Source organism: Leopardus geoffroyi, chromosome D3, assembly GCF_018350155.1.
Source record: "Leopardus geoffroyi isolate Oge1 chromosome D3, O.geoffroyi_Oge1_pat1.0, whole genome shotgun sequence".
Lineage (NCBI taxonomy): Eukaryota > Metazoa > Chordata > Mammalia > Carnivora > Felidae > Leopardus > Leopardus geoffroyi.
The window spans coordinates 1,182,033-1,323,211 of record NC_059339.1 but is presented as its reverse complement, the minus strand read 5'-3'; the positions used below and the strand labels follow the sequence as shown (position 1 = coordinate 1,323,211).

At 55.2% G+C, this 141,179-nt stretch overlaps 1 protein-coding gene and 3 long non-coding RNA genes across 6 annotated transcripts; 2 read left to right on the top strand and 2 right to left on the bottom strand.

Annotated features, from left to right (window-relative positions):
* Positions 1-22,836: 22,836 nt before the first annotated feature.
* LOC123587890 lies at positions 22,837-28,291 on the top strand. Its single transcript, XR_006707585.1, has 3 exons — positions 22,837-23,482; positions 24,830-25,057; positions 26,204-28,291. It is a non-coding gene; the product is annotated as an uncharacterized LOC123587890 (long non-coding RNA).
* A 9,891-nt stretch (positions 28,292-38,182) lies between these two features.
* Positions 38,183-44,774, bottom strand: LOC123588077. The gene is made up of 2 exons (XR_006707688.1): positions 44,392-44,774; positions 38,183-39,388 (listed from the first exon to the last, which is right to left on the bottom strand). It is a non-coding gene; the product is annotated as an uncharacterized LOC123588077 (long non-coding RNA).
* A 12,415-nt stretch (positions 44,775-57,189) lies between these two features.
* Positions 57,190-63,791, bottom strand: LOC123587699. Of its 2 annotated transcripts, XR_006707464.1 has the most exons (3): positions 62,316-63,790; positions 57,347-57,523; positions 57,190-57,251 (listed from the first exon to the last, which is right to left on the bottom strand). It is a non-coding gene; the product is annotated as an uncharacterized LOC123587699 (long non-coding RNA). The 2 variants fall into 2 exon arrangements; XR_006707463.1 differs by lacking the exon at positions 57,190-57,251 and having other exon boundaries at positions 57,371-57,523; positions 62,316-63,791.
* A 2,482-nt stretch (positions 63,792-66,273) lies between these two features.
* LOC123588467 (splicing factor SWAP) lies at positions 66,274-135,881 on the top strand. 2 transcript variants are annotated; one of them, XM_045459492.1, is made up of 18 exons: positions 66,274-66,651; positions 69,242-69,411; positions 69,991-70,122; positions 74,521-74,606; positions 79,770-79,995; positions 81,158-81,270; positions 81,711-81,843; positions 97,065-97,302; positions 98,432-98,563; positions 99,559-99,652; positions 100,569-100,740; positions 106,840-107,070; positions 108,100-108,290; positions 117,616-117,881; positions 124,108-124,233; positions 134,224-134,388; positions 135,366-135,438; positions 135,589-135,881. In XM_045459492.1, exons 1-18 carry the CDS (start codon positions 66,434-66,436, stop codon positions 135,652-135,654), a joined length of 2,832 nt encoding a protein of 943 aa, XP_045315448.1. In that variant the 5' UTR covers positions 66,274-66,433; the 3' UTR covers positions 135,655-135,881. The 2 variants fall into 2 exon arrangements, with proteins under 2 accessions (XP_045315448.1, XP_045315449.1); XM_045459493.1 differs by lacking the exon at positions 66,274-66,651 and having other exon boundaries at positions 68,907-69,364.
* Positions 135,882-141,179: the final 5,298 nt, after the last annotated feature.

Genomic DNA, 141,179 nt, shown 5'->3' with positions numbered 1-141,179 from the left:
CACTGCCCCATAACGGTACTGTCATCGCACCGTCTATCTGATCTCCTTACACATAAGGCCCTGGCACACCTCTCCCCATCACGCATACAATTGTTCCATCTGCCCTTTATTGAAAATCCTGAAATATCTCTCCAACTCTCCCCCAGACTCAATCCTGCCACGCTAGTTCCACAAATCAACCCCAAAGACACTTCACAGCCACCCTTCCACTCCTGCACTGAACTTATAGATATTCTCTCCAAACCTCCATCTAACTTAAAGGACCTTCCCCTCACTTCCCCTGATCTCACTCTGTTTGTAGACGGCAGCTCACTAGTCGACTGCAAGGGCCACCGACGAGCAGCGTACGCTGTAGTCACATTAAACCAAACTCTAGAGACCCAGACACTACCCACAGGAACCACATCCCAGAAGGCTGAACTCACAGCCCTCATGAGGGCTCTCCAATTGTCCAGAAACAAAAGGGTCACAATACACACAGACTCAAAATACGCTTTCCTTACTGCACATACACACTCCCACTTATGGGAAGAAAGAGGATTCCTCACAACGAAGGGTATCCCCATCATCAACGGGCCACTCATAGCGAAACTCCTTGAGGCTCTCAAACTCCCACAGGAAGTGGCCATTGTCCACTGCAAGGGCCACCAACCCCTAACCACAGAGATAGCTATAGGAAATCACAAGGCTGACAACACTGCCAGACAAACAGCTCTCTCTCTCAACCCAGTTCCTATGGGCATCCTCACCGAAGATACAACTCCCGATTGTACCCCAGATGAACAAAAACAATACATGGCCCATCCCGATGCCCACACCGACGCAGGCTAGATCATGCTGGGCCCCCGACTGGCCCTCCCAAATAGCCTAGTCCCTTCCCTACTAACAAAAATCCACAAAACCCTACACATTGGGCCGGAGGCCCCCTTCCACTTCCTTGAGCCCATTATGTACCACCCCCCACCTACGACAACTGATCGCCAAAACACACCAACAATGCACCACATGCGCCGCAGTCAGTTCCCAAGGGAGAATGAGACACCCAGGCCCCACTCCTCAGATGCGGGGCCATCTCCCAGGCGAAGACTGGCAAATAGATTTCACTCACATGCCAAAACACAAAAAATTACGGTATCTCCTTACTATAATTGACACCTTTACAGGGTGGAAAGAAAGAAGCCTTCCCCACCTCATCTGAAGGGGCCTCCACAGTGGCTGAGATCCTACTCAAGGACATCATTTCCCGTTTTGGTCTACCGAGAAGGATACAGTCTGACAACGGGCCCGCTTTCATCTCAGCAGTCACCCAACAGGCCTCCAAAGCTTTGGGTATTATTACTTGGAAACTCCACATACCATACCACCCCCAGTCCTCGGGTAGGGTGGAAAGGGCCAGTGGCCTCATAAGAGACCATCTCACTAAACTCTCCATAGAGACTCGGCTTTCTTGGCCTCAACTCCTACCTATAGCACTCACCCAACTCCAAGGCGCTCCCTGAGGACCCACAGGCCTCAGCCCATTTGAACTCTTATACGGGCGACCCTTCCTGTTACCCCAACCCCTACCAAAAGATCCTCCTCCTTTGGCTGCCTATCTCCCTTACCTCAGCCTGCTCCGACACCTGATTCGACAGTACGCTGACCTCACTCTACCGGCTCCCATCGATCTCTCCTCTCTCTATCTGTAAACCCAGGAGACTCAGCGCTCCTTCGAGTAAGACAAAAACCAACCCTTGCCCCCCAGTGGGAGGGTCCCTACACAGTCATACTCACAACCCCCATGGCTGCTAAATTATTGGGCCACACCCCGTGGGTTCACACCTCCGACCTCAAGCGGGCCCCCCCTTAACCCCCATACCAGAAGAGTCATGGACCTCCCAACCAACTGGCCCCCTCACCTTCAAACTAACCCGACAGGCCCCTTCATGACGGACCCTTCCCCTCGGTTTTCCACCTTCACACTCACAATATTACACGAGCTACAACTCTCCCACTCATCCGACCCCATCACCCTCATTTCTCTCCTGGGTCTCCGACTGTTGGCTTCAGGGAACTCTCTCTGATTTCTCCCCCGTCGAAATCTCCTCCTTTACCTTTTTGCTAACCATACTTATATATCATGATGATACTTCCCTTGTTACTCCTTGTTAACATCATCCCCCTTATGCCCTCACAACCCTCCTATAGGTGGGTTTTTTACCTATCTGAAACTTTTAATGGACACACCTCTGTCATACCCTCTACCCATTACCCCCTTGTTGGGTGCCAAAATCAAGTCACCTTTAAATTTCCCTCCTTCAACACCCTCCAAGCCTCTACGCGGATTACTCCCGCCATTTGCTTTTTATATGACCAGACCAACAAAATATGCTCCCAAACCTCCCCCGACCAATATGGAAGATGCCCCTATCACTATTGTAACATACACTGGCTCAACCTATACTGTTTCACAGGACCAAGAATGGGTCACTTCTGCTTAAAAAATGGCAACTTTACCCTTACTGTCCCTGATCCATGGGATACCCGCTGGCAAACCGGAATAAAGGGCAAACTGTATCAGAACGGCCATTTCTCTAACCCCATCTCCTCTTTAACCATCTATCGAACCTATGAGCCCTCCATGTCTCCTTCCCTCTCCAACCTTAAAGATGTTATCCAAGTAATCACAGACCAAGAAGACCAGCTCAACACACAACTACAGACACCCCCTGCACAACATCCCTCCTCATGGCTTACATTAATCAGACAAGGAGCGATCCTGCTTAACCACTCAGGCTTAACCAATCTGTCACACTGCTTTCTTTGCGCATCCCTTCAGTGGGATCCAGTAATAGCCTTCCCATTACCCACCCCCTTTCCCAACACCACTAACTCCATCAACCACCCCAGAAGTCAAATCTCCCTACAGGTTCCCGTCCTCACTGAGACCCCTCAAGGCAACACGTCTCACCCAATATGCTACTCCTCTCAGGCCTCCCCAACTTACCCCTCCCCCCTGCCTATGCCTAGCCACGACCCTCCCCCAGGGGGATTCTATTGGTGTAATGGCACAGCTTTTAAACAAATGCCCAAAAATGCTTTTATCTGTCTCCCAGTCACCATTATCCCCCAACTCATCCTATACGGACAGGAAGAACTCCATCAACTCCTCGAATTCTGTCTCCAAAAATGAGCCGTTTTCCTCCCACTAATGGTCGAACTATCCCTGGCCACTTCCGTATTGGCCGCCGGCGTTTGGACCGGCTCCCTCGCACACTCCATTACCTCCTCCAGGGACCTGTCAGACAGGCTCCAAATCGCAAAAGAAGCCTCAGCAACCTCCCTATCTGCCTTACAAAGGCAGATCAACTCCCTAGCATAGGTCACTCTACAAAACCGACGAGCCCTAGATCTCCTGACAGCAGAAAAAGGGGGAACATGACTGTTCCTGAGGGAAGAATGTTGCTACTACCTCAATGAGTCAGGCTTAGTTGAAACCAATATAGAACACCTAAAGGAAATCCAAAAAACTCTATCCGCCCACCCAGGATCCTCAGACCCCGTAACCTCCTGGTGGCAATCACCCCTCCTAACTTGGCTCCTCACCATAGTCACCCCACTAGTTGCTACCTGTATAATACTTATGCTCTTACCTTGTTTTCTCCGTTTCGTACGGAAACGAATTCATGAAGTTTCCCAGGTCGCATTTCATCAGCTGGTGGTCCGGCCCTATTCCCGCATTCCCACCTCAGACCCCACATACTATGGCATCGCCCTTACACCCGCAAGAAGCGGCCAGATCAGATCCATCACCCATTATCACCAATAAGAGGTTGGAATGTTAGGATGTCCCTGGAAGGGGACGACCATCTCACCAGCGCGCCGGAATGAACTGAAGGTCAACCAATCACTGAGCAACAGCACAACCTGCCACGAAAGAAAGACCCACCCGAACCTAAACCCAGAACTGCTGCAGCTTAAAAACCCTACCCCACCATACCCGGGCATGACCTCCCTGACTCCTCTCACTCCCTGAGTCACGGAACCTCACCCGGAACCTTAGTTCTCAATAAAGCCTTAAACTGCAAAAATTATTTTTGACTCTAACTCCTATCTTTACCCCACCCAACGCCTGACACTAACAGAAGGGAGACTGGTTTTATTGTATGTGGGAGGCTTAGTTTATCCGTGTCGTCATGCTGGAGAGCCGTCACTCAGGGCGTTCTCCCTGGCAGGGCAGCAGCTAGACCTGCTCTCAAAGGCCATTTCTGGTTCAGCCCAGACAGCTCATCAGCCTGAAGCCAGGCGCTCTGCACCAGGAGCAGGGGGCCCTCTGGGCAGTGCTGGCGGGGAAGATGTAGCTGGAGGGGCACAGGCTGGTGGTGCTCAGGGAGCACAGTGGGGCTCACCCAGGGAAGGGGGGGGTGGAAGCGGCTAAGCCAGGTGAGGCTCCTGCTGAGCCGCAGGCCTGGGGTCAGATCCTGTGACTCCTGTCCTCCTGGGTTAGGGGGCTGGCTGACAGGCTGTTCTCAGGGCTCACCACGGAGCACTTTTCTAACTGTGGTGGCATCCCTCTGCAACGGGCCCAAACACATCACGTGGCTGCACCCAATGTCAGGCCCATGCTTGTGGGAGCACGGACAGGGTACTTCTGAACGCTTCCCGAAAGTCCTGTAACGTCCTCCAGAACACAGCACGTGTGGGCCCGGGGCCTCCAGGCAGCTCTCCCAGCCCAGACCCGCCTGTGTCCTCGGCGGGCTGGGGGGTCCCGGTCCTCACTGCCCCATCACGGGGACTTGATGACGTGGTAGGCTGTGTTGCCGCCCTCCTAGGACGACTGGATAAGCACGAAGATTCTCACCAGGTCCGTACAACCTGCCGCAGGCTCTGCGGCCTCGGGGTCCCCACATCAGTCCAGCGCTGGCGAGGAGGGTTAGAAGTCTCTTCCCCAGGAACGGGGACGACTTCTCACCGCCTGACGTGTTACCTGCTTGATCGTCCACCCACTGGGGAGGGTTTTCATGGGGGAGGGTGGGGAGTCCTGCGTCTGAACATAAAAGCCCGTTGCGATCCGATCCCCTGCTGTGGATAAACATGCTGCACGTCACCATCCAGGAGGAGGCTTGGTTGGGGACAGTATTTTTTCGCACTAACTCCTGAGCAAAGATAGATCATTCCCATAATGCAGTCCTAAAACCTTCATAAGCAATAATTACGTGTTTATTACAGGAGGTGTAAATTGCCCGTTAAGCGTCTGGAAAGCAGTGGAGCCTGACAGCGCCTGGTATCCTCACTGATGCGGTAGGGAGGAGGCTCCCCCAACTTTTCCAGAGCTGCTGTCTCGGTGGGGTGAGGGGCCCAGGCACTTGTAGGACTGGGACGCCCACGTACTCCTGGCTGCCCGGACTGGAAGGGGACCCTGTCGGTCAGCTATTGCCACAGAGTACGGCATGACTCTCCCCGAAACAGGCCCTGAAACAGCAGCCGTCTGTCTTCACGGGCCTGCAGACCTGCTGACATCAGCTAACCCGGGCCTTCCTCGCGGGGGTTTCCAGTGGTCTGGTGGGACCCACTCACGGGTCAGCAGTGGGGCACCTCTGGCCTGGTCTGAACCCACACCACGTGCCTCGTCTCCCCAGGACCGGCGGGCTAGCCTAGGCCTGTCCTTCTCAGGACAAGAGCAGAGCTGTAAGAGGACCCAGGACACATCCAAGGCGTCTTCAGTCTCAGCGTGGAATCGGCCCCATCTCATCTGACTCGGTCCATCGGCCAAAGCGAGTCGCGTGTCCAAACCCAAAGTTCGGGACGAGTGAGGACGCGGGAGGGACGAAGACCCGGGAACAGCACACAACTGCCCACGTTCGACCCTAAACCGTCAACCTTCTCCTCAAATGAGCTTGAGTCTCAGTCACAGGGGACGTGGGCAGTACTGAAGGAGAGGAGGTTCAAAGTCCAGACGTGTAAAATCCCGCGCCATTCTGAGCTGTGCCGGCTACCCCACGCTGCTAGTGAGCGTGTGTGCACATGTGCGTGCAAGACGCCCGCAGTCTTCCTGACTTCATCGTACTCTTGAGGAGTGAGTGACTCTCAGGGGTCACTAAGGGAAGGAAAGAGTTTTTGGTTTTTCTGGCCTGCATGTAAGTCGTGAGAGCAACATTTTCCCTATAGACAACATCATCATGTTTACAAAAGTTTATAACATCCCCAGTCTGACACCCAGATTATATTCTAATTCTCCCAAACATTCTCAATAACCGTTTTCTGTGTCCGTGTGTTATAGGCAAGTCCTAGCCAGGACCACCGTTACTTTGTACACTGATGATTCCAGAGACGGGACTCAGCCACTCCTGCCTCCCAATGGCTCTGCTTCGCAGGAGAATGGCAGCCAACAGAGGTGGCAAACAGGTATGACCAGATGCCACTGTTTCACAGCCCTCAGGGGAGCTGAGTCACTGACCCCAGACGGTGTTTCAACTGGGGAGGAACCACCAGGTGAGATGTGGACGGACAGGACACTCACGTGTGCCCATTTTCCCTGACCCTGCGTTTCCTTCTGGCAGGGGTTCCCCTCCCCTTCTGCCCAGTCTGTGTCCCAATGGCAGCGGATCCCACGGCAACCTCCAGCCGCCCAGCCTGTCTGGGAAGGTCATTCTGATTCCCTCCTGTGACCGGTGGCCCCAGGCTGCATCTCCAGCCCGGTAGGCTTCCCAGACTCCGTTCGGGTCCCACCTCTTCCCAGCCCTGCCTTCTACCGCACCTGTTTCTCCTCCAAATTGGGTTGGGGGTATCGGTATTGTGACCAGGAAGCTCCCACGCCTGCTGGACGTGCTGGCCAGAGGCAGGAAGACACTGGGTGCTCAGGCGGGGTTCGGTCAGAGGCCACGCCCAGGCACGACCAAGGCTACTGTGCACGCTGGGTCCAAGTGCCCATTCCATTCTAGGCAATAAACACTGACTTTCGTCCTGGACACAAAACGACAGGATATAGGATCAATACCCAAGAGGGGGTATAGACACCCCAGATGAGGCATAGAAGGACCCTGCCCAGGTGTTGGCAGGAAATGAGGCGGCCAGAGCTCTGTCACCACCGAGTCAGAGCGGGAAGGAGCAGGTCCATCCTGGGGCTGGCGGAGCGTGGGACAGCGTGACCTCAGGGTCACACCTGTGACCTCGGCAGGAAACGGTCATCGTGGGGCCATGTCTGTGCCAGACTCCCACCTGAGCCGGCTCCTTCCATCCCAGGGGCCACCGCCGTCTTCTAGCCAAGGAGCCCCGAAAGGGCAAACTCGCCTTCGTAAAATTACAGACCCCCACGCTGGCAGCAGACCGGACTGCAGTCGCTTGTGTGAAGTTGTCTCCCTCATGAAATTCTGCTTACCAGGCGTCTCCCGAGGCCCAGCAATTTCTAGCACCGAGATCAGCAGCAAATCCACTGAAACCGGCGTGTATGGGATGTGGCAGGTGTGGTTTCCGGGCGCTAATCCCAAGTAAACCGACTCGAGCCCACAGAGCAGTCCAGCCTCCTCCACCTGCCGCAGGAAGGCCCCTCTGGCAGAAGCCTCCTTCTCAGCAGGCGCCTCCCCAAGATGCCCCCACTTTCTACCCCACCCCTGCCTGACCTGGAGACAAGCAGGGCCCCCAGAACAGGACCCAAGGACAGATACCACCCAGGTCTGAATACATTGAGTGCCCTGACCTCCAGGAACGAGGGCCCCGCAGGGGAGGGTGGACGGAAACGGGATGGCGCTGGGGCAGAGGGAGCTCCCACTGGTGACAGAGGCCTCCTTCAGGACCGTGTCCCACGGGAGGAGGAGACGGTTCCTGAGGGACGTGCCTCCTGCCTGACGGGACACCAGGTGTGTCTGCAGCCGAGCAAATGCTACACTGGAACCCTGGCCCTTTCTGACCTCAGGGAACATTCCAGCAGCCAGTGCCCGATTTCTCCCAGAATTGTAGAGACAGACGAAATCAGAACACTGATGACGAGCATTTGTTTCCTTCCTGTGTCCATGTGAGGCCAGCTCCCCAGCGACGTTCTCCAGGCGGCTCTCCCCACACGCCCGGCTCAGAGGCCCCGAGGGGAGCTGATCGCAGCCAGACTCATTCCCACCGTTAAGCAGGATGAACCTGAGCTCACCGAGCACCCGCTGGGACACGCGGGGACCTTGCAGGTACTTCAGGCTGGAGCCAGGAGGCAAGAGCTCGGGGGACGTTACCGAGAAAGAAACCAGCTCAGAGACCAGGCAAACAGGAGTGACGGGCACAGCCGATGGGCAGCCAGCAGTCAACACGTATTTACCGGGGCCCCGTGCGGATGCAGCTCCGAGTGAGAAACAGGACACAAAAATGCCGGATCCACACCCTCACTGGCCCTGCATTATGTCTATAGGGCTAGTTTATGCAACAATAACAAAAACTACCCGTATCTCTAGTCTAAAATAACAGAGACTCAGGGCACCTGAGTGGCTCAGTCGGTTAAGTGTCCAACTTCGGCTCAGGCTAGGATCTCACGGTCCGTGAGTTCGAGCCCCACGTCATTCTCTGTGCTGACAGCTCAGAGCCTAGAGCCTGCTTTGGATTCTGTGTCTCTTCCTCTCTCTGCCCCTCCCCCACTCTGTCTCTGTCTCTCAAAAATGAATAAACGTTAAAAAATATATAATAGGGGTGCCTGGGTGGCTCAGTCGGTTAAGCGTCCGACTTCGGCTCAGGTCACGATCTCACAGTTCGTGGGTTCGAGCCCCGCGTCGGGCTCTGTGCTGACAGCTCAGAGCCTGAAGCCTGCTTCGGATTCTGTGTCTCCCCCTCTCTCTGTCCCTCCCCTGCTTATGCTCTCTATCTCTCAAAAAATGAATGTTAAAAAAAATATTTTTTTAATATATATATAATAATATAAAATACCAGAGGCTTATTCCTCATGCTTCCTGTTCATTTTTTCTGGGATGTGGATTTGGTCCACATCACCACCACTCCACAACCCAGGCTCATGAGGCAGCTTCTACTTGGAACACTGCTGCTCACTGCACCGTCATAGACACTGTGGTGAATAGCACACTGGCTCCTACACCCTCTGTTCCAAGGGACACCCACCACTGACATTCCACCACTGGGAATCCAGAACAAGGTGGGGTGGGGGGCGGGGGGGACCTCCTGTGGACATGAAGCCAATGGTGTGAGGTCTGGAAACACTGCTGCAGCCCTGAGGGGGGCCTGAGAAGTGCAGATGAGCCCAAAGAAGAAATCAGACAGGGACCCGGAGAGAGAGGTCAGGCCCAACAGCGCTCCTGGGTCTGAATCCAGCCTTGGAGAGGCCATTCTCGCCCTGGACTGTGGAGTAGCTTGAATCTGAAATCCCCTATTTTGTGTAAAGCCAACTAGAGCTGGGTTTTCTGTCACTTGCAAACGAGTTCTAGCTGCACACAACACTTAGGGCTCTGCTTGGCCTGTCCGGACACAGGACAGGCAGGTGAAGGGTCCTCTGATACAAGGCAACCTCCTCACAGGCAAAAGGGTTAGGGGACAGCCCTGGATTCAGCTGGCCATGGGCGAAACCTGGCTTCTCCACTTGCCCACCTGCCAACCTCCCTTCACCTTCTCTGTCTAAATCAGAGACATAATAGAACGGACCTCACAGGGCTGCTATGGAGCTAAGGAGATCACGCAGGTAAACGGTGCCTGTAAGTGCTCAGGAAAGGCTGGCCAGGCTTGTCCCTGAGTGCCTAACACCCAGCCCAGGGCCCGGAGTGAGTGGTTTCTCAGGAAATGTGACAAGGGAGTGAGTGGAATCACTTATGAGCTATGACCCATGTGAGGAGGGGGACTCAGAGAACATGTGGGCGGGTCTCCTGGAAGAGGCAGATCAGGAGCTGATGACCAAGAAATAGTGGGATTCGGATGGAAAGAGGAGATGGGGCAGAGGCTTGTCCTGAGCAGGGATGAGGACAGGTGGGAAGGTGGGGTCATGGGTGACAGCCCCCATCACGAAGCACAGGTGGCAGGGTGACGGCCTGCAGTGTCATGACGTCATTCAGCGGAAGAAGCTGCCTATGAAATACCATGTGCTTACATAACGTGTTTTATGTATCTTTGCAGAAAAACAAAGGAGATCCATCTAAATACTACTGCTGAACATGAATTACTTGTCTTATTCCACAAAACAGTTTTAATTTCACAGTATCTGAATACGTACTTTGTAAGTATCTGAATAATGTATATATACTTGCAAAAAGTTGTTTTGTAGAGAAACAAGCCAAATCACAAGGAAAAATAATTCTTCCTTCTCAAAGACATCAGTGATACAAAGACGACCCTCGTTAATGGAAAAGGAAAACCACGACAATGGCTATGTTGAGTGTGATAATGGTGACGACAGTTCTAGTCCCATCACTCACCAGTGTGTCCCTTGGAGAAATGAACGAGCACTCTGTGCCTCAGTTTCCTCTTCTGCAAACGGAGAATAAACAATCCCCACCTCTCAGAAGGAGGATCTAGGGGGCCGGTCTTGTACTTAAAGTGCCCACAAGCACGGCCAGCAGTTAGCGTTGTTGAGGCTGGTTCCTCCCATCTCCACATTGGCCAGGGGAGACTGAGGGTCCTTCTCCCAGGGCTGGGGTCTCAGAGGGGACCACAGCAGGGGTCACCACTTCCCGGGCTGCCCAGGGCAGAGACCCGCTCCCAAGGAGGCTGGCTTTGCTCCTATGGCTGTCAGTGGGAAGCCCAGCTGGGTTCACACAGGCTGTTCTGATTCCATGTCCTAATCTTGCTACAGCAGGAAAACCATGTAAGTTTAGAGAGAGATTAGATTCTCTATAAGATAAAGGTATCTTTAGCAAGGAGATCAGACAGAGAGCTCCCTCTGTTCCCTCAGTTAAGAGGTGTCAGCACAGCCACCTTGTGGGGTAGGACAGGCTCTCTCTGCTTCGATCCCATTCGTTCAAACTCATAATCTCTCAGCTGTGCACACATCACATAACTCACATCAGAGCTGTGGGCTCCACAGACTAGCTGGGGCAGTGGATGCATGTCATACCGGAATGACGCCACAGCCACGCACTTTCTGTGGGCTGTGATGTGAGGACGCTGAGAGACCAGGAATCTCAAGTGATAGACGCCTCCTCCTTCTTCCCGACCCTGTGCCTTCAGGCCATCATCGGGGCCACTGCTGGACTAACAACAGGCTGTAGCAGACCTCCTAGAAAGATGCTCAGGGTGCTAGGATGGGTAAGTCTACCCAACTGGAGGACCACCGCCTGGATCCTCAGGACTGTGTTGCAGGTGGCTGTTGTCAGGAGGGGACACAGCAGTGCTGTGAGCTTCTGGGGAGAGACGCTAGGAGGAGCTTCACGGGGAGGTGAACCAGAGGGAGGCGGGAGGACGGGTGCGCTGAGAAAGGCCTGGGGGTATGGGGCGGCATTCTGCAGACAGCCATGGAGGACAACACCCTAGTGATTGGGTGATTGGGACCGGGGCTGTTTGTGGAGATGGGGGGGGGGGGGGGGGGGGGGTTGGTGGTGCAGTACAGAGCTGGCAGAGAGCAAGGACTTGGGGCCAGGATGCTGGGTGTGGGTCCAGGTTCTGCAGCTCACCACTTGTGCAACATGAGGGGAGCCTCTTCACCTCTCTGCTCCCCAGTTTCTCCCTTCAAATGGATGATGACAAAGAAATACTACACTGAAAGCCCTTAGAGCCGTGCCTAGGCCGGGGTGAGCACCAGTTCAGTGACGGCTGTGATGGTGCCGGTGACAATACTGATGATGGTGACTGTGATGTTGACAAAGATGGCAATGATAATGACAATAACAACGACAAAAGCACACTATCCAGGACAAATATCACATCCTTCCAGAATCACCTTCCAGGACAAACTCTGAGACTCCCAGAACTCCCAGAAATCCCTGATGGTGCTGCTCACTTCCAGATGCAACATGAGAAAAAAAAAAAAAAAAAACCACTCTCAATAAATAAGAAAAAAGGCCTTTATAAAAACAGCCATCCTCCTAAGAACAGCAGGAAATGTAGTTAAATAATCAAAATTCAATTTCTTTTGGTCTAGACATAAATAATGAAGTTTTACAGAATTATAATTTGAAGTACAATATACTATACAACGACTCTCTTAAATCTGATTTTCGTCCTTGTAATAGATTTGTGGGATAGACTTAACTGAGAATAATTATTTACCCTTATAAAACAAATAGTATTTCTGATTATGGACAGAAGCTAATGTTCCCACTAGCTCTGCGTCGGAACTCCCGGCAGAGGCACAAACAGCACAGCTTTATCACAAACCCAGGGTCAGGACACACGGCAGCCCACCCCGCCCTGAGGACAAATGTGCCCACTGCGAGCACACTGTGCCCGGGGTTCAGTGCTGGTCGCCACCAGCCCCAGCCAAAAAGCCATTAGCGTTTGATCCTTAGCGACGTGCGGCCAGTGGAGCTGAGCCCAGTGACCCTCCCCCTTCCCCCGAGGCAGGAACTAGGACATTCCACCCGGCCTGGGGCTGGGGCTGGGGCCGCTCCTTACAGTACCCTCCCCCCAACACCCCGCCCCGTGGACTTGTGGGTGTCCAACGTCAGTGCAAAGGTCGGACCAGGGGCATGAGGGGCGGAAGTCCGGCAGGCTCGGTTCGCTCAGCAGTTCCAGGGAGGCGGGGGGCCACGTCACCCCAGCCCGTGTCTCTGTAGCTCTGCCCGTGTGTGTAAGTGAGTGAATGTTCCTGGATTGGCGCGCCTGAGTCGTGTACGTGCTCGGGTCTAAGTGTGCGGGGGTGTGGCCCCCGGAGTCCAGCCGCAGGAGGGACGCACGCAGGGAACACCGGGTCCCTCTCCCCGGCGGGGTCCCGCCCGCGGCTCCTCCGTCATCAGGGTCTTACCTGTAGCGACAGGAGCGCCGACAGCGGGACCGGACACGGCGCAGGGCAGGTGCTCCCACAGGTCAAGGCGCACACGCGGCCCCTGCGCCTGGGGGACACGTGGCCTGGGACGCAGGCAGTGTGGGCGGGTCTGAGCCCGCGCATTTCAACTTGCCCCGGGGAGGTGGCCCTGGGCGGCCGCTGGGGACGTCGGGACGCTCCCGGGCCCGTCGTGGGCAGAGACTCGGGGGCCACATGCACAGGCTCCTCGACGGACCCCAGGCTGCCGTTCGGCCCCCGCCCGCCGGGGACACCGTCTCCTCAGGCGACGCCGCCTCACAGACCCCGGCGCCATCTTCCTCCCCGGCTCTCTTCCCGCGCGGAGGCTCACGGGAGGCTTCTGGTTGGCGGGTGCGGGTCACGTGGGGCAGGGCAGCTGCAAGGGACTTCGGGAGAGCGGCGTGGCTTCCACCCTGGACGTGTCCACGTGGGAAGGGAGTGCCGGGAGGCGCGCGGGCTCGTCCCCGTCCGCGCAGGCTTCTCCTCGAGCCCGAGCCCGGGGACGGGACCTGTGGGCCCCCCTCTGCGCCCACCACGCATGGTCCCCTCCCCGTCCTAGTGCACCAGGCCCGGCCCCACCTGCGTTTCTGGAACTCTCTCCCTACAGCCCCATCCAGGACTAGCTCCCGTGCCGCCCCCCCAGAGAGGCTCCCGCACGTCCCGTTCTGGCACCCGCACCCCCGCCATTGCCGCACACCACACCAGGCCCCGAGCGCTGACCACGCTGCACACGGGGTTCACCACGCCCTCCCTCTTCCAACGCAAGATCAAAACGGGGCACGTCCTCGCTCTCGCAGACGTCAGGACCCCAGCAGACGCCCACCACGGATGCTCCGGGGCAGCTTCCAAACAGACCAGGGCTCCTCCCAGCAGGGCTCCTCCCCAGGCTGGGCCTGGGGATACACCGACCCAGTATGCTCACAGATCTGCGGTGTGGGGGCCCTGAGTGTGCGGCTCCCTCGGCGGGCGTGGCTGAAGTGCCTTTCTCTCAGGGCTGGCCACACTTCTCCTTGACCCCAGCACGTAAGGGAGCCATGCTGAACCTCACGTGAGCATCGTCGTTAAAGGGCCCGACCTCCGGCCGACACCGACGACGATGATGATGGATGACGATGATGCTGAGGAGGTCCAGGATCAGGCCCTGTCTGTCACATGTCGGTCTGTCTCGGGTTAGACACCGAGAATGTGGGCTGGGTTCCGGATGAATACAGAGAGAGGTCTGCAGGAGGGTGAGGGAAAAGCCATCCTGCATGTCGCCAGCAGGTTGTGTCCCCAGGCTCCTGTCTGGAGCCCAGCTCTGCAGGGAGGCGGGCAGAGCCTGGCCCCTCAGCTGTAGCCTCCCCGTCTACAGAAGGGTACGACGGGCTGAGTCAGCCCAGACCGGTGTGAACCCGCCTTCACCATTGACGTACACTTTCTGAGGCCCACTCTGCCCTCTGCTGAAGCAAACAGGGCAGAGGAGGAAGAAGAGCCATGGGTGGTGATGGCAGCTGGGCCACTGGAGGCCATCGCCCTGGCCTCTCAGGACAGTGGAGCATTCTGGAGTCAGCCAGCGGAGCAAGTGATGCATCTGCTGGTTTGTCTCCAGGAAGGCTGGGGCAGGGAGGGGTGGGGCGTGGCTCTGGCAGCGTGGAGCCCACTCCCTCCCTCCTGTGGGATGAGGAGGGGACAGCAAGAAGAGAGGATGGAAACATGCCTGCACCCCGGGGCATTGGGAACACCTGGGCAGATTGAAACTTTTCACTGAGTTCAGCTACTTGCCCTGGAGAGCTCCAGAATGTTCTAATGGTCCCCGTTTCCCTCCTGAGCTCAGGTGCCAACACAGCATCATCCAATTTTTCATCCACTGGAGCCACCTGAGCTGAGCTGCAGTCACCCAAGGAGCTGTAATAAATGCACTCCTTGTAATAAATGCACCTCTTGGAGGGAGCCGTAGGAAGCCCAAGCACAGTGAGCACTTTGCTATAAATACTAATGCTTTCCACAGACCTTGTTTAGAGGAACAGATTTACAGCGCGGGGGGGGGGGGGGGGTCTGGGGTCTCCACCAAGAAAATAATAATCTGAATTTACAAAATAAACCTAAGGTGATTAGGTGATTACCTACATTGCCATCTGTGAGTGGTTGTGTTTACAGAATGTCTCCTCCACGCAGGTGTATTTAAGTTCTTGGGTTTGGAAACCATGGTGTCACTGTACAGAGGGGTCAGTCAGCAAACTTGGGGGTGGTTGGCCCGGCCCTCAAAACCGCTTCACTTGGACTCAACAGGGCCTGAACTTTTTGTAATTTACATGGCTTTCAGGTGGGTCAAGTACTGCCCCCCCACCACCACCTACTCTAGTACACCTAGCCCTTTCATAGGTGTCATGTGTCCTGTCTGGTCTCAGGGGACGTGCGGGCTCACAACCACTAGTCAAGAGTCCTCAGCCATTCAAACAGGGGAAGCAAAGAGCCCTTGTCTTCAGAACTACGCCCCATCCTGGTTATCACACAACTGTTAAGACAACTGTTGTAGGGATGCCTGGGTGACTCAGTTGAGCATCCGCCTCTTGACTCTGGCTCAGGTCATGATCTCATGGTTCATGGGATCAAACCCCACATCAGGCTCTGCACCGACAGCAAGGAGCCTACTTGGGATTCTCTCTCTCAAAAAAAATAATAAATAAACTTTAAAAAATGTTGTAGTCCCTTCCTTGTCAGGAGCACATTTATGGCAAAGGGAAAATTCATATTTTTTTTTGACTTTGCAATAATTGGGCAGCTTTTTCCTTTGCTCTATTTTTTTTTATTCAAGTATAATTAACATACAGTGTTACAAGTTTCAGGTGTACATTGATTCAACAATTCTATACATTACTCAGTGCGTACCACAATAAGTGTACTCTTAATCACCTTCCCCTATTTTCACATTTTAATAAAAGATATTAAAAAGTTCAGTAAGTAATACAGGATGAGACAGAGATGGTTTATCTACCAGCATCCATCTACCCCTTCCTTCTTGCCATGAGTCGCCCTTCCCAGTAGTGGCACCTCCTTCAGGATTCCCCCCCACCCCCCAGCTGCTCCTCGAAGTCCAATATCCCCCTCTTCCACCCTCCAAGGGACTTATGAAGCCATTCATGCCAAGAAAAGCAGAAATGAGGGGTGTATATTTCCACCTACACTTCATCATCAAAGAAATTCTATTTGCCAACTCAAAGCACAAAACACATGCTATCTTCAGGTACAGTGAGGACTGTGAAAATTAAACCTATCTAGAGAAAGCCAGAAGCAAGTAGCAAGTCTCTAGTGTCTGGTAGATGCCTTATGGTGAACGCAAGGTCTCCAGGTGGCATTACACAGCCCAACCTTCCAGCAGTACACAGAGCCTCACCGGGACTCCTCGGTGTGGACAACAACAAAGTTAAAGAAACAAATCAAGAGGGGTGCCTGGGTGGCTCAGTCCGTTGAGCATCCGACTTTGGCTCTGGTCATGAGCTCACCGTCTGGTCTTGGGAGTTCGAGCCCCGCATTGGGCTCTGTGCTGACAGCTCATTGGCTGGAGCCTGCTTCAGATTCTGTGTTTCCCTCTCACTCTGCCCCTCCCATGCTCACACACACACACACACACACACACACACTCTCTCTCTCTCATAAACATAAAAAAACAAAACAAAAAACAAGAGGTCTTTGCCGTTGTTGTCCAAGGGGACTCTCCTTCCACTCCTGCCCTCCCAGGGTGCCAAGAAGGATGAGGATAAAGACGGCCACCTACCCCCTTCTACCCCACCTATCTCTGCCTCCCCCACCTCCCCACTCCTATCCCACCTGCTCCTCCTATCTCCACCTCCCCCACCTGCCCCATATCCCCACCTGCCCCTCCTATCCCCGCCTCCCCATCCCGTCCCCCTGTACTCCACACACCTGCCCCCTATCCCCACCTGCCCCATTCCATCCCCACCTACCCCATCCTATCCCATAGTAGTAGAGATGCTTGCTGTCCTCTGAGCCAAAGACCTTGATCACCATGTTGTAGAGATGCAACCCTTCCACCAGCATCCAGGCAAAGGCACTCAGGAAGAAGTAGTGCAGGAGCACGGCCAGCACCTGGCAGGGGACCTGGGAGCGAAGACACACAAGCGGACATCTCTCTGGCGGTTCCTGCGTCCAACTCCGGAACACCTGCTGCTCACGTGCCCTCACTTCCCGGCGAGGCAGAGCAGGGCGGGGTCCTGGCTCCCTTTCTACCCTCCCCCCTTAGGGTCGGGGCGGGTGACTCCCGCACAGCGATTGGTTCAGGAGAGGGCGGGCGATCAGGCGCGGCCAATCAGCATAAACACGAGAGTTCGCAGCACGATTGGCTGGAGGCGGGCACGTGAGCAGACCGGCCAATGGGGTGGGCTCTGGGGAATGGGCGGAGCCATCCGGGAGCCAGCGCGCGAGCCTGGAGCTTGTCAGCCACGTGGGCCGGCGGCTGTGAGCAGGTACCCGAGCTGGACCAGCAACCCCGACCGGCTTAGGCCGCAGCGGGGGCGCCCCGATCCCATGCCCGTGTCCACAGAGGCCGGGAAGGGGGCGGAATGATGGGAGGGGGGATATAAATTTACATACTACCTTCAAATAATAAAAATAAGGAGAAAAAAGTAAGAGAATTGAAAACAGAAACGGCATGATTACGTCGGGCGGATTTCAGACACCAGGGGCCCTGGGGTCCCCTCCCGGGGTTATGGGAACCTAGAGCCCCTGCACATCTGCTTCCCCTCCCAGGGGAGGGACGGTTGCACAGGCAGGGCCCGCATCACCCAATGCCTGATCCAAATTTGGAATTCCAGGCCCCTCCCAGAGCTGCTGAACCAAAATCTGTCCTAAGAAAATCCTGTTTGCTGATGCATCCAGAGAATGAGGCTGGCACATACCTGGTCCCTCCACGGTACATGTGGTGCTTTTTAGATGCCCCCCCCCCCACACACACACCCCTAAACCTGCTAGGAAGGACTCTGCAGCACAGGAGGGTAGATCTCTCCCTAGGCAGCAGCCCCAGGACAGGCAGGTGGTGGCCGAGGATCCTGCTGGATCAATGTCACAGGTGTGCGCCCTCACAGATGGAGCCACAGGCAAGCAGAGGAGACACAGCCAGCTGTCCGGAGCTGGGCCAGCTCTCCTGGAGGCCTGTCTCTGTGGGAGATGCTCCCAGACCTCTACCTCACGGAAATCATGAAGCCTCAGCCCCACCCCCATTAGCCAGGAGCCCAAGCCCTTCCGACCCCCTCTTGCTGAGCACAGCTGGTCTTCCTCTGCTAATTGTGCTCTGAGCAATCCTCCAGAAGGAATGAGGCCATCCCACTGAGTTCCCTACATCTGCAATCCCATTAGTGAGAACATGAGGGCAGATGTGTGGCTGCAGAAATGATCCTTCATTTGTCTTTCAAGTTAACTCCTGAGCCCCTCGCTGAAGGTGATTTCAGGCAGCAGGACATTGCTCTTTTCCGGCTCAATGAATCTACATCGACCAGCAATTCAGCCTTTCTAGAAGCTTCCCTGACTTTCCCATTTAAAGACTTTCAAAACTGGCTCCTATCCTGGCTCTCTGTTCTCTTTGTTTTCCTCCCCCTCCTTCTGGATTTCCTTTAGGAGAAATGACCATTCTCCCAGGACACTGCCCAGAGGTGCTATCCCTCGTGTCCCTGCCGCAAGCCAAGAGGTGGGCAGTTGACTCAGGCTGTCACTCACTCACATTACTATTCATGAAATGTTCATTTTTAGCATGGATAACTTCAAACCATTTTCAAATCAACCTTTCCTAGCAATGAGTGGTTGTGATTTGCTCCCACAAAGACACCCACAGACTGTCTAAATCTGGTGTCTTCTACATTGAGTGGTGATAGATTTGGGGGAAAAGATATATTTAATCATAAATCCCTCTGTGACTTCGTTTTTTTTTTTTTTAAACTGATGTCCTGAGCTGCCTCCCTCCTCCCCTCTCCCACTCACAGACTCAACTTCCTGCTGAACATTCACCTGCCTACTCAGGCCCACCACCCAGCTGACCTCCCACGTCAGACAGAGACAGCTTGCACTTAATTATCCACACGAAAGGGACCCCGAGGAGGGAGCCCAGCTCGCAGGCCAGCCAGAGTCCTGGGTACTGTCACACAAGGACATAATGCTACCTGAGTGTTCAGGTGGTAAATGACAGCAGACACGAGGGACCCAGAACATTCTGCAATCACCAGCACTCCAGATGGGTAGCGGGAATGTTCCAGAATAACAGCTGCAGAACCTGAGCTGAAACTCAGTCTTTAGACACTGTGTTGGTGCTGGGTGGTCCCCCATACTCAGACCCAGGGCCAGAACTTCTTGGATGCTTGCACCTCACGAGGGACATGACAGAGAAGCCTCATACCTTTCCTAGAATGAGGCCCCGGAGGCTGGGCTCAGGTCACTATCAGAGTGGCCCCCTGTGCAGACTTGCCTGAGCCTTTCCCAGGCCTGGTTCCACCCATCCCCCAACAGCCTGGGAGAACATACCGTCACAGCGACTCAAGAGCATCTCTCTGATAGGTTCTGGTTGGGGCCTGCGCAGAAGCTCCCCTCAAGTCTGGGAAGGACGTCACTCAGAGGGACGCTCCGCCGCGACTCCTCGTGGGGACACGGACGCAGAGCATGTGTAGGGGAGGAGAGCTGAGCCCCAGAAAAGCAGAAGACAAGACCCGCTCCCACCATGTCCAGGGGCCCACTCTATCCTGTGTCCTGACCTGCCCTGCCAGTGAGCAAGGAGCCAAGACAGCCCCTCCCTGTGGCCATGGACCACTGCGGGAGCCACGGCCACCCCAGGAACGCTCAGCACAAGTGGGAGATGAGCACCGTTCCATGTGAGCCTGTGCACGCCTTTCTTCACACAGCCCACGAGGGCCCCGGGACCCCACATTCACCGGGTTACCCTTGTCCAAGGAAAGCCATGGGCAGAGCTCCCCTGCAGGGCCAGACAGGGTGGCACCCTGAGTCTTACTTGGGGTGCACTCATGCCTGTCTTTGCTCACGAATTCCTCCGGCTGCACTCTGGGGGGTTTCCCCCCATGGCCACCGCCGTGCTCAGACAGGGAAACAACTGAAAACAGCAACGACTGACCTCGGAACCCATGGGCCGTGTGTGTGCATGGGTGCGAGTCGGAGGTGCACTTCAGAGACAGCTGTCCTGCCCTCAGACCGTCAGGAGGTCCGCAGTCTCCCCCAGCACAGCCTGGAGGAGTGAAGAGGCAGTGCCATCCTTCCCTGATGGAGTGCCAGGGGGCGGCAGCCCCCGGGGACAAAGGGGCCCTTGCAGGAGGCACAGTCCGGAGGCTCCCCTCAGCCCTCCAGGGCTGTATGACCCTGGAACACAAGTTTCTCGGTCTTTCCACTGCCCCCTGGGACTCTGGGACCCTCCAGGAGGGTCTGAATTCTCAAGCGCGATCCTCCGTGGCTTCCCACACCCTGTCCCGTTAACCCCCCCGACTCCAGAGGAACAGCCTGAGGACCCGGGACCGTCGGGTTCCAGCTCACAGTCCGCCCGTCAGCCGGCTCGGCAGCGGAGGGAAACAGGCACAGGAATCGCTGGGATGTTCGGGGCCAAAACAGAGGAAAAATCTGGGAAGTCACACGGGGTCTGCAATTAGAACAGGCCCCTCAAAACAGCCCAACGTGTTTTCAAGTCACCCCCGCGCCCAGGTGACACCTAGTCCTGACGTTCTCAGTGGAAAAGGTGCCAACACGGCCAGCCGGCGGAGCAAACCAGAGGAGCCGAGAGGAGGCAGGAGCGAGGAGGGAGGGCGGCTGTGAGTCCATTTTTGTCTTGGGGCATGAGCTCCCCGGGGACAGCCGCGTCTCTGGATGTGCCCGAAAACCTTTCATGGCAGCCTCGACCTGCTCCTCCCTCTACCCAAAATAACCCCCTGGACCATCCTGAAGATACGGGACCTGTCCTTTCACGTGCAGTTGGCCACTCTGCCTGCTGCTCCTGGTGGTGCTGGGGTTGCTGGAAGCCAGGGAGAGGGGTGACTGTGAGGTGGCTAGGGGACACAGCGAGGGGACCTGCCAGAAGGAGAGAAACCTTGGGAGTTCTCAGTCAATGAGGAATCCTCCCCAAGGACAGACAGGGAGCATTTACCAGGGAGGCCTTACCCACCCTCACCTGGCCCCACCCCATCAAGTGCCCCACCCACTCTTGTTTGGCCCCGCCTCCTTTCATGGTGGTCTCTCTCTCTGTCAGTGAACCCTGACGCCCCTCAAGTCACATGACCCGACCACTCCAGTCTCTGCTCCTCCTGAAAGTGGTGCTTGTCCCTGCCCTGTCCACAGTCCCCTGCTCATGCTCAGGCCCACTCTGACCTCAGAGCTCCTCTGATGCTCCCACCCCCTCCGGCACCAAAGCCTGACTCCCCAGGAAGTCCCCATCCCAACTCACCATCACCCGTGCGGATTTCCATAGGAATTCTAGAATCAGCTCATCTATTTCTGCAAAAAGGCAGTTGGAAGTCTGATTGCCGTTGCATTGAATTTGTAGATTGCTTTGGAGACTGTCGCCGTCTTAACAACAGTAGATTCTGGAATGACATAGCCTTCTCTCTCTGGATACTAAGAGCAAAAAGAATATTCCAACAGCAGTGAGATGGCCTTCACTTATAATAAAGGATGGGCCTTTGGGGAGGCCCAGGGATTCATTTCCAGGAGAGAGTGCTTCATGCAGATGGCTAGGCATCTGACTCTGAAGAATCTGTGAATTAAGGGAAACTTTGGGATTTAAAATAGACACGGACTCGATCCACCCCACCCCCCATATTCCCCAATCTTTCCTGCACTATTCTCTGCAGAGACAATTGGTCAGGTCTACAGGGTGCTTAAGGGTGCGGAATCCTCGACTAGAAACTAGAAATCACGGGGGATTGGAGTGCAGAGAGGTGATGGGGGTGGGGAGGATTTCCCAGTTCTCTCTGCGCTAATGAGGTGGCTCCTATGGAGACAGTATCCAGGGGACACTGGACCATGAGCACAGGCCAATCAGGTCACCTCTCAAGAACCCAGCACAGACTGAACAGCATGTCCAGCTGGGTGTCTGTCCCTACGCTACAACCTGAGGCCACCCTGTTCATCCCTCCACTCCAGGAAGGTGGGTCAGGAGACAGAGGTATCCGGGGGAGTCCAGACCAAGCTCCCTGCCACCTGCAGGACTGGATGCCCGCTTTGAGTGAGGCAGGACAGGAGCCCAGGACTTGCTGTGTCTGTGCGGGGGGCTCAGAGGCTGCAGGCCGCCTCAAGGCTTCGAAGCCAGCACGTGTCCTGCTCCAGGACTGACTGACAGCACAGCCACAGGAAGCCACGTAGATGTGTCCCAAAGAGCTGACGGTGTAAGTTGGGGGAGTTCCTTTTTAATAGCCAATTGCTGCTTGTTGTAAAAGATGATTAGTTCTCACTGTTCATTATGTGTCTCCTTGAGGTTTGGGGAAGAACATCATTTTAGTTGCGTATAGTATGGGTTTGCTGGAGACCTGAAGACTGTTTTTAAGGTTAGCCTCTGGGGATAAATGTACAGCCTTGCCTACTGGCCCCTGGGTATACGGGGCTCCTTGTCCGGCTCTGGGTAAAGAAGAGAATGGGGAGAGCCCACGGGGAGCATCCCCCGCGCCCTAAGCTGCACCCAGGCTGCTGAGGGGCTCAGGCCGTGACGCCCGGACAATGCAGCAAGTGGTCAGAGCCCAACCCGACAGGTGGGGTCCCAAGCCTGGCGCTGACACAAGAGCTGTGTGGTCCTGGAGGGGTCCTCGCTGCCAAGGCCGTGGCCTCCTTTTTTGAAAAGCAGGAGAACGGCCCATTCTGGAGGGGTCATATTCAGCCATTCATCCAGCTCCTATAATAGACCCAGGAGGATCCTCCCTCCCGCAGTCTCAGACCACGTGGTCGCGGACTCTCCCCATGGGGGGGAGGCGGATCACTTGACAAGGTTCCAGCCAATCAGCGCCCTGCCCTCCCCAGGCACGTGATTGGCTCAGACACAGGGGTGTGGCTCCATCAGGGCCAATCAGGTGCCAAGACACTTGGCAGCAGGGTCCTGATCCGTCTGCCTCAGCCTGCTCCCCATCCTTCCCTCCCGCTCCCTTGTCCCTCATCTCAGCGAGGCCACCTCCACAGCATCGGAGCCAGACTGTCCCTGCCCTCCCCTCCTGGCCACCAGCCCTCCCCACAGCCACTCCAGCAATCCCACATCCACTTTGGCACAGTGACCCTCCAATTCGGGGAAGGTCCTGGATCCTTCTCTGCTCCCCTCCAACCCTTCCTGCCCCACTGCCTCCCCCCTTCCGCTGCCACAGCCTGGTTCCTGGTCTTGCACCCCCCCTGCCCATCATGGCCCTTAGGGTTCCCTTTGAATTTCCATCCCAGCGCAGTAAGAACCCGGGGCCCTGACGTTCTGTTCTCTCCTAAGTGGCAGTTGGACTCTCCCCATGACCCCGCAAGTGTACGTGCTGACCTGTCTCCACGCACAGGGAGTGTTCCAGACTGTGCTCACCTGGGTCTCCATCAGCTCTTCCCCGCTGCAGCCAGGCTCTGAACACCTGGGAGATCTCCTGAGGGCTGGAAGGGGTAGGCTCTGCTGGGGCCCAGGGGCGGGAAAGGAAAAGGAGCAGACAGAGCACTGGGAGACCTCACAGATGCCCTGGGATGGATGGGAGAGCCCCTGGGGAGGCCGCCTAGGGAGGGGAGTGCCCCCCACTCTAGTCAGGAGATGTGAGTTCCTGCCCCAGGGTCCATAGCACTCTCATTCTGCAGGCAAGGAAACTGAGGCACAGAGAGGTTAAATATCTCTCCTGAGGGCACCCAGCAAATGGGCAGAGTCAGGATTTGAACCCAGGGTGGTCGCTTCAAGGGTCTCACTCACCGTGTGCGGAGCTCACAGGCTAAGTGGGGGGCTACTCAGAATGGAAGGGGGGCGCCTGGGTGGCTCAGTCGGTTGGGCTTCTACTTTGGCTCAGGTCATGCCCTCAGGGTTTGTGGTTCGAGCCCCGCATCGGGCTCTGTGCTGACAGCTCAGAGCCTGGCACCTGCTTCGGATTCTGTGTCTCCCTCTCTCTGCCCCTCCCCTGCTTCTGCTCTGTCTCTCTCTCTCAAAAAATAAATAAACATTAAAAAAATTAAAAAAAAAAAAAAAAGAACGGGAGAGGGTAGGGTGCAGTCCAGAGGAGCAGGGATGGGGACTCTCTGCAGGAAGGGAGGTGGGAAAGAGGCTGTTACCGGGTAGCTGCACAAGTTCACTTCTGTGTGTAAGGAAGTGTCACTCTTCAGACATTTGCCGCGAGGAGGGGAGCAGTCACATGGAGACACTGAGGCCCGAGAGGTGCAGTGATGTGTTTCATGGACAGGTGGGCAAGTGGCCAAAGGGAGGTGGGGATGGGCGCAAAGATACCCGGGGCCCCCATCTGTGCTCGGCAACACTGAGCCCTGGTCACTAGGGACGATTAAATTGCTTAGATCAGGGGCGCCTGGGTGGCTCTGTTGGTTAAGTGTCCGTCTTTGGCTTAAGTCATGATCTCATGGTTCATGAGTTCAAGCCCTGCGTAGGGCTCTCTGCTGTCAGCACGGAGCCTGCTTCAGATCCTTTGTCTCCCTCTCTCTCTACCTGCATTCTCTCTCTCACACAAAAAGAAATAAAAAATAAATACTAAAAAAAAATAATTACAGAGGCACCTGACTGGCTGGCCCAGTCAGTTAAGTGTTGGACTTCGGCTGAGGTCATGATCTCACGGTTTGTGAGTTCAGGCCCCACATCAGGCTCTGTGCTGACAGCTCAGAGCCTGGAGCCTCCCTCAGATTCTGTGTCTCCCTCTCTCTGCCCCTCCCCCCTCTCTCTCGAAATTAAACATTAAAAAACATTTTTTTTTAATTACATTGAATGTTCCTCAGTTGCACTGCCACATTTTAATTTCTCCATAGCACCGTGCCTGTGGCTACATTTGTGGCAGCGTGTGGGACAGCACAGTTACGGACAGTAGGTGGAGGCCCTAGAGAGCCTGAGCAGGAGGACACGGCATGACATATGCTGGGAAGGGCGCCCTACGCGGCCACGCGGGGAGCTGCAGGGGTGTGCACAGAAGCGGGAGCTCACGGACCTTGTGCAGGAAGGATTCAAAACAAGGCATCAAGGCATGAGAGAACTCCAAGGTAAGATTATTATCATTTTAATTGGGTGTGATCAAATTTAATTTTTTAAATGTTTATTTACTTTTGAGAGAGGGAGAGAGCACGAGCAGGGGAGGGGCAGAGAGAGAGGGAGACGGAGCATCTGAAGCAGGCTCCGCTCTGACAGCACAGGGCCCGTTGTGGGGCTCCAACCCAGACACCGTGAGATCACGACCTGGCCAAAGTCAGAGGCTTAACCGACTGAGCCACCCAGGCACCCCTAGGGTTTTATTTTAATGATTTGCATTTGAGAATGAAATACCGATCTGTTGAGTCACCCATGACAGTAAACAGACCTCCCTGATGGAGACCTCCCTGCTGACCTGTGACCACCGGTGACTGATGAGCAGGGCTGGGAGGGATGTCACGACGACAGGCACCCTCTAATGGCAACTCCTTGTAACTAGCTCAGGGCTGAGGCACAGGTAGCTTTGCCCCCTGTGGTGCACACTCGCTGTCCCTGTAGGAGGCAGACATGAAGCAGAAAAGCAGGACCCCCCCCCTCCCGCCTCCAAGGGCCAAGCCACACCCCTCTGACCAACCTGGGAGGACTGGGTGATCTTTTTCAATAGTCGGGTCCTCATAGAGTAGGGATTTTGTCCCCTCAACCTCCCTCTTGTTGAGCTGGGTGGATGCATTCAAGGCTTTTCACTGTTGTTGGAATTATATAAATCTTGGCAGGCTAATGAGCTGGGGCGGGGTGGGGGTGGGGGTTCTAGGTGGTTTAGTTTTCAAAAGCAGTCAAACAAAATAGGTATATGTTATGCTTGGCCCAAGGCTAACTTTCTAATTAAAACAGACTGCAGGTGGAAAAAAAAAAAAAAAGCAAATAAATACAGCAACAATTATGCATGTGCACATGTGTTCGGAGAGGAGATGCAGGAGGTAGGATGAGGCCCAGCAGAGTGGTTGCCTGCCAGGAAATGAGCACTGGGCTGAGGGTGCAGGTCCCAGAAGCAATGAGGCTACAGGAAGTGGAGCTGCGTTAATGTTCCTGCCATGGCCCTCAGAAGGGCAGTGAAGAGGGGAGAGACGCCTGGAGTCTTGCAGGAGACAGGTGTTTGTCTGTCTCCAGAATTCTCTGCCCTATGTTGGGAGGTAATGTTTCTTCTCCTCTGTCCTTGTCAGGTAAAGATCGCTCAGTGCATATTTAGGTCCTGAAGGGCCTACCTATGAGGTGGCCACCAGGGGACAGGGGCAGTGACCGTGAAGAAATCTGCCCACACACGTGGAAGATCCCTGACCTCAGCCAAGTTGTGCCCTGGGTAATCAGGGATGAGCCCCCCAAAGTGTATGTTACATGAGGTTCCCAAGGTGGTGGCCTTCAGCCACTCCCCCCCCCAGAGCCCTCTCTGTCCTCCCAGAAGCCCCTCAAAAGTTCCCTCACTCACCTGCCGACTTCACCCCTGTCCCCCCCCCCGGTAGAATCACCCTCAGCAGTTCTGTCCAGAACCAAGTAGCTTTCAGGGCCAGGCTGGCCATTGGTGCTGTCCAGGGTGCTGAACGCCGCCGGGACACCAGGGTGGGGACAGTACCCTCAGCCCACAGGTGGACACGTGCGGGGATCCAATAGCAGAACTGACTACTGTTTTAGTGTTTCCTTCATGCCCTAAATCCAACCGGTAAGAGCTTGAAAATACAGGATGGAGAGATTTTCTGACTAAAATGATGCTTCTGAGCTGAAGCCTGGGGAGATAGTACTTTATGCTGAATGTCCTCAGAGACAGTGCAGATTCGGAGACACAGCACATCACCAGCTTCACTCAGAAGTCTGCAGGCTGAAGATCCGTGGCGGTGGGAACAATGCTGATGTGGTTATCAACCCGCTCAGGAAATGTTTATCCACTCCTCCCGATCATAACACTGTGCTGGGTGGACATTCAGGGGCTCGCAAAGAGACGTAAGGTGGGGTCTGAATCTGGAGGGTTAGAGACAATCGTGAGTCAACATTAAGTATAGAATACTAAAGATGAGGTGACACATATTACAATGCTGTCACCATCTAGCTGGTAAATTTAGGAAGTAACCAGCTTTGTCAGGAACTGGCGTCCTGGGAGCTCGCTGCGGAGTCTGGGGTTGAGAAATGTTAACAGGACACCTTCATGTTACGCCTAGTTTCCTATCACGATCCCACATCTCCATGAAGGTTAACCTAAGACTTATTGTTGTTACTGGAGCTTTGGAAGAGGGTCATCCATGAACAGTATTAGCCTCAAGGAAAGGAGAAAAATGTGTTAGTACTTAGTCATAGTGTCAGATAGCAACCATGTTTCTCTGCATGTGTGTCTCTCTCTCTCTCTGCCACATGCATGCAATCTTCTGCTTCTTTCTATGTGCAAATGTCGATATTCTGTACCTCACACTGGCTCTCCCCCATGGACTCCAGGCACTGACTTCTGTAGAGATTCACACTTCCAACATAATGCACGAGTACATAATAGGTAATGTCCTTCCCTCTTGGTTCGAGTCTAGAGTTCTCCATTTGGTGCAGTGATGTCAGCAGTCTGGCCCAGGCCAATTACCACAGTGAGGAGAAGGCTCTGTTGAGAGGGTTGCAATTACGTGGTTGGGAGACGCCTCTTCCGTGGTGTCTGTTCTGGGGACACTGGATGATAAACAGTGGCTGCACGAGTGAGACATTACCGAGCACCTGCACGTGCCCCTGACCCAGCGTTTTTACGAGTGAGATCCCGTTTCGTTCTTAAAACATCACTGCGAAGTGCCTCAATTTTACAAGTGATTGATATTCAGAGAGAAAAAGTTAATTTTCCATGCTGATTCGCCCGCTAGGTGGTGGGACTGAGATTCTCATCCAGCTCTTTCTTTTAGTGCCATCTGCCTCCTATGCGGCCAGTGACAACAAGCACAGTTATTAAGCCTCTGCTTTTAATGGTCTTCCTAGGACACTTGCAAGTTGTTCTTTTCCATAATGGCACTCACAGGTCTCCTTTGTGATTTTTCATCTGCTTTCTTGTGTACATGGATGGCTTGCTTGAAACCCTTTTACATATTTTCATGGGCTACAGAGGGGTAAACAGTGTCAACCACCTCTATGACAGCATGTTTCTGTCATAAGGCGAGCCAAAGTGTGTGACCCCTGACCTTTGGGAGGAAAGATGAGCAACACACACATGCACACTCACACACAAACACACATACAAATACACATACAAACACACACCCGTGCACACTCACATATACACATTCATACACATATGCACACACATACACACAAACAAACACCCATGCACAGGTACACACACTCACACAAACACACATGTGCATGCTCACGCACATACAAACACACATGCACACACAGCACAATACACATACACACACCCAGGCACACTCACACATACACATTCATACACATATGCACGCACATACACAAACCACCTGTGCACACACACTCACACAAATATACACATGCACACACACAAACACACATGCACGCATAAGCACATATACACATACAAACACATATCCCTGGGCACACTCACACACACATACACATACAAACACAAATGCACACAAGAACACAAACACATCCACTCACATGTACACTCATGCAAATGCACATGCACATTCACATAAACACCCATGCATGCACACTCACACATACACATTCATACACATATGCACGCACATACACACAAACACCCATGCACATGTACACACACGTTCACACATATACATACAAACACACACCCCTGGGCACACAGGCACACTCATGCACACATACACATAAATGCACAAATACAAATGCACACAAGCACACTCACACAAAAACATGCACATTCATAAATACACACCCACACAAACACCCATGCACACACACACATACACACTACATGCACACTCATGCAAATACCCATGCACACACACTCACACACATCCCCACTCACACAAACACCCATGCATGCACACTTACACACATGCACACACATGCACACTCACACAAGCACACCGTCAACTTCGAGGAGTCACCTCAATATCTTTGGTTCCCCTTCCTTTTGAACATGCGTCTTCCTCTTCCCGTGTCTCAGGCAGCCTGGGCTCGGGCACTGTGTCACGTTTTTCCCGGAGGAAAGGAGCCAACGGGCTCCTGCACCCTGAGCTGGGCGTGGCTGCATGGTTTATCATAAAACCCAAACAAGTCAACGCTTAGCTCATAAGAATGGCTCTCTAAGGGCTGAAGGCTACTAGATAGAGGAAAACAAGACACTACTGGTCAGGAGCTGGGTCTTCTTCTGCCCAGCACCACCCAAACTGGCGATAACTATGTGCCCTGTCCAGGGCTGGTCCTGCGTACCTGATGACACCTTAAAAGCAGCATGGCATCCATGTACATAATATGAGTGGAGGAAGTTCCAAGTTCTGTCAGGGCCCAGATTTTCAGGACCAGGGGGTGGCCACTGCTGAGTTAGTGCTATGGCACCGTCACACCATCACACCATCACACCATCCATCCACCCATCCATCCATCCATCCACCCATCCATCCATCCATCCACCCATCCATCCATCCATCCATCCATCTTAATCAAGCTCCCACTGTGTGCAAGGAAATGCTCCGTCCTGCTGTGCAAACAAGAGGAAAAGAACTAAAGCTGTGGTGGTCAGAAGAGGCCAGATGGCTACAGGAATGACAGGTCTGTGGCTTATTCATCGCTCGTGAGACATGCCATCAGGGTCACGTGCAGGGGGCAGCACCATGTTGAATGTTGCCAGCTGCTGCGCCAGCAGGAAAGACAGTCCTTGGGGGGGGGGTCTTGCATTGGCAATTAAATGCTATGATTAGACATGGCACGTGTCATTTCCACTCGAAACTCCTTGACCAGAACCGGTCACTGTCCCCGCCCAACCACAAGGGACGTGGAGCGCAGTCCTTCCATGCAGAAGGTGAGAACCAGGCACACCTGGCCAACATCACCACGACGCCCCCTGGGGGAAGTGGGCTCTTCCATCACGGCTTCTCCCCTGTGCTTTCCAAGGCTTGCACCTCACTCAGACCTGGAGTCTGGGGGCTGGGGCACCTTTTTCTGCCAATAGTTTGGTCCTAGGAGCCCTCTCTGTGGAGGATGGGGCCTGACATTGGTCCTTCTCTGTATCCACACTCCTGTAAGGACCAGACATGAGTCCATACGGGGCACTCACTGCGACAAAGGCTTTGGCAACTCCCCACCCGCAGTCCTGTGCTGTACAAACTCCCGAGCTGCCCATGAGCGACTTTCTCCCTGGGGCACACGAGTGGTGTCAGGCGACTAGGGTGGACGTATGGAAAGATCTTGCAAGGACCGTGGATTTTCCTGAGGCAGGCAGCCCATCTGCAGTGAGACTTACATGTGTAAGCCCGAAGACTCTGCAGGCTTCACCCTTAATCCGCATCCTAACACTTGGTGTCATGTTTCTCTGGAACGCTAGATTGAAATGTGTCACTTACTCTTTCACCAAAGAGGAGGCCGGCTTGTGATTGAATATCATGGGACCACCTTTCTGTCCTAATTCTCTCCAATATTTTGGTGGAGGTTCAGTGTGGGGTCTCCTCCTGGGGTGGGGGTGGTGGCACAGGAGCTGCTAAGCCCATTACCTCTAGAAGATGTATGTTTTCTCTCGGCTGCACAGTGCCCTTGGCCGATCTTGTACAGGATTAGGTATGCAAAAAGCACCAGCCACCTAAGAGAACTCTGTTTAGGGGTAATTATTTTATTTTATTCTCAACACCCATTTATTTTCCACGAGTGCCGTCAGTAACTCACACTATTCACTTCCTTGTACACTGTGTGTGTGTGGGGGGGGGGGTGGTGTAGAACCGTGGCCCGGATGGCCGACACCCCATCTCACTTGCCTCAAGCCTTGGCCAAACGTCTCACACCTCTTGAGACTCAGGGACCTCCTCTGCTCAGTGACCTCAAAACACATGGCTCTCGGGGCCGCGATGAGGGTTAGAGACGGTGTGAGCTGATCCACGTTGGGTAGATTTCCATCTGTCTTCCCCATGGCTCTGGCCGGAGAGTTATGGCGGCTGGGGCAGCTCACAGGTAATCCAGGACATCTCTTCAGTTAACTTTCCCAAGAGATAAGGTCTTCTTCACCTTCTTTACGTGACCAGAGTTATGAACATAGGGAGGATGCTTGGGCAACAGCTCTGGTTGACTTCATCCCAATGTCCGTGTAATCTGTTCAGGAATTGGATATATCATTTTCAAAACCTTTCAAGGCACTGACCAGGAACACTAACCAGGGTCTTATAAGCTTGCAACATGCAGACAACTTGTAGAAACTCATTTTCTGTCATATTCATGAGAAGGATCGGAAGCTGTCCCACTGAAGTCAAGAACCTAGTAAAGATGGCTGATATCACTGGCATGAACGATATTGCATGGGATTCTGGATAACACAAGGACAAGAAAAAATGTGTAAATATTGAGAAAAGAGAGACATGATTATCCCTATTGACAGAGTGTACGATTGTCTACATAGGAAACACAATTAGTCAATACCACAAATGGTTAGGACTTAAAGGAAAATTCAAAATTCAAAAATGAAAGCTGTCTTCGTGATCAGCCATAACCCATGAGAAGATCCTACAGAAAAAGCAAGTTTCCCTTTCTACTAGCAGCGAGACCTTTAAGGTATGTGACTCAGCCTGGTGAACAGGTGAGGGTTTACAAAGGTGCCGTAAAATATCCCTGACAAAAGGAAGCGGACATTTGCTGTTTCTAAGCAGAGAGCCTCAAAATTATATCGTTCAACGTCAACACCGTTTCATGGACATTGACAGATGGATTCCAAGTTCATCTTGAAGAGAAAATCCGAGAACAGTAAAGACAAGAAAGGAAGAAGAGAAAAGGAAGGCAGTGACTCCCTCCCCGTGTCAAATATATAACCAATATGTCATATGTACAATAACTGTAGTTGAAATAAATAGAACAGATGTATCAATAGAACATAATGAAAAGTCCAGAAACAGACAGAAGCATGTAAGAAACTAATAGCCAAGAAAGGAGGTATTTCCCATCCATAAGGGATTGATGGCAATAAATGGGGTGGAGACACTTGTCTGGCATTGTGGGAAAATAGAATAAAATTAATCTTCAGCCTCACGTCATTTCCAAAAATAATCTTTAACATGGATTTAAGACCTACCTATAAAACAAAACTATAAAAAAATGGGACAAAAATATAAGAAGATGTAACTTGCAGAGACAAAAGATCCTGGACAAGAAAAAAAATGCAAAAAGGTAAAATAAAAAACACAGAAGCCTGACTACTGCAAAATTTAACATTTCTATAGGACTAGAGATACAGGCAGGAGATTACTCACAGGCTAGGAGAAAATATTCATACAGCACGGAGCGAGGGGTCCACGTGGACCGCGTGAAATCACCCTCATAGAGTAATCTGAGAGGGATAAGCAACCCAACAGAAATTCAGACAAAGAATTCAAACACACACTTCACGGGAAAGAGATTACAGGCAGCCAACAAACATTTTAAATGGTCAGCTCAGCAGGAATGAGGGAAAACAAGTTAAAACAAGGGTTTTTCCCACCTGTTTGGCAAAAATGAGAAGTATTACATGGAGTATTAGCAAAGATGTGTGAAAACAGGATTCTTACGTTCTGTGGGTGAGCATGTTTAACTTTGAATAGCTTTTGTGGAGAGCAATCTGGGTGTCTCCATTAGAGCAGAAACCACACATGCCCTGTGGTTCGTCAATCCTGCTTCTCAGAATCGACCCTGGAGGAGGGTTCACACGTGGGCGGGGGAGGTGAGAATTAGGATATTCCCAATAATGTGGACGGAAATAGGAACAGCCTGGAGGGCAAAAATGGAATTGAATGTCATGACAGGGTTAAATTACAGCATTTGGTTAAAGGATGATGAGTCTGCTTAGTTCTGGCTCACCTGCTGGGACCGGACAGCCTCGGCCCCTCTGTGGGTGGAATAGTGTGATCTCGGGGCAGGGGCATGGAGGAAGCTGCCCCACCTCACGGTGACGCCCCGAGGCTGGGTCCGGGTGGGTGAGTCCTTCGAGAGGGTTTCTGCCGGGTGGACGGTTGAATCCCGGGAAAGGACTGTGTGTCCTCCCCGGCTCAGCCAGAGCAGCGCAGCGGGCAGAATTGGAGCTCAGGGTTCTCCCCTCAGGGGAGATGAGCTGACGTTTGTGGGGGTGAGTGGAGAAATGCCAGGGGTCCAGCCCGTGGGACATGGCAGCCTTGGTCAGTGTGGCCCTGACCCGCCCATGCCATCGGCGCACTGAAGACACACGGTCCTCTGCCCGGAGTGCCACAGGGGTCCTCAGCCCTCACATCGGGGCTCAGTGCCTTCACACGCCCACGCTGGGACTCAGATCCGTTCCCCCCGAAGTCTGAGGCAGAGAGACTGGCGAGGATTATGGGTTCCTGTGTCGGAGCACATTTGAAATTGTAATGAGCAGGCTTGGTGATGCGTTGAATGTGTTTGATATCGACAGGAGAAATTACCCCTTTTCGAAGCCAGCTCTGTGCTTTCATAACACGCGTCAGATCAATGTCTAGAAAACAAACACAGTCACCAGGCGACTCGGCAATGCATCCTCAGGGGGAGCCCACCACAGGAAATGCTGCACGAATTAGCTGGGGGAACCACGCAGGTCTGTCCTCAGGGGTCAGCCAGAAGGCTTTGCAGAACGGACCCCGAGCGCTGATGAGCTACAGGACCAAATAGGAACCTCCCACGGGCCCCAGCAGGTGGCCCCCACGGGGAAAGAACACAGGGATGTTTGAGCCCCTAAAGCTTTGCTACTCAGACCGGGGTCTGTGGACCCGGAGCACCAGCTCACCAGGAACTTAGAAATGAAGACTCAGGCCTCTTCCCTCCACATCTGCCCCTTCGGGGAATTAGAGCCCCTCCTGGGATCAGGGCACGTGGTCGACCAGAACAAAGGCTCCATTTCCCAGCCTCCACTGCAGCCTCAGGTGGCCATGTGACCAGGTCCTGGCCAACGCACTGTGAGCAGAGGTCATGGGAGGAACTTCCAGGTCATGCCCTGAAAGGATGGAGGTGAGCCCTCCCTCCCATTCTTCCACTCCCCTAGCCACATGAGGCCAGTCAGCCTGGGGTCACCACTACTCTTCTTGGCCCAGGAGAACCAAACAGATGGGGGATTTTGTAGGGTTTGGAGCAATGTAATTGTTTATCATGTGGTGACCACTTAACTCCCTGTGCCTGGGCTTCTTCAGTCGTGAAACACAGATAATAGTGATGGTGATGGTGACGGTGATGTGACAATGATGGTGATGATGGTGATGATGATGATGGTGATGATGATGATGGTGGGTGATGATGATGATGGTGGGTGATGATGATGATGGTGAGTGATGATGATGATGGTGATGGTGATGATGATGATGATGATGGTGATGATGATGATGATGATGGTGATGATGGTGATGATGATGGTGGTGATGGTGATGATGATGATGGTGGTGATGATGATGATGATGATGGGTGATGATGATGGTGGTAGGTGATGATGATGATGATGATGATGGTGGGTGATGATGATGGTGGTGGGTGATGATGATGATGGTGATGATGATGATGGTGATGGTGATGATGATGATGGTGATGATGATGATGATGATGATGGTGATGATGATGGTGGTGATGATGATGATGATGGTGATGATGATGGTGGTGATGATGATGATGGTGGTGGGTGATGATGATGATGGTGATGATGATGATGGTGATGATGGTGATGATGATGATGATGATGGTGATGATGGTGATGATGATGATGGTGATGATGATGGTGGTGGTGATGATGATGATGATGGTGATGATGATGATGGTGATGAAGATGATGATGGTGATGATGATGATGGTGATGGTGATGATGGTGATGATGGTGATGGTGATGATGATGATGGTGATGATGATGATGGTGGGTGATGATGATGATGGTGAGTGATGATGATGGTGATGATGATGGTGATGGTAATGATGATGATGATGATGGTGATGATGGTGATGATGATGGTGGTGATGATGATGATGGTGATGATGATGGTGATGATGATGGTGGTGATGATGATGATGGTGATGATGATGATGATGGTGGTGATGATGATGATGATGGTGATGATGATGATGATGATGGTGATGATGATGATGGTGGGTGATGATGATGATGGTGGGTGATGATGATGATGGTGAGTGATGATGATGGTGATGGTGATGATGGTGATGATGATGGTGGTGATGGTGATGATGATGATGGTGGTGATGATGATGATGGGTGATGATGATGGTGGTAGGTGATGATGATGATGATGATGATGGTGGGTGATGATGATGGTGGTGGGTGATGATGATGATGGTGATGATGATGATGGTGATGGTGATGATGATGATGGTGATGATGATGATGATGATGATGGTGATGATGATGGTGGTGATGATGATGATGATGGTGATGATGATGGTGGTGATGATGATGATGGTGGTGGGTGATGATGATGATGGTGATGATGATGATGGTGATGATGGTGATGATGATGATGATGGTGATGATGGTGATGATGATGATGGTGATGATGATGGTGGTGGTGATGATGATGATGGTGATGATGATGATGGTGATGAAGATGATGATGGTGATGATGATGATGGTGATGGTGATGATGGTGATGATGGTGATGGTGATGATGATGATGGTGATGATGATGATGGTGGGTGATGATGATGGTGAGTGATGATGATGGTGATGATGATGGTGATGGTAATGATGATGATGATGGTGATGATGGTGATGATGATGGTGGTGATGATGATGATGGTGATGATGATGGTGATGATGATGGTGGTGATGATGATGATGGTGATGATGATGATGATGGTGGTGATGATGATGATGATGGTGATGATGATAATGATGATGGTGATGATGATGATGGTGATGATGGTGATGATGGTGATGATGATGGTGGTGATGGTGATGATGTTGATCATGAGGGGGATGATGAGGCCTCCTGCTAGAGAGAGGAGGAGAAGTGATGGAGTTGTGGGAGGATATGGAACATAAGGTGTACCTATTACTACTACCATCATTATTATTAATATCTCACACTCCTAGTGACATGGAGCTTTCCCTCACCCAGCAGCCATCCCTCTTGTCCTGGACACATCTTTATAAGACAGGAGCTGAGCTCTCTTCCCACCTTCTCCTCAGCAGGAGTCCACCACAGGGGGCATGAACATCCGCTAGGCAAGGAGGGGACACTGTGGGTCCCCTGACCCTGTACTGCAGGCCCGACTGGTCCAGCATCCTGAGAAGACTCATTAACCACGGACCCAGTTTCCTGCAGTAGCCCCAGGACCGGTGGTATTCACACTGCACTTGACTAAGGGCAGTCAGGAATAGACATCAGAGGGCAGGTGCTGAATCGCTTCGTTACTGAGCCACTGACGTGCCCACCTCCTGGGAAGTTTGTGGCTGCCACTGCAAGGGCGGTGGGGCTGGAGTCCCAAGCTGCTGTCTGCACTGCAGGCACCTAAGTGTGGATGGGGAGGGCAGAGAGGGCAGAGCCTGCTGATTATTAAGAAGGCAGGGCACCTTTTCTTGCGTTCAGTTGCATTCTGTCATCTTCCACGAGTGCCTGCTACCTACGCTTGCAGACTTTTCCGGCAGGTTCTCCCTGTGCGTGGGGTTGGGTGTGGGGGCTCCGCAGACAGCGCACGTCCCTCACCTTGTCTGGTAAAATGCCAAGCAAGTGTCACTGCTGACCTGCCCGTTGCCTTTTCACTTCTCTGTGCTGTTTCCACACTTGGTTTGCAGTCCACCCAAGGCTCTGAAACTCGCTTTCTCTCCCGCGTGTCTGCTCTGCTCCCTCCAGCAACCAGTGGAGATTTCTCTACTAAATTGAGCTCGGGACAAAGCTTTGTAAAACCAGAGACTCAGCAGGAGAAAGAAAGTCTAAATAAATTAATGTTCCTGGAAGAATCTCCATTTTCACACATTGCCCAGGATGGAGTCAAGCTGGAGAGATCTGTAACCAGCCTATTGATTTTTGCCCAGAGGTGGGGGGGGGGCATCGCTGCTGGGGGGCAGGGGCATTGGAGCACCTTCCAGTGTGCACAAGGGGTGGGGGTGGGGGTCCGAAGAACCCACAGGGCACAGCGGGCACTCTGCAGGTCAGAGATGTGGCACTTAGTGGGGGCAGCACAGAGGAAGGTGGGCGGGGCCTCTGCTCACCTGCCCCCCCTCCACCCCCCCGAGCCCCTACAGGGGGCCCCCATCCAGGTCTGGGCAGGGCAGCCCTGCACTGGGGGATCTTCCCTCCCCACAGCCTGGACCCCTGTCCTGGTCCCAGGACGGCACATTCCTCCAGAGCCGGTGTGACTGAAGGCAGAGCATGTGTCCTGGTCAGTGAGGGGCATTTGCGCCCCACTCGTCCGTCAGCCCTGACAGAGCCCCAGGGAGCTGGGCTCCTATCCCTGGTCAGCCCACTCCCGGAGGGCCTGCTCTGCGGGCTCTGCAGGGGCCCCTGTAGGTCGTTGGGGGAAAGCTCTTCGGTTTGGGGCTGATTGGAGCCCCGGGGAGGCGAAGGGGTCTGAGGATGGGGGTGACTGGAGGCTCTTGGAACATGGGGCGGGGACATCCCAGGACACTTCCAGCACCTACTCCTGTGCTGAGGCCTCCAAGGGGCCCCAGGCCTGCCAGCTGTGGACACGGTTCCCACAGGACGTCGGGCAGGGGGGAGGGGTAGGCCCTAGGAGTCCCCTGACCAGGCTGCCCCTCCCCTGGCCGAGGGCATTCCCCCTTCCCGGCAGCCCTCGGGAGCTCTGAGCCCAGGTCTGTGGTGACAGGTGAGCAGAGAAGCTGGGAGCCTCTCTGCCCGGGATGGCACCCCCCTGCCCCCCCTCTGTCTTGGGGGCCGCTCAGGCACAAGTGGGAATAGTCCCCACGGTTTTCTCGGGAGGGCACCCTCCCCCACTCTCCTACCAATCACACGCTATTTGAAAACAAATTCATGAATTAAAACCTTCAGACAGGCTGGAGTCACGCATGTGGCGCCCAACGAATTAAAACAGAAACGTGAAAAATGTCCCCTTATTTCATCCTGTGTCACAGAAATGAATGTGTTGCTCTCAGGCTCATAAATTTTGGGGAGGAGTTTTTGTGAAAATACTGCAAGCCTCAGAGACGCTCTGTGCCCGCACAGCCGGACACGGAGTCACAGCCGTCCTCAGACCCAGAGACACAGGGACCTTCACCCTGTGCGTCTGAGTGGGGCCCCTGGGGCTGGCACCAGGACGCGTGGCATCCGGGAGCCTCCCCGGGACCCCGCATTCACAGAGGAGCTCGTCCCTGCGGGGAGAGGCCTCAGGAGAAATGGAGAACTTGGGGTTTTGGTGGGTGACAGAGGGGTGCCACAACCTGGAGAAGCCGACCAGAGAGGGTCATGGTGGGGGGCTTTCCCCACCTCTCTGCATCCTGCCCACCCCTGAGACACTCAGGCCATCCCCTGATTGGATGAGGCCCACCCACATCAGGGAGGGCAACCCGCTTTACTGATACATCACAGCCAGCCTCATCCAGAAACCCCCTCACAGAAACATCGACCCTGGATCTGGGCACCACAGCCCAGCTGGCTCGACACACGAATTCCCCACCACAGACCCTGGCTCAGGTCCTCACTGGCCACCGTGTCCCGTCACTCTGCTGGGGCATCCGTTTCCAATGTAAAGCACGGGACAGGGCCCAAGGGATGCGGGAGGCAGGACTGTCCCCGGCGGAGTCATGTCCTGGAGGTCCCTGGGAGGGGCAGAGGAGAAACCAGGCCCCGGGAGGACGACCTGGAGCCGATGTGGGCTGGGCTCGTGGTGGGGGGCCACGTGGACGTCTGCCCCTCCACTGGCCCAGCGCAGGGACCCCGTCCAGGGGTCGTTCTCTGGCCCTGCTCTCAGCTCAGGGCGGGCTTGGCCCCCCCTGTCCACTCAGGCCCGTGTGAGTCAGGTGTGAGCACCGCAGGGGCTCATCCACCACCGAGGATGGCTCCTGGCGTGGGCAGGGCACCCATCGGAGCCCATCAGATTCAGGCACTGCCACCCGGGACCCGGGGACCCTGGAGGGCTCCAGTCCCCACTCGAGACCCTGGGACGATGTGGGCATCGCCTCACCACCTCCAGGATTTTCCAGACCCACGAGTTTAGGACAAGTAAGTTCCGTTTTCTTTTCTGAGATGGTAAGTATGAGCTCTTCAGAGCCTGTTCTCAGGCTGGACCAGAGACGATGTCCGTGGGGGGTGACGGTTCAGAAGCTCCTGAAACAAGCAGACGGACAAGCAAGTGTCGTCATGATTTAAGCATCACGAGGTCCTGACATCATTGCCCGTTTCCTGCTGCTGCCGTTCACGTTTCAGGGAAGACGTCCCCAAAACTGGCTGCAGAAGGGACCCCTGCAGCCTCCGCCTGAGAATTTACTGTGCCATTATCACAAGTGCTCACACACAATGAGCTGCACACGGTGTGAGCACGAGAGCCTTTGTGTGCCCTCATTCCAGCGCGGTGTGTCGGCTAAATGTAACGAGCCAGCTCCGCATCGCTCGCTTGGGGGAAATTTTAATAACGTTTATGTTGGCAAAACGAGGGAGGAAATGAGACATCCCGCTTCCCGCCCCCTCCCCCTGTGCTGCCCCAAGCAGCCCCATTCTTCACAATGACGTCAGTAGATCTGGATACACTGAGAATGAAATCCTAACTCCTCCTCGGGACCTGTGACTCAGGACACGCCTCCTGTCCCACCTCCTGCTGTCCTCATCCCCCACTGGGTCTTGCCATGCTGGCCACTTGTGTCCCTGAGACACCTGTCTCTCTGCCTCAGAGCCTTTGCACCTGCCATTCGATCTGCCTGGAGCACAATTCCTGCCTGTGGGCAGGTGGCTTCTCTTCACCAGGCAGGTCTCAGTCCCAGGAGCCTCCCAGACGACGCTGGATGGAGACCTCACCCGGTGCCCCCCAGTTACTCACTACACAGCGACGTCTTTTCATCTCTTCATAGCCCTGAACACTTTGGATTTGCCTCATGTCTCTGTGTGATCACTTCTCCGCTGTCTCCTGGTTGTCCTGGGAGGGGAGCTCCAGCCTGGAACAGCCCCTGCCCAGAGTAGGAGCCACGCCAGTGATTATTGAATGAATGAATGAATGAGTGAATGAACGAATGAACCAATGAGGGAGCTGCACAAGTGATTGTTGAATGAATGAGTGAGTGAATGAATGAGTGAGTGAATGAATGAATGAATGAACGAGGGAGCTGCAGTGAGTGATTGTTGAATGAATGAATGTGAATGAATGAATGAACAAAGGAGGGAGCTGCAGCCACTGATTGTTGAATGAATGAATGAATGAGTGAAGGAACGAGGGAGCCACAGCCAGGGATTTTGAATGAATGAATGGAGTGAATGAACGAAGGAGGGAGCTGCCACAAGTGATTGTTGAATGAATGAATGAGTGAATGAATGAACAAACCAACGAAGGAGGGAGCTTCTGCCAGTGATTGTTGAATGAACGAATGAATGAATGAATGAGGGAGATGCAGCAAGTGATCATTGAATGAATGAATGAATGAACGAACTAAAGAGGGAGCTTCTGCCAGTGATTGTTGAATGAGTGAGTGAGCGAATGAATGAATGAAGGAGCCCCGTGGCAAGTGATTGTTGGATGAATGAATGAATGAATGGATGAATGAATGAATGAACGAACAAAGGAGGGAGCTGTGCCAGTGATTGTTGAATGAATGAAGGAAGGAGTGAGTGAATGAACGAATGAACCAATGAGAGAGCTGCAGTGAGTGATTGTTGAATGAATGAAAGAGTGAATGAATGAATGAATGAGGGAGTTGCAGCAAGTGATCATTGAATGAATGAACTAACTAAAGAGGGAGCTTCTGCCAGTGATTGTTGAATGAGTGAGTGAGTGAGCGAATGAATGAATGAAGGAGCCCTGTGGCAAGTGATTGTTGAATGAATGAACGAACGAATGAATGAACAAAGGAGGGAGCTTCTGCCAGTGATTGTTGAATGAATGAATGAACGAACGAAGGAATGAACGAATGAAGGAGGGAGCTTCTGCCAGTGATTGTTGAATGAATGAATGGATGAATGAATGAATGAACGAACAAAGGAGGGAGCTGTGCCAGTGATTGTTGAATGAATGAAGGAGTGAGTGAATGAACGAATGAATGAACAAGGGAGCTGTGGAGTGATTGTTGAATGAATGAATGAGTGAATGAATGAACAAGGGAGCTGCAGCAGTGATCGTTGGATGAATGAATGAATGAACGAACGAACGAAGGAACGGAGGAGCGAACGACCGAAGGAGGCAGCCAGCGCGTGTGGTCGCCCTTTCAGGCAGCTGCGGGCTGTGGGAGGCCGTGGGGTACACAGCCGGTCACCCCGTGGGGACAGCCGGGCCCCAGAGCCAGGAGCGATCCCGGACCCGCCGGTTCCCACCGCGCTCAGGAGGACGGCGTCGCCCAGGCAGGACGGGCAGGTCCGTCCGAAGTGTGTCCGACTGAACCGCCCTCTGGGCAAAGCCAGAGAAGCAGCCGCCGTGGCCACACGTCCTCCTGAACTGAGTTTGCAGGCGGGACCCGGGAGCCAGCGACAGATGAGCTCAGCCCACGTCGCGGTGACCCCGCCCTGCTCCCCCCGCCTCCGCGCCCCTTCCGGCAGGGGCTCCGAGTGCGCACACAGGCCGCCGCGGCGCCACGGCCTTCCCGGGACCCACTGTTCCACGCACCCGCGTGGGCTCGGGAACCGGATCCGTGTCCTCCTGGAGGCGGCTGTGAAAACCCTGCCTGGAGGGCGTGGCCCCGCGCGCCCACCTGCCTCTGCTCCCCTGCGGCCCCTCCCCTCCCCAAGCCCTCCCGCATCTGATTGGCCCCGGCTGGTCGGGGTGTGTGGGGGGTCCCCCCTGGGGGCTCTGGCTCCAGCCTCAGGCTCCACTCCCCGGGCGGGGAGGGGACATCTTGTTCTCCAGGCACCTTCCAGCCGCCCCCTGCAGGAGAGCTGCGTCCTTCAGATAAGCACCCTGGGCCTGAAACCACCCGTGTCCTCGATTTCCTCAGCAGACGCTTCGAAACCAAGACCCCCTCCATCCAGAGCAAACGTCCGGGTCAACTGGTGCCTGAGCCCCGGAGAGGCGACCATCACCAGGGGCAGCACTCGGGGTACAGGGCTGCAGGAGCCCCTGACAGGTGTGCCTGGCTGGCACAGGTGTGTTGGTGTAACCTGAAGGTCACTGCCCTGAGGGGACGGGCCCTGTCCAGGTCTCCACTGTCCCCGACCTTCCCCGTGACTCACCTCCAGCACCTGCTGTCCCCACGTTCCTGTCTGCGGTAAGAACAGCCGAGTTCATGGCCCATCCTGAGTCTGCGTGGGGGCCGAGATGTGCGGTGCCCTGGTTAGGAGCTGTCTGAGGGGGGCAGAGCTGCCTGGAAGTGACAGTCGCAACTCTGGGTCATCCTGGCAGGACCCCCCTCTTCCCACTGCTGTGAGCCCAGGAGGTGGCCTTGGGCAAATTACAGGTAGGCCCTTCCTCAGACATGTTACTGCCATCTGCTGGGAAACCATCCCTGTGAAGGTGGGACTCTAGCATGACTGATGGGGACTGTACTGCCAGACTTGGGCAGTGCACAACCTGGCCAACCGCACCTGGCAGCCCTGCCTCCCCCTCCTCCTCCGACCCGGAGCTCCAGTCACCAGCTGACACTGTGTTTTCTTAAATAAAGTTCCCATCCCTTGAATATAACCTCCAGGAGAGATGGGAGTTTGGTGTGTTTTACTCAAGGTTGTGATTCAGTGTGTGAAATGCAGTGTGGCTCAAGCTAGGGATTCACCAAATATGAGTTGAACAAAGGAATGAATGATTGAAGGGATGATTTCTGCTTCCATCTTCCCCTCTGCCCGGTCCCGGTCCCAGTCACCAGCAGAGCCCGGGGGGGTGTCCCTGGTTCATGGGCTGCCCCGACCAGACCCAGGGCTCTCGCGCTTGGTCCGGGGGAGACGCTTGGCGGCTTCGGTTTGGCAGCTCCGTGCGTGGGAAGCCGCGTGCGGGCTGAGCTGCCGGGGGCTCAGTCCCACTCGAGCGCAGCCCTGAGAAAACGAGCCCAATGGTCTCATCACCCAGTGTTCGAACAACCGCACGGGCTCCGAAGAGTGAAGATTCGAGCTTAGAAAACAGGCCTCTGCAAAATTCAGTGTTTGCCCCGAGCAGTGACTTTCCGAGCAGGCGTGGCCGGTCTGAGGCCAGAGACCGTTTCTCATCAGCCACAGGAGCGCGGGTCCCAGCGGTGGGAGCAGGTCCCGACCCCCGGATTTCCACGGGGCCCTGGGGACTCAGCCTGGGCTGGTGCAGGGAGGGCCGGCCCCACCCTGTCCTCTGGGAGCAAGGCTCTGAGGGGGTGACTGCGGGGCACGGCTCATTCTCCCCAACCAGATGGGAGCTGGGGCGGGAGCCGAGCTTCCAGCACCTTCCAGACCCAGCCCCTCCTGCCCTTCCCCATCGTCTGCCTGGGGAGAGTCACACAGGGCCTCCTGTCCAGGAAGGACCTTGAGCAGTGCCGGGGCCGGTCCTGGGGGAGGGAGCGAGTGGGCCCTGCCCTGGGGGCCGGCCGGGGGGAGGTAGGAGCCTGGCTGTCCCTGGACAGGGATCGGGGACGCAGCAGCTCCCGCATCCCGCGTGGCTGGTGGCTGACGTGGGGCCGGTGACTCCCCTCGAGAGTCACCTCGGACTCGGCCGCTGGGCTCTGGAGCCATGGTGACCGTGCCATAGCAACCCCCACATGTGTCCCCGTGGAGCAGGTGGCATTAGTGAGTTCAGGCTGATTTAGTAGCAAAACCACCTGGAGAGTGAGGGTCTAAGGCCACCTCCAACGCTGGGACCTGAGGCTCCCGGACGGGTCACGGTGGGACCGGGAAGGAGCCCGGGCCCCGAGCTCTGCGCCACCCCCCCCGCCCCCCGTGCGGTCACTGCGGCCTCCGTGGCCGTGGGCAGGTGCACGGGACACTCACATGGCCCGGATCTCAGCCTGGCGGGTCGGCAGGGGCCCCTCCCCCACGGAACAGGCTCCCCGGTCTGTGCCCCTGTCCCCCACCCCCGCTTATTCGTGCCCGAGCACCCGGCCTGCGTCCTGGACACACGGTCTGTCGTGGTCGGTGTCTGCGGCTGCGTGAGGTCCCCACCGCCCCGGCCCTCCTGGGACGTGCTCTCCGCGTCCTGGGCGTCACCTGCGCCCGAGCGCACGGATCACGCGCGCCACACTCACTTCTCCACTGCACACGCTCGTCCGTCTGCTCCGTGCGCGATGCCTCCGTGAACACTGGAGCAGGTCTGCCCGTCTGTCCATCCGCGTGTCCATCTTCTGTCCCTCTGCTGGCACAGCGCCCGGTGAGCAAGAGCCACGTGAGTGTGCGGCGTCGTCACGCCCCCTGCAGGATCGACGGAAGCGCCTGACCCGGCACGTAAGCTCACGCTCACGCTCACTCCCACGTGCGCCCCGCACACAGCCGGACTCCATCCACACAGGGCCGGAGGGCACGAGAGTGAGGCCCCGCCTGTGCCGGTGGCTCTGACCTGTGACGGGCCCCGCGGGGCCACGGATCCCAGGCCCGGGCGGCCAGGCCCTCCGTGCAGACGGGGCGCAGGGCTGTGGGGCCTGCTGGGGGGCGGGGCGGGGAGCTGGGCAGAGCCTGCCTGGATGACAGGGAGTTGATCAGCTGCTGGCCCGGGTCCCCGGACGTGACAGAGTCACAGGCCCCAAGCTGTGCCCTTCCGGGGCACCCGAGGGCTCGTGGAGACACATGGGCACCCCTCAGCCCACAGGGGCCTCGGGGTGGGTCAAGGACACATGCCCGCCAGGCTGGAGACCGAAGCTGGGTGGTCCCTCAGCCTCTGAAAACCCACAGATGCACACACGCCGCTCCGAGGTGAGGCCAGCCTCCCACTGTGTCTTCAGACCCTCCGTGGACTCCGGCTCCGGGAGCCGTGGTCCCTGCCCGTCCCGGTGGGTGCACAGGCACTGTTGGCACAAAGCTGCAGGGGTGGTCTGCGTGTGAGCCCACATCCCGACGGACAGGTGCCACCGCTCGAGCCGAGTTGGCCACGTGGCACACGGTAGACACGTGTCACGGATGAGCCACTCGTGTCTCCCAGCCCGGGGTGTGAATGTCCCCAGGCGTGGGACCCTCAGGCCTGATCCAAGCTGACCAGATGACCGGGCCTTCAGGTGTTCTGGATCCAGACTGGAGAAGCCAGTGCAGAGCCCTGAAGCAGGAAGGAGGGGCCCCCGGGAGGAGCAAGACCCTCGAGGTGGGGGTGGGGGGTGAACACCCACCCTAGGGAGCACTCCCAACGTCCGCACTGCTTCCGGAGTTACCCACGGAATCGGCCACGTAAATATGAGACTGTCAACAACTCAGCGCTGCCACCTGAGGACTGTCCCCGGGGGCGCAGGCGGGTAAACCCAGAGCCCCGACTGGTGGCCTCATTGCCCCACGTCACAGGGCCGCCAGCCTCGAGCCTCACCCATCCCCTCCTCCTGCCCCAGAGACATCCCCCCGCGTCCCCAGGAGGCCTGGCTTTGGGGGCCTCGGGGGGCTCTCTCCCTCTGCCCCCAGCGCACGGACCCCGTGCAGACTCCTGACGTGGGCGCGGGGTGGCTCTGGGCCACGAGGGAGGCAGCTCAGCCTGACCCCGGGCGGGACACTGCAGCGGCCACAGCACAGGAGACAGGGCCTGTCGCGGCCACCGCGCGGGGACCTGGGTCCTGAGTGAGGGACACACGGAAGCTTCGCGGGAACCTGGCTTCCGGAGCCGACTCTCCAGCCCCCAAGTCCTCCCGCCCCGAAACCCCCGACGTGTCCCGGGTACGAAGGGGACCGGGGCTCCCACCTCCTCCCACAGGGGCTAACGCTCCTTGGCCGCTGTTCACAGGCTCCGGGCTGGGGTGGGGTGGGGGGGCGTGTCTGATGGGCCCAGAGAGGGCGTGGAGGGGGGAAGGCCGCCCAGCGGGTCCCTGAACGCCCTGCGGCCTTCAGGAAAGCTCATTCTCCACACCTGGCATCTGAGGTTTTCCTTTCCTGCACTCCTGTCCCTTCTAGTGACACCCCTGTCCCTTCAGTGACACCCCTGTCCTTTCTAGTGATGCCCCTGTCCCTTCTAGTGGCACCCCTGTCCCTTCAGTGACATCCCTGTCCCTTGTAGTAGCACTCCTGTCCCTTGTAGTGGCACTCCTGTCCCTTCCAGTGACACCCCAGTCCCTTCTAGTGGCACTCCTGTCCCTTCAGTGATGGCCTTCCATTTGGGGTTGACCCCTCCCTGTCAGTCACCCTAGTCTGTGTAGGGCCCAGGCCTTTTTCTACATGCGAACTGTGTGCCCTGGGTCGCGTAATAATGCGCAGCGTCCCCGGCCACAGCGTTGGTTGGGTTTGGGCCTGTGACCTAGTGTGGCCCAGGGTCCTATCAGGGCGACTGCAGGAGCTGTTGGAGAAGTCAGCGTCTTTCCTGAGAGCACGTGAGGTCACGGGTTCCGCGGTACTGCTGAGGTCACAGCCGGAGGGGACCGTGGGCTGTCAGGGACCCCGTGCCTGCAGGGCCCGAGGTCGAGGCCCACACGGAGGAGGGCGGAGCTAAAGGCGAGAGAGGGAAAGTGTCCCGATGCCACCTCCAGAGACCCGAATGCCGCCCACCCGGGCCCCTGGCAGATTCCTTCGCCACGTGCGGCCCGGGGGGCCAGCAGCCGCTCGCCACACTGTCACCACACTAGGAGCCCACCGCTGGCCTCAGGGTGGGGGCGCTCCTGCAGCCGGCTCTGCCTCCCGCCCCCACGAGGCGCCAAGAACACCTACTCCAGCAAATCCCCTCAGAAGTTCCCAAAGTTACACCTTGCGATTTACAAATCATGGCTTGTGAATCCCCACACCGGGTATCAACAGCGGGAGCCGGGAGCCGGGCCTGCTGCGGCCCGACCCCTGCGAGCGGGTCTGCAGACGCCCGGCCCCCCCCCCCCCGCAGACGCCCGCCCCCCCCCCCGCAGACGCCCGGCCCCCCCCCCCAGACGCCCGGCCCCCTCCCCCCAGACGCCCGGCCCCCTCCCCCCAGACGCCCGGCCCCCCCCCCCCGCAGACGCCCTGCCCCCCCCCCCCGCAGACGCCCGGCCCCCCCCTCCCCGCAGACGCCCGGCCCCCCCCCCCCGGCAGACGCCGGCCCCCCCCCCGCAGACGCCCGGCCCCCCCCCCCCCCCGGAGACGCCCGGCCCCCCCCCCGGAGACGCCCGGCCCCCTCCCCCCAGACGCCCGGCCCCCTCCCCGCAGACGCCCTGCCCCCTCCCTGCCCACCTGTCGGGGTCAGCAGTGCCAGTGGGCGGAGGGCGGCTCAGCCACACTGTAAGTTCTGGGCGGAGCTGTCGGTGAGAAGTTTCTTCCGTGAAGGGGCGGGTCTTCCCTGGGAGGATCCCGTGCCCTGTCCCGCTGGCACTGGGGAGGTGGCCAGGACAAGAATGTGACCACTGGGGCCGCAGGAGCTGGGTGGGGGGTGGGGAGTGACGATAACAGCACAGCCAGCAGGGGGCTGTGGTCCCAAGCCCTCCCTGCAAGTAGAGGCACACCCGCTCTAGTCGGCCCATGCCTGTTTCTGGCGCTTTCCACGGAGGAAGGAAGCCAGCACACCTGGGCTTAATCACCGGGAGAGGAGACTCACGGCCCCCGCAGGGCTCCCATGCAGGACCGGTGAGAGGGCCCCAGGGTCGCTGGGGGAGAACAGCAAGCAGGCACAGTGAAGTCCTCTGATTTTAATCAAACACAGCGAGCCACATCTCTTGACGAGGGTCACTCAGAAGGGAGTCTCCTCTCTCCCTAGGAAGGAGCACAGAGTCCCCTCCCCCCCTCCCCCCCCCACACAGGTCCTTTCCGCACAGTGAGCACAGAAGCCACGTTCGCTGACAGTGCACGTCACATAGAGCCTGAAATGTGCCCACCAGGAGAGATATTTATCCATGATCAAGGAAATGTCACAGAAAAATCTGTTCAATTGCAGAAAACGGCTCCGTCCCTGGCCCTGACCCCAGACGGCAGGCAGGAGGTGGACGGGCCCAGAGTAACGAAGCCCTTGGGGTCTCCATCCTGCTCACTGGACATGCGATGCCTCCTTCCCTGCTCTGAAGGCCTGTCCTCAGGGGACACGCTTCCTCCCATCTGGATGGCGTCCCTGCCAAGCAATGGAAGAGAGACCCGGTTTGGGAGATGTGACCCCAATCCTGATGTGCCCCCGTCCCGGAAGACGGGCACGTGGGCCCTGGCCTGCCTCAGCAGCCCTGCGGAGGACCGAGCACAGACCGGGCGGGCGTCCTCTGGAGGCACCTGCCAGGTAAGGGCTGGGGGCCATCTGGGGACGGGTGTTTGGGGAGAGGGAAAAGACACACCTCTGGGTCTGTCCAGTGATGGAGCCACTCAGGAAGAGGCCCGATGTCCTTCCCAAGAAAGCTCCTCTCCGGGGCGTGCTTGTGACACCCAGAGCCGAGATTATGCTGGAATTGTCCACGGCTCATGGTGAGCTGGCCAACTCGATCTCCCCGTGTCCAGAAGCCGTGAGGCAGATGTCGCTGGGAGCCCACAGTTAGGGGACACGTAGGGGCACCTTGCAGGAGGGGGGTGCTGCAGGTCTCCCAGGACCACAGCGTGGCCCCTGGGGGCTGACATGGCCAGAGGGGACAGGAGGAGAGTGGGGACGCAGAGCCTAGACCCCAGGAGGTGACAGGGAATGAGGAAAGCCCGGGAGGGAACTTGTGGGAGGGAGAAGTCCCACCCCAAATTCGGACTGTGAGGTCTAATGCACATCTGATCGTCTATATCTGATTTGTCTTCCATTTTAGCCCCCACAGCAGGTGGCTCTCAGGGTCCCAGGTCCTCCCTGCATTGCCCTGTGGCCTCATACCCACAAGCCCGCTCACAGGGGATGGAGGGGGCTTGGCCTCAGTCTCTCTGACCCTAAAGTCGGCGAGGGGCCACTTCCCTCCCAGGGCAGGAAGGAGGGACTAGGCTTGTGCGTCTATCAGTCTAGGAGGGCCAGCGGCCGGGGCTCCTAGAGAGATGGCTAATTCTGGGGCTGGGGCGGGAAACACAGAAGGTGAGTGCGGAGTATTGGGTGGGGCCTGAGAGTAAGGAAGTGTGAACACACACACGCACGTGTGCACACTGAGGCACACACGTGCCTGTACATACAGGTGCACATGTGTGCACACACAGGCATATACATGTGAGCACACACGTGCACACACACAGATGTGTACATACAGGCACACGTGTGCGTGCACGCCGATGCACATGCACACACTGATGTGTGCAGGCACACGTACACACAGATACACACACACACACTGACGCACACACACGGCTATACATACAGGTGCACACACAGGCACACACGTATGCACACACACACACATCTGCACACACAAGGACAAACAGGCCACCTAAAAGAGCCCCCATGGCCAGAGGGGAACAATTTGAACAGCAAAATGAATGAAATCACATTGCCTTGTAACTCTAAGTGTGAAAGAAACCGCCGTGAATTTGTATGGCATTGAATACCCAGATAAGTGAGGGTGCAATCGGTGAGGGGGATCAGAGGGACAACCTTCCACTGGCTGAGTAAGTCAGTCACAGGGACGGGACGCAAGCACGGGGGATACAGTTAACCATACGGTACCCGTGTTGCATGTGATGCGGTAGGAAGGCACGTCACCTCCGTAAGCCCGTCGCCTGGTCCCATCGTGAGACAACCATCACACAAATCCCAGCTGGGGGCCGTTCTCCAAAACACACCGGCACGCCTCACACCGTCCGGGTCACGAAGACCCGGGAAAGTCCGAGAAACCGTCACAGCCAAGATAAGCCCGCAGAGACGGGATGCCCAAACATCGTGTGGTTCCTGGACGGGATCCTGGGACAGAGAAAGGAACGGGGGCGGGAATGAGGAGGCGTAACCAAGCATGGACTTCAGTTACTACTGGCTCCTTGACTGGCACGACTGGAAGGCGTTAATAATCTCAGCAGCTGTGTTTGGGGTGCGTGGGGACCATCTGTACCGTCTCTGCAAAAATTCCGTAAATCCAAATCCATTCTGAAATTAGAAGTTGGTTAAAAATTACGTGAGTGTCAACAGGGTGGCCATGGGGGTTGTGGAATCAGAAGCGCAAGCCACGACCTTCATCATGACCTTCGTCACCTCCAGCGTGGAGTTGGACCCGGGCCTGGCGGGGTGGCTCACTCCCCAGGCGGTGGAGACGCGCCCACCGCGTTCTTTTCCTATGTCAGGTTATGTTTTGTTCACTTCCGCCCCAGATTAAGTCTCGTGCGATGGCCGGAGACAGTAAAACACGGGACCCAGTGCAGTTTCTCTTCTGTTCCTCTGGCCACAGGGCGTGCTGTCGCTCTCACCAGAGGCAGTCTGGACACGAGCACGTTAGCACCTCTGCCACGTGTACCTACGTGGGCACCCACGGTAACACCCTCTACACATTGCATACGCATCTCGAGGGTTCTTCCGCATCGTTACGGCCGCTGCACCCTCGCCGGGGAGAGACTGCAGGGTCCCCATCGCGCAGATGGCCCACAATGCAGGTGGTTCCTTATCAACAGACGTTTATTTCAGCCTTTTGTTACGACAAATAAGCCTTACAATGAATGTCCTTGCACGGACGTCCTTGTGCACATTACAGCGGTATTTTTAATGCTTGCTTCGGATGCTCTGAGAATATTGCCCAATAATTTACTTAATGGATCCCTATTTTTAAACATTTAGATTGTCTCCAATTTTTCCACCATTATAAACAACACTGCCATGATCATAAATCTTGGCACATACCTCTGATTACTTCCCTGGGATGAATTTCTAGAAGAAAGTGCTGGGTAAATACATTTCAGCTTTAAAGCTGCTTCAAGCCCGTTTTGCAAGGGCTGAGTCAGGGCCACCCTGCCCGGTAGTGCAGGTTGCACACTGCTCAAGATGCCCAGGAGGGGGCTGGAGGGGGCTGAGGAGGAGCCCATGGTCCACTGGCCAGGTATCTGGGTGTCCCCTGGCGCAGGTGGCTTTTTCTAGTCCTCACGAAAGTGCTGTAGGTGCCAGCAGGGCCCGGGCTGGTTGTCAGAGGCTGAGTCTGAAGTCACAGGACCCCCCTGAGAGAAACTAGCCACCTAAGGTTCCGGAGAGCCAGGGGGCAGGGTCAGCTGCAAGGATGTCCAGTCTCCTTCAGGTGACTCTGCATCACCCAGGGTGACAGGCAGCGTGATCTCTCCTCTGTCACCACCCCTGGGACTGTCCACCACCAGCAGGAACGGGGCCCCCACTGGTCACCAGCTGACCCACGTCCACCCAGTCCTGAGGGTTTGCCCCTAAATTAGCCGCCGTGGCCCATCCCTGTTCCGTGGCCCGGGAGCCTATGGACCCCAGGCAGGAGGGTGGGACCCTGGACAGCCAGCGGGGTGGTGGGGACAGAGGAGAAAGTCCCTGCGCCCTACGAGGCGGGGCTGAGGGGACCGGGAGGGTGCTCCCGCGAGCCGGGCCCTGGGCCGCCACCCTGGTGACACCCAGCACGGGGCGGGACGCAGTCTCAGTGGACGCTGTCCCCCCAACCCTCTGGTCCCCCGGGCCGGGGAGCAGTCCTGTCCCCCAGGGGCCAGGTCCGGGCTTGCGCGGAGAGGCCCCCCTCCCGCCTGGCCCGGTGGCTGCCACATCCTCCCAAGTCCTCACGCTTACGCTTTACCATGAGGCCACGACAGGGCCACAGCAGTGGCTCCCAGTCGTGAAGGTCGAGGTGGCCGCTGACCAACAGAGCAGACCCTGCTGGGTGGAGAGGGGCTTTGGGCAGTTCCAGGACGGGGCTCCGGACGGAGGGTCAGCCCAACCCGGCGGAAAGGCCCAGATGGAGAGGCCCCGGGGGAGCCTCGAGCCGGGCAGATGGGGCGTCCCAGCCGCCTCACCGCGGAGACGGCAGCAGGGGCAGCAGAGAGCGTTCAGCCCCTTTGTCTGGGGAGTGAATGCAGTGACCTGGGGCAGTTTCAAAGCCCCGTTTGGGTAGAAGCGTCTCTTGTGAGATGATGGGCTTTTAATGATCACCTTTGACCCTGTCAGCTCAGTGACTAAATGTATGAGACAGAGAGAGAGAGAGAGACTGGCAGACAGAGAGACAGACAGACACAGAAACAGAGAGAGACAGGGAGAGACAGAGAAAGGGACAGAGACACGGAGACAGAGACAGACGCGGAAGAGAGAGATGGGGTGGAAAAGAGACAGGGATGGAGAGACAGAGACAGACAAGAAAGAGGGGGCAGCACGAGGACTGTCTTCAGGAGGCTCAGGGCACCTGGCAGGACCCCTGCCCTCTGGTCCCGGGAGGTGGGCTCTTGCACGTTAGTATTTCCTTCCTCCGCACAGACAGGGAACCAAGGCGGAGAGAAGGGGGGAGGGAGGAAGGGGAAGGGGCGCGTGTCTGCTCTATGACACGAGCCCTTGGACCAAGTGAGGGCGTCTGACCCACTGAGGGGCCAGCGTGAGAAGAGCTGGGGGGCTGAGGCCGGGGATGCACTCGGCCACCGCCCCCCAGCTTCGTCCCAGTGTTTATAGACCTGAAGTGCCTCTAGCAGTTGGTAAGTGGGTGCCCCATAAGCGCCCCGCATCTGTCACGTGGGAAACAAAGGCAACAGTTTCCTTACAGCCCATGAGTCTGTGAAACAGGCAGAGTGACCTTCTTCTAGGGGATCAGCTGCCTCCGTGATGACACTTTGGTAGGGGCAATCTTAGCCCCGACCCGCCAGGATCCTGTAAAGTCTCCTTTAACATATAAATATTCCTTTGGAAACTTCCTTTATCTCTACTCCCCAAGACATAGGTTGGCGCTCATCCTCCAAGCATATTGTGCCTCTGATGTACATCGGAAGGGCCTCATGAGTAAGGTCTTATGAGGCAGTGATAAACGACCTTTCCTAACAGCAACGAGCCCATCAGCATCCTAGAAACCTTGCTTCCAAATTCCTCAGGGGCATCTCGGTGGCTCAGTCGGTTAAGCATCTGACTTTGGCTCAGGTCACGATCTCACAGTTTGTGGGTTCGGGCCCCGCCTCGGGCTCTGTGCTGACAGCTCGGAGCCTGGAACCTGCTTCGGGTCTGTGCCTCCCTCTCTCTCTGCCCCTCTCCTGCTCATGCTCTGTCTTCTCTCTGTCTCTTTCAAAAATAAATAAGCATTTAAAGAACTTTCAAATCCCTTAGAGATTTACATTATGCCTAACCACCCCCAGCCTGAAGGCATGTGATCAGTCACCCCTCGCCGCCCCAATGCCGCCCCAATGCCGTTCATCCTGCCCACGGGTCCTGTCCCCGGGCTTCACTAAAAACCAAAGACGTCTCAGGAATTCTTCCTTGGCCATCAGCCCCGGACTCCCACCACTCCCAAACCCCATCACCTGGATGTCTCCTAAGCCGCCCCCACAGGCCCCTCAGGCCCCGTGTCTAAGGGGTGAAGCCTGGCAAAGCTGAGTGGGGGGAGGGGTGGAATCGCTGTGTGGTTCTCGCCAGAACAGCAACTCCATGCCAGAATCGTGGCCCAAGGTCCAGACATTCCTTGAGAAGCTTCCAAATATTTAAACACTGCTTCAGACTAAAACAGAACAAACACAACAACCCTCTGTGGACTTTGACCCATCCCAGAGTAAATACAAAATTTAGGGAGGGAATTTACAGGTAGATGTCTCTACTCCAGATCCACCTCTGTCCTTGCATCGCTGGCATAGCGGTGAGTCCACACCCGCAAAGTTCTGCAAACCGACCTCAAAGGTTTCTCAGGACCCAGAATCCACCGTGGGGTACCTGGGTATTCTGGGTGGGCTGCGTGGGGGCCGGGCCTCCGGAGACCGTGACCAGGGAGTTCTCGGGTGGGTTTCGTCCCAGTAAAACCCCACTCGCTCAGATGACCCCAACGCAGGGCTCGCAGGGAGGAGGGCAGAGCCCAGCCAGCCCAGGAGACAAGGTTTACCGAGCACGTAAAAACAGGATCCAGGTGAGGCTTAACTCTGCGTGAACAAAATGCGTCCCTGGGCACCAGAACCACCACCCGCCAGCCATCATTTATATGCTAATCAGTCTCTCACAGCCTGAGAGCCTCAGCCTTGCCAGGATTCCCTCCCTCCAGCCCTTCTGCGTCTGGTGGCTGTACTTGAACTCTGCAAGCCCCGGCTAGTCAGAGGTTCCCGATTCAGCCCACCCCCCACCATCTGCGAGGCCAGCCTGGCTGGGGGTCACTATCACACACACCTGCCTCTCCGTCCTTGAGGCAGGAGGACAGTGGTTCCCAGAAGCCTCCGCCCACGGTGGGGGGTGGGACTCTCCTCTGTCCCTTCTCGGGGCGCGCCCAGGGACAGTGAGAAGGGCCGAGACTCAGGCCTTCCCTGGGTTCTGAGGCGCCCCAGTGTCTCTCTGCTGGAGCCCCCGCTTTGAAACGTGGTCAAAAACACCACTGAAAAGCTTTCAGCGCTGAGGCTGCAAAGTGCCAGCCTGAGGGAGAACTGCTTTGTTTGGCCCGCTTTCTCTGACTTAAAAAAAGGTGTGTGGGGGAGGGGAGGATCACACAGAAACCAGACTGCCAGCTGCCCCCCCCCCCCCAAAAGCCCCTGCGCTGGGGCCCCTGCAGGGCCTGGAAGGTTCTCTTCTAGAGGAAGACACCCCCCAGCCCCGAGGGGACCTCACGTGCATCACGTGCCTGGCCCCTGTAGACACCTGAGTTTAATGCTCCTGACTTAGAGGAAAAGACAATTTGAGGGACCCCTGTAACAATCAGGCTGTTCCAGGAAGATGTAAGGACAGAGAGCCAGTCCACAAAGCACCTGCTCCGTGTGCAAAGAAATCACTCTGGGGTCGGGCTCTGCCGAAGAAAGCGTTTTACTGTTCTATTTCTGTCCCTGATTTGGAGAAGAGTTTTGGGTGTAGTACGGACTCGTTTGAGGATGCCCTTGGACAAGGGCAGTTTGAGGCCGCCATTTCGACGCGGTCCTTTTCAGGCTCCTTTGACAGACAGGAAAGCCTGTCACTTGGCAACAGAAGGAGCCACTCAAAGCTACCACACCTGTTTCACAAACTGCCGGTGCGCCCCCACACACTGAAGCGATCGTATGTGCCTCTAAATCAAATTCCCCAGCAACATCCGGGCCCAGATGCTTTCTGCAGTGGTGCTGGCCACAGAGGCGGCACGAACAGGTGTTCACCGACTCATCCCTACACGGACCCTTGGTCCCACCCCATCCCTGGCCCCAGTTTCCAATCTCGACACTCCGCCGGGCTCCCGCAGCGCAAAGATGACGACGTCAGCCGCCCTGATCGGCATCGGGGTCGCCTGGGTGTGCCTCCAACACGTCACTGGGGAGATGCCCAGTGACAACACGGCCTGGGCCAGATTGGCACGCCCCGTGGAACAGCCTGGCAGTAGGAACTCGAGCTGAATACCCTGGAACCTACCAATTCCACCCCGAGGCAAATACCAGCGTAAACATGTGCAAACAGGCACGCGCAAGCATGGTCACGGCCCCCCTCTCCGAAACAGTCCCTCAAGGAAACTACTCGAATGCCCATAAACAGTAGAGTAGGTGAGTACACGATGGTGTTATCACAACCGGATATTATTCAGCAACGAGAATGAGCCAACTGGACAAGAACACTCCACGTTACGGACGACTTGACTTGCCAACCTGCTGGCGAATGAGCCCCCAGATCCAGAAGAGCACAGACTAGACAGTTCCATTCGTCTAAAGTATAAAAAACAGGCATGATAAAAATCGGGGTGATAGTTGATGTTAAGAAGAAAACAAATCAGTATATCACGGTATATGGAAAATATCGTAATTTTTAAAATGCTTGTATTTATTTATTTTTGAGAGAGAAAGAGAGCAAGCAGGGGAGGGGCAGAGAGAGAGAGAGAGAGAGAATTCCACAGGCTCCGTGCTGACAGCAGCAGGCCTGACTCCGGGGCTTGAACTCACAAACTGCGAGATCATCACCTGGGCTGAAATCGAGAGTCAGATGCCCAACCAGTTGAGCCATCCAGGCGCCCAGAAAATATCGTAATTTTTAAATGGGCAAAAGATTTTACAGACACTTCACCTGAGAATGTACCTGAACGTCCGGTAAGCACAGGAAAAGCACCTCAGCATTATTAGTCAACAGGGAAACGCAAATCGAAACCAGTCACCCTGCGACCAAGATGCTCTATGCCACGGGCATAATGGCAGAGGCAGGTGGCCAGCCGGTGTCCACAGTGAGCTACACACCCACAAAATGGCTAAACCCAACAGGACTGACCACACCGTGCCCTGTGGGATGTAAAATGGTACGGCCATTTGGAAAAGTTTGGCAGTTCCCGAGAAAGTTCAATATAGTCACCAGACGCATGAATTTCCTAGGGCTGCTGTTAACAAATGACCACCAACTCAGTGGCTTAACGCAACACGAACTTTCTTTCTTGTAGTTCTGGGGATCAGAAGTCCAAAATGAGTCTTTAAAGGGCTAACAGCAGGTGTGGGTGGGGCTGGTTCCATCCGAGCCTCGGGAGGATCCTTTCTTGCCTCCCACTTTCTAGAGGTCACCACGTCACCCAAATCTGCGTCCCTATTCCCACAGTCTTCTCCCCTGACTTGGCCACTCCTACCTCTGTCATAAGGACACTGAGCCCACCCAGATAATCCAGGATGACCTCCTCATCTCTAGACCCTTAATTTAACCACGTCTGCAAAGTCCCTTTGGCCACACGAGGCCACGCTCACGGTGGCCAATGCACTGCCAATTGGCACACTGGTGTGTGCCAATGCACTGGCACGTTTAACAGGAAAGATGCGGCGGGCGTTCGAGACAACGGAAGATATGGGCAGCTGTGACCAGGCATGGACGGACCGTAACCACGCACCTGCTCCTTAAGGCCCACAGCGCACCTTGGGCCCAGGTGAGGTCTTACCCCAAATGTATCGCGATGGCTCCACTGAGATGATAGCTCACGAATCACTCATTCTCCAGAGTTCAGCCCGAATATAACACCCATCGGGGGAAAGAATACGGTTCCCCATGACGGTTCGGAGCCTCTCACCCGGAAAACTAGATTTCAAAGAGAGGAGAGGTCCTGGGTGAAGGGATATATCACATATGAAACCAGCCAGAAAAGGGGGGAAATGGGACACTGTGCTGCTTACTCTGGGGTTTTATTTTGGTGGTTGTTTCTGGACCCAGCAAACGGTGCTCGTGGAGAGAAAGGAAAAATAAGATCTGTCGGTTTGGTGTCCGGGGAGTTGGTATTAATTGTCACGTTGAAAGAGTGCTTTTTCTTCCTGAGCTTTCAAAGCTTCTGGAAATAACACAAGGGGAGAAGCCTGGGGAGGAAGACGGAGAACCGATTATTAAGGGCTAAGTGCGTGACAGGTCTTTTGTCTTTACAACAAAACATCACCAGCCGATGCACACACTACGGTGTTTGGCACAGCCCCATTTCGTCTTCAAACCAGGTTGTTACAATACTGGCTTGAAGGAAGCCTGAGCCACACTGCGACCAAGATGCTCTATGCCACGGGCATAATGGCAGAGGCAGGTGGCCAGCTGGTGTCCACGGCTCCGGTTTGAGAAAACATCGTCCTGAGGAAAACATCCCCCTCCCTGTGCAACATTCCAACTGAAGGGGCTTTTTATTTTTTTTAATGTTTATTTTTGAGGGAGAAAGAGAGACAGAGAAACAGAGAGAGACGGGCACGAGCAGGGGAGGGGCAGAGAGCGAGGAGACAGAATCCAAAGCAGGCTCCAGGCTCTGAGCTGTCCAAACAGAGCCCGACGCAGGGCTCGAACTCACAAACCGTGAGATCATGACTTGAACCAAAGTCAGACGCTTAACCGACTGAGCGAACAAGGTGCCCCTTGAACAGGCGTTTTAGACGTCTGTCTCCCAGCATGAGCCTCTCAGAGACAGAGGGGCACAGAGGACATGGGTAGGACAGCTGCCTGGGTGGGGAGAGGCAGAGGCCCCGGGACAGGCCCCCAGCAATCTGCGGCCTCTGACAGGACGACAGGCTGATGAACATCTCTGTGAGACTTAGTTCAAGTAGCATCTTCTTCAGGAAGAGGCCGTTAAGAAACAAAATTCGGGGTCTATCCACCAAGAAGACCTAAAAGTTGTAAACATTTATGCTCCAAATGTGAAAGCACACAAATATATAAATCAATTAATCACAAACATAAAGAAACTCCTTGATAATAATACCATACTAGTAGGGGACTTCAACAACCCACTCACAGCAAAGGACAGATCATCTAATCAGAAAATCAACAAGGAAACAATGGCTTTGAATGACACACTGGACCAGATGGACTTAACAGATATATTCAGAACATTTCATCCTAAAGCAGCAGAATATACATTCTTCTCCAGTGCACATGGAACGTTCTCCAGAATAGACCATATACTGGGACACAAATCAGCCCTAAGTAAGTACAAAAAGATCAAGATCATACCGTGCGTATTTTCAGACCACAATGCTATGAAACTCAAAATCAACCACAAGAAAAAACTGGAAAGGTAACAAATACTTGGAGACTAAAGAACATCCTACTAAAGAATGAATGGGCTAACCAAGAAGTTAAAGAGGAAATTAAGAAGTATATGGAAGTCAATGAAAATGATAACACCACAGCCCCAAATCTCTGCGAAACAGCAAAGGTGGTCATGAGAGGAAAGTATATAGCAATCCAGGCCTTCCTAAAGAAGGAAGAAAGGTCTCAGATACACAACCTAACCTTACACTTTAAAAAGATGGGGGCGCCTGGGTGGCGCAGTCGGTTAAGCGTCCGACTTCAGCCAGGTCACGATCTCGTGGTCCGTGAGTCCGAGCCCCGCGTCAGGCTCTGGGCTGATGGCTCGGAGCCTGGAGCTTGTTTCTGATTCTGTGTCTCCCTCTCTCTCTGCCCCTCCCCCGTTCATGCTCTGTCTCTCTCTGTCCCAAAAATAAATAAAAAACGTTGAAAAAAAAAATTTAAAAAGATGGAAAAAAACCCAGCAAATAAAACCCCAAACCAGCAGAAGACAGGAAATAATAAAGATTAAAGCAGAAATGAATGCTATTGAAACCAAAAAACAAACAAAAAAAACCCCAGTAGAACAGATCAATGAAACCAGAAGCTGGTTTTTTGAAAGAATTAACAAAATTGATAAACCACTAGCTAGTTTGATCAAAAAGAAAAAGGAAAGGACCCAAATAAATAAAATCAAGAATGAAAGAGGGGAGATCCCAACCAACACAGAAATAAAACCAATAATAAGAGAATATTATGAGCAATTATATGACAATAAAATGAGCAATCTGGAAAAATGGACAAATTCCTAGAAACATACACACTACCAAAACTGAAACAGGAAGAAATAGAAAATTTGATCAGACCCATAACCAGTAAGGAAATAGAATTAGTAATAAAAAATCTCCCAAAAAACAAGAGTCCAGGGCCAGACGGCTTTCCAGGGGAATTCTATCAAACATTTAAGGAAGAGTTAACACCTATTCTCTTGAAGCTGTTCCAAAAAACAGAAATGGAAGGAAAACTTCCAAACTCTTTGTATGAAGCCAGCATTACCTTGATTCCAAAACCAGACAGAGACCCCACTAAAAAGGAGAACTATAGACCAATTTCCCTGATGAACATGGAGGCAAAAATCCTCAACAAGGTATTAGCCAACCGGCTCCAACAATATATTAAAAAAATTATTCACCACGACCAAGTGGGATTTATACCTGGAATGCAAGGCTGGTTCAATATCCGCAAAACAATGTGATTCATCACATCAATAAAAGAAAGGACAAGAACCACATGATCCTCTCAATAGATGCAGAGAAAGCATTTGACAAAATACAGCATCCTTTCTTGATAAAAACCTTCAAGAAAGTAGGGATAGAAGGAGCATACCTTGAGATCAAAAAAGCCATATATGAAAGACCTGGTGCTAATATCTTCCTCAATGGGGAAAAACTGAGAGCTTTCCCCCTAAAGTCAGGAACAAGACAGGGATGTCCACTCTCGCCACTGTTATTCAATCTAGTATTGGAAGCCTTAGCCTCTGCAATCAGACAACACAAAGAAATAAAAGGCATCCAAATCAGCCAGGAGGAGGTCAAACTTTCACTCTTCATAGATGACATGGTACTCTATATGGAAAACCCAAAAGATTCCACCAAAAAACTGCTAGAACTGATCCATGAATTCAGCAAAGCGGCAGGATATAAAATCAATGCATCCTATAATCATTGGATGGAAATGATTGCATTCCTATACACCAACAGTGAAGCAACAGAAAGAAAAATCAAGGAATCGGTCCCATTTACAGTTGCACCAAAAACCATAAAATACCTAGGAATAAATCTAACCAAAGAGGTGAAAAATCTACACACCGAAAACTACAGAAAGCTTGTGAAAGAAATTGAAGAAGACACACACAAAAAAAGGAAAAATATTCCATGCTCCTGGATAGGAAGAACAAATATTGTTAAAATGTCAATACTACCCAAAGAAATCTACATATTCAATGCAATCCCTATCAAAATAACACCAGCATTCTTCACACAGCTACAGCAAACAATCCTACAATGTGTATAGAACCAGAAAAGACCCTGAATAGCCAAAGCAATCTTGAAAAAGAAAACCACAGCAGGAGGCATCACAATCCCAGACTTCAAGCTGTATTACAAAGCTGTCATCATCAAGACAGTATGGTACGGGCACAAGAAGAGACGCTCAGATCAATGGAACAGAGTAGAGAACCCAGAAATGGACCCACAAACGTATGGCCAACTAATCTCTGACAAAGCAGGAAAGAACATCCAATGGAATAAAGATAGTCTCTTCAGCAGGTGGTGCTGGGAAAACGGGACAGTGACATGCACAAGAATGAACCTGGACCACTTTCTTACACCATACACAAAAATAAACTCAAAATGGTTGAAAGACCTCAATGTAAGACAGGAAGCCATCAAAATCCTCAAGGAGAAACCAGGCAAAAACCTCTTTTACCTCTGCCGCAGCAACTTCTTACTCAACACATCTCTGGAGGAAGATGTGCAAAAGCAAAAGCAAAAATGAACTACTGGGACCTCATCAAGATAAAAAGCTTCTGCACAGGGAAGGAAACAATCAGCAAAACTAAAGGGCAACCGACAGAATGGAAAACATATTTGCAAACGACATATCAGATAAAGGGTTAGTATCCAAAATCTATAAAGAACTTATCAAACTCAACACCCAAAAAACAAATAATCCAGTGAAGAAATGGGCAAAAGACATGAACAGACACTTCTCCAAGGAAGACATCCAGATGGCCGACACATGAAAAAATGCTCCACATCACTCATCATCAGGGAAATACAAATCAAAACCACAATGAGGTACCACCTCACATCTGTCAGAATGGCTAACATTAACAACTCAGGCCAACAACAGATGTTGGCAAGGATGCAGAGAGGATCTCTTTTGCATCGTTGGTGGGAACGCCAGCTGGTGCAGCCACTCTGGAAAACAGTATGGAGGTTCCTCAAAAAGTTACAAATAGAACTACCCTACGACCCAGCAATTGCACTACTAGGTATTTAAACCAAGGATACAAAAATGCTGACTCGAAGGGGCACATGCACCTCGATGTTGATAGCAGTGCTATCGACAACCACCAAAGTATGGAAAGAGCCCAAATGTCCATCGATGGATGAATGGATAAAGAAGATGTGGTATACGGATACAATGGAGTATTCCTCGGCGATAAAAAAGAATGAAATCTTGCCACTTGCAACTACGTGGATGGAACTGGAGGGTATTATGCTAAGTGAAATTAGTCAGTCAGAGAAGGACAAATATCATATGATTTCACTCATGAGGACTTCAAGACACAGAAGTGATGAACATAAGGGAAGGGAAACAAAAATAATATAAAAACAGGGAGGGGAACAAAACAGAAGAGACTCTTAAATATGGAGGGTTACTGGAAGGGTGGTGGGAGGGGGGATGGGCTAAATGGGTAAAGGGAATTAAGGAATCTGCTCCTGAAATCATTGTCGCATTATGCTAACTAATTTGGATGTAAATTAAAAAAATAAATTAAAAAATAAAAAAAATTTTAAAAAGAAACAAAATTCAGCCGACCACATTTTAAAGATCCTTCTGCCTCTCTTCAATAATTCAGGATCGGTGGCATCCAGCCAGCAGACAGACGGGCTCCGAGGAGCCGTGCGCAGACTCCCGCAGGCAGAAGGGGGCCGGAACGAGGCAGTCACCCGACACGGAAACGCAGGGTGGTCATCGCATCTGTTACTCTCCCTCAGGAGACGGCAGGGCTCCGCCGGTCAGACCATGTAACTAGTGCCCACCGGGCGACTCCTGACTGACTGGTAAGAGTCCATGACTGGGAGACCCAAAACTGTGACTGTCCTGGTCTGGTGACGCCAGGCTTAGCCTGTGACTCTACCTGGCTTCTTTCTCACGGGGCCTCGAGGACGAAGTGGGCAACACGCGTGCTCGGGGGTGCCTGTGTCCCCACACCCATTGTCGCCCTCTGCTCAGGGTCCCGGAAGGCTCCTCCTGCAAGCTGTCTCCGGGCTCGGGGCTGCTGGCTCCCGCCTCGGTCCGGCCGGGCACTGGAGGCTGGGAGGAGGGAAGCCCGAGTGTTTCCGTCCTCGGTTTTGGAAGCATCTCCGGCGTCGTCTTCAGCTTCCTCCTGGGGCCAGCTCTCCGAGCCCCTCCTTCGGTCCCAGCCTCCAGCTCCGGCCCCCACCGGGCTGCGATGACGCCACCAGGGACCTGTTCCTCCAGCCCAGAGGGCGGCGGGGGCTCTGGGCTGCCTTGCCCAGCTGTCTGCGGCTCTTCCTAGGCCGTTATTATCTGTTCAGGCGGGAAGCTTCCCTCTGCGGAACCACCTCTGTGTTCCCGATCGAACCGTGACTGATAAAGTGCTCAACGAGGGTGAGCTGTTATTTTTAAACACAGCATTTTCAGGCTCACACATCCTACGCCCCTTTGCAGTAATAACGTGTTTACAGGTCTTCCCCTACCACCTGATGACACATTCAGTAGGAATGAAGTAAAACAGAGCTGTTGTGGCTGGCTGGGCCACCTGATACCGTCTCTGTTAGTAAGAGGATCTTCAATGCATCCCCCTGAAACCCGGCGCTCTCCCGTCTCTCCTGCTCCTGGAGGACCTCACTCAGTTGTAGAGACGGGAAAACTTTCGTGCACACCGGGAACAGACAAGGGGACAGAGCACTCGCGGGTTCTGCCTTGGAGTAGAGGAGCTCACGGGACGAGGGGAGAGAGATAAAGAACGGAACAAGGGCCAGGAAGAACACGCTAGGATTGAGAAGAAAGTGGGCATCGTTTACAGACCACATGATCGTCTATGTCAGAAATCCAAACCGATCTACAGATAAATCGTGGAGAATAATGAAACTGAGCAAGGCAGCCGAACACAAAATTGGCTTTTAAAAACTGTATTCCTAGCAACAAACAATTTGCAAGTGAGGGGCCTAACAACATCGAGGAGTGAAGTATCCAGGAATAAATCTAACTTTTTTAACATTTATTTATTATTGAGAGACAGAGACAGAGCACAAGCGGGGGAGGGGCAGAGAGGGGGAGACAGAGAACCAGAAGCAGGCTCCAGACTCTTGGGCTGTCAGCACAGAGCCCGACATGGGGTTTGAACCCATGAACCGTGAGATCATGACCTGAGCTGAAGTCAGACGCTTAACCGACTGAACCACCCAGGCACCCCAATCTAGGAATAAATGTAACATGCAGAAGATCTTTGCGGAGAAACCGAGAAAACTTTTGAGACTTTTTGAAAGATTTCTGCCTAGTAACCTGGAGGAGCAAATACCGCAGAGGCCTCAACTCTCCCCAGCAATCCCAACGTAAACAGACATAGGCTTCTGGGAAGAGCTGGGGAAGCTGATGCGAAGATTCATTTGGAAATGCAAAGAAACAACCTCAAGATCTTCTCTTCATGCGTTCGTGCTGGTTAGGAGCCCCTAAGCCGATTTCACGAGCAGCAGCAGACTGCACGGCAACCCATCGTTCAAAAACCAGGGAGCCCATTCAACACCTGCCCCCCCCCCACCCCCCCACCCCCCCCCCCCCCCCCCCGCCCGGGCACACAGGCTTCAGTGCTTTGGTTTGAAAACACACTTGGGACCAAACAGACATCCTGGAGCATCAGTCCTAAGATCTCCAGCCGTCTTTTGAAGGACAGAGTACTGTCCTGCCCCCATTTTATAGAAAAGAGAGGCTCAGAAAGAGAACAAGACTAACTCCAAATTCCACTGGAACTGAGAGTTAGGAATGCAACCCAGGCCTTCGCAATGCCATGCCAGGCTGAGAAAGCCATCTGCACAGGGTCTGGAGGTTCTTCCAGAATCCTCTTGAGGTCAAAGGAGGAGTGGAGTTTGGCTAGGAGCATTGGGCCTTACTCTGCTCTCTGAACCCAAGGGAAAGCTCAAAGCAAACCCCGCGTCCCCAAGTCCCAGCACTTGCCTGGACCAACCAGGTGGGACTTACCAAATAACTGAGAGCCATGGTAGGCCCCCCTCAGTGGCAGCAGGGCACCCTGTGAAGCCAGATAGAACGATGGCTCGCTCATGTTCATTCTACTGCGTGCGGGTGCTACCCCAGGCCGTGGGGATGCCTAGATGAACCCACAAACCTCAGCTTTCCTGAAGCTAACGGGGGAGGGGTTGGGTGCTGCACACAGGAGGTAACGTGGGGTGGTGGCGTGGGCACCCCAAAGGCAGATCGGCAGGACCGAGCAGCGCGAGACACTCTAGCGGGGACACCTACAGCCTGGCTGAGAACGGGACAGAACTGAGCCCTGGATGGGGAGCCTGCCACATAAAAAGCAAGAAGAGTGACACCCCCAAAGATATCACAAGGGCAAAGGCCCTGAGGTGGGAACTGCTTGTGGCTTAATTTTTAAAACCCTATTAAGGTTTGAATGCGCTATGTCAACGTTACTAGCAGAAAGACTTGTCACTGGTTTGTGCAGAAGAGATGTGGGTGCGGGAGAAGAACGTCCACGTCACTGCCAGCATCAGACCCAGTGCAGAGAGGGCTCTGGGCCCCAAGGCAACGCTTCTGCACGGCAGCCGCTGACAGTCTAGGGGGCACAGAAGGAGCCACTCTCCTAATGAAAACACAGGTGGTAAAACCGAGGCCCCGGAGTTAGCTCCTCGGCAGCCACCCCGCATCCAGGTGGCTGGTCTCCGAGAAGCGGGCCCCCTCCACCAACCCCGACCACTTTTCTCCCACACGAGTCCACAAAAATCCGGTTACTGCGAGGGGCTTCACGGCCTACTAAGCCCTGTGGTATCCGCTGAGGGCACCTTCCGAAGGAGGCGGGATGAGTGAGGGTCCGGGTCTTCAGGACCAAGAAGTTACCAGAACCTCAGAAAGGTGAAGCGATCGCCTTGGACAGGACCTGGCCCGGGCCCTTCTTCAGACTTCCCCTGCCCCCGGACCCCCAGGCCTGGGCTCCGAGCTGCCTGGCGCCCCCAGGCCCTTGACCCCCGAGCTCTCCGCAACCCCCCCAGGCCCTTGACCCCCGGGCTCCCCGCACCTCCCCCCCCCCCCCAGGCCCTAGCCCCCAATCCCCCAGGCCCTGGGCCCCGAGCTCCCCGGCCCCCAGCCCTTCGCCTCAAGAGCTCCACAGTCTCAGAATCCCCCGGTTCCCCGGGCCCCGAATCCCCCCGGCTCCCGACCGCCCAGACCCCTGCCCGGGTCGCAGAGGCCGGGAGACCTCGCACAGACGCAGGGAGGGGTTGCCCCGCCGCGCCGCGCACTCGACCTGCGCAGCACCCACCCTCCTTCCGCCCAGCGCCCGCCGGCCTGATGCAGGTAGCGCGCAATCCGGCGCCGCGCTTTCGCCACTGCTCTGGACAATTGTTTGAGAAAACTAACGCTAAACATGCACTGTCCTCTGACCACATCAGCTCCCACCGTGGCGACGCCTCCGAATGCAAAAGGCTAAAGCCAAAATACTTTCTAGCGTTTCAAACGGCTCCGAGGGGTAGCGAATCTGCGGAAGCTGCTCGCCGGAAGTAGGGCTGCCCGTCGCCGGAAGTTGCGCTTCCTCCATTTTGTTGCCCGCTATGGCGGCGGTGTCGAGTTTGGGCCCGGGATGCGGCGCTTTTGACTGAGGGGGTAGGCCAGGCGGAGGCATTGGGGACATCCGCGCGGCGCAGAAGAGGACCAGCCTGGACGCCGGGGACGTTGTCATGTACGGCGCGAGCGGAGGTCGTGCCAAAACGGAGAGGAAAAGCGGCGCGAAGGAGGAGGCCGGACCCGGAGGTGCCGGCGGTGGGGGGAACCGAGTGGAGCTGCTGGTCTTCGGCTATGCCTGCAAGCTGTTCCGGGATGATGAGCGGGCCCTGGCCCAGGAACAGGGACAGCACCTCATCCCCTGGATGGGGGACCACAAGATCCTCATCGACAGGTCGGTTCCTCCCCCCACCCGTCGGTCCTCCCCTTCCCTCGCCCGCTTGATTTCGTCTGATGTTGACTTGATGGCCAGGACTAAAGAGGGTCTTGTGGAGTCAGCGGGGATCCGGGGGACCCCCTCCTCTGTCCTTACATTCCCCCTGGTTTTAGAGGGAGGGGGACGGTGAAACCTGCCCTAAGGCACTGGCTGGAGTTGCGTGCCGTGTCTGTCGCCGGAGGGATCGTCTCTGCTCCTGCAGCCCCTCGCGACCCCTCACCCCTGTCACTGGTTCCAGTTGGCCACTCCACGCGGTGGAAGCTGCCGGTGCCTTGGCCTCCCCCGACCCGCGTTGCCTTGGGGTCGTGCGCTGCCTCCCTACGCGCGGCGCTCCCACAGCTCCGTGTGCTGGGAGGACACCCCGAAACGCCGCACACTGAGGCCGCGCGGTTAGAAAACTTCTCGGGCCCCCAGAGTGCGCCTTGAACCTCGTAAGCCCCCGGCGCCCTCCGTGGAGCGCCCGTATTTTGCCGGCGTGACATTTCACTCCGTCAGCCTCCCCCCTCCCCCACCCCGTGATAATCTGACTGGTTTGAGTGATTCAGACCAGAGGGTGAAGTTGCCAATCAGTTGGAAGCCAGTTGACTTCGTGCAGACACTGGCTTTGCTCCTAGAGGTAGTGTTCTTAGGGCTGGTTTCACGGTCTCTTAAAACCGAAGGGCGGAACTGGGATATAGGTGTGTTTCTTTTCAAATCAAACCTGCTTTAGGTAATCTCCCCGGAGGGTGTTCAGCCGCTTTGGGCAGAGGGGTACTGGGGTCGGGGACATCTAAAGATGTTTGATTTGAAAAGGATGGCATTACATGGTGTAGGCCGTTTGCTCCCCTCTCCGCCCCATGTTTTCAGTCCCCCTTTCTTTCCTTCTTTGGGGTTTTTGTTGGTTTGGTTTTTTTGTTTTGTTTTGTTTTGTTTTGTTTTTTGCCGGTTTGGCAACTCTGCTTCTGGGGCCCGGACTGAAAAGCTAAGGATGACCAGCCATTTAACTGTGGAATAGTCTCTCCGAGTGAAGGAAGCCCGTCGTTTGATTAAAGCTGGATTCTACAAAGCCCTGGAACGTGACTGTAGGGATGACCTGTGCGCTGGCCAAAAAATGGACACATTAATGACCAAATAGGCCTTTTTCCACCCCTGACATTTCCGTTTGGAGTTAGATCTAGGCAACAGTGACTCTTGAAGGGAGGGCTGCCGGATCGGTCCGGACGGGACGCCTCGCCCTCCTCAAACACGTTGTGCCTTTAAACCGTAGTTTCTATTGAACGAGGTTGCCTGAGCTGTCAGGCGGCTTGCTTTTCCAAAGTGTTACTTGTGCTATTTGTTATGAAAATTTGGTCAACGGTGAAGTCTGAGCTCTTTAGGCAGTTTTCCTTATCGTTCTGTACGTGACTGGAGTTAGGCCTTCCGTGAACGGGGAGCAAACGCCACACATGTACATGTGTAATAGTTTCAAATAATGATCTACATTTGTAAGTTAAGGAGGTTTACATCAAACTAAAAATAATTTTGCAATTTAATAAAATGCAATAACTTGGCTACTCTGGAATTTTGGCCTTTTTCTTATAAATGTCTTTTTTGTTCTGTTTTTTTAAGTACCTTTTGGTCCTCATTACAAAAGTCAGCGTTAAAAAATTAGGCAGACTTTTGTGTGTGCCTCTGTCTATTTTTTTGCAACTCTAAATCCGAGTGTTTCTGGCTCTCTTACCCTTTGATGTTGCATGTCGACAGCAGCCTCAGTGAATTATTATGTTGAAAATATAGCAGAAAGTGCTCTTACCCCTGATTTGGCCAAAGTGCCTGTTGGTCCATGCAAGTAAACACGGATGTGTCTTCACGTACGTTGTTTCCTCGGGGAATAAAGTTTAGAAGAGAATGAGCCGCAGCTTCTCGTAGTTTTGCTCTGTTTCCGGTGAACCTCCTTAAACTGCATGTATATGTCACTGTTCCTATGTATGTGTGTCTCTCTATCACATAACCCAGCACTTATTTCCTCAGCCAAGTGGCTAGGGGGCGAGCCTAGCCAAGATTTTACCTCCAATGGACGCAAGTTTCTTTGGTGAAGATCTCTCCTGAGAGTTCGGGACTAGCAGAAAGAAGCGAGGAAATTTCGACCGTTGGGTTCTTACGGATAGGTATTTATGTATTCGGTTTGTGTGAATGTAAGCTTATGATATTTGACTTTCCAGAAATTTTTTTTTTTTTTTTTTTTTTTTTTTTTTTTTTGGGCAAATGGCATTGAATGGTTGACCGAACCATAAACGGTAAGCTCTGCCAGTGACGTGGATACCCTTTATGCTATTAAAGGATCGTTTACCTTAATTATAAGTTTTATCATATTATACCAAGGAATTTAGACTTTGTTAAGATAACTTGAGCTTAAAAGTAGGTGAGATGTGATTAGCCAAATTAAATATAAACCCGAGAGGATTTTTTATGTTTGTTTCCATATTTTTATCTCTCTGTTTTAATCGGTAAGTATACATGTGTGAAACGTCGCACACACACCCATCTCGACGTTACCTTCTTTCCGTTGACCAGCTCGTTCATATTACAGATACGATGGGCGCGGTCACCTGCATGACCTTTCTGAGTACGATGCTGAGTACTCCACGTGGAACCGTGACTACCAGCTCTCTGAAGAGGAGGCACGAATAGATGCCGTGTGTGATGAGGAGAGGTATTTAGCCTTGCATACGGACTTGCTTGAGGCGGAGGCGAGGCAAGGTACTGCTCAGGACAAACTTACTTCAAAGCAACACACTTTAAAAAATTTTTTAAGTGTTTAAAAGTTACTCCCATTCATTTTTTTATACTCACTCTTTCTGATATTATCTTGACAGTACCCAGTGGATTGGAAAAACAGGAGTCTTTGCGTTCTGAGAGGACCTCAGGATAGTTTATATATAGAGCCACAAAGAATTTTCCCAGCTTTTGAGGGCAGACTGGGATTTGAAAAAACAAAAACCAAACTCTTTAATTGTTCTTCTTTAACAGTATCGTATAAACTAAAATTGATGTTCTTGTCTCTGCCTTAATCTTTAATACGGTTCTTACTCCCCAAATTTCTCAGCAGGAAGAAACTTTCCACAAAAGACGCGTATCCTGCTGTCTGTGGTAAACGTGTACTGGCAAAAGTACATATTGATCGATATGAAGTGTGAACTTCTCAAAACGTTTTTGCCTCAAAAAGAGGTTGACAAAAGCGTGTTGTATGCTTTACTGACAGCTGCAACTTTAGAAATGTGTAAACTTTTTCTCCGTAAATTTCCGCCCTTGTTAACAAAACTCTCGTTTTTGTTCAAGAGGAAGAATACAAGCGGTTGAGTGAGGCACTGGCCGAGGACGGGAGCTACAACGCAGTGGGGTTCACTTACGGCAGCGATTACTACGACCCATCGGAACCCACAGAGGAGGAGGAGCCTTCCAAACAGAGAGGTGAGAGGAGAAGGCTGGCCCGGTGGCACGCCGGTGGTGGCGCATGGCCCGCGGAGCGGTCACGGCCAGGCCGTTGGGCCATCGCTGTGACACCAAGCACCGTGGGGCTCCGTCTTAGGGTGAAACCGAGCGAGGAACTAGACAGTGGGTGTCCGGGGCGGTGGAAAGTGCGTCCAGACTTGTCCGCGTTGGATCTCGTTGCCTTTTTGCTCACTTCTCTCTGACTCGGGTGACTGGCACCTGCTCAGCCTGGATCCTTCGTTTCTGAGCCGGTCACGAGTGCACTGACATTCGTAGGGATTCGTTCTCGGGGCGTTAGAAGGACAGGCGCTCATGACCTTCACGTGAACCTGCTTCACAACCCCCCCCCCCCGCCATGACCGACCCCCCCCCCCCCCACCCAAAATAATGACAAGTTCCAGTAGAAGGACGCCTGTGGAGTCACTTCCCCCCAAACGTGAAAGAGCACAAGGTAGGCTCAGTAGGACCCGCAATATCCACTTAGCTTGGGGTTTTACAGTAATATTTATGTAAAATTGAAGATTTTAAAATCCTGCTTTTCTGGATTAATGCTGGGAACTTTGAATAAAAAAAAAAAAAAAAAAGTGCCGCTAAACACTAGGGACTCCTGTACTACAGACACAAATGTGCTTTGTCACTTCTGTCAGCCCTGAGTCATTGGGCCTCGTATGGTAATCACCTGTTAATTATCAGTGACAGTAACACTAACCGGGAACTTTGGGGCTTGATCACCGTATTCAGGATATTCTGTTTAGAGGGAAGGAGAACTTTAGGGGGCCCCTGGATGGCTCAGTTGGTAGAACATGCGACACTTGATCTTGGGGTTGTGAGTTGGAGCCCCACACTGGGTGTGGAGCCTACTTTAAAAAAAAAATTGAGGGGCACCTGGGTGGCTCAGTTGGTTAAGCGTCTGACTTTGGCTCAGGTCATGATCTCGCTGTCCGTGAGTTCGAGCCCCACGTCGGGCTCTGTGCTGACAGCTCAGAGCCTGGAGCCTGTTTCAGATTCTGTGTCTCCCTCTCTCTCTGACCCTCCCCCGTTCATGCTCTGTCTCTCTCTGTCTCAAAAATAAATAAACGTTAAAAAAAATTAAAAAAAAAATTGATAAAAATATTACAGAGAAGGAGAACTATAGCTTTAGAAACCTATTCAAATGTTTACAGTAATAAACTAGAATCACGTCATACAGGGATTTCGTTTTAGAGTCCACAGTCTATTATTTGTTTCTCTTTAAGTTGCAAACCCCCCAACGAGTATGACGTGGTTACAGCAGTTTAACGCCTGAAACGTGGTCTGCTCTGTGCGCGGTGCGGTTGCGCTGGGTTCTCCTGCCCCTTCACTGGGGGCGGGGGGTCTCCTTGATGGGACAGCACGATGCAGGGCAGATTCACCCAGATCCACCCTTGTTGACCTTCCCCTTGTCCTGCTCATGACTCTGTGGGCAGCAACACGGTCTCTGTCGTAGTGCGACTGTGTTCTACGTGCTTCTGGAGAGACTTTGCCACTGTCACGGGACCTGTGTTGAGTCAAAACTTTGTTAAGGTGTTCCATACCTTCAGAAGTTACGGTGCATTGGAAGTGTTCTGGCAGGTCTAAGCGGTGAGCACTCTCATTACTTTGTCCGGAGCAAGTTACCTATGTCAGGGTTCTGGATGGCTGAGGTTACGTTGTCTTCTTTCCGAACCAAGTATGTAAGTGAAGAATCAAAATTTATGAAGGTCAAATGGCTTTTGCGAGATCAAGTGACAAATCCATAATATTGGAAAAGTCCGTAATGGTAATTTCTTAACGCTCTGGATTAGAGATCAGCAGACTACCCCCGTTGGCGGGTTTTTGTAAATGAAGTTTCATTGGCACACAGCTCATTTGTTGATAGTGTCTGTGCGGCCTCAACAGCAGAGTTGAGTAGTTCACCTAGAAACCATCTACAGCCAGAAATGCTTACTGTCTGACATTCAGGAAGTTGCCAGCCCCTGTTACAGGGGTTAGAATATTGTCTCCGTGAAAGTAAACTTTGTTATAATTACTGAGTTTTAAGACTTTCAACGTGACTTTGTTTCTCTTTGAAGTTTTAGTATGCTTTCTCTTTAACAGAAAGTTCTCTAGTATTATATACTTTTTTTTTCTTATAATCATATTTTCAGGACTTTGCTTTATATGGTGATTAACTTTTTTAAGGAAAGTTGGGCCCGTGTGAAACTTACAGCTTGATTTTCTGAGTTTAACTTATGTTAATACAGATAAAATGCCACGTGTGTTTTTTTAACATTTACTTATGTATTTTTATCTTTTTAAAATTTTTTTAATGTTTATTTTTGAGAGAGAGAGAGAGACAGACAGACACAGAATCTGAAGCAGGCTCCAGGCTCTGAGCTGTCAGCACAGAGCCCGACGCGGGGCTCAAACCCACGAACTGTGAGATCATGACCTGAGCTGAAGTTGGATGCTTAACCAACTGAGCCACGCAGGCGCCCCAAAATTTATTTATTTTTAGGAGACAGAGCATGAGCCGGGGAGGGGTAGAGAGAGGGAGACAGAGAATCCCAAGCAGGCTCCAGGCTCTGAGCTGTCAGCACAGAGCCCGACGTGGGACTCGAACCCATGAACTGGGAGATCATGACCTGAGCTGAAGTCAGCTGCTTAACAACTGAGCCACCCAGACGCCAGTAAAATGCCATATGTATTAAACACACATGCACGCAGGCATGTGTACCTGCACGCACACACACACACACACACACACACACACACACACACACACTAGAACTCTGTTGCCCAATGCCACTAACAACAAAGTTTCACTTCAGTGTTGCATTATTAAAAAGGGTGTTTTTGTTTCATTTTGTTTTATTTTCATTTTCCAGCACCCTCAATGTGTCTGAATATTCCTTGATTTTCACAGTTACTCTCGTCCTGGCATTTTTGAACATTTTAGGCTCTGTGCTGCTAACAGGCTTTGTGGTGCCTTTGCGTCTGTGTGTCAGCCCCTCCTCCTTCCGCAGCAAATTGTCTTTGGCCTGGTTCGTGTCCTGCAGATTCTCACAATTTTTTATCATTATTCAGTACCTTTTTTATGAAAAAAGATCATTTGAATCCAAGTATCGCGTTGGTTTTTTATCCTGTGCTGCTAAAGCCATTTTCTGTGAAGTAAGATATGTGTTCAGACAGAGCTCTGTGTAACCCACCTGTCCCCAACAGCTCTTTTGAGTCCGGTGCCTTTGTTTTGTGTGCGGCATCACACTAAGGAAAGCCTACTTAAGAGATGAAATTTCCATCATTCTGTCATTTTAGGGAGCCACAGTAGAAATTGCACTTTTATACACACGCCTTTGGCCCCACGCCCAAAGAGACTGACATTTAAAGTTGCTTCTCGACATGTTGCAAACCAGTGTCTCTGGGGTCCCCCAGTTGCACTGTCATTTGGTTACTGGACGCTGGGGTTGCTGACCAGAGGAAGTTTCTAGGCCCTAGTGAATCTCCGGCTCTTAGGAGAGAACAGGATACGTAGGCACAAAACAAGTGGACAGCGTTAAATAATTCTTAATGGAATTTATAATCTGCTTACATTGCATCAGCATTTTTAGGTACAGTGAAACCTGCTTGAAATCCCTCCTTGGCCTTGTAGAAGAATTAGGTTTGGTGGAAAACCTTTGAAATTGTTCATCTTGTCAAGAAACTTCATTATACGTGGTGAAAACACTTGTTTTGATGAAGATTGATGTTTATTTGATGTCAGTTTTTGAGAGAAAACCCTAGGTATTGGAGTCCCTTGCAATGTTGGCTTTTGTAAGTTTTCTGCTATGTTTTTGTACACGTCATTAATCCTCGTGGTGGGTGACGCCCTGAGTGACTAAGGCACGTAGTCACCTTGTTCAGAAAGTTGCGACGTGCGGTGAGTGCCTCGCCTCCCACACGGCAGACAGGTGTGTGCCAAACGAGCTGATTATTTGCGGTAGGAGGTTGTGGGCTCGGGTGGAGAAGCCTTGGCAGCTGCACCGAAGGCCTGTACAACTCGGTGAAACCATTCGGTCCTGTTGGGATTGAGCACCGCTGCGGTGCCTGCCCCCCCGGGGTCCTACAGAAACCGCTCGGAGGGGGGCTCGCTCGGAGGCAGGGCTCAGCAGCGCCACCTACACACAGATCCCAGAGCTGGGGAGGGGGAGCTGGCGGCCGACCGAGTGCCTTGGTAAGCAGGGCCCCTGGTGGCGGGGGCGCCTGCGGGGGTGGGAGGGTAGATGGGAAAGGGTTTCCAGAGGTCATGATAGGAGGGCAGAGAGCCAGGTAACGCCCCTCCCGGCTCTCCCTCCATTGTGTACTGTCTGTGGCTGCCTTCTTCCCGATGGTTGTTCTGAACTTTTACGTTTTCTTCTGACACAGAAAAAAACGAGGCTGAAAACATAGAGGAAAACGAGGAGCCTTTCGTCGCCCCCGTGGGGTTGAATGTGCCGCCTGACGTGGAGCTGGTATGTTTTCCACTTCACAGCACCGTCCATCGTGATCCCTGTGAGTCAGGAGGCACTGCTTGTGCGAGACCCCACTCGTGGTCATGACGGCTAGGTTTTAAGGCCTTCAAACTATTTGTGAGTTACTGGAGGAAGCCCCCCCCCCCCGCCCCGCCCCATTTTCCTCTAAAGAGAGAGGGAGGAATCCCAGCAGAATGGCTAGACCAGTGCATCAGGGGCTTGAGGAACTGGGTCAGAGGCCATGGGGTTGAGTGGCGCGGTTGGCGGTGAGTAGGCTGTTAGCCACATTCAGACATAAAAACAGTCTCGCTCAAGGCGGCCCGGCTTTCAGTGAAGGTGCCTGGTCCCAGGTTTTGCTGGGGTGGCTTTTGTGGGCCCTTGAGTCGTAGGCCTTTACCTTAGGTGTCCTGGGTGCTCTTGCAGCCAGGCTTCCTGTCCCCTGTGATCAGGGCCCTGGGGCACCTCTGGGCTGCCCTGGCACTTTGCAGCTAGAGCCGGCAGAGTGGAGTCTGATTCACGCTCGCCTCGCCCAGCATCTTCAGCTCGAGCCTGTCCAGTTTGGGCTGAGTTGTAACGGGTGTCACTGAGGGTCGCCTGCGGTCCTGGCGTGCTCCGGCTGCTTGATCTGCCGTATCGTGAGGCCGAGGACCCTGAGCGATACCTCCTGTTCCCGTCCCCCTCTCACAGGCGAGGGAGAGGGAAGGACGTGGCCGTGCACATGGCAGGCAGGGACTCACACCCCCAGTCCCCGTGCTCGATGGGATTTTTGTGTGTTCAGTAGGGACGTTGGGAGTATTTCTGCTGTGTGTGCGTGCTCGGGAGGGATATTGGCGCTCAGTGTGACTTTTCTGTGACGTCTTCCTACTGGGTCACTCGGGCCGCGGATGCAGGTGTTCTGGATTCTTGCTCGTGCCCTGTGTTCTTCTGAGCCTCCGGGTGGACAGCGGGCGCTGAAGCTGCCCGTGAGGGTCTCATCCTCTCCACACTCGGCCTGTGTTTGCTGCCCTGGTCGCTCGTTTCCGGGTGATGATGGCCCGGCACACAGAGCAGCCCTGTCCCCACCCCATCCGTCCTCTGTGTGCGCTCACCCTGCCTTTTGCTGCCTTCTTTCACGTACGAGCCACATGCTTTTGGGTTTTGCTGAATGCAGTTGCTACTTATGTCTGCCTCCCCGTTTCCAGCACTTACCAGTTGTAGCTAAAGCTGGAAATGTCCTCTGAACATCTGATATCCTAGGACTTGTATTAATACGTTTTCTGTGTATTGTTATGGGTTGTATTCTTGTTCTGGAACATGCTCTTTATTCTACACGAGAGACCCATTAAAAATGGGTTGCTCCCTTACCTATATTTAATGCTAAAAGCTTTTATTTAAGGTTGACTATGTGGAATTTTATTTATTTTTATGTGAAAGATTATTTTTAAACTTTCATGCAGATATAAACAGAAGCGTAATAGATTTTATCGCGTTGTTCGCTTCCTATTAAAATACGTAACGGCTGTATAACCTGGGCCAGCGTAAGCTTCACTGAGCTGTTGAATGGTCTCCTGGAGCTAAGAATAGTCGCTCCCCACTGGAGAGCAGATAGTCATTTGCTGTGTTCCCCTTAAAGAGTCCTTGTGATATTGTTACGGCGCAGCCCCTGGAGCGGGAGATGGTGGGATTGTGTGGAAGCCGTTGAGTGCCCGTCGGGGCGCTGGAGGCAGCGCTGTCTTCTTTGTGCTGGTGTCGCTCTTGGGAGCACTTGTGATTTGGGGGCAGTGGCTCGTACACGCTGCACGCCGTGATGTCCCCATTAGCGGGCGAGCGGAGCAGACAGAGGTGCCTGCGTCGGGGATTAATGCCGGGATCGCCGGCTCGTACACAGAGAGGGGATTGCTGTCTCCGTGGGCGGGGGTCGCCCTCGCTCGGTAACGAAAGCGGCCGCCCTGGGGGATTCTTGACGTTTAAACCAGGCTTTTGGATTAGAGCCTAATGAGTCCAGGCTCTGCCGGGTTTGTGTGAAGAACACGGCGCTCCGGGAGGTGCGTGCTGACCTTTGCTCCAGATGGGCCGCCGCGGGTGCTGGCCACCGGTTCTGTCCTCGGTCAAAGCCCGGCAGCCGTCCTGGCTCCTCCTCCTGCTGGGCCTCTAGACCGCCGCCCCCGAGTGACCCACAGCGTTGTGTTAGCTTCTCCCGGTGGTTGGGCATGTTTTCTCAGGTCGCAGGGGAAGCAAGGATCTGTTTCTCCCCGAGTGTGTAGCCTGGCATCACTTGTCCCAGCGTGTGCTTTCGGCCCCGTGTCCCCTTCTCAGGGACCTGCCTGCCCATCTTGGTCACCTCCCGAGTCCTGCCCACACCCGGAGCACCACCCGGAAGGCGGAGGGAGTGTCCCCCAGCCCCCAGGACGCTGCGGTGCACAGGGTCACGTGTCACCGTGGTCAGCCGTGGGGGCTGGCGGTGCTGCCCCGTGGGCCCCGGGAGACGCGCTCGTTGGGGCACACTTGGTAAACCAGAGGACGAGCAGGGAAGGATTCGGTGTGCGATTGCCGTCACGTGCGGCGTTTGCGTCTCTGGGTTAGGGACAGCGCGTGCTTACCGTTCATTGGCTGCGTGCCGCGTACCCGGTGCTTTGCTCGTGTTCTCGCTCCGTCATCGTGGTCCCAGTAGCTCTGAGGCAGGGGCGGCTGTCAGCCCGTTTGCACGGGAGAGACGTTGAGGTTTAGAGTGTGAGCGAGTAACTCTGAGCCGCTGAGTCCGGCTGGATCGATGGTTCACATTAGACTGTTAGTTTCATCCTAGTTCAGGGCCTTTGTCGCCACGGGATGGGAGTGGGAGCAAAACACAATGTGATTTATTTCTGCATTCCCGAAGAGTTCTTGCCTTTTTCTTGGGACTGGCAGGGACTTTCCACGCTGCTGAGCACGTCCGATGTGCGCATGTGCTGCTGGTGCCTCTCGCAGAATGAACGTATTTATGAAGTCATACGTGTCATTATATTCCATTGCGACGTCAGCATTTTGAATCTTGTTTTTGGAAGTCCCTTCCCAACCCTAAGATTTTAAAAATATTTTGCTATGTTTGCTACTGTTGTGTCTATCGTTTTGTTTTTACAATTGAAATGTCATCCGATGTGATGTGTATTTCGGGCTGTGAGTGAAGTGGGTATTTCATTTTTCCTCCCCTGATCGTAGAGGAGGAGGGGGCCAGCCTAGCTGCTCCGGGGCCCTCACCTCTGTTCCCTGAGGTCCCGGCCCCGCACTGCAGCAGCATTTTCCAAAGCTCTTAGCAAACCTTACACTGATGTGGGCTTTCGCACCACGCGTACGATTCCCCCACTGCCCAGTGTCTGCCCGCAGGTGTTAGAGCCGCGTCTGTGTCAGTGTGATTCAGGAGGAGTGAGGACGTGTCAGCCCACCTTCTTGGGCCCAGTCCCTTCCTTCAACCAAAGGTTTCCCCCTTTAAATAGGACAAGCATTTCTCCCTTTATCAGTCTTCATGACACAAGCATTTATGTATGTCCTTGAAATCCCAGTTTATGGTGGAGACGATCGTGGTAGTAAACGGAACAGGATTTATGTAAAACTTACGCGACAGAGCAAAGAATGTTTCCAAACCAGGTGTTGGGATCTCATCCACTTGCTCTGGTAGCAAGTCTGGAAGTATGTTCGTGATGTGCTTCGTTTTTCTGTAGTAATGACTTTGCTTTGTAAGCGCTATCTTTTTGTTTATCTATTTCTGAGAGAGAGAGAGAGAGCATGAGCAGGGGAGGGGCAGAGAGAGACAGAATCCCCAGTTGGCGCGTCACTGTCCGCGCAGATCCCAGTGCGGGGCTCCCACTCAGGAGTTGTGAGGTCGTGACCTGAGCCGAAATCAAGAGTTGGACGCTTATCCAACTGAGCCACCCAGGCGCCCCTGTGACCGCTGTCTTTTTAACTGCCGTGACGTTGTATCGTAAATGGGCCTATTTTTAAGCAGTCTTAAACCGGCGGGTTAGTTTGGTCAGCAGAGAATACCTCTCCGTGGAGGGGGTGGATCATAGCTTCCTTTAAAGGTCATTATCCTAAACTCATCATTAATGAGTGATGTGTGTGTGGAACACGGTCTCAAAGATTAATCCTCCTGTTAGCCAGAGCCATTGAACATTTGCCTCAGGATCCGTGCTTCAGGCACAGTGGGCCTTTGACACGGAATCTGGGTTATTTTGGAATCGGTAAATAACCTTAATTGTAGGTACTTACTCTATTTAAGTGTGAAGGACTTTATTCAGGAATTAATCTGGGAATTAAGGCATTTGTATTTTATGAAGGATGTGGTTCTGAAATTACAACAAGCATCTTGAATACTTCGCCGCCCATCTTTAATGAATAGTTTCCCGCTTTATTTGCATGCAATTTCCAAGTGTTAATCTCTTCCTTGTCATTACAAGTATTTTCGGAGTGTGGAGTATGGCTTCCAGCATCTGGTCTGACAGCTCTGGTTGTGGGTGGGGAGTGCCAAGCGCCATGCGGTAGAAGTAACTTAGCGGCAGCGCGGGCAGGAGCAGGAAACCCAGGAGACCGGCGGCAGGGTCTGATCCTGGTAGTAACCCCTCCCGGAGGCAGGAGCACTCGCTCTGTTCCGCTCTGTTCCCGTGGGTGAGAGCCTGCCTGTTGGGGCCGGACCACACCCACGTGGTGAGGAGAGGTCTAGGGTGCGGGAGCAGGAGAGAGCAGGCGGCCTTCCCCGTGTCTTCGAAAAGGCTGCTTCCCGAGCCATAAAAACTAGTCCTAGCTAAGAAGGAAAGAGGGGTGATCCCTAGACTCCCGACAAAGTTGGTGAACGGGTCCCCCCTCCCTAGAAAGATGCCTGTGTGCGTAATCCGTATACCACTTCTGAGGGTCCACAGCCCCTGATAATATGGAAACACAGTGACTTGGTGTAAAAAAAGATTGCCTCGGGTCACTTCTGCGGCCGCTGGCATGGCCTGCCTTGGCCTGTGAGTCGAGTCTTCTCCCCGTAGAATGCTGCAGAATCCAGAAGCAGACCACGTGTCGTGCAAACGGGGGCCGGGCTCTCCAGCCGCAGCGTTTCTTCTTTCCCATGATCAACGGAAAAACTGGGGTTAGTTCTGTGTTTTAAGTCATGGGGCCAGTGGAAAAGAGGAAAAATTTATAACGTGAATGTGTTGTGTTTTTTCATAGCCACCAACAGCCAAAATGCATGCTATCATCGAGCGCACAGCCAATTTTGTGTGCAAACAGGGAGCACAATTTGAGATAATGCTGAAAGCCAAGCAGGCCCGGAACTCTCAGTTTGACTTTCTACGCTTTGATCACTACCTCAACCCCTACTACAAATTCATCCAGAAAGCCATGAAAGAGGGGCGCTACACAGTGCTGGCAGAAAACAGAAACGAGGAGAAAAAGAGTATGTGAGACTCCGTCGTGCGTGGACGCGGGGCCTGTGCGGGGCGGCCTCTGGGAGGGGTAAAACGGCCCTTGTGCGGAGGGGTGGCTGCGGCCTGCACCTCAGCTGCCCAGAGTGTTTGTGCAGCACCCCCCCTCCCCAGCACGGCGTGGTCGTTACACCTGCTCATGCCCCCGGCGGGTGGTGCCCAGCTCTTCTCGACTGAGTCTTGAGAGCGTATTAGATTCTTACCGTTCCCGCAGAGAAGTGAACTATAATTAAACATCGATGCTATCAGAACATAATCACCTGGGTTCTTTCTCATTTTGCCTGCTTAACATTTCCTGGAGAAAACAGTCTCCTGCTTCTAGAGCGCGTTCTAGCGGTCCACGTGCGCGTGGGGCTTAGGGGCTGAGGTTAGGTTACGCGCACAAAGATGAAAGGTTACTTTGACTGTTACCGTTTTTTTACTCATCTCTACCTCAAGCTGTTGTTTTCATTAACTACCTAAATTTGGGATTCTTACTACAAAGGCCAGTTAACTGTTGCGAATAGTATGCGGGACAACGGTGTGTGTGTTAGCCGTTGAATTTTTTTCTCTTCGGCTGGAACATGATTTTCAAAAACAGTTGCATGAATCTTGCTTACGGCTCTCATTTTCTCCACGCTTGTTAGTTTTTTAAGTATTTGTTGCTGTCGTTTTCCCTTTCATCAAGATTCTAGCCTTTTTTCTAGAAACTTAAAATAATTTGGCCCGACTCCAGTAAACGCTGGAGGGATGTTGCCAGCGGGGCCGAGGGCGTGCTCCTTTTTTTCTGCCCGGCGTCCTGCTCCAAGGGTACTTATCACAGGTGTTTGGGGGCAGATAACCAAGAAACGATTACGTGTAGGCCTGCCTTTGTCTGCTTCTGAGGGTTGTTTTGTTTTGTGTAATATTTATTTTCGGGGGGGTGCAGAGAGACGGGGAGAGAGAGAGAATCCCAGGCAGGCTCCACGCTCCGTGCAGAGCCTGATGCGAGGCTTGAACTCACAAACCGTGAGATCATGACTTGAGTCGAGATCAAGAGTTGGACGCCTTACTGACTGAGCCACCCAGGCGCCCCTGCTTCTTAGTTTTCACGTCACTTATTTGTACCTTATCTCACCGTACAGCAGGATCTTGACATCTGCTTTTGCTCTGCAGAGTCGGGGGTCAGCTCTGACAACGATGATGACGATGACGAGGAAGACGGGAGTTACTTGCACCCGTCTCTCTTTGCTTCCAAGAAGTGTAACCGCCTGGAGGAGCTGATGAAGGTGTCCATCTTCTGTATTTTTTATGCCGTAACAAAACTTCCGCTCACTTAGTTTTGGGAGCTCGTCAAGCTCGCGTTTCTTTTGTATCTTACTTTATCCTCATCGAGGTATAGTTTGTATTTTCGTGTTTTGCTCGGTGCTCCCACTTATGCCGCTAGTGGTTTTGTTCTGCCCATCCACCCGCCCTCCTTTCCCGAGTGGTCTTGGGGAGGATCGGAGCGTCTTTCCTTGACCCATCCCCCTGGGACTCACGGCCAGCTACACGGAGAGCTCGGCCCCGGCCCGCCCCTGGTGTGCGCGGGCCAGGGTGTCCTGAAGCCCAGACGCTGTGTTCCGATACGCCATGTTCTGCGGCTACTTGAGCCCGCTCGGCCTCGGAAGAAGTTCTGTGTGACTCAAAACACAGGAAATGGTGTGATGTGCATCCTCTCTATCTGCAGCCCTTGAAGGTGGTGGACCCGGATCACCCCCTTGCCGCGCTGGTCCGTAAAGCCCAGGCCGACGGTCCCGCCCCCGCGCCCCCCACGGCAGACGGCGCCGCGCAGCCCTCCCAGGTGGAGTACACCGCTGACTGTGAGTACCTCGCTGGGCGCCTCCGGCCTGCAGCCCGCTGCAGAGCTCACCCCGCGGGTGCGAGACGGGGGCGCGGGACCGGCCCGGGTGCCGTGAGGGGCGCGGGGCCCCGGGCCTGCACGCTCAGCCCTCTTTAGCCCGCTGCCTCATCCCTTTGCCTGTCACCTAATGTTGGCAGATGGCCGCTCCGCGTCCAGCATCAGCTCTGTATCTGGGAGGGTGAAGGACACGGGCAGGGGCGGAAAGCAGGTGCCCAGTGGCTTTGTCCTTCTTCAGAGACCTCCCCGGAAGCCGCGCCTGGCGTCTCCCTTCAGCCCTCACAGACGGGGTAGTCTCGCCCGGTCGCCCCGGCCCGCGGCGGGGGCTGGAGTCTGACCTGTCGCAGCCCCGACCAAAGTCAGAGTTCCGTTAGGAAGCACAGGGCAGTGCATGTTGGGGCCTTGCGGTCCTGTCTGCCGCGGTGGCTTTCCCAGAACAGACACAGCTCGAGACGTCTGCCGTGCCCCTTAGAGATAGTTAGTTGCAGCTCCTGCCTCTTCTGGCTGTGTGCTAGCTCTTTGTCTGTTTAATTACCTACAGGTTATTAATGGAGGGCAAATCTTGAGTTTCTATTCAAGGAATTATTTGAAAGTATTTGACCTCGGTCTCATTAACAGATCTTTCTAAGATTTCTGTACCCAGCAGTTAAACCCTGAACGAGAGAAGAGCCCTCAGCTGCAGGGATCTGTCTGCTCATTCTTTACCTGCAGGTCTGACGTGAGGGGCCGTCCGCAAAGCCTGCCCCGTCAGAGTCTGGAAAATCAGCAGGAGATTAATTCTCTTTCTTTCTTTTTTTTTTTTCAAAGGAGTGCTTTTTTTTTTTTTTTAATTTTTTTTTTTCAATGTTTATTTATTTTTAAGACAGAGAGAGACAGAGCATGAATGGGGAAGGGTCAGAGAGAGAGGGAGACACAGAATCTGAAACAGGCTCCAGGCTCCAAGCGGTCAGCACAGAGCCCGACGCGGGGCTCGAACTCACGGACCGTGAGATCATGACCTGAGCCGAAGTCAGACGCTCAACCGACTGAGCCACCCACGCGCCCCGATTAATTCTCTTTTAAGACGCGGGCTGCTCGCTGTTTAAGCTTCTGTCGGCCAGCAGCCGTGCCCTCCCACACCTCTCTTCTGGTGCGACACGCAGCAGTGTGTGTGGCTGGTGCTCCAGTAACGTCGGTGATTCAAGTGAACTTAGTGCGTGTGTCCTGGAAAAACCCTTTACGGGACTTGGGATGTGCGGCGCTCACGACGGGGAGTGCTGTGTGCACACACGGCCACACGGGTGAATCGGGAGTCAGGAGTGACCCACGCTTGTTCGCCGAACAGGACGCTTCTCGGCGTCCTAGTGTTCCTTCTTCAGCCCTGTCGTTGAATCCCTGTCCGTGTGTGTCCCCTGGACCCTGAAGCTATTAAACGGTCTTGCACGGGAAAGGGATAGAGGCTGGGGGCCGGGGTGACCGTCACCTGACCCCTGGCTCTGCACGTCGCGGTTGTGAGCATGGGTATGTACCGAGGGTGGCGGTGGCGCGGGGCGCCTGCAGACCCCCGGACTGGGCAGGAGGGCCGAGTGGCCGCTCTAGGACTTGTGCTCACTGCGGAGGTCCCAGAGCCCCATTTCCGCCAGGCCCTCCATCAGGCAGGTGTAACTGCGCTGGCTCCCCGCTTGGACCCGTGACCCCCTCTCCCCAGGAGGTGCTCCAGCGGGGGGCACCGGTTAGGACCCCTCCTCGGTGAAGTTGTCGTCTTCACATCTCTGGTGCCTCGCAGTGCAAGAGTGACCGGCAAGTGTGAGACGGTGCATTTGGGGCTCGTGCCTGGCGTTATGTTTGCGTGGGGGGCCGGCCTCACAGCTAAACTGTCTAAGCCAGCAGAGACAAAAGAGTCCGTGCCGACAGGGCCCCTAGCTGCTTACACGTGGATTGCGGCAGTGTCAGAGGCAGAGGCCGAGTTCCAGATTTTGCAGAGAAGCGAGGAATCCAGAATGTTTATGGGAAATATCTCGATTTACAAATGTCAGCGATGAACTCATATTTTGTAAAAATAGAAGGCAGTCTAAGAAAAAACACAGCAAAGTGGGTGCTGCTTGTAGGCATCCCCCTGCGTCCAGCCTCAGCCGTAGATGTGGAAGGGGTCGCGGGCGTGGGGGTAGTGGAGTGTCACAGAGCTCCTCTGTGGAGACTGCCCTCGGCAGTGGTCAGCGCTTCCTAGAGGCTCGGAAAGGGGGCTGGGAGGTGTCCCGATTTCCTGTAGACCCCTCATTACCTGAAGTGAGAGCAGGCTCGCTCTCGTGGAGGACTAGGTGAGGTCAGGTGGGAGGGAGAGGCAGGCCGGGCATGGAAATGTGCTCCTGAGAGAGGACCCCCGAAGTTGGGCTGTGCAGTGGGAGGGCGGGGGGGGGGCATGCCTGCTGGGGAATGAGCATCCCGTGAGGGCCCCCGGAGAGCATCAGCCCTTAGGGTCACCGCAGCAGCCGTCTGTCCAGGGTCAGGGGCTCGCAGGGTGGGGCAGGAGGCCTGGATGGCTGGACAGACTGATCCAACTTCTAGGAAGAGCCTCAGGCTTGAATTTGGCTCCAGACCAGAATAGTGCCCAGCAGAGACACACGTGAGGTACCTGTGTTCAGGTCCTCAAAGATGTTTTTTTATTCTGTGGTCAGAATCGGGGCTGTCTAAAAAATAGCAACAGTGTGAAATTTTTTTTTTTTTGAAAAATTTGAAAAGGAGGCCCAGTAATGGGAAATGAGCCCCATCAGATAGTTTGTGAGCTGCCAGAAGAGAAGAGCTCTCAAGGCCTGACTAAACCAAGTCTGTTGTAAGAGCAGGTCTGGAAGGGGCACCTACGGACCACGTGAACACGAGGTGTGCTCTGGGCCCTTCGGATGGGGTGTCCCCACCTGCCGCACCCGCGGTCTGGGCCTTCACGGCTCACGCCCAGCCCCTTGCCCTAGCCCGCAGTCTTGTAAGCACTGGCCTTCCATCCTTTGCATAAATTGTAATTAAAAACTTTGTTACAGCAGTTTACCTGGAAAAAATCACTTCAGACAAGATCTCTGCTGTGAAAGCAAACAGGCCCAGCCTGAGGAAAGAGGAGCCTCCTGACCCTAGTGTGCAGGGAAGCCAGGAGCTACGGGGGGGCGGCACCGAGGCAGAGCCAGCCCGGGTGGACGCGGGGGGTGCCCCTCAGCCAAGTGGTGGGCAAGGCCCTCTCCGGGAAAGAGCCTTGGGAAACGACCCCGGTAGAGCCTCTTCTTTTCCCGGCAGTGCAGCGGCTTCCAGCCGAGGGGCCTGGTGGGACGGCGTGAGGATGCTTGAACTGATGGCGAGTTATTTCTCTTAAGCCGACAGACAACGTTATGTTCCACTAATAGCAAAAGTAAGATCAGTTAGGAAGCAGAAAAACTGAGAGATCAGCCACTTTTACAGTCAAGTAGGGAAGAAGTCCACACAAGCTGCTGTGTGAGTGATTCGGGAAGGTCAGAATGGCCACGCGGTCTTCTTAAAGGGTTTCCCCGGGCCGCTCACCCAAATGGCATCGTGTCTGCACACTTCGGAGCCCGAGCCCTGGAGAGGGAGAGGCCAGCGTGTCACTTAAACCCGCCTGCAGCACCCGGGAAGACTGCGGGACTGAAGGCGGAGAGGCCTGCGCTTGCGGGCACGTAAGAACCCTGGAGAGGTGGAGTCTGGGGATAAAATTGAGGTTTCTGGGTTGTTTGAACTGTTATTTCACGTTACCAAGTTTGAATTCCTTAATTGTCGAGATGAACTAAAGCACAGGTGAAGCCTGCCGGGCATGCGATTTTGCGGCCTCACGGAGAAGCCAAGGGCCCCCCTTCCTGCCGGTATCCGCACCGAGTGCCCCTGGCCACCGGTTTCCAGTCAGTCTCCAAACACAGGGAAGGCAGGAGCTACAGGGATGGGCCTCACAAGCGAGATTTCTAGTGCCGGTGGAAGACCGAGCCGCCCCACGTGTCCCCGAATAGCCTTCGGCGCGCAGGGGCAGGGCCAGGGGCGGAGGGGCGGGCGTAGGAGGACAGCACTGTGTTGGATTCGGAAGTGGGGGGCAGCGTCCCTGACGGGACAGGTGAGGGACAGGTGAGAGACGAGACGGCCTGCAGGAATAGGGCCCTGGGGCGGGGGGAGGGGGCTCCATCACCTGCCCATCTGTGCCACCTGGACCGTGGAAGAGCGCGGGGCGACGTGACGCTTGCTTTGAAACTGCATTAGTGTCCCTAGTGAATTCTTTGCAGGTCCATGTGAGCACAGTTTCAAGACTGTCAGCTCTGGTGTCTCTCCAGGCCCCGGCGGTCCCTGTCACCGCTCTTCCTGCCAGAGCTCGCCTTCCCCTCCTTCCCGGTGGGGTCACCAAGCTTTTCCAGCCCTTTCTATCAGCCAGTGTTTAACAAGCCCCTCAGGGTATGCACGGCCGGTCCTCATGACCGACTTCTTGCTGATGAGAGATTTTCCTGGGTTTAGGCAGCCTTGGAAGAAGAGGGCCTATTTTTATGTTTTTATTATTTTTTTCAAATGATTATTTTCGAGAGAGGGTGCACAAGCGGGGGAGGAGCAGAGAGAGGGACAGAGGATCTGAAACAGGCTCTGTGCTGACAGCAGAGAGCCCGATGCGGGGCTCGAGCTCATGAACCGCAAGATCATGAGCTGAGCTGAAGTCCGACGCTCAACCGACTGAGCCGCCCAGGTGCCTCATGCCCGTTTGTCTTCCAGAAGAATTTTTCCTAAAATCTCCTTATACAGAGATGTGTGAAACTGACAGGTTTTTTCCATTCATTAGCCTGACAGTGACTTTCTGTTACTTGGTCATCTCCTGCCCTGTAGCCATAAATCCTTGCTGACGAGTGTAGTAAGTACAATTATGCAGGAAGCAGTAATATTGAAACACTGCCCGCTAGTATAGCAGGCAGTTTCTTAAAAATAAAATGCCAACCCAGGTTTTTTAAGTGTTTCGTTCTGTAAATAACTTAAGTGAATTAAGCCATCTAATGTGGCTAAACTAGACATTCTCTTGCTTCTGCTCTGGTCTTTTTTAAGTGTGATTTTACTGTTGTTCACAGCATTTCTTTTAACTTGCAAAATCATGACCTCGAAGTGCTTTACTTAGTCTCCAAACCCCTTTTTAAAAAAAATGCCTTTGGGGGTGCCTGGGTGGCTCAGTCATTTAAGCATCCGACTTGGGCTCAGGTCATGATCTCGTGGTTCGTGAGTTTGAGCCCCGCATTGGGTTCTGTGCTGACAGCTCGGAGCCTGGAGCCTGCTTCGGATTCTGCGTCTCCCTCTCTCTGTCCCTCCCCTGCTCGTGCTCTGTCTCTCTCTCTGTCTCTCTCTCTCTCTCTCTCAGAAATAAAGATTAAAAAAAAATTTTTTTAATGCTTTTGTTGTAAGTCAAGAGACATAGGAGGAAAAAAGTAAAAATACTATCCAAGATTCCACCACCCAGAAATAAATATTTTTAGCATTAGGTGAGCATCACTGACACAGTGGGCAACACTGAGGTAATTGTAGTGAAGGAGGAGGACAGTGAGAATCTTCTGTCTGAGAACACACAGGTCATCTTTATGTAAAATACGGATTAGAAAGCTGGGTGTAGTGGCACCGGGCTGGCTCAGTCGGTTAAGCGTCCGACTTCTGCTCAGGTCACGATCTTGTGATGCGTGAGTTTGAGCCCCGCATCGGGCTCTGTGCTGACAGCTCAGAGCCTGGAGCCTGCTTCGGATTCTGCGTCTCCCTTTCTCTGCCCCTCCCCTGCTTGCACTCTGTCTCTCAAAACTGAATAAACATAAAAAAAAAAATTGAAAAAGAAATATTTATGTTAAAGTAGAAATAAGCTTTTTAATCTTACTCGAATTTAATAGAAGAACCTATAATCAATAAAGCGTAGTCATTGCCGAACTTCAGATAAAAGTTTCCATACTTGAAGAATTCAGTTCTAGGGGCACCTAGGTTGCTCAGTCTGTTAAGTGTCCAACTCTGGATTTCAGCTCAGGTCATGATCTCACAGTTCATGAGTTCAAGGCCCACATTGGGCTCTGTGCTGACAGCTCAGCCTGCTTCAGATTCTCTTTCTGCCTCTCCCCTGGCTCATGCTCTCTCTATGTCAGAGTAAATTAATTAAAGAAAAAAAAAGGAATTCAGTCCTAGTGATTAGGAAATAAAGAGGTTGAAATCGTAGATTCCTTTTAAAGCTCAGTTTTTATCTTAGATGTTATTAACTGTGAAACTAGAGGAAGTTAAAATAGTCCTAAAATCCCTTCCCTTCACCCCTCCTCTGCCTCCTGATTTTTGAGCAGTAGTACTATGTTTCTGTTGTAAGAGTAAGATTTACGTTGTTTGTGGTCCAAGACACCACGTGGTCGGCCTCCGTCTGGAGTGTGAGGCTCTCGCCAGGGTGCCTCTGCTCCATCCAGTTCTTTGGTGTTGTGTTGTGTTTTTGTAGTTTATTTTTATTTTGGGAGATAGAGCAGAAGAGTGACAGAGTGAGAGTGAGAGAGAGAGAGAATCCCAAGCAGGCTCCGAGCCAACATCACAGAGCTCTAACATGAACTGCGAGGTCATGACGTGAGGCAAAATCAAGAGTTGGACACTTAACTGGCCACCCAGACACCCCTTTGCTCCATTCTTTGACTCTTTGGCGATTTGAGTCTCGCGGACACACGTCGTGAGGGTCCTGGTCACATGTTCTCACTCGCTCGAGAAGCACCCCCTCCCACCTTCGTGTAGAAAGGAAAACTTGTCTGGGTATAAAAGTCTTGGGGAGCGTCTTCTGTCTCCGAGCCCTCTGTAAGCTGGCATCTGACCTGGTCTTTCCTACCCTGAGAAGCCTGCGTCGGCCGGCCATCGCCCCCGACCGGTTGCGCAGGTGTGTTAGCTGCTTGGTTTTCACTAATCGCTCCTGGACACCATTCTCTGAGATGTCACTGGCACGCGTCTGTGCCCTTCTCACGTAGAGAGCAGCTTGGCGGAGGGTTCCGTGCGCAGCCAGCGGGTCCTGGGCTCGGATGTTGCTGTGGAAAGGTAGGGGCCGGCTTCTGACCTGGCCTGTTCCCCAGCCGTCCTGGAGTGATCGGCTTCTCATTTCCAGGGAACTGTGTTCTGTCGCGGGCCTCTGGTTCCAGGCGGTGGCACAGGAACAGGCAGCAAGCCCAGCTCCCTCTTCATCTCAGTGGTGGTTTTATTTCCTTTTCTTTGTGCTCCGTGGAACTCTTGTCTCACCAGATTCATCTGTGGCCCAGAAAATGCAGCCACTGTGTGCATTCTCTTTATGTCCAGACTCCTGTCTTCGCCGTTCACGTGTGGTGCTCGGCTCCCGGGGTCTGGCCACGGCGGGCCTGCGCACTTCGCCTTTCCCTTGCCGTCTCTCCCACCCACATTGGCAGCCCTGCCCCGACCTTTGACCCGATGCTGCGGCGCTCCCCCCTGGACACTCGTGTCCCGCCTTCTCTGAGCCCCTTTGTCCTCCCTTCCAAGTGCAGCCTCCTCTGGAAAACCCACTCTCTGCTCTCCTGTGGATCCTGAAGCTCCCCCAGAGCAGGTGTCCTTCCGCAGTCAGGGACTCCCAGGGCGGAGCCGCCCCGCAGGCCCTCCCTGCGAGCACCTCCACCCTGCGGCTCGGGCTGCATGCTTGAACCACTCCCCGTCTTCACCCGGAACTCTCCGGAATCTGTTTTTATGTCACAGGCCTCCAGAACCCGGTACGGGATTAAGAACTCAAAACTTTTTACGTGGGGGTCATTGATGCCGACTTTAAGCAATGGTTGGAGACAGGCCTTTCGAGGTTTCATCTGCCAGAAAGAGAGCATTGGCTTTTAAACACTGGGCTGACGTTCCTGAGTCACGTGTTCCTGTGTGTAAAATCGATTGGTTCAGGTGCTTCTCCAGCTTTACACACATCACATTCTTTGTCACTGCACAAGCCGTTCGGGTTTTCCTAATCTACTTTGATGACCAAGAGATAAGTCTCCTGTTGGAATTTTTAACATTGGGTTGTCTGGAGGCCATCAGGGGGTAAATAGAAGATGGCTGGGATGCGTTATGCAGTAATAAGTTTGAAAATAATTCAGACACAATACAGTGATCCAGATGCTTCCAAGTATTTGGAGAGACGGGAGGGCATAATGTTGTACTTAAACGCTGTCGAGTTATGTTGATCACCATGTTGTACCCCTGAAATTAATGTAACGTTGTGTGTCAGCTCTGCTCAGAAAACGATCGCTCTAACAACACGACTGTGGACTCGGCAATGTTGGGGTTGTTGGTTGGCTGGACTGGTTTTCCTGCCATCCAGACTTGAGTGATGGAGAGCCCACAGGTCATTGGTCAGAGGGCCCTTCAGGACTCGGGGAGGCGGCCCAAGTCTGGGAGGCGAAGCTGGAAGTCTCGGCGTGGGGTCAGCAGGCTGTCGAGCGGGTGAGAGAAACTTGAGATGGCCAGGTCGTCCTTCCGTTTCTCGTCCTCTGCTTCTGTCCCCGGCCTTGAAAATGCAGACAGCGGCGATAATAGCAATTACTGAATTGGGTTGTGATGCCAAGTGTTTGAACTCCTGTAACTCGACCTCTCCTGGGGTAAAGGTTTTCAGTGAAAAGAGCATAACTTTTTTTTTTTTTAATTTTTTTAACATTTATTTATTTTTGAGAGAGAGAGAGTCAGAGCATGAACGGGGGAGGGGTAGAGAAAGAGGGAGACACAGAATCCGAAACAGGCTCCAGGCTCTGAGCCGTCAGCACAGAGCCGGATGCGGGGCTTGAACTCACAGACTGCGCGATCATGACCTGAGCTGAAGTGGGACGCTTAACCGACGGAGCCACCCAGGCGCCCCGAGCATAATTTTTTAACTGTGGGCAGAAGAAAGTTCTCTAATCAAGTAGACAGGCCGTGAGATTAATTCTGAGTTCGGGATCTGACTCCTTAGATACTAAAAGAACCTTTATTAGGGTTTATTTTCAGCAGAAGAGGTAGTCGTGTAGAACTTGATAGTGAAATCATCGTGAAGGTTGTTTATCCTGACACTGCTCTGTCAGCTGGGTAAGCACATGAGAGGGCAGGGGAGGGGCGGCTCAGGTGGCGCTGTGTGTGATGCACAGGTCCCTAGGGCATCGCACGCATCTGCTGCCTGGTGGCTTCCCCCAAAGTCTAGCTTGAATAGAGATCAAGGAACCTGCCTTGTGATTTGGGAAGTTATCTACAGTATCGTATGTTCTGTGCATAGTGTTACAGGGTGGGGCCTTTACTGCGTCGCCGTGGACCTAAGTCGGAGATCAGACCCCGCGAGTGTTTCGGCACGTGCGTACCATCCTGTCCACAGAGTCCACGCGTGCCTCGGAAATCCCTGAACGTGCGGTCACAGAATGGCAGGGAACACGGCGTACCCAAATAATGGGAGTAAGGGCAGGTTTTACTCCTGTAACTTTTGCATGTGTTTGAAAATACTTTCGAGGTTGTCAGCCACCGAGGTTGTAAGAGCATTTCTAAACAGCTCTCCAGAAAAGTTTGACTTTTGAAAAACCCAAATTCCAGTTTGTGGAGGGAAGGGAGGTGTTTTAGCTGGAAACTGCCAGGCGTGCGACCCTGTCCGGGTCTAGGTGCACTGCAGGCTGCGTGTAGACCCGGCCACTGCCTGTGTGTGTGACCGTGAACCCGGCCAGTGTGTGTGTGTGTGTCCGTGAGCTGAGAACAAGCTTTGCCACACGTCTTCACAGCCTGCTGCTGGGAACCCTGACTTAGAACCCCAGCTAAGTGAAGTGTCCTCCTTCACGGAAAGAATGTCATTTTTCCCATTTGTAGACCTGTACTACCCCCTAAAAAGCCGCTCAGTTATTTCTATTAAAATTTGAATTTCATCAATTAAAAACTGTGTGGGAATTTGTTTTTTCTCTTTCTCCGAGTATCTGTATACTCAGTATCACGTAAATACTCATTTATATACTCTGAGTATCTCATTTTGCCTTTTGGTCCACGAAAGGTAATATATCTACTGTCTGGCTGTAAGCGTTTGCCAGCCCCTGCTCTATCCCGGAATCAGAGGCTTTGCTGGAATATAAATGTTCTCATGTTACAGACTTCTTTTTATCCGATGGCCCTACAGACTGCAGGTGCCTGCACGACGTGCTCTCTGGTCTGCCGGGGGTCGTGCTGGTGGCCTGCGTTTGGGTGGCGTTGACAGTCGTGTTTCTGGAGCCTTCCGCCCCTGCTCCGGTCTGGAGTGGCCGCGTTCTCGGCCTGCAGCCCTCTGTTCCCTGACTTTTTGTTGCTTTCCTGTGTTAGTGCCTGGGGTTTCCCCTGCTTGATCAGTTGGTTTACTCCTGTGTTTTGTTGGAGCTTGTGCTCTCGTCGGGTACACAGGGACGCACATTCTTTTAGTTCTCGAATGTCTGAACACGCCCTCATGCTGCTCCCGTGGGTGGGAGGTAGTCCAGACAGGCGCAGAACGGTGGGTTGAGTCCTGTCGCTCGGGTCTCAGGTTTGGGCCCGTCGCCTAGTAGTCCTGGCTGCTGCAGGGTGCCCTCACACCCTCCCAGTCCTCATCCTCCCATGCGTAACTTGGACAGTCGCCGAGCAGATCAGCACTGTGGTCGTGCCACGCCAGGAATAGTGGTGAGCGAGGTTCCTCGGGTCGTGGGGGATCATGGAGACCAAGAGGTCACCATGCCAGAGGCGTGGTCAGGGAGGAAGTCCAGCTGGGGGACGGAGAGGGGAGGGGGGTCGTGGCATGTGGCACAGGGGACTTGTTAGGGGGTGGGGTGGGGGCAGCCGTGTCTGGTCCAGGCAGGGCTCCCGGAACTTTTGAGCAGGCGCTGGGAGGAGTCGTGCAGTGTGCCGCCCCACCAGGAGGCACTGCCGCTCCCTGGGGGTGCGGGGAGGGGGGGGGGCAGGCAGGGATCCCAGTCTGTACTCCCTGGTGTGAACCACTCATGAGGTGGCCCGGTGGGGTGTGCAATTAATGTGCAAGTTCCACTCGGAGCTGGAGATGGGAATTCTGGAATCCTCAAACACAAGCGGGTCCTAAAGCCCTTGAACTCACGAGGAAGGTCCCCGGGGTGCACAGCCAGGGCCATCCGCAGGCCCAGTGGAGGCAGCCGGGGGGCACGGCTGCTGACCTGGGCCTGGACAGGTGAGACGCTGAGGTGCAGGTGGCGGGGGGGGGCCTGCTCACGACTGCTGTTCACACACCCTGGAGGGTCACGCTCTGGCATCCTGACGTCTTGTGTCTTGTGTGAGTAAAATAGATTGTTGTTGTTTTTTTCTTTTTAAGAATAAACTCTTTTCTCCGTGGCACTCAGGGAAGCCATTTTCATTCTTAACGCGTTCACATGGGGTTTGTCTCCCCTGAACTGGCTCTCACGCGGAAGGGATTGCTCACCGGCCCTCTGTTCGAGAGCCCTTCCAACGCTGGGAGCTAAATCTATATGAGATTAAGGTCACATAAAAGATCAGCAAGGTGGCCCTGGTTTTTGCAGGCCAGTTGAACAGAAGGGCTTTGGAAGGTAGGTAGACGTGTCTGTGTGACCGTGTATCACATAGCTCTGTCCGTTCCTGAGCACATGCGATTCCGGGAAGGGAGCATGCCGGAATGCACCTTATGCTTCCTAGCAGCTGGATTTTCTTCATACAGCTATGCCGGCCCTCAGCAAATGTAGGTGCTCCTTGAAATTTGTTGCTTGGGTTCATTTGGAGCAGGCATTTGTGGTTCTCGTGCTAATAACGCCATCGCATTTAACTTTCTGCAAAACCCACTCGCTTCTTAGAAATTCAACCTAGAATCCGGAGAACAGCAAGCCTGATAACGTGTAACACGAGAGTGTGGTGGGGTCCCTTTGGGAGTCTGGGACGTGACGGTGGCTGCAGGGAACATGGTCTTGGGGCACCAGACCTCTGTCTTGTCTGGGGTTCGGTCCAGCAGTGAGAATCTCGGGGGGCGGGGGGAGGCTGTGTGCAAAACACACAACGCGCTCTGATGATCATCTCAAAGGGTCTTTGGCTTTGAGCGCACGTCTCAGAACCTGTGGAATAGGGTAAGTCAGCGTGCCTGCATATCTGGGCGCCAGGCTGCCTTGGAAGGCTCGTGGGGCCTGCTGTGTGCTGGGGGGTGCACCGTGTGCTGGGAGTGTGCGAGCTCCTAGAAGCCAGCCGCGCCCCGACACTGCTGTTGCAGAGAATTGCCCCTGGGAGCAGGGGCCTGGGGAGGGGGAGGTGCTGGGGGTCAGACCGTGGGGGCTGGAGCAGGGGGCGGGGCGGGGGGGGGTGTCACGCGGGAGACGCCGCGTGGATGTGCCAGCGTCAGAAGTGAGGGAGGGAGGCACTGCTCGGTAGTGGGGTCCAGAGGTGCCGTGATGGGCGGGGCGTGGGGATCAGACGGCGGTCCGCCGCTACCATCACACCCCAGCACCACTGTTGGGGGCAGAGGGCAGAAAGGACCCTCCCCTGGAAGCCCTTCGCCCCCGACAGCCCTCGACGCGAGGGTCCAGCTGAAAGGGGAGCTCTTAAACCCGGCGTGGCACTCGCCGCGCCCCGGTCAGCCACCAGACAGCAGCGTCTCGTCGCCGTCAGCATATTTGTAGATAAATGGAGGTTGTGAGAGTGTTCACTGTGTGCGGTGTGACCGCAGGGGAGCCTCGCCGCACGTGTGTCGGGGCGCGGACAAGGGCCGCCCCTGCGGGTCTGCTGGGGACGCCGGCTCGGCACCTCTCCTCCTCAGTGCGACCCCGTGCTGGGGGCCCCGGCATCCAGGTTCGGGCGTGCCGTTCTGTTTTCGGACCCGGAGGCTCAGCCGTGCACGTGTACTTCCCGCTCTGCCTTCACCGGTGTCTTCACGTGCTCTGGGGACGCACGCCCGAGTGAATCGCCGTCTTGCCAGGAACGCTGTTTTCGACACGTTGTTTCAGCGTAACATGACGGAGGTTCAGGGAACTCACATGCACAGTTAGTCTGCGTGTTCACGCTTTGAGGGACGGTGCTCAGTTCCAAGAACCGTTGATTTTCTCTGTTACGTAAAGGACGTGTTACATCGACCTCGCAGGACGTGCACCGTTAGCTGAAGCTCGTCAGCTGTTCGGTTCTTACCCGTTCACGTGGCTCACTGCTTGTGGCTGCGGTTGAAAACCTGCGGGCGCCTGGGGGGCTCAGTCGGTGGAGCATCTGAAGTTCAGGTCATGATCTCGCAGTTGGCAAGTTCGAGCCCCACTTCAGATCCCGTGTCCCCCTGTCTCTGCCCCTCTTTCTCTCTTAAAAATAAATAAACGTTAAAATTTTTAGAAATTCTAATTAAAAATAAAACCTACTTCGGCTCGTTTTCAGGCAGGAGGCTGACTGTCTGGGGCAGGAGCGGAGTGTGTGCCTTCCGCTGAGATGTGACGCTCCACACAGGGAGGAACAGGAGTCCCTTCCCCTCCCCAGAGACATCGGGCTGCACGTGGGCGTTCTCTGAGGGAGGTCGGGGTTATGCTCTGTCCTCTCTGGAGCCACATCATCCCCTCCGCGGGTGGCTGTGGAGGCTGAGAAGAAGGTCCCCGATGGCTGGCTGAAGCAGGAGAGGGGGAGGAGGAGCAGTGGCTCCATTCCTGCAGGGACGATGTTATATCTGACGGAGGTGCAGGCTGGTTAGGAAAAGCTTCCATCAGAACCGCTGCATCCGTTTGTCTGTCCTGTAAGCGCTTTTCCCGCCACCGCCCGCCTCGGCCCCTGCCCGCAGTGAGCAGTGTCGGATCGCCCTCCTCCTTCAGAGACAAGACCCCGTGTTCCGTGCGGAGATCACGCGGTCAGGATATGGGGCCGCGCCTCTTTCTGGGAAAATTCGGAGTGTCCTCGTGCATGTGGAGCAGCGGGTGGTGTCACATCGAGAGGGAAAGACGCGCTGGGAGCCGCGCATGCGTGTTCACGAAGCGCGAGGGTCGTCTGCGGCGGCTGAGCCCACAGCACGCGGGGCTGCACGTGACTCCAGCCAGGGACAGGAGGCCGGCTGCTGCAGGGATGCCTCAGGCTGCTGGCCCCTGAGTGGAGGGGCGCACAGTGCCGGACGCTTGATAAATGTGCTTGGTTTAAAGCGAATTAGTTGAGGGGCACCTGGGTGGCGCAGTCGGTTAAGCGTCCGACTTCAGCCAGGTCACGATCTCGCGGTCCGTGAGTTCGAGCCCCGCGTCAGGCTCTGGGCTGATGGCTCAGAGCCTGGAGCCTGTTTCCGATTCTGTGTCTCCCTCTCTCTCTGCCCCTCCCCCGTTCATGCTCTGTCTCTCTCTGTCCCAAAAATAAATAAACGTTGAAAAAAAAAATTTTAAAGCGAATTAGTTGAAAATCAAAGTAAAAGTCTGTAGTTGGAAAGATCTTGTCACCATCCTCCAAGGAAAAGGAAATTAAATCTTTGTGTAGTGAGAATCATTCGCTTATCCCAACAGGATTAGAAGTGATTCCTAATTGGATCATTGAATCTTTGTTTTTTAAGTTTACTTAGTTATCTTGAGAGAGAGAGAACATGCGGGGGAGGAACAGAGAGAGAAGGAGAGAGAATCCTAAGCAGACTCCACACTGTCAGTGCAGAGCCGAACTCGTGAACCGTGAGATCATGACTTGAGCCGAAATCAAGAATCGGTCACTTAACCGACTGAGCCACCCAGGTGCCCCAAGGATCGTTGAATTTTCTGTGATTTCGATAGATTTGAATGTTTTTCAAAAAAAAAAAAAAAAGATGAATAAACTTACAGGACTTTTCACTATTGAAACCGGTGTTTGCTTACATCCCCAACTTGCTAGGAAGCTGTTGTAGGTCACCCAGTGACAGCAGAGCCGCACCTGTGTCCCTCGGGCTGTGGTAAATTCACTACAACGCACCGTGGCGGGGTGGGCGGGGCTGTCTGGTGACCGAGCGCAAACAACTTTACAGACGCCCCTCAGGACGAGGGATGCGTGGTGCCCTGAGAATAACTGGGAAAGGAGTGGGTCACCGAGGCCGGCCTCCTGGGGGAGGTCTGCCGGGGGTCCCACGAGCGGGGGTCGCCAGCTGCTGGAGAGGGGACGTCTCGTGTGCTCGGTCACCGCCCCTTCCCCGTAGTCCCCAGGTGTGTGTCTGCACGTTGCCCGGTCCTTCCAAATCACGTGTCCCGGGGGCAGCCTCTCTTACATCAGAGAGCACAGAAAACGGTGTGGGAGCGGACGAACAGGAGTGACCTTGCACCTGTGTTTTCACAGCGACAGTGGCCGCCATGTATTATAGCTACTACATGCTGCCGGATGGCACCTACTGCCTGGCTCCTCCCCCGCCGGGGGTCGACGTGGCCACCTACTACGGCGCCCTGCCCGCCGGCGTGGCCGTGCCCAGCTCCGCCGGAGTGACGGCCGCCGCCCCGCCGCCCCCTGGGACCACGCCCCCGCCCCCCCCAACCACAGCAGAGTCGAGCAGCGGGGTGACCTCCACCATCACCACAAGGTACGCCCACTTCTGCCCCTCGCCTGGCACTTCCGCGTTCGTGGTTTGGAGTTTTTCATCGGGGTTTGTGGAAGACCTCAGGGTCCAGATCCCCGGTTACAGAGTTGATGGCATAACAGAAATTGTCATGTCGTAAACACTGAGAAAATTGATTCCCAGTCAGCGCCCCGCGTCACCCCAACCTTCGTATCCTTAGCGCCCCTCAACCCTCGTAAACCCCCGTCCTTGGCACCGCACGCTGCCCCGGCCCCTGTGTCCGGTCTTTCTGATGTGCTGACATCTCAGCTGGGCAGTACTAGGGAAGGAAGACCAGTGCAAAGCGAAGCTGCAGTCGTCAGCAAGAAACAGGCTTTTGTGGAGTTAACGCAAGTGGCTCCCACAAGCCGTAGGCAGATGGGGTTCTGGCCGTCAGACCCATCGAACCGCTGACCTAAAGTGGCAGTGGGCAGCGGGGCAGCGTCCAGGTGTCTGCAGAGAGAGCAGGTGCTTTGTTGGGGGCACCGGGTGCCTGTGCTGGAAGTCGACAGAAACTTGGATGTTTCTGCAAAATGACCTGCCTTCTGACTGTGCTAGGAAAGGGGGCGTGAAATGAGAATGTGGGGCTGCACTGCCCACGTTCTCTTTTTAGCTTGAAAAAAAGTCAACGGGATTTACTCTCGGCTGCCTCTAAGAATTAGCTCGTGGGGTGCCTGGGTGGCTCAGTCACTTAAGCGTCCGACTCTCCATTTCAGCCCAAGTCGTGATGCCAGGGTCATGGGATGGAGACCCGCATCGGGCTCTGTGCTGAGTGTGGCGCCTGCTGGGATTCTCTGTCCCTCTCCCTCTGCCCCCCAAACCCCAATAAAATTTTTAAAAAAAGAATTAGCTCCTAATTGGAGGGAAATGTTAGGGGTGAACTTGTTTTCATGATTTGAAGTCTTAATTTCCATAAAACCGCCATTTTTACCCACTGGCAACGATGTCTTGGTCCCTGTTTTAAACCAGAGGACTTTGGTTAGTTTTTGTGTTTGAGGTCACGCTCAGAGCCGCCCCGTGTGTGTGTCACTGCGTGCGGGTGCGGCCCGGGATGCTGAGCGCCCTCGGCAGCGCTGTGCGCCGGTGCGCCGTGTGACGAGACTCTTCTCCGCAGTGCCCTTGCTCCCGTGGCGGCCATCATCCCCCCGCCCCCCGACATGCAGCCTGTGATCGACAAGCTGGCGGAATACGTGGCTCGGAACGGCCTTAAGTTCGAGACCAGCGTTCGCGCTAAGAAGGACCAAAGGTGAGGGGAGGAGTGGCGTGCGGCGGCCGGACGCGGTGCTCGGCACGTCACTTAGCTTGTCGTCAGCCTAGCCGCCTTCTCTCTTCCCCGCGGCTGATCCTCACGTGTTTACGTAAATACGTCTCACAACCAGCTTGCTGAATCACCTGCAGTTGGGTGGGGGGGACTCGTTTGTCTTGTTTTGTTCTTCAAGGAGGAACGTCGAAGCATCCGGAACGGAGCCGGCACCCGTGCTTTTCAAAACTCCGCCACTCAGGGCGCCCGGGGGCTCAGTCGGTTGAGCGCCCGACTCTTGATCACGATCGCATGGTTCACGGGTTCGAGCCCTACATCGGGCTCTGCGCTTGGCACGGAGGCTGCTTGGGATTCTCTCTCTCCCCCTTTCTATGCCTGTCTCCCGATCACACCCTCGCTCTTTCTCTCTTTCTCTCTCTAAAACGAAGAATCTGCCGCTCAGCGGGAGGGAGGGTGAGATGGGTCATGGGAATGAAGGATTGCGCGCCGGGCAGCACACAGAGGTGTTGTCACTACGCTGTGCTCGGGAGAAACTGCTAGAACTCTGCGTGTGAATTGGGTGAAATGAAAATAAAAACTGAAAAAACGTGTGCCAGGTAAAAAAAAAAAAAAAGCAAGTTAAAAAAAAGGTGTGTGTTTGTAAACAAAAACCGAAGAAGCAGAAAACAAAAGAATCTGCCATGTGATCAAATCCCGTTCCACGCCTCGGATGTGAACCATCCAGCGTGAGGTGGCGGTTACAACGTTACAGCACGAGCATGGGCGAGCCCCGCGCCCTCCCTACGTCTCGTCTCCCTTGTCCACGAGGTGGGGAGGGTACGGCCGTTGCTTCTGCACACGGCCGAGGCGGTACCTGGCTTGAGTGGGTCGCTGGAGGGCGTCGGGGACGGCGTCTGCCGGCGGCGAGCAGGCAGGAGGAACCCTGGCGCCAGCCGGGGCGCGTGCCCGCACGAGTGACTCACCACCCTCTCCGCTCCTAGGTTTGAGTTCCTGCAGCCCTGGCACCAGTATAACGCCTATTACGAGTTCAAGAAGCAGTTCTTCCTCCAGAAGGAAGGGGGCGACAGTGCACAGGTGTGTGTCTGCAGGGCAGGGAGGCTCCGGGTTCTGGACGCGGCAGGGATTTTGTGCCTACGGGCGGGATGCAGGAACGGGCTCGCTGAGCCCCTGGCGCGGACGGTTGTGCGCAGCACATGCCGTCTCTACCCTTCCCCGCCTCTCAGAGGTGAAACCGGTGTTTGGGGTCCGTAGTCATAGTTCACTGATGAGCCGCGTGGCGTGAACACAGCACCCGCGCTCTCCAAGCGTTTGATGTTCCGGTGGCTGTTATTTGTAACTGCTTTTGGTGGAGGCCACATACCATATTTGTACAACGTCTCCTTCTGTGCCTAAAACGTAGACGTGTGTGCACGGCTGACGTGGGAGCTGCGTGGTGCACTCCGGGCCGCAGACTTCATCCTTGGGCGGCCTGCCCCGGGCCGCGTCCCCACATGTGACCCTCAGGCCCACCGGACGCTGCTCCTCCTGCCCTTCGAGTGCTGTCCTGTTCCACCCCCCTCGTTACATGGCGCCCTCACGTTTTGTTCAGACCTGCTTTGGTAGATGGCGTAGGCCTTGCTCGCTGTCCGTGGGTTTCTTTGGACTTCGCACCTGTGATCGCTCAGACTGAAGCATATGGCTCACCTGCGGGCGGTGGGCACGGCCCCGAAAGTGTTCTCGGGCATCCGCATCCAGAGAAAAGGCCGTGAGCATCGGCGCCCGGGCGGTGTTAGAGCTCTAAGACGCGTTCTGTGCTTCCAGAGGGAAAGCCTCGTGTGTACTCCCCTTTCCGTTCTGCTGTATCAGACAATGGCAGGTCTGGGTTTCCAAGAGTGTGTTCCTTAGTGCTGCGTGAGCAGTAACATGTGGTTCAGCGGAGTCTGTCGGTCTGTCTGTGACCCGTCCTGGGCGGTTCCTTACCGAGCAGCTTATGGTCATGTTTATTTTCTAGGCTGTGTCAGCACCAGAAGAGGCCCCGGCAGAATCTGCCCCTGAAAAGCCAAGTGACGCTGGGGAGGACGGTGTGTGCGAAGACTCGGCCGACGCAGGAGGAAGAGGAGGCCCCGGGGGGAAGAAGGAGGCGTCGTCCAGTAAGACGGTCACAGACGGGAAGCTGGTGAAAGGTACGCTGCTGCCCGTCTTGGCCTTGCGGGGTTCCTTCAAGTTCAGAGAAAGGTGCCTCTGGCCGCAGGGCAGGGGAGTCACCGCTGTCAGGTGGTCGTAACAAAGCTTCCGTGCACCACGGTGCTCTCCTGATTCGGGCCCGTGTGGACCTGAGCTCACGTGAGGTGTCCCTGTTGTGGCAGTTCAGCGAGAACGTTTAGCGTGTTTCAAACGATGTTTCATATCTCCTTGGACTTCTGACAGCACACTCAGGTGCACGCTGTTGTACTAGTGAAATCAGTCGTCTTTATTTGTTCAGTGGCATGTCCCGAGGCCTCTACCGGGCAGGACTGCACTCGCTGCATTTGGTTGCCTTTTGTGTTCTTGGAGTTCTTCATCTAGCAGGACAGATGTGCATGGAAGGAAGCCAGTAGAATAAAAAGCGGGGAAACGCTGACACAGGCACGTTAGCAAAGAAGTAAGCGGTCAAGTGTGTGAAGATGCATTGAGTCCCGCCGTGTGGAGATGAGGAAGCCTGTGGGGAGGAGGGGTGCACGCCGGTGTTGATGGTGTAACGGTGGTCCCAAGACCAGGCTGCCGTCCCCGGTAGAGGCTGTGCAGGCGGGGCTTGGAGTGGCGGGTGGGTCCCGGGGAACAGCCTGGAAGGTGTCCGTGGCCAGCTCGTGGGCTCCCGGGGGCCAGATCAGAGGAGCAACTGCATCCAGTTGGGTAACTTTGTGATGACACTGGGCACAGGACCGCCTGGGGGTGTTGGTGGGACCGCTGGTCAGTCACAGAGCTGCAGGAAGGGGAGTGGGAGAGGGAGTGGGCTCGTGGGGCAGAGGCGGAGGCCAGGCAGGTGCAGGCTTGGGGAGGGCAGCAGGGCCCGGGGGAAGGCCTGTGCTTTGCATTGAGGGGCCTCGTGGCACAGGATGGTGATCCAGACTAACCAGACCGGCCCCGACGGGTGACAGCGGGGAAAGTCGCCAGACCGGACATGCACACAAGGGTCTTTGAGCCTCTCGTTCCAGGACTTACCTGAACACTCGTGTTCAGTCCCTCACCCTTCCTGGCCGCCTTCAGACGCTCGTTGAAGTAACAGAGGAACGTAATGAGTAGAGAATAAAATCTGTTGTTGCTACGGAAGTGGGGGAGGCTCTTACCGTCCACGTTGCGGGACAAGGCAGCCCGCCCAGAATTTCCCACCCAGGGAAGAGAGGGACGCTTCAGGACTCGGTGGCAGTGAGCCCCGGGGGAACGCACTGTCAGGCAGAGAGGGGACAACAGGCAGCCTGCCCTTGAGCCAGGGCCACCTCCACACCCCCACGGTCGTGTGGCACCTGGGGCGGCAATGTCCTGCTTCCCTCCCACCCGCTGCCCCAGGCCGTCGGCTCCAGACGGGCACCACGGCTTTGACGGCCTTGGCTTGAACCTCGGCGCGCGGTCGCCAGGAGCCAGAGTGACTGAGCACCAGGGCCCAGTGCAGCTGGCGGTGTGACCTCCGCGTAGCCCGCTGAGGACCAGCCTTCACGTGGTAAGACAGTGAAAGCCAGAAAGTCAGGCCCGATGAGAAGACAGGTTGAAAGTTGTTCTCCTGTCCCAGGCAAGAGGACGGAGGTGGCAGCAAAGCGTCCACAGAGAAGAACAGGCAGTTGTCCCCTGGGCAGAGAATAGGGCTGTTGGTGCATCAGACCCACGTCTGCACCGTAAAAGCCAGATGATTAAGGTGTGTCTGAAATTCTGAATGAGCAGTATTCTGGATGCTATTGGGCACAGACTTTTACAAAGTAATGAGAGAAAGTGAGGACAATGAGAATGTTTCTTCTTCTTGATTTTTTTTTTTTTTTTTTGAAGATTTTCTTGTTAAGTAATCTTTACACCCAGTGCAGGGCTCGAACTCCAACCCAAGATCAAGAGCCACACGCTCCACCGACTGAGCCAGCCGAGTGCCCCAGTGAGAATATTTCTTGTCAAAAAATCATCACACGCGGTGAAAACCTCAAATAAAAACCTATATAACCTGGTGTGCTTACGTTGAGAAACAGAAACCATAACAAGCCTTCAACTCGACAACCTAGAAAGAAACTGTAAAGTGCATCTAAGGAAAGCAGGAGAAGGGAATCCGTAACAATGAAAGTGGGAACCAGTGAGAAACTGGTAAAGACCAGTAAAACGCAACTGCAGGCTTCCTGCAGAGAAAAGCGGAGGAAACGCACAACACATAGTGCGTGAGAAAACAGTCACAGGCATTTGCAGTACGTGGATACTGCGTGTAACTGCATTTGAACAGATCTGGAAATAACTGAAAAAATTCTCTGAGAAAGTGTAAATTGCTAAAATTATCTCAAGAGGCGGCAGCATGACACATGTGTGGGTCTCAGAGAATTTAGGAAGCGTTCACCGTTCAGTGGGGACCACGTTGCAAACAGGCAGCTGACCGGACGGAGTCGAGGCCAAGCTTGTTTCCCACAAGAGGGCGTGAAACCTGCGGGACTAAAGCCACTGGCACGCGCAGGACAAACTAAGGGGTCCGAGCAGCTTGCTAGCGGCCTGTCGGCCCCTCCCCGAGCAACAGGGACACTAATGCCTCGCCACCCAGCCAACGCAGTCAGCCGTGCGAGCAGGCGAGAGCTGTCCTTTGTCTCCGTCCGTAGGTGCTGAAGAAGCATCCGAGTGTCCCCACGCGTGGCTGGGAGAGCTTCTTTACCGTAATAACTGACTCTGTCTTGGGGGGAAAAAATAGGATTCCAGATAAAGTATTAAAACGTAAAAGTAAGTTCAGTAATCTAAGCGTTGGAAAAGACTTTCTAAGAGTTGAAGCTGTAAATCATAAGGAAAGAATAGTAGGTCTGATGGGGGCAGGACCTGAATAAAGTTAAAGACAAATGTCAAAACGTCGATCGCTAACAGAAGATACAGGGTTCAAATCCGTACCGTAGAAAGCGCTCATCCGTTGACAAGAAGACACTCACTGCAGCGAGAAAACCAGAGACAGAAGATATGAAAAGATCGCTCACAAAAGAAGAAAGATAGATGGTCAGTAAATACATTTTTAAAGTGTATCTTCACTGGCAAATGCTGTTTTTTGCCTCTCGGGTTGGTGAAGTTGGAAAGTAATGCTCAGCGAGGGAGAGGCTGCAGGGTAACGGGGACCCGCGTCGGCTCAGTGCAGCATGGGGAAGAGGCCGCCCGGCGCAGGAGCCCCTCTCCGCGCGGATGCCCTCCCCCTCGGAGCCGTGGCTCCGCCGGGTATCCAGACCAGGAGTTCATCACGGGGCTCGCCAGCTTTCAGAAATAAAACCTTGGCAATGGTCGTGGGAGACCGTGTAATAAATTGGAACCTCCAGACCAAGAAATAATAGTCCTAATTTTAAAAACGATCTTTGTGGACGCAGAGATGTGGGAAGATGCTGCCTGGGGAGCAGAAGCAGGCTGGAACACGGTCCAGTGTGGCCCCGGTTTCGTGGGTGTGCCCGGGAACCGTGCGGGTGCCTTTCTCCCACACCTGTCCTTCCGTCCTGTCCACCTGTGGTTTCAAAGTTTTCCACAGAGAACGTAATGACTTGTGAAGGCTGACGCCAGCAGCAAAGCTTGTTCCCGTGCCCCCGGAAGTCTGGGGACGGGGGGCTCCTCCACGCGCGCTGGCTGAGGACTTGCTGCACCGGCCCGGCTCCCGGCCACTTCGGTGCCCACGACAGCCCCGCAGCCTGCAGCCCGGGTGAGCGGGCCGTGGCCACGACGCAGACGTGCAGAGGTGTGGAGGAGAGAGGCCCTGCAGGCTTCCACCAGCTGAGGCTGGAGGAGAAAGAACGAAGCAGGTGGAAGGAGGCAGAGGCGGGGGAGGGGAGGCTAGCAGTGGATGGGCCACGCAGATGGAACCCGGGGCCAGAGCCGGGAGGGCCAGGGGTTCGTCCCCACCGCAGGGAGCCATGGGCGGCCGCAGCAGAGTCATCAGATGCTCAAGTAACCCTTATGCTGAGCAACGGTTTCAGAGCCCTCGCTCTCTGGCTGAGCTAGCACGGGACACTCCTTGGCCTGTTTCGCCTCGGTTTCCTCATCTGTACGTAGGGAGCCCAGGGGCGTCTCTGCCGGGCTTGTGGGTGTGAGGTGAGGCCTGCAGGCTGCCCCACTACTCCGTTTGTCTTAAGTCGGTCGAGAGTCTGTGCCCTGTGACGGGGTCTGGCTGCTCTTTGGCCTTGCAGCTCTACATGCGTAAATACCAGACGTCCACAATAGGCGTCGTGTTAGCATAGAAAGTGTTCCGGAAGCTTTCATTGTAAAGTCTCGTATTTGTTGATTGCTGACCTTTCGAATTTGGGGTGACAGATGGTTTGAGAATGATCATTGTGAAGTTATTTTGAGGGGCGCCTGGTGGCTCAGTCGGTTTAGCGTCCCACTCTTGACTTCTGCCCAGGTCATGGCCTTGTGGTTCTTGAGGTCGGGGCGAGCCCTGAGTCGGACCGCGCGGATAGCGGATAGCATGGAGCCTGCTTGGCATTCCCTCTGCCCCTTCCCCGCGCACACACGCGCTCTTACTCTCTCTCTCTCTCAAAATAAATAAACCATAAAGCTGTTTTGAGATGTAGTACTGTAGTCTCAAGTTAACGAGCAATTTTGATTAACACTTAGGTGAATTTTTTTTGCTTTTCAAGTTTTGCCAACCCTGTTTGTTAAAGAGATCGTATTCCTGTAGGCAATAGTTAGCCCTGTCGCCCTTGTTTCCTCACGGAGAATTTCAGGGTGTATGAGAGCACCCCACCCGCTCCCGCCGCCCAGCCACAGACCAGGCTTGCCCCTGCCGTTCACTGCAGCCCACCCCAGAGCGTTTTCGGAGGGGGTCCCCGGCATCGTGGCCTTTCATCCGTAAATGATTTAACGTATCTCCCGAAGATGGGACTGTTTCCAGCAGTTTATGCTGCTGTTTAATACTGACTCCCCAGCAGACCGTGTTTGTGACCCCTGTGTGCTCTGTTCTCAGGGGTTGTCGTGCATCAAGGCGCAGTGTGCAGTCAGTCTGAAGCTGTTTTCCATCTGACTTACCAGCTGGGCCTTTGCAAGCGTTTAGGATCTGGGGGTGCTCTCTCTTGGGGTGCTTGTGGACGAAAGGGTTATTGGGGTAGTTACGTGGTTCTGGAGCCAGAAGTGCAGACGGCGGGAGCCTTGGGGGCCAGCTGGGCCACCCCTCCCCACCTGCGGTCACCACAGACGCATCCCTTCTAGAACGTGCCCTGTTCTCTTATGGAAACTCCCAAGCACGTGTACAAACAGCGTGGGTGATGGAGCACACCCACCCAGATCCTGCCCCCCCTCGGAGTTGGCTGTTTGCACTGCACTTTAGAATTTCCCTTCCTTGTCGTTTACTTGAAGGTCTTTCGTGAGTAATAATTCGTGGCTTTTGAGAGCGAAGACACAACGCAAGCGATTAGGCGTTAAGAACCAGAGTCGCTGTGTGTCTGGAGGAGGGGGCTCGGCGGGTCAGTGTTGAGTGGGTGGGGGGACGGAGAGGAAGGCTCCTTCCTCTTGGGCCTTTGTCTGTCTCTTACCGAAGTCCCCAAACATTCTAGGGGAGGACTTTGAACCACCTAAGCTTTCGTTACAGTGGGTTGAAAGTCTCGTCACAGCTGCCGAGTGGTCAGAGGTGACGCCCAGCACAGAGCAGGCGCCCGGTAAACCGAAGAAAGAAACGGATCCCGTCACTTGATTTGTGGGAAAAGGCTACCGTGTACGGCTGGCAGTTTTTAGAAATACCTTTTTATAGTGGAGCCGCATCATACGTCTGACTCGTACCAACTCAGCCACGTGCTGAGCCCAAAAAAGAAGGAAAACCCCAAGAGGAAGTGCCCCTTTACCAGTGCAGCGGCCCTGGATGCCGCTCTGGGCGTGTTCCTCGCGAGACGCTTGTGGCAGGCCAGCCTCCCCGTGCCCAGCGTGCACTTGAACGGCCCCCTTTGACAACGCAGGCGTTGCCGCCGCCCCCCGAGGCCCCTGGGCGTGAGACGCGGCTGCACCGGGGAGGCCGCCCCGCAGCTGGCGCTCGCGTGGACGGCGGGGCCGTGGGGGCTCTGCTCTGTGCCTCCAGGTACCTAAACGTGCGTCACCATGTTCACTTTTCCCAATAGCTTCATTTGCTCCAATAAGCTTTGCGATCAAGGCCAAAGAAAATGACCTCCTTCCCCTGGAAAAAAACCGTGTTAAGCTAGATGATGACAGTGATGATGATGAAGAAGGCAAAGAAGGCCAAGAAAGTTGTAGCGGCACCGCAAACACGACCCCGGCAGTCGCCCCGCCCTGTGCGGTTGTTGAGGAGAAGCGGCCCCAGCTAACCCAGGAGGAGCTAGAGGCGAAGCAAGGTTTGTCAGCACGTTTTACACCTTCTTGAAAGGCAGGCAGTAGCACAGGACTAGCCTCCTAAGCCCGCAGCGCTGGGACTGAGCCCCCAGCCGGGGCACGGCAGGACCTGGGGGCAGCTGGTGCTTGGTGCACGCGGAGAGTTCTCTGTTAGAGTGGTGGGCACTGCCCTTCCTAAGCTCCGGATGCAGTGCCCCCGGCGGCTCGTTCTAGAGAGCGCGTTACTGGGGGGTGGGGGCCTTGGCGCTCTGAGGGCCGCCTCGGGTCGGATGCTCAGCCCGTGATCCCGGCTCGGCTGATGGACCCAACTAGGAGATACCCTTTCGTGAGGCCTTCTGCCCACAGACAGACCCTTCGAGAGGACGTGGGCCGGAGCTGGTTTCCAGACTGGGGCTTGTCTTCACAGGTCACAGCCTGGCCACCGCCGGCCCCCGACCACCAGCAGTGTGTGGGAGGGCCTCTCACCGTCTCTTACCCCTAAATAGTTCTGTTTTGCGCTACAGCAGTTAGCAGTTCCTGTCTGTCCTAACTGGTTCCCGGACGTTGCTTTTCCTGCACGTGCACAGACAGGTGACACAACATTTCCAGGTGGCTCCTGAGCAGGCTCGGGCCAGTGCCCCGGGTCCCCTCGTGCACGTACCGCTGCGCACAGAACCGTGTGTCGGGACGTGCTCGAACGCAGCGCCCCTTGTCGGGCATGAGCATTAGGGACCCGTGTTCACGAGAGCCTAAGGCTTTCTGAGGGTTTCATGACTCCGACTCTCCCTGGTGTGGAATCCCATCCACCTTCCGACTTTGATTTTGAGGGTGAAATATTTAAAATCCTAATAGTAAGCCTTATGAACTAACTGCCTCACAATTCAGCCTGCCTGATTTGTTTACTTATCCTGAAATTTGTGTCCTGTTAATCTCTTAGAATAACCACGTTGTATCCCGTGACCCTTTCGCTGCTTGTGAAAACTAAGATAGCGAGGTGTTTTTAGAATAGCACTTGCTCTAAACATCACTTTTTTTGTCGTTCGTTTCTTAAGCAAAGCAAAAGCTGGAGGACCGACTGGCAGCCGCTGCCAGGGAGAAGCTGGCCCAGGCGTCCAAGGAATCGAAGGAGAAGCAGCTTCAAGCGGAACGTAAAAGGAAAGCAGCTTTGTTTTTACAAACCTTAAAAAATCCCCTGCCAGAAGCAGAAGTCGGAAAAGTTGAGGAAAATCCTTTCAACGTAGAGGTAAGTGAAAGTCCACGTCAGCATCGCGGGTGAGAGTGGGTGAGTGGGGCGTCCTCTGGCCACTCGGGTCCCCAGCCTGAGAGGGGGCTGTCAGCAGACCCCGCTCTTCTGCGGGGGCCGGCGTGCTTCCGCTGTGAGTTTGGGGAAGACCCCGTTAGGGTACTCTAGGCCCTGGCTTCCCTGGGGGGGGGGGGGGGACACATTCCCCTGGGGACAGACTCGTCCAGAGCAAGACCTGTGACGTCTCGGGTCCACATCAGCGTCAGTACTTGAATTAAAAAAGAAAACAAGCTGTGGTCGCTCCCGCCTTTTCTGGGGAGGGCCAGCACCTCTGCCAGCATCGCCCTCCGTTCCCGTGGGCTCGCACGTCCACACACCAGTGTCCCCAAAGTGTCTTTTGTAGTGGCCTTTCCCTGGAACGTAGAAGCAGTCCTGCACTCTTTCTCTTCGGTTCTGTTGACATTTCTGAGAGCCCGAGGCCGTTATTCAAAATAGATCTTGGCCGCACGCAGCCGCTTGGTTTATGTGTTTTGCGTGGAAAACAGCTCACGGAGTTCAGGTCCCCCTCCTCCTGTTGAAGGCCGAGCCCCTGCTGTCTCCCCTCAGGAATCGGTCCGGAGCCCTCAGGCCTGGCGGGCGGCCTCAGAGCCGGGGTCGGCGAGGAGGGCAGGAGGGGTGGGCTCCTGCGGGCTGTCCTCGGACCGGCCTCGAGTGTGCGGAGGCGTGGGGGTGCCCAGGGGGATGCCGGGACACGGCCACCTCCGCTCCTCTCCCTGCACCCCTGAGGCGGGCCACCGGGTGCCCCCAGTCCTGGGCTTCGGGGAGCCACGGCCCTGTGGTGACGGGCCCGGGGAGGCCCGGGACGTAACAGAAGTTGTGCGTGTGGCAGGGGAGCGGGCGCAGGGGGGCCCTGGGTGCACTGCCAGTTGCCTGCGTTGTCCGTTGTCCCGGTGTCGTTGGTGCGGCGAATAAGAGACTGAGGTAACGTCACCTGCATGCGTGGACTCAGCCGGTGCCGCTACACGCTCGCGTCTGTTTCCCAGCGACGCTGTGTTGGAATGCAGACTCCGTCCCGGCCAGAATTCCTCGTCGTCAACGCGGTTTTTCCCAGCCTGCCGTGTTGCCTGGTCACGGCCCCCAGACCTCTCTCCCTGTGAGCACGAGACAGGCTTCCGCTTAGGCTTTTCTCCTGTGTCTCTTTCTACGCGGCCTCGCCCACCTGCCGGGTTTCCAGCGTGTTTTACGTCTGCACGACGTAGAGATGGGTGTTTCTGCTTCCCGTTTGGTCACCAGGTGGATCTTCTTGCGCATCTAGTGGGACAGATTGTGGGTCCTCAATGATTTGAGCAGGAGTGCAGCGGTAGTAGCAGATGGTAATAAACGTCTAACTGCTTTGAAACAGAAATACTTTAGTCACCTTGGCAGTTGTCATAACCGGGATTCAACTGGACGGTAATCTCAGCTGAAAGCAGCTTCTGGGGACAGGTTACCCTGCCCGCATGTCTGTTCTGCGCGTACCCCAGGCTCAGAGGCGGCACGCCTGACCCCCGCTGAGCAGGAGTAGGATTGTCTCGTGCTGGGGACCTGAGCTCAGCGGGAGCAGGTGGCACCCCGGGTCTGTGTGAGCAGACGTGCGCGGGACAGCATGAAGACACCGCCCAGAAGGCCCCGGGCCGGAACCCAGCAGGATTTTGCTGTGGCTCATCTGCCCCAGGGTGTAGCAGGGTCTGCTTTCACTGTTACTAAAGCAGGGCACGCACGTGTCCAAAACGTTCAGGTGCGAGGGACAGGTACAAAATGGACAGGAAGTTTGGTTTCCTTCTCGTGTGCTGTTTCACGATTCCTATGGAAATTTCCATTTCTTACTTTTATTTTAGGTTTTTATTTTATAAGATAAATATACAGTTGATTATTATAGTTCCTCTTAAAAAAATTGTTTTAATGTTTATTTTTGAGAGAGAGAGAGTGCACAAGCAGGGGAGGGGCAGAGAGAGAGGGAGAAACAGAATCCAAAGCAGCTCCAGGCTCTGAGCTGTCAGCAGAGAGCCCGACACGGGGCTCGAACTCACGAACTGTGAGATCGTGACCTGAGCGGAAGCCAGCCGCTCAACTGACTCAGCCCCCCCCAGGCACCCCTCGTTTGAGCCCTTTTGAAGCCCCCTGTGCCGTGGCATGAAGCACACTCCTCTCGTGTGCAGCTGTCACTGCCCTCCGTCTCCAGGACTTTTTCATCTTCCCAAACGAAACTGTCCCGTCAACCACTGGCTCCCTGCCCCTGGCGCCCACATCTCTGCTGTCCGTGTCCATCAGCCTGGCTGGTCCTGGGGCCCTGTGAAAGTGGGAGTCCTACAGTGTCTGTTCCTCAGGGACTGGCTTCTTCACTTCACGGAACCTCCTTTTTCTAGGTGCATAATGCTGCATCATGGGTGTGCGTGCGCTCCATTCTTTGTGGGTTCTCACGGGAAAACGGATCTATTTCTGTGTGTAGATTGAAATGTCGCGGTAACAGGACCGGACCCTACACGTTATCCTGGTTTTTCCATCGTCAGAGAGCTGTTTCTGTCCACATCGGGGTCGTGCTCGTTGAGGATTTACTGGATGCATGACTGTCCCACGTTAGCCCTTAACCTGACCCGGTCAGTGGTGGGCGTGCACACTGTTCCCGGGGCCTCGCTGCCGTGACCGTGGCCACAGTGCTGCTCTGAGCCTGGGTCCTGTCTTGCGCGCTCACTTCGGTGTGCGTGTCCATGGGGCGGATGCCGGACTGTGGAAACGCTTTTAAATATCTGCTTTCGCGCCCCCGCCAACGCCGCTTATCACCAGCCTTTGATCCTCGTCCGTCTGACGGGCGGAAAGACGGCAACTGTGAGGGTTAGCTTGTGCGTGTTCACTGCGGGGGTGCTGAGTGACTTCACAGGCCCGGTGGCATCTTCGGCCCCCGTCCCCGAGAGCCGCCTTCAGAGCCTCCCCTCGTTGCCTCCTGGCTGTCTGCCTGTCTCTTCTCTGTCACCAGCGTCACAGACATTTCTCTTTGTCCACGGGAGTCTGCACCGCTTGGAACTACTCTGGTTTAAGGAGCACGTGGCTGGACCCGATGCATTCACCAAATCACTCACCCTGCCACTCATTGCACAGGCCGCCTTGGAGCCCAGCCCAGCTCACACTTGCACATACCGACCTGCCTGTCAGGAGAGGGCACGTTATGTATCTGGGGGTAACCTGAAATGACGTCCTAAGGTGTGTTTGTTGACGGGGACGGATACTAACAGAACGCTAAGTTTTATATAAGTTTTGTGAGACATAAAGATCCACGCGAGTGGTGCTTAGAAATCCCCGTGAACGTCTCACTTTTGGGGTGTGCGTGTGCTCTTAATTCAAAATGAAGGGAAACCGGGGTCTTCAGTTTGAACCCCCCTTGGCTTATGCAGTCATCTGCACAGTGACAGCACATTTCAGGACACCTTCTAGACACCAGCAGTTTGTTCAAGTTAATGATCCTGCTGGGTTTACAGGCTGAACAGGAGTCCGCGAGGAGGTGGGAACAGGAATCAACCGCGCGTGCTGAGCCTCTGTTGTTTCCAAGGCACCGAGGCCCTCCGGAAGGTGACTTAGAAGCCTGTGTCTCACCCAGATGCCCACACAACCCCGTTTGTCCCCCAGGACAGTCTAGCGGGGCACAGAGCAGCCAACACCAGATGAGCCGTGGGTGATGCCTGGGCCCCCGGGAGGCAGAAGGGCGCACGGCCTGCCGAGGGGAGGGGGGGGTCTGGGTGGGGCCTTGAGGAACTCTGGTAATGAGAGTTGACAGATTGGGGGGACCCTCCAGGGCCAGCGGCGCTCAAGTGGTGGCGGTGGGTGCAGCGCAGCGAGGCCCTGACCGGCACCGCGCGGCACGGGGCGGGGCGGTTGCAGGAGCCTCGTCCTGGGACCAGACTGGGATGCGGACGAGCAGGAGCGGCATTTCCGTGGGAAGCCCGCAGCGGCCACAGCGCAAGGGCAGGACACGATGGCAGTCCGGGCAGCAGTGCCTGAGGCGGGGACCGCACAGAGAGTCCTCCGGGAGGGAGCACCGCCGGTCGGATCAGGGCAGCTGGGTGGCTTCAGGAGAGAGGGCGCGCGCCGCGAGAATGACGCGCAGCCGAGGTTTCGACATGCAGTTTTAGAGGACGCGATTCCGAGCCTGACATCTCGAGGCGTGTGTGGAATTGTCCCGTTTTATGGTTACTGTAGTGTCGTTTCACACGTGAGGCTTTATCTGGAGATGCGAGTTTGTCTGCTTTCGAGCAGTTCGTTGTGCCGCGGCAGGACGGGACTGGCTCGCCATGAGCCGCTTAGCGGGCAGGTGCTTACTTCGCTGTGGTTCAGGGACTGAGCCGTGTCATTCCCGGGGTTACTGGAGGGGCGGGGCAGGGCAGGCAGTCTTGAAATTCTCTCTGTTTCTCACAGACACCACTCAGACCAGCCTGTGCACTGCCTCCCCCGTGGCGGCTTGCTCTCTGGTGCTTTCTGCTGGGGTGTTAACGTTCCACCCCCCCCCCCCCCACGAGACGGCTCCGCTGGCTTGGTGCTGCCCCGCGCGCACCCGCGGGCACCCCTCCTGCAGCCCCCCACGCACCCCTCCCGCAGCCCCGCGCGCAGCCCTCCCACAGCCCTGCACACACCCATGGGCACCCCCCCCCTGCAGCCTTGCGCGCACCCGTGGGCACCCCTCCCGCAGCCCCGCGTGCACCCCTCCTGCAGCCCTGCGTGCAGCCCTCCCACAGCCCTGCACACACCCATGGGCACCCCCCCCCGCAGCCTTGCGCGCACCCGTGGGCACCCCTCCCGCAGCCCCGCGTGCACCCCTCCTGCAGCCCTGCGTGCACCCTGGGCACCCCTCCCGCAGCCCCACGCACACCCCTCCCGCAGCCCTGCGCGCACCCCTCCCGCAGCCCTGCACACACCCATGGGCACCCCCCCCGCAGCCCTGCGCGCACCCGTGGGCACCCCCCCCCCCCCGCAGCCCTGAGCACGCAACCCTCCCGCAGCCCTGCGCACACCCGTGGGCACCACCCCCCCACATCCCCACGTGCACCCCTCCTGCAGCCCCGCGCGCACCCCTCCCGCAGCCCCACGCGCACCCCTCCCGCAACCCTGCGCGCACCCCTCCTGCAGCCCTGCGTGCACCCTGGGCACCCCTCCCGCAACCCCACGCACACCCCTCCCGCAGCCCTGCGCGCACCCCTCCCGCAGCCCTGCACACACCCATGGGCACCCCCCCCGCAGCCCTGCGCGCACCCGTGGGCACCCCCCCCGCAGCCCTGAGCATGCAACCCTCCCGCAGCTCTGCGCACACCCGTGGGCACCACCCCCCACAGCCCCACGTGCACCCCTCCTGCAGCCCCGCGCGCACCCCTCCCGCAGCCCCACGCGCACTCCTCCCGCAACCCTGTGCGCACCCGTGGGCACCCCCGCCCCCCAGCCCTGCGCGCACCTGTGGGCACCCCTCTGCTGCTCGTTGGCTCATTGATGGCAGTGCACAGGGCGGCCTGGCCGGGTGCCTTCTGCAAGCAGAGCAGGGAGGTCGGGCCGAGGGGGAGGTGTGGCATCAAGAGGTATGTGAGTCAGGCGTCGGAGACTCTGGTTACTTTCCAAGACACATGCTGTCCAGTACGGTGCACGGTGGCCACTCACCATCCGTGGTCATTTAAACGTAACCTAATAGGAATCAAATAAAATTCAAAATTCAGGTCCTTGACCTTGTTAGCCACATTTCAAGTGTTCAGTAGCCACACGTGGCTGACGGCTAACTGCAGGGGACAGTGCAGAGACGGCGTCCCTACCGCTGCAGCGGAGTGCGGACTAAACAGCTAGTTGTTTTATTGCGTGGCTGCTGTGGTTGCCCGTGTCAGAAACCTGCCCCGCTGCCCCCACGTGGCTTCAGCAGCAGCAGTAGGACGTAGTGGGGCTCACACTCTGAGTCGTGAGGGCAGCGATGCCCCGAGGATTCCTCTCCAGGCACAGCCCCCCGCCGACCGGCTGTGTCCTCCCGCCGCGCCACCCACGGTCCGGGACCCTGCTCCACACTCCACGCTCACGTGGACGTTCTGGACAGCTCGACCTGGGTCGTGTGCTTCTCCCTCAACCTGGCACGATGACCAAGGAGATGGAACGTTCTGGTCTGTCTCCTGCTCAAAGTGCGCCGCCTCCGGTATTCATGATGGAGGGGGGAGGAGGCACAGAGGGCCGGCGCCCCCACAGTGTCTGCACGGCTGCGAGAGCGGCTGCCAGGCTGCGGAGGGAGCCGGCGGCCACTGCTCACGTTCCCCTGAAGGGGGTGGCCGCTCGTCAGGGTCCCTGACACATGCCGACACAGAGCCTGCGCCCAGCACTTGCGCCCTGGGACCCGCTGCTGGGCTGCAGGGACTGTGCGGGTGGTGTTGGTTACCCTTTTCGTCCTTCGTTCTCCAGTCTGATTACTGGGTTTCTGAATATTCTCTTGTTGGTCCCTGTAAGCTGAGGTCATCACAGTGGATCCTCTCCATTCAGTTGGGCAGAGGCCCCCATACTAAGGGTGAAGGATAAGATCTCCTGACTTCGGCTCGGGTCGCGATCTCGGGGTCTGTGAGTTCAAGCCCCACGACGGTCTCTGTGCCGACAGCTCAGAGCCTGGAGCCTGTTTCGGATTCTGTGTCTCTCTCTCTCTCTCTCTCTGACCCTCCCCCCTTCATACTCTGTCTCTCTCTGTCTCAAAAAAATAAAAAAGGTTAAAAAAAAGTTAAAAAAAAAAAAAAGAATAAATAGATCTCCCGAGTCGATTACAAGGAATGTTGAAAATGTTGGCCTGATTACCTGTTGAATCAAAAGGAGCAGTAAACTTCAGGCACAGTGGGGTACCGCGATCACAGAGAAGCAGTAACGATGCTCAGAGGTAGGAGTTCTCGGGTCAGCAGTAGGAATAGAAACAGAAACGCAGCCCGTGAGCTGCCGGGCACCCTCCCTGTGTCTCTGGCGGCCTGGTGCCCGGTGACCGACAGGGCCACATGCTCCCACCCCTCCTTGGAGGGCAGCGCTGAGTGCCGCGGCTCTGTCCCCTGCGGAGGTCCCCCCAGAACAGGCTGCTGGCTCAGGCCGGAACGTCTGCCTCGGCTTCCCCGGGAGCCCCCTGCCCAGGCTCAGGAAGGACAGATTCTGGTTGTGGCCCCACGCCCACTCGCCTGTCACACGGGCCCTGCGTGCCGTCCCAGGGTGCCGGCTGCCGGCTGCATCCCTGGCTTCAGTCTTGCCTTTTGCACAACTTGTGTCCCTAATTTATCGGGAGTCTGAAAACACACCCCAAGCTGGTTTTCCCACTGCGCGGCGGCAGAGTTGGCCACCAGCCGGCACAGCCAGGCCCTGCCCGCAGCAGGACGCGGGGGCCGGGCGGAGCCCCCTCATCCGGCCTCTAGAGCTGCCTGGCGTCCTGCGCGGTTTCTTGCGTTCTCGGCTTGCAGTGCCGTTTATTCTGCCCAGCGCCAGAGCGGACGCGGGGGCTCTTAGACATGGAGGTGGTTTCCCGTCGGGTGTTGAGATGGGCTCCCTGAGCCAGCACAGGCCGAGCCTTACAGACATGTGGGCATCGCTGCAGCCTGGAAGGCGGGGAACGAGGACCAGAGCGGGCACAAAGCAAGGTCTGTGCCTTCCTCCCAGCGGCTCCCGGTTCCTGAGTTACTAGACGCGCAAGAACCCGCTTAGGCAGGGCGCTTTGGGAGCAGGGGGGGTCTCAAGCGTCTCGGGTTCTGCTCACCCAAGGCCAGGTGGGAGACAGAGCCGGGAATGGCCGAGGGGTGAGCGCGTCTCTTTGGATGAGTGCCTTGCATTTTCTCTTCAAGCCGAGGAAGCAGGATAGCTTTAGTATGAAGCGCTGTCCTGGTCAGCCTTGTCCCCGCAGAGCAGGGGGACGCAAGGAGAGGAAGGGAGTGGTCGCAGAGTTACAACGACCCTCCCCCCCGTTGGGCTGCAGCACCTGCCTGGCCTTGTTCCCAGAGTCTCCCACCCGAATCCGCAAGGCTCACGGTGACAAATCTCGGGGTGCGGGATTCTGTGCATGTCTTGAGGTGTAGCGTTTAATGACTGCAGGTAAAGGTCATTCAGAGTGAACTGGAGAGTGACCCTGCTCGGGGACTACGGGTGGGTGGCCCCCAAGCGCCAGGACAATGGGAAAGGAAGGTTTCAGGGGTTCCAGTTTTGATGGGTATTTTTTTTTTTTTTTATAAACTCATTTCTTCATTTTACAATTTGATGTGGACAAACTAATGTCAGTGGAAGTGGGATTGCCGTCTCGTGTTTAAAGGTTGAGCACGATTCCGCTGTCCAGATGCACCACATGGAACCGGGACCCGGACGCTCGTTGCAGAGTGCCGTGACATGGGGCCTCGGGCGTGCGTCTTGCACACTTGGGTGGATGCTCTTTAGAAGAAATTCCTAGAGACGGCGTTACCCTGGGTGAGGCTCACAGCTGACGGATCGCCCACCTCCCGGTCTGTGTGCGGGTGTTCTTTGCAGTGGGGATTCTCTCCGCATCGGTTCACTTGGATAAAGGCGTTTATGGTGAACAGGAGTCTGTCGAGCGTAGTCCTGTGCCAACTCAGCACGTGAGGAGCCTGGCTTGTGCCCAGGGGGTTGTCTGGTTAACGATTGCTGTGTGAACTGTGTTCTCCCCGGGGTCACCGAGCCGTGACAGGCGTGCAGCACCACACGTGTGCAAGGTCTCCCGCACGATGACTTCGCTTAGATGTGTTGCAGAATCGTGACCACAGTAGCTGTAGTTAATATCCATCAACTCACACAGATTCAGGGTGGAAAGAAGGCAGGGTTTTTTCTTTTGACAGAGTTCTTTGAATCAAAGGGATGTCTTTTCATTCAGATCTTCTTTAAAAATTATTTTCAGACTGGTGTAGAGATTCATAAAAGCCTAATCGTAACTGGAGGCTTAAGATCTCTCTGTTAATGCAAAGTCACAATTATTTATGAAGAAGCAAGTGTAGCTCTTTTCTCAAACAGCGTCCTTGGAGCCACGTTCCCGTCATCAGATCCATCACTGCCAGGTGGGGCTGGTGAACGACCATCTGGGGAGACCGTCGCTCATACGCTTGGTGTTTACAGAGCCCACCATTTCCCTGGAGACACTGGGGTGAAGTTTTAGAGCCATAAAAAGGGACGTGGTCTTCTCTAGGAGATGTTAGTACATTATTGGTGTGAATAACGTGTGTGAGTAATTTCAAGCCCAAGTTGAAGCTTTATAAATATGCCTTCACAAGTGTCTTGTTTTCCTTATTAACATCTGGAGATTTTCTTTTGTTCCCAGGAAACCAGTACTGGGCCCTGTCCTCTACTGACTGGAGGCAGACCTCTGCCAACTTCAGACATCAAACCCCCCGAAGGGCCCTCCAGCAAAAGTAAAGACCCCCCCAGAGAAGAAGAGAGAGAGAAGAAAAAGAAAAAACACAAAAAGCGGTCTCGGACAAGATCACGCTCCCCCAAGTACCACTCGTCATCCAAATCCAGGCCTCGGTCCCACTCGAAAGCCAAGCACTGTCTCCCCAGTGCCTACCGGACGGCGCGGCGCTCCAGGTGGGTGTGCGGGGTGCTCGTGGCACGGGTCTGCTGTGGGTGGTGGGTCCTCCGTCCCCAGAGTGGCAGGCCCGGCAGAGACGAGCGAGCGTGGACCTCGTGAGTGCTCACGTGTGGATCACCTTGCCAGCCCAAATGACATCTTTTCAAGATGTCTTTTGTTTAATTTCCAAAGCTCACCAACTACTGAGAGTTTTTTAAAAAATGGATTTATTTAAATGTTGACAGGTCTTAGAGGCGGGCCCAGCACATCGGTTCGTGTGTGAAAACTCACAGGGGTGGGGTCTTTTGTTTGAACGCGTGGACTTTCGTACGCTAACTCCTGTCGAGTGCATAAATGTAATGGAAGGGATCGGGACCGCTTGGGCTGGGCGCAGCCCCTGCACGTGCGTGCAAGGAGGGAGGCCCGGGCGTGCCCGTCCACGTCTCAGCTGATTTGTGTCCAGACCTCCCGTCAAGAGGCACTGTTCAGCCAGAAGCCACCTTCACAAGGTGTTTGAGAAAGCATAAGATTTCAAGCCACGATGTGAACGTGACCCCTAACGAGTCACGGTATTTACTGTTTAGTACAGCCGGGGTTTTTGGTCTTGTTTTCCGTTTTCCGTTTGTTTTTCAAGTGGTTTGCAGGAGGTTTGGAAAGCAAACCTCTGGTTTGAAAACCTGCGTCTCACATTGCGATCTGTTAGTAAGTGTTGACTGGACTTGGCTTGCTTTCTCTGGCCCGACGCTCAGGCTGGCGGGGTCTCGTTTGTCCGCTGTAACTGATGCTGGTTTTCCTTTCCAGGGAAACGATGGCTGCGCTGCTCTTTTGATGCTTAAAACGAAGTACGCTCGTGCACATTTGCCTCTGAGTATATCCTAAAAACAACATGCTTTCCCTATTTTTACTCACACCAGACCTCAGAGGCTTGACAAGTATTTACACTTACTTATCAACAGTGAAATTGCACTTGCCTCCACGATAAATAATTTTGATCCTTGGTGTCTGCGATTTTAATAGTGCTCTAGAAGTTCCGTCATCACACACACACCCCGGACACGCATATTCACATAGGCACACGCACCACACACGCCCATGCAGACACCCAGACACCCACACACCTTGCCATTTTTCCATAAAACGAACAACTTTGCTGACGTGGTTTCGGTGTGTAGACGCCCCCAGGAATTTGTATGTATACAAAAGACATTTTAAAGTTTCTTTTTCGAGAGAGTTCTTTCTGACGAGCCGCCCTCCAAGCAGGAACGGAACGCGCCCAGTAAACTCCTGGCCGGCTGTCCTTCGCTGCAGGGCTCTGACGGCGGAACGTAACTGCCTCCTCATCCCTGGTCTGGGGTCCTGTGTGTGCTCTCGGCGGCTGCGGGCCGTGCGCGGTCCAGGCTTTGCTGGCGCTGGCCTCCAGGGGCCCGAGCGCCCTTGGTGTTCTCGGCAGTGAATTGTTGACATGTGGAAAATAGTGAAGTTGTAACCGAATGTTGACGTTGCTAATGAGACGTCATGATTTTTTCTTTAACTGTCTGTCTTTTCAGGTAGGGTTACCCGTTACAGACATAACGTCTGCGTAGGACCCGCCAGGCTTGCTTCTTAAGGCTGGCACACACTTGAATGGCTGTCTCGTACAGACTCCTGCCAGCCCCAAGTGCTCCGTGTTCCCACTCGTGGGAGGCTGCTGCGGTTGAAACGTTTTCTTTTACGTGTCACGTGACTGAAGTTTTACGTAAGATGTAGACAGTCAAGGTTACAACGCCCTTTTCTAGCAGAAGTGATCTGTATGTTAACGCAGGGAACGTTTGCGTGGCTGGGTCCAGGAACACCTTCTGTCTGAGGTATAGGTGATTCTGGGTCCCCAGAGGTGACTCACTCATAGAAGAATCTTCAGTTTTGAAAACCAACACGTTGCTTCTCAGAAGGCACAGTCACTACGACAACATGGTGTTCAGTGTCTTTTAAATCAGCATTGATTAGAGGAACCTGGGTGGCTCAGTCAGTTAAGAGTCTGACTTCCGCGCGGGGCACAATCTCACAGTTTGCGAGTTCAAGCCCCGTGTCGGGCTCTGTGCTGACAGCTCAGAGCCTGGAGCCTGCTTCGGATTCTGGGTCTCCCTCTCTCTCTGCCCTTTCTCCGCTCGTGCTGTCTCTCAAAAATGAATTTAAAAAAAAATGTTAAATCATAACTTATTGAAGTCTAAGATTTTTTTCTGTTTTTTATTTTTATATCACATTAGGTTCTCTGCCTTAAGTGGAATGAAGAGGTACTCATGTGCTTTATTGCCTAAAAATAAGATTCGGCTTTAGTAGCTTAGGTATTTTTTTTTGTTGGTAATTTTTTTTATTTTTTTTGTTTTGTTTTTTTAATTAATTTTTTCTTTTTAATTTACATCCAGGGTATTTAGCATATAGTGCAACAATGATTTCGGGAGTAGATTCCTTAGGGCCCCTTACCCATTTAGCCCATCCCCCCCCCACAACCCTCCAGCAACCCTCTGTTTGTTCTCCATATTTAAGAGTCTCTTATGTTTTGTCACCTCCCTGTTTTTATTATTTTTGCTTCCCTTCCCTTATGTTCATCTGTTTTGTCTCTTAAATTCCTCGTGTGCGTGAAGTCATATGATATTTGTCTTTCTCTGACTAATTTCACTTAGCATAATACTCTTCATTTCCATCCACGTAGTTGCAAATGGCAAGATTTCATTCTTTTTGATTGCCGAATAATACTCCATTGTGTATATATATACCACATCTTCTTTATCCATTCATCCGTCGATGGACCTTTGGGCTCTTTCCATACTTTGGCGGTTGTCGATAGTGCTGCTATAAACGTGGGGAGGCATGTGTCCCTTCGAAACAGCACACCTGGATCCCGTGGATAAATGCCTAGTAGTGCAATTGCTGGGCTGTAGAGTAGTTCTATTTTTAGCTTTTTGAGGAACCTCCATACTGTTTTCCAGAGTGGCTGCACCAGCTGGCGTTCCCACCAGCAGTGCAAAAGAGATCCCTCTTTCGCCGCATCCTCGCCAGCATGTGTTTTCGCCTGAGTTGTTAATGTTAACCATTCTGGCAGGTGTGAGGTGGTACCTCATTGTGGTTTTGATTTGTATTTTCCCGGATGATGAGTGACGTTGAGCATTTTTTCATGTGTCGGTTGGCCATCTGGATGTCTTCTTTGGAGAAGTGTCTCTTCATGTCTTTTGCCTATTTCTTCACTGAATTATTTGGTTTTTGGGTGTTGTGTTTGATAAGTTCTTTGTAGATTTTGGATACTAACCCTTTATCTGATAATGTCGTTTGCAAATATCTTCTCCCATTCTGTCGGTTGCCTTTTAGTTTTGCTGATTGTTTCCTTCGCTGTGCAGAAGCTTTTTATTTTGATGAGGTCCCAGTAGTTCATTTTTGCTTTTGTTTCCCTTGCCTCCGGAGACGTGTTAAGTAAGAAGTTGCTGCAGCTGAGGTGAAAGAGGTTTTTGCCTGGTTTCTCCTCGAGGATTTTGATGGCTTCCTGTTTTACATTTGGGTCTTTCATCCATTCTGAGTTTATTTTTGTGTAGGTGTAAGAAAGTGGTCCAGGTTCATTCTTGTGCATGTCGCTGTCCCGTTTTCCCAGCACCACCTGCTGAAGAGACTGTCTTTATTCCATCGGACGTTCTTTCCTGCTTTGTCAAAGATTAGTTGGCCATACGTTTGTGGGTCCATTTCTGGGTCCTCTACTCTGTTCCATTGATCTGAGCGTCTCTTCTTGTGCCCGTACCATACTGTCTTGATGATGACAGCTTTGTAATACAGCTTGAAGTCTGGGATTGTGATGCCTCCTCCTTCGGTTTTCTTTTTCAAGATTGCTTTGGCTATTCGGGGTCTTTTCTGGTTCCGTACAAATTTTAGGTTGGTTCTAGCTGTGTGAGGAATGCTGGTGTTACTTTGGTAGGGATTGCAGGCATTTTTAAACCATAATCTTGTAAGACTGAAATTAAGGTCATCTTTAGAAGTTTTGATAAGATCGCCTCTGGTGTTTGTTTTTGGTAAGTCAGTCTGTATGTGGCTTCTGAATGGGGGCTCCAGGCAGAGGTCTGTGCCTCGCCATTTCGAGGTATCGGGTGCTGGGTCCACACAGCTGCTCGCAGCCTCAGGGCTCCTGCTTGGGGAGGAGCTGGGGATGAAAACGACATTTTCTAAGTCATATTTAACATTGAAAACCAACTCTAGCCCGCCAAATTGGGGCCAAATTTGTAATTCCTTACCGTGTTCCCCGTGGTAAAGCGCAAAGCAAACCAGCGATGGTAATGAGTTTCACGTCCCGCCCCCGCATAAGGTACCCGTGGCTGACGCTGCGCGAGCTGGTGCCAGCCAGCCATTGGCCGGCCGCTCTCCTTCCGAGGCGCAGACCCAGACCTAGGGGGCGCCCGCAGGCGGGGAGAAGCCCAGGGTGCTGCCCGGCCAGGACCTGCGCTGCTCGGGCCGGTCCGTGCGGGCCCTGGTAGCAAGGCGGGCTGCCGTGGGGAGGAAGCAAGGTTTCGGGAGCAGGGTTTGCTCTGCCTTCGTGTGTGAGGCCCTTGTGATTGCCCCGGACACGGTGCCCGAGCTGCCCACGCGGGGTCTGCTTCCTGCACGTGTTGTGGTCGCAACGTGGCCCGCCTGCTGGACAGAATAAAAGTGTCAGCGCTTCTTCAGTTAAAATAAAATCTAAGTGTTATCTGATGGACCGGACCGCCCCGGTGCCGGACGGGCCTCTTTCCCAGATAACTTCAGGGCTGCCGGTGACGGCCACCTGATCCCAGTGGTCTGCGGCGTGGCCCTGTGTCAGCGCTCCGGGCTTGCGGGCAGTGCGCGCTCCCTCGCTCTTCCTGATTTTCGGGTCTGTTGTGGAGCCTTCCCCGGGGCTCTGGTGCCGCCCTGCCCGGCACCCCTCGTTCTGAAGGAGAAGCGTGTGTCTCCGTGTCGGACGCGGTGCGCACGGAGCCCAGGCCCGGGACTCTCGAGGGAAAACCTGGTAAAATGTCAGGGTGTCTGACTGACCTCCCCATTGTAATTGTCACATACAGATCTTGGGACGGGTCTGCAAAAAAAACCAACACTGTTTCGTGAGCTGGAGGTGAGCCCGAGCCCGTGACCGCTCACCTGGAGCAGGCTCATTCCGTGGCGGGTATTTTTCACGAACGGCTCAGGGTTTTCTCTGTGATGCCGGAGGGTGGGATGTGACGATGAACTGATCTTTAGAACGACAGCGTGTGTTATTTGGGAGGTTTTAGTGCAATTAAATTGATTCTGTGTGGAATCCTTTATGGCAAAATCAAACCGCTCCTCATATTATTTTTGACTGGGTTGTCATAGAAACAGAACAAAAAGAAACGGGGTTTTTTGGTCCAGGTTTCTGCTCACCATACGTCTCCCTGAAACGGTAATTTCACTGAATGAACAAACACTAAAACAAGAGTCCAAAACCCATCATCACGGGACCCCCCTCGGGGGGCCTTGGCCCCCAGCGCGCGAGGGTCTCGTCGAGTGGCGAGCTGTCGCTGCCCGCGGGCCTGGCTGCCGTGTGCGGCCCACGTCGCTGCACGGACAGAGTGAGCGTCTCTCCAGGCACACAGAGAGGAAGAATAACATATTTTAACAGGTGGTTTTGCATCCGGAGAATCTCATAGACTTAGGTCGTCCACCCTAATCCCCACGAGAGGCGGCAGGTTCTGGATTGAGCAGCCACGGCCTGTCCTTGGTTCGTGCTGAGGGGCCGGACGGCCATTGTGGACGGGAGACGCTTCCAGGCTCTAGTTTCGTGGCGCTCTGGCTTCTTCCCATTGCCAGCACTCAGGACACACAGAAACAACTCGCTTGGATTTCACTGCTTTTCTTACATCCTTCTGATAGAGATGTCAGTGAGCTGAAAATTGCTGAGGGAGGGAGGATGCGCAAAGGCCAGAGGAAGGCCGAGAAGCCGCAGGCCTGAGTCAGCCATAAATCACCTGGTCCGATCTGGGGTCGGGGAGGATCGGGGCTGCTGACCGTGGGCACCCGCAGCACATACTCCGGCCGCAGGAGTGTTGCACGCTGGTTAAGTTCAGCATCGGTGGGACAGGTGTCCCGGACGGGGGAGCAGAGTCTGACTCCACCTCGGAGTCTGATCCAGTTCCACATCGGGAGAGTGGTAAGGCCGGGGGACGGGGGCCCAGAAGGACAGATGGGGTGCTGGCCAGACAGATAGCAGAGCAAAACGCCTTGTCTTCCTCTGCCCAGGTCCCGGTCCCGGTCCCCTCGGAGAAGAGCGCACTCTCCTGAGAGACGGAGGGAAGAGAGGAGCGTCCCCACCGCCTACCGGATGAGTAACAGTCCGGGCGTCAGCCGGAAGCGGACCCGGTCCAGGTGGGGGTCTGTGAGCTCGCAGAGTGTGTACAGGAAGTGTGCAGATGGGGCACACGCTCGGAGGCGGGGCTGGGGACACCCGGCAGCTGTCCCTCGGACACTGAGCCCTTCCGGTGTTCTCCTTACTCCAGGACTCCGAGCGCAGGCGGCTCCGTCGTGCCGGGGTCCGGTGGCTTCTGGCACGCCCTGCACCGGCCCCCACATGTAGCCGCTGCGGGCCCCACACGCACCCTGCTGACAGGGAAGGGAGTGTGGGGACATTGGACAAGGGAAGTGAAGGAATGCCTGCTGCCACCCAGGGAGCAGGTGGCCGTGGGCCGGTGTTCCTGAGCGTCGACCCCTCAGCCACCACTCCTGGCCCCCGGGGCCTCTGTCCCAACCAGCCGGCGTCCCCAGCTGCCCCTCCTGGGGAGGGACTCCAAGGCCCCACACGGAAAGCCCCTGGGTCCCTTGAAGGACACGTCCAGGCCATCTGTGCCTCCCTGGGGCACGCGGTGGACAGGCCAGAGCGTGTTGAGTCCTCCCGTCCAGCCGGGTGCTGCCCGCTGACCGCTTTGCATCACTCAGCCTCTTTGTTTCCGTCCTCCCTGGAAGGGAGTGGCCTCACTGGCGTGTCCCTGTGCGGGAGTCTGCAGCCCCGGCTCCGCCAGCTGGGCGGGGAGCAGCACGCCCGACACGGAGGGGCCCAGAGGGGGCGGGGCAGGTTCCCTAACTGCTGCCGCGGGTGTGTAAGTCCAGACACGCGGGGTCCCTGAACCTCCCCGACCGCAGAGCCGAGTGGCAGGTGTCGAGAGCCCGGCGGTCACCTGCTCCCGCCCTTCTTGACGGTACCTGCAGCGGCCGCGGGTCCGAAACGACGTTTCTACCGGAAACCTGTCCCTGCCATGTAGCGGGTTACGTGACCGCTCCGTTCCCTGGTGAGACGTGATCTCTTGTCCTTCAGACGGCAGTCAGCCGAGGAGCTGCAGGGCTCGCGGGGTTCGGCAGGCGGGCTCGGGCACGCCCGCTCCGTGCACTTGCGGCTGCCGCTTCGTCCCGCCGGGAGCACCGGGGCGGCGTGGCGACAGTGGGAGGGCATTTCCGCGGGTGCTCCCTGAACACGCGGAATCCATCGTCCCCCTTGGTGGACGTAAAGGGCAAATAGACGGTCTCAGGTTAATTCCTCGTAACAAAAGATCTCTCCTGGCAGGTGCTTTCTTGCTCAGCCCTCAAATTAACCTTCACGTTAAATGAGCGATCTCGGGAGAAGGCGCTGGTTTTATCCAGAATCCTGAGACCTCGTGTGCTCACTGCAGCTTTAACGAGTCGTACAGAACAAGTGAGGCTCCGCGCCCGGGCCTGACCCCAGGGGGTGGGAAGCCGTGCCTCGGGCCCCGCAGAGGGCCTGATGTGCCCCGTGCCCCGGGCGTGTCAGGGCGTGTCAGCGCCACAGCTGGACGGCGTCCCCTCCAGCCTGTGCGCAGAGCAGCTGCGGGGCCGCTGCCGTGCATGGTGGCAGGTGGCTGGTTCCCCACTGAGCGGGGCTGCCTTAATCCTGTCCGGTCAGCCAGGCCCAGGGGACGGTGCCGCCCCCACAGCTGAAGGATGGCGGCTAAAAGCTGATCACTGAGTGCCGCTTTCACTGACACCTGGCCTTAAAATTTTAATTAAATTTTCAATAGGCAGTCTTTTTTTTTTTTTTTTTAAGTTTATTTATTTTTGAGAGGGAGAGAGAGAATCCCAAGCAGGCTCCACACTGTCAGCGCAGAGCCTGATGTGGGGCTCAAACTCAAACTGTGAGATCATGACCTGAGTTGAAACCGAGAGTTGGACGCTTGACTGACTGAGCCACCTAGGCGTCCCGGTTTTTTAATAGATAGTCTTAAACTTCCTCCTTAAAAACCATACAGCGGGGGCGCCTGGGTGGCTCCATTGGCTGAGCATCTGACTCTTGATCTCCGCTCAGGTCATGATCTCCTGGTTCGTGAATTTGAGCCCCATGCACTGACAGGGAGGAGCCTGCTTGGGATTCTCTCTCTTTCCTCTCTCTGTTCCTCCGTCTCAAAACAAATTTTATTTAAAAAAAAAAAAACAAAAAAAAAACGTACAATGAATATCCATATGCATGTGATTGCCAGCTCGATTCAGCAGGGCCCACGTTTTTCTTTTTCTTTTTTTTTTTTTTTTACAGTTTTTATTTTTTTTATTTTTTATTTTATTTTTTTTTCAATATATGAAGTTTATTGTCAAATTGGTTTCCATACAGCACCCAGTGCTCATCCCAAAAGGTGCCCTCCTCAATACCCATCACCCGCCCTCCCCTCCCTCCCACCCCCCATCAACCCTCAGTTTGTTCTCAGTTTTTAAGAGTCTCTTATGCTTTGGCTCTCTTCCACTCTAACCTCTTTTTTTTTTTTCCTTCCCCTCCCCCATGGGTTTCTGTTAAGTTTCTCAGGATCCATATAAGAGTGAAACCATATGGTGTCTGTCTTTCTCTGTATGGCTTATTTCACTTAGCATCACACTCTCCAGTTCCATCCACGTTGCTACAAAGGGACATATTTCATTCTTTCTCATTGCCACGTAGTTCTCCATTGTGTATATAAACCACAATTTCTTTATCCATTCATCAGTTGATGGACATTTAGGCTCTTTCCATGATTTGGCTATTGTTGAGAGTGCTGCTATGAACATTGGGGTACAAGTGCCCCTATGCATCAGTACTCCTGTATCCCTTGGATAAATTCCCAGCAGTGCTATTGCTGGGTCATAGGGTAGGTCTATTTTTAATTTTCTGAGGAACCTCCACACTGTTTTCCAGAGTGGCTGTACCAATTTGCATTCCCACCAACAGTGCAAGAGGGTTCCCGTTTCTCCACATCCTCGCCAGCATCTATAGTCTCCTGATTTGTTCATTTTGGCCACTCTGACTGGCGTGAGGTGATATCTGAGTGGGGTTTTGATTTGTATTTCCCTGATGAGGAGCGACATTGAGCATCTTTTCATGTGCCTGTTGGCCATCCGGATGTCTTCTTTAGAGAAGTGTCTATTCATGTTTTCTGCCCATTTCTTCACTGGGTTATTTGTTTTTCGGGTGTGGAGTTTGGTGAGCTCTCTATAGATTTTGGATACTAGCCCTTTGTCCGATATGTCATTTGCAAATATCTTTTCCCATTCCGTTAGTTGCCTTTTAGTTTTATTGGTTGTTTCCTTTGCTGTGCAGAAGCTTTTTATAGGGCCCACGTTTTTCTGTGTGGCTGTCCCCCTCCCGCCTCCCCCCTCCTTTGCGTGTATTCTGTGACAACTCCAGGGCCAACCGTACTGTGGAGGGTTGGACTTGTCTTACTGTGTCCTTGTGGGGGGGTCCGTGGTGAACATTTTGGCAAGAGCGCTACACAGGCGGTGTGGGACTTCTGTGCGCATCACACCCCGCTGTCACATCCTCAGTGATGGCTGTCGGGTGGCTTGGTCGAGGCTGCGTGCCCCACGCAGGGGGTCGTGAGTGGGTAAGGTGGTGGGCCCCTGCAGGCGACCTGGCGGTGGGAGTGTGACAGCACAGACGTCCCACTGATAGCCACTCTCCTCTCACTGGCCTCGGCATCCCCGGTGCAGAGTTGGTTCTGACATCGGTAATGGCAAAACGCTGGCTTTCGGATTCTGCCTTTCCTTCTCTAAAGAAGGCACACACACCCTTAGTTTCGGTGCCACTGTGGTCTTTGGGGCTCGGGGTTTGCTTTTCCGTCTGTTGTGCCAGGACTAACGTGACCATGACACCATCTCACATTTGGCCCCGCGGTTCTCCAAGCGCTTTGTTGCTCTTTGGCACAAGGTACTCCGGGCTTAGCTGGTGCTTTCCCTGCCCCAGCACCGGGGTCGGCTGTTCGTCCGAGGAACCCCGGTTCCTGTTACTGAGTGTTTGGACGTTAGGATACGGTTGCGTTGAATTTTTTGAAGAGGACAGATCATGGGAATATTTGGCCACGTTGTATCACGGAGCTTCTCAGCAGGACGCCCAGTGTTTTGTTACAGCAGAGAGTCCGTGATTCGTCGATTTGTCAAGGGTTTTGCCGTTGAACTCCTCGTGCTCAGCACACCCGTGGGTGTTGAGTGGGGGGAGTGCCCCGCCGTTACAGGCTCCAGTGCACCAAGCGTCACCGGTCCACGGCAGACTCTGTCATCGAAGGGTGCGTGTCTTCATTCCCTGGAGCAGCCACCGGAAAGAAAAAGGAGATAAAACCCAACAGAGGACATAAAACAGAACCTTAAAAAATGACTTGACTGAAAAGAAAGCAGGAAGTGGGGGAGGGCAGGAAAACTGCACGTGGACGACGGAAACGGGAGGGTCACCGGGTCAGCGTCGCCCTCACGGATGCAGGGCGACTGGACACCAGTGACGAGGCAGAAGCCCTAGGCTCTGCTGGAGACAACGCCTCGTGCTAGGCCGCTTGCAGGGGCGCCTTCGGTGTGCACGTAGGTCGGGCGCTGAGAGACGGGGAGAGGCACCCGCCGGTCCGGCTGCTGGGGCACACGCCTCTTGATCTCGGGGTCGCGAGCCCCTCGTGGGGTGTAGAGATGTCTTGATGGGGACAGGTGCACGTGCGGCGCTGTGAGCAGAAAGGCCCCGCGGCCGCGCTGACAGCAGGTGCCGGAGGAGCGCCAGGCTCGTGAGGACGTGGCTTCCAACGTGGGCGCTGAGACCGAGCGGAAGCAGAAGCTGAGGCACCCGGGGGCCAAGTAGACAACAGCGTGGATCTAGAAACTGTAAACGGTCACCCGACTGGCTCGTGCAGTGTGCTGGTAGTCCTTGAAGACTCCGACGGCAGAGTGTGTCGTGTGTTTCCTCAGCACGTGGCAGCAAGTGTGGAACTCTTTACAAAGATACGTGGAGGGCGCCTGGGTGGCTCAGTCAGTTAAGCGTCTGACTCTGGATTTTGGCTCGGGTCATGAACTTGAGGTTCTTGGGATCAAGCCCCATGTTGGGCTCTGTGCTGATGGTGTGGAGCCTGCTAGGGATTCTCTCTCTCTCTCTCTCTCTCTCTCTCTCTCTCTGTCTCTGTCTGTCTCCCCACTCGCACACACATGCTCTCAAAATAAACTTAAAAATCTGGAAGATCCCCAAGTATTGGGAAGTTAACACCTTTCTAAATTACCCATAGGTCAAAGACAAAATCACAAGAGAAAGCAGGAAATGTTTTAAAAGGAAGGCAGCGAACATGTAGCCACATCTTTAACGTGCAGGTGTGTGTGGAAGGAAGTCAGTAGCGTTAAATGTTTGCGTCAGAAAAGAAGGAAGGTCTAAAAATAACGATCTAATGTTTTCTAGAAACTAGAGAGCACTAGTTTAGCTAGTGCTAAAAAAGAAAGCACTAGAAAAAGAACGAATTAAACCTAAAGGAGGTGGAAGCAAGGAAGTAATAAAGGTGAGATCAGAGATCAAGAAAATGAAAACCAATAATTTTCAAATTCGTGTGGAACTGTGAAGAGCCTGGATAGCCCAAGCAGGTCCTGAGAAGGAGAAGCAAAGCGGGAGGCCTCAGTCCCAGATGCCAAGTCCCATGAGAGCAGCAGTGATCCAAGCAGAACAGACCAGAAAACCCGGAAATGGACCCACAGTTACATGGTCAACTCACCTTCAACAAAGCAGGAGAGAGTATCCAGTGGGAAAAAGACGGTCTCTTCTGCAAGCGGGGCTGAAGAAACGGGACAGCAACGTGCACAATGAACCCGGACTGCGTTCTTACACTGTGCACGAAAATAAACTCAGAACGGATGGAAGGGGCGCCTGGGGGGCTCAGTCTGTTAAGCATCTGACTCTTGATTTCGGCTCAGGTCATGATCTCACAATCGAGCCCCACATCAGGCTCTGCACTGACAGCGTGGAGCCTGCTAGGGATTCTCTCTCTCCCTCCCTCCTTCCCTCTCTCTCCCCCTTCCTCCCTCCCTCCCTCCCTCTCTCTCCCTCTCTCTCTCTCTCTCCCCCCCCCCACTCTCTCTTTCTCTCACCCAAAATAAATTTTAAAAAATAGATGAAAGACCTAAATGTGAGACAGGAAGGTATAAAAATCCTAGAAGAGAGGGGCGCCTGGGTGGCTCAGTCAGTTGAGCGTCCAGCTTTGGCTCAGGTCATGATCTCATAGCTCATGAGTTCGAGCCCCGATTCGGGCTCTGTGCTGACAGCTCAGAGCCTGGAGCCTGCTTCTGCTTCTGTGTCTCCCTCTCTCTCTGCCCCTAACCCACTCGCATTCTATCTCTGTCTCTCTCAAAAATAAATATTAAAAAAATTTTTGTTTAAATCCTAGAGGAGAAAATAGATAGAAAACCTCATTGACATCAAGTACAGCCATTTCTTTCTAGACGCGTCTCAGGAGGCAAGGGAAACAAAAGCACAAATGAACTACTGGGACCTCATCGATATAAAAAGCTTCTGCACGGCGAAGGAAACAATCAGCAAAAGTAAAAGGCAGCCTATGGAATGGGGGAAGATACTTGCAAACGACATAGCGGATAAAGGGTTAGTATCCAAAATCTACAAAGAACTTATCAAACTCAGCTCCCCCAAAAACGAATAATCCAATTTAAAAATGGGCAGAAGACACGAACAGACGTTTCTCCAAAGAAGACATGTGGATGGCCATCAGACACAAGAAAAGATGTTGGGGCGCCTGGGGAGCTCAGTCAGAGTGTCCGACCCTGCTCGGGTCATGATCTCACGGTTTGTGAGACTGAGCCCTGTGTCGGACTCCTTGCTGGGTGTGGAGCCTGCTTGGGATTCTCTGTCTCTTTCTCTCTCAAAGGAGAAGAAAAAGAAAAACCCACTAATTCAGAGAGATACGTGCACCGTCTGCTCATAGCAGCAGCAGCAGCAGCCAGGCTGTGGCAGGAGCCCACGTGTCCATCCGTCGGTGAACGGGTAACGATGTGTGTGCACACGATGGGGTGTCACTCTTCTACGAGAGTAAAATCTTGCCGTTTGCTCGGATGTCCCTCGCGTGGGATGTACAAAACGAAGCAAGTGGGCAGACACACAGACCCTGAATACAGAGAACAGACCAGTGGTGGCCGGCTGAGCGGGAGGGGGACAGGCTTCAGGTCGTGGGAGGAGGCGTAGGGAGCACAGCCCGTGGCGGCTCTGTCGGTGACCGACAGCGGCTGCCGTCATGAGCACCGCATCACGCGGGTCCCGTCACCGCGGCCTGGAGCCGATGTAGCTGTGTCATCTGTACTTTGGTTTTGTTAAGGAAGAGGCGGGGGGAGAAAAGGGGAAACAGACCAGGGACAAAACTGAAAAGATGGTTCTTTGAAAATGATCAGGAAATTGGTAAATCTTTAGATTGATCAAGAGTGAAAACCTATGGACAATTAAAGAATAATAAGGAAATATATATTTTTCTAGTTAACTCGACAACGTAGATGAAATGGACAAATTTCTTGAAACATCCAAGCGGCCACCATGACAGCAAAAGAAATAGAAAATCTAAGTAATTCTGCCAAAGAATTTATTTGTAATTAAAACCACAGAACTCCAGGCCCAGACGGCTTTCATCATTAAATTCTAACAAATGTTCAGGGAAGAACAGATATGCCAGTTTAGAGACAGTCTTGGCAACACAGGGAACGTTTCGCTCACCTCGTGAGGCACCACGGCCGTGGCTCCTGAAGAGGCGTGTGTGTGGTGTGTGTGGGCAGGGTCGCATATGCGCAGGGCGAGGGAGGGTGAATGGGGACAGGGACATGTGTGGCAAGGGTGTGTGTGGACAGGGGCGCGGGTGGTAGGCGACATCATTCGCGTCTCTTCTCCCCGCTGATGGACCCAGTGCGCCCCGTCAGGACTCCACCATCTCGCAGGGGCTGGCGAGCGACCGGATGCCCGGTCCGTGCGGAAACGGGGGACCCGGAGTGGCCACCACGGTCTCTCAAAAGGACAGGGTTGGAGGGTGTCTGCTGCCCTTTCCAGACCCGCCAGGAGGCCTCCAAGGAAAACCGGGAGCCATAGCGTTACAACGACAGGGGCGCCACAGCAGCCCGTGAGGAGAGGAGAGGTGGCCTGTGCTGGCCCTGAGCGCGCAGAGGCCCCCGGAGGCAGGGAGCGGTGAACGTGACCTCGCTGGGGTTAAAAACCTCACTCTCAAGTAGGGGCTGAGAGCGCAAAGAGGCACTCGCACAGCGCCACCCCCGACGAAGGGGGCAGGTGACGTGAAGGACGTTTCATAAACGCAGGCTGAAGCCGCTGCCCCTGGCGTGGCCGCTGCGTGTGGCCCTCCGGGCACTCGCTCGCCATAGACACCTGCCCACGAGAGCACCTGCACTTGTGATCGCCCAGAGCGACAACGGCCCGGGTGAGCGTCCACGGGAGAGAGCGGCGGCGTGGCAGTGGACCCTGCATGGTGCTGCGGCAGCGGCCAGAACAACAGCCAGTCTGTGGGCGGCACGGATTGGGCAGGGGCCCCCGGACTCGGAAGAGCCACGCTGTGATTCCACTGGTGTGTGTTTTCATCAAGGGGACGTAGATCAGAGCAGGGGTCCCCTCTGTGGGTGGGAAAGGGGGTCCGGTGACTGGAGGCAGCAGGGAGGGAACTTTCTAGAACGGTGGCTCCTGATGCCGAGAGGAGTCCGTGCGTCATGACGCCCACACCTTGCGGAACGCCGCCGGCAGCGCTAAGACCGTCGTGTGTCTCTGGATGAAAAGCGCACCTCACGTTTTCTAAAAAGAAGGGATTCTGTCATTCCTCAAGCAGGTGTTCTGGAAGTTTCGTCCGCGACATCAAGCTGTCGTCAGACTGAGCCTGACTCGCGGGCAGGGATCGCCAGCGTGCCTCTCGTCGGCCCCTGAGCGCGGCCACGGAAACCGATCCGACTGGGGGCTTAAACCATCGTGGGCGACTGCCACGTGCTGCCACATAGGTCATCATCTCTGCTGCTTCCTCTGAGGTCCTAGCGCACGTGTGCGGGCGTAAACACCGCACAGAACTTCTGCAAGTTCAGAAAATAGGCGTCCTGGGTGGCTTCCGTGTGTGCCTGTCCAGTTGTGGACACCCTCGTCCTTGCTGGCGCGTGAGGCCGCCTGCCCGAGGCCCTGACCCACCGGGGACCCCGCCTCCGCAGCCAAGCGTGAGTCACTGGACCTCTGGCTTTTTGCGACGACAGCACTGTGGGGGCCGGGCGGGTGGGCACGTGGACGGGCTGCGAGGCATCCCCAGGTGGGCGAGGGCCCACGAGCCGCTCTGTGCCCCAGAGCACAGACCGGGACACCTTACACAGTGAAGACAATGCAGGTTCCACGTTTCCTGAGATCCCTTCGTCCGTGAGGCCCAGACGGGCACATGTGACAGTGTCATGACCCCACTTGCCGTATATGGTTCTCAAGCACGTTCTCCACCACCCACCAGCCACCCGTCGCTCACGTGTGGCCGGGCAGAGTTTCCAAACAGCCAGCGACCCCCCCTTTCTGGAGGAACCAAAGGCAAGAGAGCAGGGACGCTCGGTGCCTGTCCGGACCGCAGGCTGCTCTGACCTCCCGCACGTGCTCTCTTCTTCAGTGTGTTTTGGGGAGTGGGCGGGAGGCCGGTGGGGGCTGGGAGGGCGGGTGGGGGACAGGACGGTTCGGAGGGGTGGTGGGGACAGGGATGGGCTCTGCCGTCACAGGAAGCTCAGGGCAGAGAGAAGGAGCGCTTTTGTGCGCGCGGTACCCGGCTTAGAGAATCCCCCGTTTCTTGCTAGAAGTTCTCCAGTCGGCGTGACTGGATAAGCAGCGTGAGTGGCACCGGGTCACTCTCCGTGGGTGTCCTACGTGCCGAGTGCTGGCCTCTGGACACGGGGTGGGGACAGACCGCCTCCGGACAGGGTGGTCTGCGTTCCCTCCTGGGTGGCCTTTGCTGCATCTGTCTGTCGGGAGTCAGACAGAATGCTCAGCGCTTCGAAAAGCAGTTTGCCCGTGTGGACGGGTCCCTTGGAAACCCCTCGAAACTCCCCCAGAGCCCCGGGTGTCTGTGTCTGAACCTGTTTTCCCTATAGGAGCCCCCACGAGAAGAAGAAGAAGAGGCACTCACGGTCACGGACCGAGTCCAAGGCCGGGTCCCAGTCGGCGTCCCCGAGCAAGCAGTCCGCACGCCGGCACACGGCCCACTCGGCCAGCATCTCTCCCGTGGAGAGTCGGGGCTCCAGCCTGGAGCGCTCCAGGTAACCCCACGGACCCCTGCCCGTCGCCCGGACGGCAAGCGGGAGGCGGGCGCGGGAAGCGGTCAGAGCTGGGGCCGGGCCTCGGGAGCACCCGTCCGGGAGTCCCTGAGCGGCCTGCTCCTCCGTGGCTCTCCCCGACGTCAGAGACGAGAGTGGGTGTGGGGCGGGCGGGCGGGCCACCTTCCTCCGATGTGGAGGACGTCCCACGGTCAGCTCCGCTGGGAAAGCCTGTCTTAGCGTGAGGGCAGCTGTTCTGAAGCCGCCCGACAACGGTGCCCTCATTCTCACCGGCACCCACTGGGGAGCCCAGCGTGATCGTGGGGCAGCTGGGCACGGGGGTCCGCGGTGTCCCGGCCCCAAAGGCCACCTGTCGCACCACTCGCTCCAAGCCCCAGAAGTCGGGGTGGGGGGGGAACCGTCACTCCTGACGGAACAGGCCAGGTGATCTCAGAGGTTGTGGCTGTCACGTGAGTGGCCCCGTCGGCAGCACGGGCGTGGGTGTCCCTGTGGCCATGGCCATCAGGAGGCGTTTGCTAGACCCACCAGCTGCCCGTGCACCCAGCGCCTGGGGAGGGTCAGGAGGGAGAGTCAGGAGGGGACCCTGGGGAGGGTCAGGAGGAGGGCCACGGGCCCACAGCCCCCAGGCGGTCACTCAGAACCAAGACGGGAGGGAGCGCTGGCCCGGCCGCCGCCGGCTGTGTGGGAGGTGGCGTCACGCCCCAGCGTCCCCAGCGTGGACCGGCTTTCCGGTGCTCCCGTCCGGCCCTGCCGTTCGCTGCGTGCGCCTCACGGAACGTGCGCGGAAAATGTTTCCTGAGTTGGCTTGCACTTCGTAAAATATTTCAAACGTCTGTAGCATGAGGCATAAAAGCAAAGTGTACATTTATGACGATGACTTGTCTTTTAAAGACACTAGTAGCGAATACGGTAAAATGCTTAATTTTGAAGCCTCTGACCTTTCTCTGTGTTCGCGTTAGGGGCGTTTCTCAGGAAAAAGACGGCCAGATCTCCTCAGCAATTGTTTCCTCCGTGCAGAGCAAAATAACTCAGGTAACGGCCTCCGGCCCCCTCCCTCCCTCCCTCCCTCCCCCGCCCCGTCCCGAGGGGCCCCTGACCCCGCGGCCCGCAGGGACCCCACTCAAGTCGGTCTCGCAGCCCCGCACGGCAAGCCATCCAGACCCCTGTGTGTCTCCCGTGCAGGACCTCATGGCCAAAGTGAGGGCGATGCTGGCGGCTTCGAAGAACATGCAGACCAGCGCCTCCTGAGGCCCGGGCTGCGGAGAGCCAGCGAGCGCACAGACCCGTCCGCACGCCGTCCGTGCTCCCCCGGGACGCCCCGGGCCGTCGGCGGTTTTTGTAAATTAATTTTTGATGACATTTTCAGTTTAAGATTTTTGACCAGCAGTCTCTTACCTGTATATTTGTAAATAATATCATGTTTCTGTGAAAATGTATTATCAAATAAAATGGGAGGAAAACACCTTTTCTAGCTAGCGACTGTGGGGCGGTTTCTTCCTCGTTTAGCCCGTGAGTTTGTTTTTACCCTTTGCCACCAGGCTCCCGGCGGGTGGTTCGCGTTGCGGCCCCTGCACGCCCGCCGCGGTCAGCGCTCAGGCGCCCCGTGCAGGCAGCGGGGCCGCGGTTCACCCTCGTCGGCGTCCCCGCCCGGGCCCCCCCCCCCCCCCCTTGGCCCGGCCCCTGGGGACCTCTCGACAGTCGACTGGCGCCCGCCTCGGGGATGAGACACGGACCTGCTGCCCTGCCCGGGGTCGCAGGCCAGGTCACACGAGACAGGCCGTTCCCGGGCCGGGCTTGGCTCGCAACACCGACAGGACTCGCCGCCCGGCCGACGTCCGAGGTTCAGAGCGGCGCTGCCGTCGCCCTGCGGGGGGGAATGTCCTGCTCTGCGCGCGCTCCGCCCGCCCTGCCCGCGGCCCGGGCCCAGCCAGACGGAGAAGTGGAACTGGTCGGTTTTCCTTCTTCCGAAGCGGGCTCCTTCCTGGCGGCTGCTGCGCCAGACGGTGCGGAAGACCTGGCGCTGGGGGGCTGTGTGCGGGCAGGCGCGGGGGAGGCGGGCGCCACTGCGTGTCCTTCCTGTGTGGCCAGCTTCACGCCGCACCCTGTCCTCTGTGTTCCGTGTCGGCCTTTGAGACGCCCCTGCAGCTCCAAGGACCTGCCCGGCCCTGCTGGCCTCCCCCCCCCCCCCCCACACACTGGGCCATGTGGGGACTCAGCCTGTGGCCCCCGATGGCGGGCGGGCAGCCGCGGGCGGCACCCTCACGCAGGCGTTACGTCCCTGGCCGTGGAAGGGCGGGTCACGGCTTCGATTTCGACGCGAGCGCCTGCCCGCCATCCAGAAAGCCTCCGCCAAATCATCGAGACCCTCCTGCGCCCTCCCCGGGCAGCGCGACCTCAGATGCCCGTCGCGGCTGCGTCGTTTCTGCGCTTCGGGTGACCTGGAGCGGCTGCTCCGACGTTGGCGCGTCCGTTCGGCCGGCCCCTTGGCCGGCTGTTCCCCCCGAGCGTCTTAGCTGTTCGCCGCGCTCCGCACAGCCCCCTCAGCCCTTTGGGCGTGATTCATCTTTAAGTAATTTTCTTCCAGTTCGTCCTTATCTTTGGTTATGGTTTTCACGTGCAAACACGGCTGTTACCTGTGGCCATTCGCTTCTTCCCGGGGCCTCCGGCAGGGCCCGTGCGAGGCGCCGGGAGGCCCGCCTTGTCGCTCCTCACTTGTTTGCGTCGTTGGTGTGCAGGGTGCCATTTCCACTCGCAGGAGTCAGAAACCAGAGTCCCAGCAGGGAGGTGACCCCCGGGGGTGGGGGTAGCCTCACGGCCAGGCGGGCACAGCTTTGCACACCGCGCCCCGGAGAGCCCACCCAGACGGCCACGTGGCGTGGGTTGTGTGCTTGGGGGACCGTCCCACACAGGGAAGTGGGAGGACCACGCAGCGTGGCTTCCCGTCCCGTGGGCTCCGCCTTGGTCCGGGGAGGCGCACGCTCAGGCTGCACGGACGGACAGGGACCCGTGCCGAGCTCGCCCACCGCGTGTCCTGCCACAGGTCCTGGGCGACGGGACAGGCTTCGGGGCGAACGCGCGACCCCTGCCGTCCTCAGGAGACACAGCCAGTGCGCCGGGCCCAGAGCTTTCCCCCTGCACAGATTCTCCCGCGGCTCCTGGGTGCGCCAGGAAGAATGTTCTCCGCGGCGACTTCCCACCTGCTCGCCCACTGGCTCCTGAGCCTCGTGGCGCTCGCTCGGCCGCGCTGGTTCCCCACGTGACCTGCACGCTTCCGGGGCCGACCCCCGGCTGCCCCGCCAGGTTCCCGGGTGAGGGCCCTTGGCCGAACCCGCGGCCCCAGCTGTCAGGTTGCACCTGCCATTTGGTCACGTGGTTACGTATGCTCTCGTGGGGGCGCCGGGGTGGCTCGGGTGGCTAAGCGTCCAAGTCCTCCACTCAGGTTGCGATTTCACGGGTCGTGATCTCACAGTCGTGGGATCGGGCCCCGTGTCAGCTTCTCCCAACTGTCAGGATTCGAGCTCCGGCCGCAGCTTTCAGCGGGCACGGCGCACGCAGTCTCCGGGCGGGCGCAGACGGAGCCAGCAGGACAGGCCAGTCCCACAGGACATCAGGTGCCACTGCCCAGAGAAGGTGCGTGGGAGGCCGCCTCCAAGAACAGTTGACCCGCCCCGAGACCACACACCCAGGGCGGGAGCCCTGCGTCCACCCAGCAGGCTGGGCGCCACCCCCGGACGGCCTTCCCGGGGTCCAGGAAACCGGAAGTTCTCCCGGCTTCTCTGCCTTCCCGGGGCTTGCCGGTCGGACAGCCTGCACTGTCTCTCTGTCATAAACACCGTCGGGGCCAGTGTGGGGCGTGCTTTGCAGAGAGGGGCCAGGGGGCATCTGTACGGAGATGACATGGGGACAGCGACCTGGAGGAATGAGGCAGGGGAGTGCTCACTGGGCCCTGGGCTGCCATGCAGAGGTCCTGCGGCAGGAGTGTGAGTGAGGGAAGGAGAAGGCGGAGGTGGGGGGGCTCATGTTAGAGGAAAGGGTGGGATTGGGGGGTCTGGGAAGGACCTGCAGACCCCGCGAGGAGCTGGAATTGTGTCCCCAGTGCAACAGGAGGCCCTGTCAGTATCCACGTGGGGAAGGTGGCCCGGCTGCAACCTAGGGAACAGCCTGTAGGAAGGCAGGGTGTGTGCAGAGGCAGGTGGCAGGCAGCTCGTCATGCTGGGCGGCCATCCCAAACCACAGGAGCCCATCCTCGTGCGCCGTGGCCTCGGGGCCGGGGTGGCGCTCTGAGGGAGACCCAGGCTGGTGGCTGCGTGCGGTCCACGCGGACCCGCCAGGACGGTCTCGTCTCAAGAGGACTTAGCTGCCCCACCTGCAGCAGCCCTCTCCCCAGATGAGCTGCCTCTCGGGTTTGGGTGGACGCGCATCTGGGGAACACCGTCGGCCACACCACAGGGCGCCGGCAGGAAACCCTGAGGCTCGGGTTCCCAGGAGCACTGGGCTGCCTCCCGGCCGGCCTGGCTCCTCCAGGAACTGGTTGGGGAAGAGCACGTCGCTTTCCCTGGCCCGCGTCGGGGCGCCTCCTGCCCTGCGGGGGAGCCGGGCCCGCACCCTGTGTGGTGTCAATATCCTCCTAGACTTGTGTGACCATCATCGCCACCCGATTCCAGAACATTCCACCCAGCCCCCAGATTAGCCGTCTGCGCCGCGTCTCCGGATGTGACTCTTGTGGACACTTCCCGCGTGGACTTGGGCACCGCCCGGCCCGTGGCTCATCAAAGCGTCACCTCCTGTGCGTCCGTCCGTGGCCTGTGGATGCTGAGTGTTCCCGCTTTGTGGCCCTTGTGGGTAGCGCTGTGGTGACGCTCACCGGCAGATGGAAGTTCTCCCCCTGGTTCTCAGTTGGGGGAAGCCGTCGCCCCCGTGCAGGGTGGACGCAAGGACCCTCCGAGGAGAGACTGGCGAGGGGCAGGGAGCGGCTGCGGAGCCCCTCGGGGACACAGGGCACGGGGACGTGGCCGGCGCGGGGTCCAGCTCGTACTGAGATGCAGCGTGGGCGTGAGGAGCTGGGACACGATGGGGTAAGGCCTGGGGACCCCAGCTCCCACGACCACGTCACCACGTGTCGGGACCCTGCCCCAGTGACCACTCACCTTCCGTCCAGGCTGAATTGTGTCCCCCAAACCCATCCGGGGGAGCCCTGACCCCCAGCACGGTGGAATGTAACCGCGTGTGGAGGCAGCGCCCCACAGAGGTGACAGGGTGAAGTGGGGTCCCTGGGGCAGACCTGCCCCGTACGTCTGAGTCCCCGCGGGGAGCACAGCAGGACGCAGACATGCACGGGCCTCGACCACTGAGGCCACGGCAAGGAGACAGCGTCTGCGGCCCTGGGCCCCTTGCTGGCCATCGAGGACAGTCCCGTCCCAAGATCTTCGACTCAAACACAGCGGCAAAGCCCCTATCGCCACATAAGGGAACACGCTCTTGGATCCCGGGGGTTAGGACTGGGTGTCTCGGGGCCACTGCCCCACACTTGGGATTCACGATTCATCCCCCGCCCTGGGCGCCAGCCCCGCAAGGGTGGGGATCGGGCATGCAGCCCGAGCCTTGCCACTCTGCGAGAGCGAAGGCAGGGGCCCCGGTCTAGGGCCACCACCGCCCTCCAGACCCCTGTCTCGGAGAGGGGACCTCATTTGAGTAAGCGACCTTTTGCATCCCGTACACATAGCACACTTCTCCTGTTCTCATTTTTATTGATTTTCAGTTACACAAGCAAACCAGAAACAGCCGCTCCTGGCGGGAATGGAGAACAGGCCGGGAAGCCGAAGGCCTTGGCCCGGGGGCCTCACCGGGTCCCCGTGACAGTGACTAATGAGGAAACCCACCCTGGAGAACCCGCCCTGGCAGTGGGGATGGGAAGGACAGGGGAAGCGAGAGCCGGCGGCCCGGACGGTGCGGGTCACGTGCACGGGCCCGGAGCATCTCCCTCGACTGGTCATGAGCTTGGGCTGCCCAGGCACGGACGTCCCGCAGCCCGAGGCCCCAGGACGAGGAGCCGCAGGTGCAGGTGGCGGGAGGGAGCGCCCGGGGAGCGTGGGCGGAGCTAAGGCAGCCGCCCCTTGCCCTGCTGCCCGAAGTCATCACCGTGCGCTTCGGTGGGTTCCCTCCAGAACTTTCCCTCTGCTTTCACACGAGCGCAGTGGGAGACGGCGACGAGTGAGTGGCCCAGGCGGCAGTGTCACAAACCCCTGGGCTGACGGGGACAACTGGGGATTTCCTAAAGGAAATTGGAGGTGCCGACGCCACAGAAAGGGAGATGGGTGGCAGGCAAGGCTGGATCAAGGGCTCAGAAAGATGATACAGACCTACGTGTTCGTGCGTGCACGTGTGGTCGATGTAAATACGTAGTTGTTTCATGGCTTTTTTCTAATTACTGTTCTCTTAAAAACAATTTGTTTTTTCACTCAACAGAACGTCTATGCACCTGGTCCTGTCTAACTCCCAGGCAGTGCAACATCTTCCGGGCGTGTCCCAGTGTGGCCAGCCCAGAGCACTGCCCGCTCCCACAGCACCTTGTGGGTCTTACAAGAGGTGCCTGTCTCTCCGGCGGGACACAACACCCCAGGCTGCAGGGACCACAGATGGGCAGGCAGTGCCCTCACCCGCATCGCGGGCCACAGTGGGCACGACTGACCAGGCCCGCGGCCCTGCTCTAGCCGGTCTGCCCCGCGTGGACGTCCGGGCAGCTTCTGACGTTAAACCAGTACATCCTGCATCCG

Bases quoted from the DNA above. Each gene is read 5' to 3' on its own strand.
- LOC123588467 (XM_045459492.1), top strand. From the start codon at position 66,434: ATGTACGGCGCGAGCGGAGGTCGTGCCAAAACGGAGAGGAAAAGCGGC. The intron at 99,653-100,568 runs GTGTGTGTCTGC...TTTATTTTCTAG, and splicing joins AAGGGGGCGACAGTGCACAG to GCTGTGTCAGCACCAGAAGA. The intron at 134,389-135,365 runs GTAACCCCACGG...TGTTCGCGTTAG, and splicing joins TCCAGCCTGGAGCGCTCCAG to GGGCGTTTCTCAGGAAAAAG.